General features: G+C 41.3%; 1 protein-coding gene across 2 annotated transcripts; it reads right to left on the bottom strand.

Moving 5' to 3' along the window:
* Positions 1–75,171: 75,171 nt before the first annotated feature.
* On the bottom strand, positions 75,172–122,175 carry AAE14 (acyl-activating enzyme 14). 2 transcript variants are annotated; one of them, XM_086819042.1, is made up of 10 exons: positions 121,755–122,174; positions 121,610–121,682; positions 121,264–121,408; positions 120,952–121,044; positions 86,649–86,746; positions 85,449–85,648; positions 77,243–77,373; positions 76,742–77,145; positions 75,745–75,989; positions 75,172–75,657 (listed from the first exon to the last, which is right to left on the bottom strand). In XM_086819042.1, exons 1-10 carry the CDS (start codon positions 121,955–121,957, stop codon positions 75,498–75,500), a joined length of 1,752 nt encoding a protein of 583 aa, XP_086675168.1. In that variant the 5' UTR covers positions 121,958–122,174; the 3' UTR covers positions 75,172–75,497. The 2 variants fall into 2 exon arrangements, with proteins under 2 accessions (XP_086675168.1, XP_086675169.1); XM_086819043.1 differs by lacking the exon at positions 120,952–121,044 and having other exon boundaries at positions 121,755–122,175.
* Between the last annotated feature and the right edge of the window lie 22,004 nt (positions 122,176–144,179).

The raw sequence follows: 144,179 nt of genomic DNA, 5'->3' as shown, positions 1-144,179 counted from the left end.
GGGTTCTTTTGGAGGGCCATGAGGCTGTCACTTTGAAAACAAGAGATCTACTGTGGAGTTGAGACACGGGACCAGCAGGTGAAAGAGAGGAAGAGAAGACAAAGATTGATCTAAAGGTCTTTGAGTGGGCCGCCAGGCTATCAGATCATATGCCCAAGACCTGTTTGACGTTGTGTGTGGATCCATAAGTAGAGCCATGCTACTGTTGTCATGAAGATGTAGAAAGAAAGCATAAATGTTTGATGAGAGTCAAGGGATGCTGGGCTACATCAAGCTGTTGTTCTCTATATGAACATGAGGAAGGTGATAAAGAGTGACGGGAGTCTCAGAGAACGCACTCGATTGTAGTAGGCCATCAAGTACATGGGCACTTGCTATTGATAGAACATCACAGGAGGTGATCCTTGGAGCAAAGGAGAACATGAGTACATCTCACGAAGTTTATAGATTTTAGTGGTAGAGCTCACACTGCCTCTCCATAGCTCCTCTTATCACGTTGATCTCATCATCATCACATAAAACACCCAGAAAACACTCACTCTATATACCAATTCCAAGACCCACCAACACCTTCCTTTACCCAAAGGGAAGTAACCACTCACCATGTACACAAAAAAGGAGCACCACCCTTGTAAGGAAAGGGACCTTAGCATATCATCAAATGTCTTCTCAGATTGTCATAGAACAAGGTATGGCATGGTATTATCTCAATCTCTTGGCTTAGGCATACATTCAAAGGGATTGTTTGAACAAATCATGCAAGACACACTCATCATTAACTCTGATCATAAAAGGCGTATGGTTTCATATATCATCACCATTTTCATATATCATCATCAAAGCTTCATCATCATGCAAGATATTCACACAGCATATGCTATATGTTTGTAAAACATGATTGATGATGCAACAACACTCACGAGACAAAAAAACATCAGACTCACAAGACATCATCAAATACAAAGGTATACATATCTTCAACATATACATGCCGGTAGCCTCCCATAACATAGCTTCAGCACAACTGGATATCTTCCACAAGAAAGAGACACAGCCTCTTCATACATTACCACTGGCAACTGGTAGCTTTTCAATACCTACTGCCCACAAACTTCAACATCTTCTGATAGCTTGTGTTTCATGCCTTGTAATATCAAGCTAGAATTGCATTAATATGAGTCAGAGAGATTACTATAGTGCACTCATGAATCTCTTTTGCCCTTCATCTGACAATTCTTCAATCCGTGAACTCGACTTGTCTCACATTAGGAACTCAATGGAGTCTTCTTGGGCCCTTTTATTTGGCAGTTTAAGGGAGTCAAACCTTTTCTCTTAAGAAGAAACGTTTTCTAATTTGAAGCTTCAAAACGGCTACTTTATTCAAATTTGAATTTTGGAAAGAAAATAGAATTTAAAATCTAGCGGATAAAACCATATCATGTAACATATCTATGGAAAGCTCTTGATGCGTAGATCACGGATCTGTAATCTCCGCTCAAATCGGAGCTTATATGTAGAAGTTATGGAGGTCCGAAAATTGTAAAATTGCCCCCTCCCCTTTTTGGGGGAAAAAGTGCACCCTTTGACCACTCTTACACCTCTCTTACAAACCATTGGTTTTTGCTTACATGGCGGGCTCCTATTTGTCAAAAAGTTAAACGTTTCCATAACCTCATGGCAAATTAAAGGGCCCAAAAAGACTCCATTGAGTTCCTAATGCATCGTGAACTGGTAGTTCTATCTCACGTCGTGAGATGCGAATGTGTTTCACGACGTGAGCTGTACCCATTTCACGAGATAAGATTTTTTATGTTTCCTTATGTCAGTCATGTGAGAATAAGATGTACTATCTTTAGTAATGAAATCTCAAGATTTTCGGCACTAAGGCGGATAGGATCTCATGCGGTGAAATGAAATTATGTCTCATGCTATGACATGCTTTCCTGTACTTTCATACATTTGTTAGTCGACCCAACAAAAATGATTTTTTTTAGTGGTTTGGAGTTAGGTTTCCCTGCCCAATGCATCCAAAATGGTCGTACACCTAGAAAAAGGAATGCAATGCAAGTAACAAACACAACCAATGGCTCCTTATTTTTGTGATTTTTTGAAAGAAATTAAAAAAGAGTACCACCAATTGGTAACTCACAATAGTAAAATTAGTGAAAAAAATAACAAAATTAGAAGAAAACCCAAGTGTTGCTTTCCTCCAAGCATTACCAAGTACTCACACACACTTCAACACACACAAAATTTCACCACTAATCTAGTTCCTTAACTTCCACACAACCTTATCGACACAGTAACTCACAATGCACTTCCAGAATGCAAAGGTTACAATGAACCTTGCATAGTGGGAGATGGATCTTTAGGAAGATGGAAGAAACAATGGTGGTTTTCCCAGTAGCGGTCAAAAATTTTATGGCCTACTGCACCTCCCAAGATAACTCCACACATTCACGAATGAAACAAGAAGCAAACAATAACCATCGTAGGGCACTTACCAAGTTCTGAGCTCACGTCCCTTGAGGCTCTCCAAGCTCGCTTGTAGAAGCCCCAATCCTCCAATCTCCACCTCCACTCTATCACCACGGAGTCGCTCACACCACAATGCAAGTAATCTGTCCTCTCACTCTCCCACACCCAGGCATAGAAGAGGCACATGCACTAGAGTACACACGCTCTTTCTCTCACACACATATACAAGACAAGATGAGCTCTTATAACACAAAGGGGATTTTGTCTTTCCATTATGAGAATTTGCCTTATATGCAACTGGTCCTTATTCAGACTTGAGTGCCAAAAACTTACTAACTAAAGCCTTGGCTGACCAATATCTCATAATGTATAAAATTTTTAGTGCCGTTATATAACACCTATTAATGTCGTCAATGGGAGGAGCATCTTTGTTAATCCAAAATGGGATTAACAAATACCAAGTTCCCATGACATAGGTTGAAGAGTTTATGCTAGATCATCCCATAAGGCCTCTAGATCTTGAGCTATCAAATCTTGGAATGTAAAAGGGAAGCCTAGGGTTTGTGAAAAATGGCCAAGAAGATCCATAAATTTTTTAGAAATTAAAAATATAGAGATCGAGGTTCAAAAACACCAAGAAAGTGCTTTTGTTCTATTTTGCTCCAAAGTTGAACCTATGGCTAGATCCAACAAAGAGGAAAGTAATGGGCAAAATAGATCTAGGATTTGTAGAAAATTTCAAGATTTTCAAAAATTAAGCATGAAATGGATCAAGGATAAAGGGGTGCATATTTTAGGTGAGCTTCCTACGGTGAGCATTTTTGCTATTTTGGTGAGCTTATTTGTCATCACAAACCACAATTACAATATTTTCTATTATTGTGAGATTTTGATTAATTATAGTTAGTTTTTTTGCCATATATTTGTATCTATACATATCCTAGATTATCAATTATTTAACAATAGTATTAATATAGCTAAAAATATCCATATGAAATAGTACTGATCATTGTGATTGGAGCAATCATATTTCAGTTCATTTCATCGCCACACCCCACCATAGGCACAAATTCTATGATAAATTGCTTGTCTCACAACAAAGCCACATCATAGCCTAGGCATGCACTCTATGACAAATTTTCCATCAATGGTAGGCAAGCATAGAAAATATTTTTTTGCAAAATATTATATCATTTATTATCATAAAATATCAGTAAAATGACATCATCAACCTAAAACATGTCAGCAAATATGTCGATAATGGATTCCCCTTCCATGGTGAAGGTGAAAACCAACCATCTGCAAAAGAAACTCGATTCAAACTAGAAAAAAAGGACTAACACACATATAGCATTATAATTTTGCCAACCTGCAAAACACAAAACATCACTAAACGCAACAAAATCTCTCAAATAGCTAGATTACATCACTGGTGCATAGTCAAAGTATCATATCCACATCACACCATAACCACAAACTTCTCATCACAACATAGCCACATCATAGCCAAGCATAGAAAATATTATTACACAAAATCCTATCACATACACTGTCATAAAATCTTGGTAGAGTGACATCATCAATCCAAAACATGTCTATGAGGTCATGAGACTAAAAAGTCTATGAGATCAACATAGCCAAGCATATCAAATACTTTTAGATAAAATCATGTCACATATCTCAATAAAAAGACATGTTAAAATCCTATCACAAGTACTATCATGAATCTCGACAAAATGATGTTGTGTGGTGGTGACGACCTCTTCTATATACACCACCAGTAGGCACACAAGGAAGAAAAGTAAAGGGATCAGAACTGGGGGATGCAAGAATCCCAACTCCTAGGGCTCCAAGTAGACCTGCAAATGTCCCCAGCCCTTCAACTTATTGAATGGGACACTTCTTCACCCTCTCAGCATCCATTTTTGGTTCAACTGCCTCCTCAGGTTGTCCTTCCACGTCAACTCTCACCTCCAGCAACTCTGACCATCCACCAAAAAGCCTCTCCTGACCACAACTGACCAAATGTACTCCTAGCTGACACAGAAGGGGTTGATTCTGCCTCTAAAATCTTTCCTCTTGTCCCCTTGTCCTCCAGGGTCCTCACTTGTCCTCTTAGGTCAACTGACCTTATATCCCCAACCCCAAGTGCTTCCTGTTCCCTTAGCTGACCCTCTTCTAACCCCTTTCTACTACCTGAACCTAGTAGAATTTTAACTTTAAAATCTGATGTAGAATTCTGACTCATAATTCTTTACAGAAATAGAATCTTTCCTCTATGTCTGTAGACTCTCCCTCACCCTCAAACTGCCCTCTTCAAGAAAGGATATCACTTTACAGTCTTTCTGCTAACCAATTGTCTTCTCAAAACACACTAAATTGACTCATCTGAGGCAAAATCTCTCTGTTATGAGTCAGCGGACACCTCTAGACCCACCAGACATTCAAACCAATCAAGGATCCCTCACGACTTTCCTCAGTTGGACGACAACCAACTCACTTCTTCCTCAGAAATACCTTTAGCTTACTAGTCTTCTATCTACTGGACTGGTATTAATCTATCAGTCAGGGCACATAGGCACTTCTCCTAGGCTTAGACAAACTAATCTAAGGCTTTTCCACCTTTAATTGACATCCCTGATGAACTGACTCTCTATACTTTCTCTTCTGATTCCGACTGAGAACCAGTTTCTACATAGTGATTTTGGTCAGCTGGAAATTAGTTGTAGTCTCAAGAGGGGCTTTTAGGTGAGTGATGAAAGCTTTTAGTGACCTATGCTAACATGGGAGGACTATTGGGGAATCAAATGGATCACATGGGGAGGTTGGGAGGGTTTTGGTGTGATAAAAGCTTTTGGTGACCTGGGAGGACTATTGTGGGATCAGCTGGATCACATGGGGAGGTTGGGAGGGTTTTGAAGTGTCCCTTAGAGGAGGATTGGGGATAGGTGCAGGTCTAGTTGGAGCCCTTAGAGTTGGGATTCTAGTGGCCCTCAGTTCTAATCCCACTTTGTCTTCTTCTTTTGTGTCTGTAGGTGGTGTAGTAGAGGCCATCACTTAAAGGCCACACATCATGAAGGCTTCTATTTAGGGATTTGGTCAGCAAGTTGGATTCCATTTGCTGATCAATTCAGGACCAATGGCTTATTTGGGATATGATGTGTTTAGAGGTGAGAAGGGAGTTGTTGTTGTGTTTCTGAGGATTGTTGAGTTGGCTACTTTGAAAAGCAGAGATGATGATGTCTACATGATAAATTTGGTCAATTTGTTTGCTAAAGGATGCAACTTTGGAATGGTTTGAGTATGGTGCCTTAGATGCTAAGAGAGCAAGTTGGGATGGCTTGAGAGAAACCTAAGTGAGAAGGTATGGGAAGGGTGTGCAGAAAGCAGACAAGGTTGAGCTAAAGAGAGGATGAAGAGGTGCCAAATTTTGTTGGTAGAGGAAAATGCTAAAGACCTTGGGAGGGAATCAGGGTCCTCTAGTTTTTTTGAAGAAAGTTAAAGGGCTGTGTGGAGCAATCAGAGAGAAGGTGAAGTTAAAGGACCCTTTGACTTTTTCTACTAACGCTATTATGACAGTTGTGTATCAGGAGAGGAAATCGAGACGGAGGGCTGGATTGTGTATGCTACCCATTAGGATAGTTAGAGGTGATACATTTGGCTTGTTGGATATATGTCATGAAAAGATGTAGGGGAGAAGAGAGCTTGAGCTCTTGCAAGCACACACACACTCACAAAACCCTAAAGGAGAACACACAAGCTGAGAGGCTGAAAATCTTCTTCTTCTTCACACAACACTCAACACACCATATACAAAGATAAGGGTACACACAATATGAAAATGTACAACCAAATACATACTAGGGTTCTCTATAGTGTGAACCCAACTAAATGAGCTGGCACTATAACTATGCTAGTCTCTAGAATGGCTGTCACACAGCTTGTCATCCCACTGGCCGCATATCACCCATGATCTCACCAACCATGCCAGTGGTGTAAGTGTGGGGCCTATCCCCCAGGCGGGTCATCAGTGTCCACCACTGCCTCATTAGATGAGCTTGATATCTCAACACTCCCCCTCGAGCTCAACTCCATCTCATGTACACCAAGCGAAGCCTTGAATCTGCGGAGCTTCTCTATACCCAATGCTTTGGTGAAGATGCCAGTGGTGTAAGTGTGGGGCCTATCCCCCAGGCGGGTCATCAGTGTCCACTACCTCATTAGATGAGCTTGATATCTCAACACTCCCCCTCAAGATCAACTCCATCTCATGTACACCAAGCAAAGCCCTGAATCTGCAGAGCTTCTCTATACCCAATGCTTTGGTGAAGATGTCAGCAACCTGATCTTGTGTGCTAACATAAACAAGGTTAACGTCTCCTGCCAAAACCTTCTCTCTGACAAAATGGTAGTGGACCTCTATATGCTTCGTGTGAGCATGAAAAACTGGGTTCCTGGCCAACTGTATACTTTTAATGTTGTCACAAAAAATGACAACTTGTCTATCCAACATTGATAGACCCAAATCTGCAAGTAGCTTTCTCAACCAAGCTACCTCACATGCTGCCATAGCAGCACCTCTGTACTCGGCCTCTGTACTGGATAGAGAAACCGTAGGCTACTTCTTGCTGCTCCAAGTCACAGCAGCACTTCCCAAAGAAAACATGAAGCCACTAGTAGATCTTTTATCTGACATACCACCAGTCCGATCAGCATCTGTGTACCCATGTACACATATCTCTGTCCCAGTTTCATAAAATAGTCCACAATGCAAAGTAGACCTCACATACCTTAGTATGCGTCTCAATGCATCCAAATGCGGCTTCCGAGGAACCTGCATAAACTGACTCACCAACCCAACAGCATAGCTCAAATCTGGCCTGGTGATCATCATGTAGATCAAGCTTCCTACTACGTGCCTATACATAGTAGGATCCTCCAAAATCTCTCCTGACTCAACTTGCCATTCTGATCCAATGGGATAGGCTTACATCCTGTCATACCATACTTGGACAACATGTCCAAGCCATACTATCTCTGCAGTAATCCAATACCATGTGGTGACCTAATCACCTCAATGCCCAAGAAATATCTGAGCTCCCCTAGATCCTTCATCTCAAACTTCTATCTAAGCAAGATCTTTATATCAAAGATCTCTGCATCATGGTCCCCCGTAATGATCAGGTACATAGATGATAACCAAGCACAACCCCTCTATCACTGTGTCTCACATACAACGAGAAATCTGCATTGGCTACATGAAAGCCAATAATGACAAGATATTCAGAAATCTTGTCAGACCATGCTCTTGGTGCTTGTTTTAAGCCATACAAGCCTTTCTTCAACCTGCAAACATGCTCGGGGTGACCCACATCCTCATAACCAGGTGGCTGCAACATATGCACCTCTTCCTGCAAATCCCCATCCAAGAATGCATTCTTTACATCCATCTGATGTAAAGACCATTGCTTTGACGCAGCCACTACTATCACAACTCTCACTATTGCCATCTTGGCAATTGGGCTGAAAGTTTTCTCATAATCAATGCCATATGTCTACGCATATCCTTTGGCTACCAATCTAGCCTTGTACCTGCTTATGCTTCCATCATTGTTATGTTTTACTTTGTACACCCACTTGCATCCAATGGCTTTCTTGCCTTCAGGCAATTGCACTAAATCCCAAGTCTCATTTTCGTAGAGTGCATCCATCTCCTCATCCATAGCTTTCTCCCAACACACATTTCCAATAGCCTCATCAATGCATGTGGGCTCTACAACCTGTACAACTTTTGCCATGTATGCATAGTGATGTGCCACATAACAATCATAGGTAAACCTCTGCATAGGATTCTTCACTCTCCCATATCTTTGCAGCTTTGCATTCATGGCTTCCATAGCCTTCTTTACACCAAGTGTTCTCATAGAGTTGGTATCCCAAGATCCTCATCAAGGCTCATCTCTGAGCCACTAGACTCTCCATCAACATGAGAATGCCCTGCAGAAATGTCAAGCATACTAAGATGCTCAACCACTTTCTCTTTACATTTATGTGATGTACTAATCACATTTGCAGGACTGGTATTAACGCAGCCTGCCACTCCATGGTCTATCAACTGAACCACTAGATGAGGACTCTCCTGGTCCACTCAAAGACTGTGATTGCTGACTGGTATTCTATGCAACCACATTTTCACTCACATCAGCCCCCACAACAGCTTCTCTTTCAGCAGCATACCAGCTGCTCATCTCATCAAAAACAACATCCCTGCTTACCCTCAACTCACGTGTAGCAGGGTTATAACACCTGTATCCCTTTTTCTCAACAAGGGAATACCCCAATAAACACACATTTTTCAGCTTTTGGATCCAGCTTAGTTCTCAGCTCATCTGGCACATGCACATATGTAATGCATCCAAAGACTTTCAGATGAGACAAATCAGGTTTTCTACCAGTAAACCCCATCCAAAGACTTTCAGATGAGACAAATCAAGTTTTCTGCCAGTAAACCTCTCCTCTGGAGTTATATCATGTATGGCTGTAGTTGGAGTCCTGTTCATGATGTAAACTGCTATAGAAACAGCCTCATCCCAATAGCTATGCGGCATATTCTTCTCTCCCATCAATGCTCGCGCAATCTCAGCAATGTACCTATTTTTCCGCTCAGTAACTCCATTTTGTTGCAGAGTGTATCTACATGTAAACTGTCTCTGAATACCATTCTTCTGCAAAAATTCAGAGAACTCATTGGATAAGCACTCTCCCCCTCCATCTGACCTTAGGCACTTTACCTGTTTCCGTGTTTGCTTTTCAACCATAACTCTAAAATTTTGAAAATGAGTGAACACCTCACTCTTCTCCTTCATGAAGTATACCCACACTTTCTTTGTGTGGTCATCAATAAATGTCACATAATACCTGCAGCCTCCCATAGACATGGTCTTTGTAGGACCCCATACATCTGAATGCACAACATTTAGTGCATTTCTGCTCACATTTTTTTGTCACGTGGAAATGCTTTGTTTGCTTTCCAAATTGGCATGCTTCACATATTTTCTGCATACCTTCAACTTTAAACTTTGGCAGCCCTGTCACAATTCCTTTAGTCTTCATAGACTTCATTCTCTACACATTCACATGTCCAATTCTTTTATGCCAAATGTCTGTGTCTGCAACAATTCTTGAACCATTTGCAAACATTGTAGCACTCACTTCAGGCATGTTTACATTCAATGTAAACATTCTGCCCACTCTGTTGCCTTTTGCAACCAACCTGCACTTATCTTTAAAGTCTTCAACATAACAACGATTAGGGTTAAATCGAACCTCCAAACCCTGCTCAATCATCTGGCCAACTGAAACCAGATTCTTTGTTATGTTTGGAACATGAAGTACATCTACAAGGTACTTCACTTTGCCATCCTGCTGCATAAACAATGACACATCTCTAACATGGAAAATTGGATGAGCAGTGTCATCCCCTGTTTTCACAAAACCTGGTCTTTCAAGGTTTTTCATCTCCTTGAACCACTCCCCATGACTTGTCATGTGGTTCTTCGAAGCACCTGAATCAACGTACCATACATCATCTTTATGTGCTGCTTCAACAATTTCAAACATGGCATTGACATGTTGCATAACAAACAACCTTTCATTATCCTCATTGTTTTTTCTGCTCGAGGATGCATAGTTGTTTTGCTACGATTTTTCATTTGGCATGTCAGCCTGCTTCTTATAACAATCTGCCTGCACATGTCCATGCTTACCCCACAATAAAAGCATCCACGTGTATCATTATACTGCCTTTGCCAATTTCCACGACCTCTTTGACTCCCCCTGCCTCTGAATTGGCCTCTTCGATCTGCGTGTTGTTGTTGTGAATTCTGGGACTATTGTTGTTGCTACTGTGCTGGCCATAATTCTCATTACCTGTTCGGCCACGTCCACGGCCTCCTCTACCTCATCCTCTTCCTAAACTTGTGTAGAAGGCCTGTTGCTCTCAACTGTTTTTGTTTTGTGAAGACTATTGGTCTTCACCCAAGCTCTTCTCTTCTATAATCAACATAGACACCAAATCTGTGAAATTTGGAATGTTTTCTCGAGTCTGAATAGACGTCTTGATGCCTTGTATTTGGTCTGAGACCATGTAGACAGACTTCCACCTTATCATCATCATCTACTGAAACACCAATAGATGCAAGGGATTCCACAATACCCTTGATCTTCAATGCATAGTCATTCACAGACATACTCTTTTTCTCCACAGTATATGAAGTTCATTCTTCAACTGTATCTTTTGTGCCTTGGTATTCGTTTCATAGAGTTTTACCAAGGTGTCCCATGCCTCCTTGGGGGACTTAGCATCCTATATGTGCCCAATCATGGTGTCCTGTATACTGATAGAGAGCCAATACATAACTTTTCTGGCTCCTTGGTTCCAATCCTTGAACTCTTTCACATCTGCCAGCAGTCAGATTGATCTCCGATATCTCTATTGCGCTTCATGCTCACCTTCTATGTAGTCCCAATAACCCTTTCCCATCAGGAAATTTGTCAACCTGGACCTCCAAGCATGGAAGTTGTTCTTGTCAACGTTCTCAGCAACAATCTAGTTTATGCCATCATTTAACATCTTGCCAGACACACAAATTTACCAGAAACAACACTCTAGTTTGTCCTGCACAAGCTGTTGTATTTTCTGCAACAACGGTATTGTACTACACTCAAATGTCACAACCAGTGGCCTCTGTTGAAATATACAAGTGAAAAGGGTGTGTGTGGGAACAAGCTCTTGGATAGAGGCTGTAAAAGAGGAGATGTAATTGTGAAAGAACCTGTGAAAAGGTTAGGAGAATCTACTGGGAGAGAATAATGGGTAGCATGAGGGAATTTAGGAGTGTGGAGTTATTCTGGGAGATAATCAGGGAAAAGAGAAGAGGTGGAGAGAATCAGGCAAGAGGTGGAGATATTCAGGGAGTGAATCATGGAGAAATCAATGGGATTTGATGCTTGATGTAAACTCTATAAATTGAGGCATAGCCCTAATGAGAATTTGCTGGTTTTTGAGTATCCATGCCTACATTAATCTATGTGCTAATTATTCACTAATTACGTCTTAATCACTTGTTAATCACTTTGTTAATTATGCTGATTCTAGTGTTTGATCCACCATAGTTCATCATTTAGCTCAAATTACAACATGGTATCAGAGCCATGCCTAGAATCAACCAGATTTATGAGCCCATTAGTGAATTAATCAGGATTAGTAAGATAATTAGCAAAAAATCAATTTTTTAGTGAGTTTTCACTCTTCCCCTTCACCCCCAGCCAGTGGAGGACTCTATTCTCTATGCACACTCACTATTAGGCTATGCCCTTCTAGCTTAAGCTAGCCAACACTCTTGGCTACTAGCCCATCAAAACGGCGCAGCAAACCGCCAAAGAAATTAGGAGAAATCGCGATTTTCGCCGGCGCCTGTTTTCTGAGATGTTTGTGACATTGCAACTTCCACAGGTCAAAGCTCTCTAATTCCTCTTAGCCCAAGGGGTAATCAAGCATGCTCTACAAGCTGGTGAAGTCAGAATTGAGTTTCATCAAGTCTACAGAGAGATCAAAGCTCTTCATCAAATCTGCAGGTGACTTTGGTAAAACAGAGATTAAGCTTTCATTATTTGGTCAAATCTTGTGTTTCTTGGCTTAATCCTCTACTAGACTCATTGCTATTGATGCCTTTGAAAGCATTTGAGCTCATTTGAAGTGGAAGGCATCAGATCTGGGCTCCCCGCATACTCTGTTTTTTGCACACAAACCAGAGCATTAATTTGCTAATCAGTGATTAATCAGTGCTAATCACTGTACTTTGGTGCAATTGAGGGTTCAAATTAACCATTAGGTATCTGATACAGATCCCTAAAGCTTTAGATTGCAAATCGGAGTTGGTTTGATACTCCAACCATCCCGTACAAATTGGTTACTCTCAATTTAATGTAATTTCTGGTGATTTTATGCTGATAAAATTGTTGTAATCATCTATTAAACACCAGATTGAGTTGTAAAAGGGTAGACACTGCCCTTGAATCTTGAATTTGGATCAAGAGGTAAGACCCCCTTCACATCACCATGAATTCAGCACAGGAAATAGCCAAATTTAATGGAGAACAGTTTTATACATGGCAAACAAAAACCATGTATTTGCTGATGAGGAAAAATCTGTGGGGATTAGTTGAAGGGAGAGATGAATGCCCAGAGAGAGGGAAAAATGAGTGGCAGAGTAGGAATGAAAAAGCATTGGGGCTTATTGCACTCAGTTTAAATGATGAGATCATCCATCATATCATAGGGATACAGTGGGCAAAAGATGCATGGGATGAACTCAATAAATTATTTGGTACACAAGCAAAAAATTCCAAGATAAATCTATTAATGCAATTTTACAAATTGGACATGAAGGAAAGTGAACCCTTAATCACACACTTGAACAAATATAAAAGCATTAAGCAACAGCTGGCAGCTATTGGCAAAAAGGTAGAAGATGATGAAGCATTAGCTGTACTTTTGAAGAGTGTGGATAAAGGAGATTATGAAAACATTGTAGCAACACTAAAGAATGTGCCTGAACTGAAGATACACGAGATAGAAGCAGCTCTACTGGAGCAAGAGAGCAGAGGCAAAGAGAAGAAAGAGCTCGACTCAACAGCAGGAGAGGAAAAAGCATTCTTCACCCGAGGAGGATTCTCTCGAGGACGAGGACGAGGAAGAGGCAGAGTAGGAGGGAGGACCTTCACTTGCCACAAATGTGGAAAGCCAGGACACATGGCGAGAGACTGCTACAGCAAACCCAGTGAAGAAGGAACGACATCGGCAAACTTCATGGAGGCTCCAAGAGAAGTGGAGTCGGATCATCTTTTCTGAGAGAGAGAGAGAGAGAACCCACAACCCAATGTAACCTGCCCCAATAAAGTAAAACCACCTCTGAGCCACCGATGATGTAGGCCAAGTGGTAGATGTATGTGTGAGCACTTTAGTCAAGGTCGCGGGCACTTATAGTAGCCTTGGACACATAGAGAGAGAGTGTGTCAAGGACTATGGAGTTTAGGGACTTGAGGCACTGGTCGCGGGCTATCAAGTAAGAGGGAAACTTGATACAGGGTCCAGGTGTGTTAGGATTATTCACTTGAGGGGAGGTGTTGAAATATACAAGTGAAAAGGGTGTGTGTGGGAACAAGCTCTTGGATAGAGGCTGTAAAAGAGGAGATGTAATTGTGAAAGAACCTGTGAAAAGGTTAGGAGAATCTACTGGGAGAGAATAATGGGTAGCATGAGGGAATTTAGGAGTGTGGAGTTATTCTGGGAGATAATCAGGGAAAAGAGAAGAGGTGGAGAGAATCAGGCAAGAGGTGGAGATATTCAGGGAGTGAATCATGGAGAAATCAATGGGATTTGATGCTTGATGTAAACTCTATAAATTGAGGCATAGCCCTAATGAGAATTTGCTGGTTTTTGAGTATCCATGCCTACATTAATCTATGTGCTAATTATTCACTAATTACGTCTTAATCACTTGCTAATCACTTTGTTAATTATGCTGATTCTAGTGTTTGATCCACCATAGTTCATCATTTAGCTCAAATTTCAACAGCCTCAATGTGCATACATACACCCAATGGCACCTCCTTGTAGCACACACAATGTGTCTGCACAACCAATTTGTCTTCCTTTAGTTCTTAAGAAAAACTGAGTTCTGCATAGAGTCGATGACTTACCCGCAGTACTCGAAATCGCCTACTTTCTGAAAAATGGAGGCCCGAAACACGTTTTTGGCCCAAAAAATTAAGTCCAATAGGACAATATAGTTTCCCTATAGCTTTAAGCTCCTCAGTTAGAGATTGTTTGCCAGTGCCTCCCATAGAGCTCCCGACAAGGATGTAGTCTGCCAACACAAATAGGGAAGAGTAGATGAAGCTCTTACCCTCGTCGTACCGCTTCCTGTGCTTCTCTCTTCTTGTAGCTCAGCCCTTAGCATGAACCAGGCTGCTCTGATACCATGAAAAGATGTAGGGGAGAAGAGAGCTTGAGCTCTTGCAAGCACACACACACTCACAAAACCCTAAAGGAGAACATACAAGGTGAGAGGCTGAAAATCTTCTTCTTCTTCACACAACACTCAACACACCATATACAAAGATAAGGGTACACACAATATGAAAAGGTACTCAACCAAATACATACTAGGGTTCTCCATTAGGAACTCAATGGAGTCTTCTTGGGCCCTTTTATTTGGCAGTTTAAGGGAGTCAAACCTTTTCTCTTAAGAAGAAACGTTTTCTAATTTGAAGCTTCAAAACGGCTACTTTATTCGAATTTGAATTTTGGGGGAAAAATGGAATTTAAAATCTAGTGGATAAAACCATATCATGTAACATATCTATGGAAAGCTCTTGATGCGTAGATCATGGATCTGTAATCTCCGCTCAAATCGGAGCTTATATGTAGAAGTTATGGAGGTCCGAAAATTGTAAAATTGCCCCCTCCCCTTTTTGGGGGAAAAAGTGCACCCTTTGACCACTCTTACACCTCTCTTACAAACCATTGGTTTTTGCTTACATGGCGGGCTCCTATTTGTCAAAAAGTTAAACGTTTCCATAACCTCATGGCAAATTAAAGGGCCCAAAAAGACTCCATTGAGTTCCTAATGTATAGTGTGAACCCAACTAAATGAGCTGGCGCTATAACTATGCCCGTCTCTAGAATGACTGTCACACAGCCTGTCATCCCACCCATGATCTCACCAACCATGCCAGTGGTGTAAGTGTGGGGCCTATCCCCCAGGCGGGTGATCAGTGCCCACCGCCTCACTAGATGAGCTCGATATCTCAACATGTCATGCTAGGGGAAGTATATTTGTTACAGATCACTGTGTAAGAGGTGTCTAAGAATGCCAAGGCAGTGGACCATTATCTTTTTGAAGTTGAGAAAAGTGCAGACTATGTTGCTATTGACCCGAAAGTGGAGGTGATAGATGCTGGCAAGGTTATAGAGGAGTGCTCAAAACTTGCTGGCAAGGTTATAGAGGAGTGCTGGCAAGGTTATAGAGGAGTGCTCAAAACTTGCTGAGACTGTTATAAAAGGGCAGGTGGTTCCTAGAGAGCTGGAGTTTGAGTTAAAGATAACTTTTTCAATGTTGAAAGAACAGTAGAGGAGGAGGAGACACACACACAGGAGCAAACCCTAATGTATATTGCAAACCCTAACCATAGAGGGAAGCCATGTCCACTCTCACACAAAGCATAATGCACTAATCCATTATCCACACAACACACAATGAGTTGTGTCCACACTCTACTAACCCTAGCTAATGTCCACACACTATGACCAGCTGGACACGCGGTCATTTATGTCTCACACATGTTCCTACCTAATCTGCCAGCACATAGCATAGCTGGCTCATACTGACATCGAGCTTGAATCTCAACAGCCCCTCTCAAGATCATGATGTACTGCCGATGAAGATGTAGATGAGCTTGGGATATCAAGACTCTCAACACTCCCCCTCAAGCTCATCGCATGTACTCCCAACATAGTCCGGAAGTACTCAAACTTCTCCCTGCTAAGTGGCTTCGTAAAGATATCAGCCACCTGCTCATCAGTCTTCACATACTGAAGATCAACTGAACCATCCAGCACCTTCTCTCTGAGACAAGTGATAATGGACCTCTATGTGTTTGGTCCTCGCATGAAACACTGGATTCTTTGCCAACTGTATACTGCTCATGTTGTCACAATGAATGACAACTTTCCCATCAAGAGGCTCACATAAATCTGTCAAGAGACTCTTTAACCATATAGCCTCACAAGTAGCAATGGCTGCTCCTCTGTACTGGATAAAGCAACTGTAGGTTGCTTTTTGCTACTCCAACTCACCACAGCACTTCCAAGTAAAAGCATATCCACTAGTAGACCTCCTATCATATGCGCTACCTGCCCAATCAGCATCTGTGTAGCCATGTATGTCCAAGCTTTTACCACTCTCATAAAATAGACCATAATGTGCTGTGGTCTTCACATATCTCATGATGCGTCTCACTGCATCCAAATGTGGTTTCCTGGGGCTCTGCATAAACTGGCTAACTAGCCCCACCGCATAACTCAAATCCGGGCGTGTGATAGTCATATATATGAGACTACCAACCATCTTTCTGTACATAGAAGGATCATCCAATTCCTCGCCATAATCAGCCCGCAACTTCACATTTTGCTCCAATGGTGTACTCATAGGCTTACACCCTGTCATGCCATACTTTGCCAACATATCCAATGCATATTGGCACTGTACTAACCAAGTACCTGCATGATCTTTCACCACTTCAATGCCAAGGAAATATCTCAACTCACCAAGATCTTTCATGTCAAATTGCCCACTCAAAGCTTTCTTGACATGCATCACATCTGCACCATGATCACCTGTGATAATCAAGTCATCCACATAGATGACTAGTAAAACAATCCCATGCTGAGTCTTCTTCACATATAGTGAAGAATCTGCTGTAGAAATCTGAAAACCAAGTGAGATAAGATATCTGCTCATCTTATCACTCCAAGCACGTGGTGCTTGCTTCAGACCATACAATGCCTTTTTCAACCTGCATACGTGAGTGGGATATCTAGGGTGTACATACCCTTCTGGCTGTGCCATGTATACTTCCTCTTGTAGATCTCCATTCAGAAATGCATTCTTAACATCCATCTGATGCATTTCCCAGCCATTAGCTGCAGCCATAGCAATGACTGCTCTCACTGTGCCCATCTTAGCCACTGGACTAAACGTCTCATCATAATCCAATCCTTGGGTTTGTGCATAACCCTCTGCTACCAATCTAGCTTTATGTCTCTCAATAGAACCATCAGATTTGCACTTCACTTTGTAAACCCATTTACATCCAATAACATTCTTGTCCTTTGGTAATGCAACCAAGTCCCATGTATCATTATGGACCAATGCGTCCATCTCCACATCCATTGCTTTTTCCCATACATGCTCTCCAATAGCCTCTGTATAGCATGTAGGTTCCACATGCTTCACCATAGATGTCATGTATGCATAGTGCATAGCAAAATCTCTATATGTCAACCTGTCAAAACAGGATATCTGACTCTCTGGGATCTCCGCAATGCCTGCGGGTCACTCTGTACACCTGTAACTCTAGCATGTGGTGGCACATATCTGTCCTGCCTAGCACCAGGTGTGCGTAAAATAGGTATGCCAAGCTCCTCATCCAAACTTTCAAAACTGGATGACTCATATCCTGTGATTCCAATTCCTTCGACTTTCTTTTTGCCTTTATCCATAGCACTACTCCCAGTGCTTACACTCTCATGCCTCAAACGTCCTGACCATGGACGTACACTGCTACTCTCAGCTTCTGCTGAGAGTAGCAGAAGCTGTGCTGCTGGCCCAGACATAGTAGTAGAACTAGAACTTGCTTGTGATGGCAAGTTCACATGTACATCAGCCTCAAGTGACTCAATAACACCCTCATCTTTTGCTTTATACCAACTAGCAAGCTCATCAAACACCACATCACGTGAGATGACCACTTGTCTAGTTTGTGGATTATAACACTTGTAGGCCTTTCGATCCTGTGCATATCCAACAAATACACATTTCTCTGCTTTAGGATCCAACTTCCTTCTTCTTTCATCAGGCACATGCACATAAGCTATGCATCCAAAAACTTTAAGATGTCCAATGTCTGGCCTGTAACCTGTAAGCCACATCTCTGGCGTGCTTCCATGAATGGCTGCTGTAGGTGTTTTGTTCAATATATATACTGCAGTAGCACATGCTTCTGCCCAATAGTAATCTGGCATGCTCTTTTCATTAAGCATTGCCCTTGCCACTTCACATATGACTCTATTCTTTCTCTCAGCCACACCATTCTGCTGAGGTGTATACCTGCAAGTCAGCTGTCTCCTTATTCCATGCTTCCTCAAGAAATGCTCAAAAGCTTTTTAGGTGTATTCACCACCTCCATCTGTCCTCAGACATTTAATCCAACAGCCATACTGCTTTTCTGCAAAAGCTTTGAAATCCATGAATTTTTCCAACACTTCACTCTTCTCTTTCAGAAAGTATATCCATGTCATCCTGCTAAAGTCATCAATGAATGTAACATAGTATAAACTGCCTTTGATAGATGGGTTTTGTGCAGGACCCCATACATCACTGCGTACTATCTCAAGTGGCCTGTTACTCATATTTCCTTCTCTAGGAAATCTCAATCTTGCCTGCTTCCCAAACTGACAGGCTTCACAAACATGCATATGTCCATCATATTTGAACCTAGGCAAACCATTGACAATGCCTCTTGTTTGCATGTTCTTTAATCTCTGTATATTGACATGTCCAATCCTCTTATGCCACATATCAATATCCTGTACCACATTCCTGCTCTTTGAGAACATGGCTGATTTTAGCTCAGGAATTCCAGCATCCAGCTTAAACAGTCTTCCTTCTTTCTTGCCTTTAGCAATCACTCTACATCCATGTTTGAAGTCTTCAACGAAGCATCCATGCTCATTGAATCTAACTTGTAATCCCTGTTCTACCATTTGACCAACTGAGGCCAAGCTTTTAGTGATCGAAGGCACATACAGCACATCTGACATAGACTTTGTCTGACCATTATGCATGACCAATGGTACACTTCCAACATGTGTAATGACATGCTGGGTATCATCACCTGTTTCCACATAGCCTTTGACATCCATTGGCTTCATGTGCTCAAACCATTCACCATGGCATGTCATATGATTTGATGCTCCTCAGTCCATATACCATGTATCATCATTCTCAGCATTTGTTGTCATAGAATCCACAACATGCTTCATGGCAAACAAATGATTTGCAGTTCCATCATTGCTACTTGATGCATAGTTACCACCATGTTGTGCATAGTTTCCACCATAATGACCACCACGTTGTGCTCTTCCCCCTCTCAAATCATTCTGTTTGCGAAAGCAATCTCTCGCCATATGACCATATTTGCCACAATAATGGCATTCCACATCTTGCATAGCATTTTGTTGGCCTTGCCAACGTCCTCGACCACGGGGGGTACCTCTGCCTCGCTGAGGTGCATAACCACGACCACCTCGAGCACCATAAGAAGGCTGAAAATTCTGTTGTGGAGGTCTATCCTGCCATCCACGACCATTACCACCACGTCCACGTGATGCGAATCTCCCCCTACCTCTAAAGCCTCTCTGCGAGTAGAAAGCCTGATTTCTGCCATCATCATGGCTAGTAGATGCATCTAGAAATGAATCACTGAGCTTGATTTCCTCAACCAATAAGAGTGAAACCAACTCATCGAAGTCGGGTAAACCTGTACTCCTCACGGAGATAGATGTATCAAAAGATTTGTATTCCTTGCCAAGACCACGCAAGGTAATATCCACCAAATCATCATCAGGCATATGGGGGCATTTATTGTGGCCAATGCATCTGCAAACTTCTTGATTTCTTGCACATAATCATGTATGCTCCTTTTATTCCTTTCACATTGTGTATCTGCTGTCGCAATTGAGACTTGCGAGCACTCGTATCTGTATCAAACATCTTGACCAAAGTATCCCATGCATCTTTGGGATTCTCAGCATCCTGAATGTGTATGAGCATAGCATCAGAAATGCATATAGACAAATAATGCAGCACTTTGAATGCTCTCTCTGACCATTGCTTATGAGCAATAAGCTGCTGCTGTGTAGGTTGCCGAGGTAGCTCAGTCTTCCTATCCAGCTTTTCACCAACTATCTGAACTGGATTATCCGACATGTTGCTCAATGCGTACACCTTCCGCACACTTCAAATCTGTAAATGAGCCTTCCTCAGCTCAACCACACTCCAATGAATGTTCCAGATACTTCAAGGTAGCCAACAAACTCCAATTTTGATGTAGAAAATCAACCTGTAATAATCATCCAAGATGAACTGACTCACGCAGTGCGGGATACCCTGAATCGACACGCCTTCCAAGGCTCCAAATCGCAATGTAATGGTGCAATCAAGTCTAGGCAACTTGCATTGACAGAATCACACGTATTTCCACCATACATCAATGTTCCCAAGCTTTAATGGAAAGCTTCAAAAACCAGAATTTTGCTTTGCTTTGATTTGCTCTATTTTGCTTTGCTTTTGCCTGTTTCACCTGCAATCCGCTCAAGGATGTTTAGAGGACCTTACCCGGTAGGCCAAGCTTTCAGATCTGATAAGATTCGGTGTGCTCCAAGCTTCACAGCTCCAATGGCAAGCTTCACAGCTTCTTTTCACAGCTTCTTCTTCCCTCTTCACTCACTCACTCATAAACCCTAATAAACAGCACAAGGCTCTGATACCATGTTGAAAGAACGGTAGAGGAGGAGGAGACACACACACAGGAGCAAACCCTAATGTATATTGCAAACCCTAACTATAGAGGGAAGCCATGTCCACTCTCACACAAAGCATAATGCACTAATCCATTATCCACACAACACACAATGAGTTGTGTCCACACTCTACTAACCCTAGCTAATGTCCACACACTATGACCAGCTGGACACGCGGTCATTTATGTCTCACACATGTTCCTACCTAATCTGCCAGCACATAGCATAGCTGGCTCATACTGACATCGAGCTTGAATCTCAACAGTCAATAGGGGATGTTGATGTGGAGTTTGTAAGGTTCTTGTACAGCATGTGGCTTAGGGTTAGAAGATGAGATGGTTATGGGTGTTTACCTGCTACCATGTAATCATCCATATACCACATCTTCTGCTTTGCCATATTGTGCCTTCGTAAGGATTGTTTCTTGGCAACAAGCTATAGCCAAAAGATCCCTCATGCTGTAAAGATTATGTTGCTTGATTACAAACCCATGTCTAAGAACCTGACCCACCAGGTATATCCCAAATAATTTTTCTAATAGCTAGTTCTCAAGTCAATCGGCTAATAGTTGTATTATTAGATGTTTGTAGTTTCCTAGAAGCTCTCAATAGCTGTTAATCGAAATAAATAGATGTTGATAGCTACCTATAGCTACTAACTACTACTAGTAGATGTTGAAAGCTGCCTATAGCTATTGATATCTACTAATAGCTATGTAATAGATGTTAATAGTTTTTAATATGCTTGTTGTGCTAATAACTACCAACAGATGTGCTTTAATAGCTATGTAATAGCTATTAATATATATGTTAATAGTTGTTAATCTTGCTATTAAATCCTAAACCCTAATTTCTTTTAATAGTCAGCTACCAGTAATATCTGTTAATGGCTGTGATGATAGATGTTAATGGCTATGGTAATAGTTGTTAGTAGTTGTGGTAAGTCCTAATTCTACTAATAGCTGCTAATAGAGCTGAGGTAATATCTGATAATAGTTGTGCATAGGCTTTTAATATGCATGTTGTGCTAATAGCTACCAACAACTGTGTAATAGATATTATTAGTTTTTAATATCTGTTAATGGCTGTGATGATAGATGTTGATGGCTATGGTAATAGTTGTTAGTAGCTTTGGTAAGTCCTAATTCTACTAATAGCTGCTAATAGCTGAGGTAATATCTGATAATAGTTGTGCATAGGCTTTTAATATGCATGTTGTGCTAATAGCTACCAACAACTGTGTAATAGATGTTATTAGTTTTTAATATGCTTGTGCTAATAGCTACTAGCAAATGCGCTAATAGTTGTGGGTATGCATGTTGTGCTAATAGGATTTTAATATGCATGTTATGCTAATAGCTATCCCTAGGTGTGCTAATAGCTGTGGTAACTCTAAACCCTAATTATCTTTAAGTCCTAAACTCTAAACTTATGCTAATAGCTATGTTAATAACTTTTAATAAGTGTGCTAATAGCTTTTAATAGATGTGCTAATAGCCTTTAATAGTTGTTGTTAAGTCCTAAATTCTAAACATGTGTTAATAGTTGTGCTAATAGCAACAACTATTAACAACATGTGTTAATAGTTGTGCTAATAGCAACAACTAATAAGCATGCTAATAGACTTAAGTACTAATAGCTTTTCTAATAGCTGTTGTTAATAGTTGTGCTAATAGTTGTTGTGTTAATAATTGTAGTAATAAATATGGCTCTTGTGTTTAAAGTTGTATTAAGAGTTGATAATAGTTGCTAAATTTTCTCTACTATTTTTTTAGCACCTTCACCTAGGAGAGTATCACTTGAAAGTGGCCCAACCAGGTCCGTTTCTAGCCCACTCAAGAGCACACTTGAACTCAGCCAATGTCGATGACCCTTGGGATGTTGCTGTTGAAGGCTCTTCCATGGTTCAAAATGTTGCCAAAAATGTTGGTCTTCATAGCACAGGTAAAAAATGGTAGTACCTAACAATTAGTAGTTTTAGATTTTTTAATAGTTGTTAAGTGTTTCCTACTGTTTTAGCAGCATCTTCACCCAAGAGGTCACTTGATATTGTTAAGTGTTTCCTACTGTTTTAGCAGCATCTTCACCCAAGAGGTCACTTGATATTGGTACAGATCGACAGATACCAAGTAATGTGGATAAAGCATGTGGAGACACCTTGCAGGACTTCTTGAAACTGGCGAAGCGATAGAAAGGCAATGAAGGAAAGCAAGCCCCAACGAGGGTCACACGATCTCAGGTTGCACGTGATCCTAAGCATGTTGGCCATGCTAACGGGTGATTCATCGTTTCAAAGTATTCTTATGAAAACATCGAATGATGCATTGGTTTGTTGCCATTTTGACATTTCAGTTTGTGTAATGTAAAATATTGTTCTTGGTGTCAAGTTTCTTCTCTAAAATGCCATGATGTCTATGTGCAAGAATTTTTGTCGAGGAAGCATGTGAGGAGACCTTACAGGACATCTTGACGTAGGCAAAGCAAAGAAACTAAGTCATGTGAGAAAGCGTCATCCAAGAGGCTCAAGAAATCTCCTACGCATGCCCATAATCTTGTTGTGGAAGTATATGAGGAAACACCTGTGTGTGTGGAAAGTATGAAGAATACTATTGTTGAAGCGACAAAGACCATTCCTGGTGCTGACACTGCTCCTGAGCATGATGATCCTAAACGCCATGCTAATGATGGTGACTTACTGTCCCAAAATATAGCTATGTAACTCTATTTTGGCTAAGAGCCAAGGAAACATTGATTAATGTATTGGTCTTTTGACATTTGATGATTCTGATTGCAACCATCGAGTTTTTCAATTTGTGCACACATCACATTTTGTGCTTGAATCTGTACTTGCCTATGTAATATTTTGTGCTTAGTGTCGAGTTCCTTGCCTGATATGCGATGCTGTGTGTGCACTCATCCATAGAGAAATGAGCATGGATTTAGTATGCTTTCAACCCATAAAGCACAAGATGAGGCCCAAGCTACATAGCCCCTCTATCACCCATATCATGATAGGTTGAAGCGGCAGAAGGAGCTCAAGGACATGTACTCTAAAAAGCTAAGATATGTATTCCAGTCTAGCTATTGTGCATGGGCTTTTCCAAATTGCAATGATCCAACATGGATTCTTAAAGCACTTGAGGAGCATTCGTCCACCCCAGTTAGTCTCGAGGAGGATCCTCGTGCTCTAATTCTTGACCTCAATGGTCTTCTCATTCATAAAGTGGATCTACAAGAAGAGTTGTTCTTCCCATCTTGGCATATTCGATATCATCAGATTCTAGTGCTAAAGCCGAGGAGAATTTACTTCCTTGTGCACTCTTCTGCTGTCCAATTTTTTATGTAGGTCAGGAGGCACATTCAGAGTCTTCATATGGAGCTCATGCACAGAAAAGAACTTGGTGGAGTGATTCCGTAGTTGCTTTCCACGTCTATGTGGTGTGATTACAGGCTTCATTAGGCAAGGTTCTTGTGATGTCTTGCAAAGCTGTCATTTGCATGGCAAGATACCTATGTTTTTCAAGCATCTTGATGATTTTTGGGACAAAAACAATCAAATTGATGAAGACAACACATTGCTTACGATGATATCCTTTAAAAGTTCCTTAGTGTAATGAGCCTGGCACCTTTTGTATTGTACCAAAGTTTGGCAGTGATTCATGTTGTGTACCATTTCTTACTTACACGCTAGCCCCATAGTTATGGAAGTACCTAAAAGCACTGGATAGAATATCTTTTGTTTGGAGAGGTGGTCTTTGGTGAATGTGGCAATGTAGAAGATTTGTAGGTTATCACACTTATTGAAGAGCATTCCAAGAGAAAGTTGAAGTGCTGTTGGGGTGTTGTGGTAGGCCGTGTAGGAGTCCCAAGACCGAGGATCACATGCGGATGGCACACGATGACACCTCTGGGGATGCTCAAGAAGAGAAAGAGGCAGCCAAGGTGGTCTAGGATACACCTTTCTACAAATGGCCAAGGATCTCGCAAAGAAATTAGGGCTTCTATGGGGTTGTGTTTTTCTATAGATTGTACTGTGTTGTAACATTTTGATGTAATGTAATATATTCTCATCTCCTCTATAATGGACATGTACTGTGATGTTGATAGCACCTTGTTTTGGACATGTGCAATGATATATAATGCAAAGCTTTTTTTGTGTTAATAGTTGTACTAGCTGTGTTATGATTTGTTCAAAATTGTCTAAATAGTTTTGTTGATATCTGGGCTAATAACAATATTATTAGACGTGTATAATTGGCTAATAACAATATTATTAGATCTAATAGCTAGGCTAATAACTACTAATAGCTAATCATAGCTATTAAGCTGAGCTAATAACTACTAATAGCTATTTAATAGTTGTGTATAGGTGGCTTACTAGTTGGTTTAATCACTAGGTTGATAAGTACTTTTGATTAACAATATTTGTTGATTGACACTTTTGAATGCTATACTGAAGCCAAAATGTAGAATATATTTAACCAAATATGAGTTCATAGCTCCCATGGCATGCTATTTTATATAGATTCAAAGACCTCGAGCGAGATCAGAAGGTAGTGTGCAATGAATCCATTCGATAATTGTTGACGAAGGAATTTCACAACATTTGTTGCATATTTTAACTTAGCTCCATTGTCCTTCAATTGCTCATGTGTTAAAGCCCTCTTCACAACTGCACCTGCCCCATCATGTTCTCCCTTACCATGAACACTACCAAAAAAGTTCCATACCATTATTTTTCTTGCTAACCTAGCATATCTCCCAAAAAAATACAAGGTGCCTTAAATTGAGATGCATCCACATCATACCAAACCCACTGTTGGTTTACATCCAAGTCTTTGTCCTTCAACCATTGCCAATGTAGCATGAAGCAATGTTACACAAACAGAGTGTGTAAGATCCCTGTCCCCATCGCGCAACAAATTCAGGGGTGCTAGCAGCGGAAGTAGCACTTCTTGCGTGGGCAGGGTCCCACACTCGGGGCCTCGCCCACAGATATCCGGACAAGAGACTAATCCATCGGTTTTTCCAAAACCGAACCCGAAAAAACTTCCTTTGCTTGGAAAGCACGGGCGATTCCACCAGGATAACTTTTCCCTAACGTAGTCAAAAGCCTTAACTAACTGAGCTCATCTGACCGAACCCGTAAGTCCCATAGTCAGATCAGGGAAAAAGATTGTACTTGGATCATAGAGACCAACGCTTTTTTCCTCATTGAGAGACACAGCCGTTGACTCTTTTTCATAGAACAATTTTTGTCCGGAATTTACTTCATCTATTGAACTAAACAGAAATTGAGTCTTGATTTATGGATCCATCAGTCCAGCCTAACCCCATCCAGTCCCATGGGTTAGCCACCCGCCCAACCACTGTAGTGATGGGATCCAATTAGGAATTTGGTTAGGTTTTTTCCCGGGTACCAGGGAAAAAGAGTTCCCAGGCCCCCTAGCCGGATGTTCATGCAAACATAAAACTAGTCACACCACTTACACACCCAATATGAAAATTACCTTTTTCTCAGCATCAGCTATCTTTAAAACAATCCTTTAATGAAACCATTGTGTCACTGATCACAATCCTCAAAATCTCTGGTTGAATCCTTATTTCCAATCATTCCTTCATCCGTGTACTTATGGCATCATTAGCAACCAGAACGCTCACCACCTATTCACTCAGGGGCCTTTTGGATAGTTCCTAGCTCATAGTAATCGGCAATATATTCACATAACAAAATGGAATCTCCGTGGAAGATCAGCAAGATCAACCAACAGATCCATATAAAAGTGTCATGGACTCATCCGTTGAGGACCAGCAAGGTCAATCAACCAGATCTACACCCGAATTCAGAAAATAACTCTTACTCCTTGATCCAATATCTTCCCCGACGTACTTGTGGGTATCTTCGGCGACCCAAAGCCCGAGCACCATATGGTCAGTACCCTCTAGGATCCTTTGCAGGTCACCTAGCGCTTCACTCATAGCCCGCTTCCTTGGTCCCTCATCCACTGTATCGGAAGCTCACCATTTTAATCAAATCGAGGCTGGTCAAGACCTCGGCCAACCTTGCTACACGCAAGACGTCCTCCATTGACTCTCTGTCAGCAGTTGCAACTTTAACAGATAGATCTCCACGACCTCATTCACAAGATAGTCAAAATGCTACCCCAGCATTCTTGACATAAAACAGTCATTTAAAAACAGATTTCACATACAATTATAGTCCCAACAGTATTTCCATCTTTTCTCAATTACTCCACATCTTTAGAACAACTATGCATCCTCAAGCAGAAACAATGAGGATAATGAAAGGTTGTTTGTTATGCAGCATGTCGTGAATGCCATGTCTGAAAATGTTGAAGCAGCACAAAAAGATGATGTATGGTATGTGGATTCAGGTGCTTTGAACCACATGACAAGTCATGGGGAGTGGTTCAAGGAGATGAAAAACCTTGAAAGACCATGTAAGATCCCTGTTCCCACCGAGCAACGGATTCGGGGTACTGGCAGCGGAAGTAGCGCTTCTCGCGCGGGACAGGGGTCCCACACTCGGGGCCTCGCCCACGGATATCCGGATAAGCGACTAATCCGTCGGTTGTTCCAAAACCGAACCCGGAAAAACCTCCTTTACCGGAAAGCACGGGCGATTCCACCACGATAACTTTTTACTCTAACGTAGTCAAGATCATTTTTGATCGAGATGATCCAATTACATCTATAAGATACTTAGTCAGTTCAAGGAAGAAACTTGCACTTGGATCATTGGGATCAACGCTTTTTTCCCCATTTAAGAGGCACAGCCGGTTGATTCCTATCCATAGAACAATTACTGTCCGGGATTTATTTTTTTCTATCGTAAAAACAAAAGTTTGAGTCTCGATTTACGGATCCATCAGTCCAGCCTAACCCCATCCAATCCCATGGGTTAGCCAACTGCCCAACCACTGTAGTGATGGGATCCAATTAAAAATTTGGTTAGGTTTTGTCCCGGGTACCAAGGAAAAGAGTTCCAAGGCCCCCTAGCCGGATGTTCATGCAAAATAAAACTAGTCACACCACTCACACACCCAATATGAAATTGCCTTTTCACAGATTCAACCAGTTTAAAACAATCCTTTAATAAAACCATGGTATCACTGATCACCATCTTCCAATTTATCCAGTTGATTCTTAATTTTTCCATCATTCCTTCATCAGAGTATCTATGGCATCATTGGCAACTAGGACGCTCACCACCTATCCACTCAGGGGCCGTTTCTTAGTTCCTAGCCCTTAATACTCGGCAATATAATCACTTATCAAGATGGACTCTCGTTGAAGATCAGCAAGATCAACCAACGGATCCATATAAGGAGCCATGGACTCATCCATTGAAGACCAGCAAGGTCAATCAACCAGATCCATGCTCGATTTCAGAAAACAACTCCAACTCTGTTCCAATATCTTCCTCGACGCACGCGTGGGTATCCTAGGCAACCCAGAGCCCGAGCACCGTATGGTCAGCACCCTCTAGGATCCTTCGCAGGTAACCTAGCGCTTCACGCATAGGCCGCTTCCTTGGCCCCTCATCCACCGTACCGGAAGCTCACCATTTTAATCGCACCGAGGCTGGTCAAGACCTCGGCCGACCTTGCTACGCGAGACGTCCTTCATTGACTCTCCGTCATCAGCAGTTGCAACATTATCAGTTAGGTCTCACGACCTTAATCACAAGATAGTCACAATGCTCCCCCAGCAATCTTGACATAAAACAATCATTTACAAACAGCATTTACAAACAGTTTACAATACAGTTTCTATTTTTACTTTCATTTTTCCACATTATCCCTCATCAATCCACATTACTTATTCCATATTCCATTTATAAGTATACTCATCCCATCACATCATTTTCCATCTCAACACTTCATATTCCTTCACATCACATATCGTATATTCACATCCATACATATATCCACATCCACATCCACATCCACATTCACATCCACACATCCACATCTACATCCATACATCTAATTTCACATCCACATCTACATGCACATTCATGCATCCACATCCATATATCTACATCTACATGCACATTCACATCCATACATCCACATCTACATCCATACATCTAATTTCACATCCACATCTACATGCACATTCATGCATTCACATCCATATATCCACATCTACATGCACATTCACATCCATACATCCACATCTATATGCGTACATTCTCATCTACATGCATACATCCACATCTCTATGCATACATCCACATCCACATCCACATTCACATTCTCCTCATACATCTACATCTACATGCATACATCCACCTCCACATTCACATCCACATCTATACGTCTACATCTACATGCATACATCCACCTCCACTCCACATCCACATCTACATCTACATGCATACATCCACATCCACATCTATACATCTACATCTACATGCATACATCTACATCTCCATTCACATCCACATCTATACATCTACATCTACATGCATCCATCCACATCTCTATTTACATCCTCATCTATACATCTACTTCTACATGCATACATCCACATCTCCATGCATACATCCACCTCCACATTCACACTCACATCCATACATCTACATCTACATGCAACATCCACATCTCCATGCATAATAAAATTCTTTTAATTAATCTAGGATGATAGTTCCTAGAATATGGTAGGAAGTCCTCTTTTTATGCTTCGAATGAATTTATTTTATGCGTAATTTCTATAAAAATTTTGCCATAGCTCCGCTACTATGACTGATAAATCTCAATTTTTTTTCTAAGGGATAAAGCTTATCATTAAGGATATAATTAGAATGGTCTCTAATTGGGTCATCAATCCATAATGGATTGAATCATCAATGTGCATAAACTAAAAGCATAGCAAAAAGCCATTAATTTGGCCTCAAGCATAGCTTAATCTTGGATTAAGGAAAAGCTTTATGAAAAGCTTCATTTGGATTGAGAATGGGTCATGAGTATGACCATTTCTTGAGAGAGAGAGAGAAATTACATAAAAACCATTTGAATTTTAAACATAAATGGAAATTAACTTCTATAGCATTTATTAAATTATGTAACTCTTCCCTACTATTCACCAATTAACTTCAATAGAATTTAAAAAACCATACCAATTAAGCTTCTCAAGCTTGAGAGGGGTTGAGAAGAGAGAATCATTGAGAAATTATAGAAAAGATCAAAATTCAATATACTTACCTTATGATTTGCTTGATTCTTTATTCACGGTAGAGGCCCCCAACCAATCAATTGGTTTAGTATGTTGATGGAGCCACCAATGGGGATTGAAGAAAGAGAGAAGTATCAAAAACTAGTGAATTATTAAAGAATTCACAGCTCATGGCTTAGGTAGAGTAGAGTAACAATGCATAAGACACTCTATATTTTGGCTTAGGTGGAGTAGAGTAACAAAGCATAAGACTCTATCTAATTTGGCAAAGCATAAGACTCTATCTAATTTGGCTTAGGTGGAGTAGAGTAACAAAGCATAAGACTCTATCTAATTTGGCAAAGCATAAGACTCTATCTAATTTGGCTTAGGTGGAGTAGAGTAACAAGGCATAAGACTCTATCTAATTTGGCTTAGGTGGAGTAGAGTAACAAAGCATAAGACTCTATCTAATTTGGCTTAGGTGGAGTAGAGTAACAAAGCATAAGACTCTATGTCTTTTTCAACAAGGGGAGGCTTCTATTTATAGGAAAATTTGAGCTCCTAACCAAACAAACTGATTCTAGAATTTTCCAAGTCAGTTTGGTCACTTTTTGACCATTTTTAGGTCAGTTAAGCTAACTTTTTGGAACTAGACTTGAATGAGGAGAGAGGAGAGATAAAATATCTCAATTTTTATGAGTTTAAAATTTATTCAAGCATGTGAAATATGCACCTCCTTTAAAGAATTCCCCTTCCTTACATATGTGTCATAATGGATTCATTTTAATATTGCTCATAGTTTTTTACTAATAAGCCTTGTACATTTTCAACTCTTCATCTTATGTGAGCATTTAAGGGACTCCCCTTCCTTACATATGTGTCATAATAAAATCATTATTCCCAAAATATCTCATATTTTTAATATTGCTCATATTTTTTTATTAATAAACCTTGTACATTTTCAACTCTTCATCTTATGTGAAATATGCACCTCCTTTAAAGAACTCTCTTTCCTTACATATGTGTCATAATAAAATCATTATTTCCAAAATATCTCATATTTTTAATATTGCTCATATTTTTTTATTAATAAACCTTGTACATTTTCAACTCTTCATCTTATGTGAAATATGCACCTCCTTTAAAGAACTCTCGTTCCTTACATATGTGTCATAATGGAATCATTTTAATATTGCTCATAGTTTTTTACTAATAAACCTTGTACATTTTCAACTCTTCATCTTATGTGAGAATTTAAGGGACTCCCCTTCCTTACATATGTGTCATAATAAAATCATTATTCCCAAAATATCTCATATTTTTAATATTGCTCATAGTTTTTTTTTTCTAATAAACCTTGTACATTTTCAACTCTTCATCTTATGTGAGCATTTACTCATTTTTGGGTATCTTCTTTTAACAATTTGGATTTATCTCCTCCCTACACATGGATTGATGCTATTGGTCCATAGGAACCTTAATTGGACCATAATCCAAAGATTTATGAAAATCTAGACCCTTAGACTAAGGTTCTTTATACCTATTTCTAATTAATTCCAATTGCACATTGAAAAATTCTTTTTAAATTTCTATTTCAGGGAAATTGATCTTAATTATATGAGATATTTTTCTATCCAAAAATATTCAGAATCTGAATATTCTCTCTCTAGAATAATTTTCTCTCTCTAGGTTAAAACAGTTAGAAACAAGGTCTTTATATTTCTGAAGAGGGATTGATTACAGGGGAAGATACTAGATATCAAAAAGGGGTTGGGGGAGATCTTACATTCTACCCCACTTAAAAAATGCGAGATGTCCTCATCTCGCAACTAGAATAATTTCGCAAGATGCACGAATATGAGACTTAGAGAAAAATTTTAATCACGATTAACCACTAAGAAAAGTCTTAAAGAGAGCAAGATTCAAAATAAGAACAAGATTTAAACTTTATTCATTCACGGAACTTATACAGTAAAGATAGAAGAACTCTTTACACTTCCATAAGCCCGTCCATCATATGGTCACAAAAGCAGTCTTCACAAGCTGCACAAGTATAGGGTAACTCATCTATGGGAATGATTCTGCTGGTTATTGCCGCACCTATCTCAGTGGTATGAGGTGATCTAACAAAAGGACCTCTGAGAGGCAAGCCAAAAACGGGGTAAAGGCATATCTTCTCATGAGGAAGAAAACATGCCAGTAAGAAGACCCGCTCAGAAAACCCAAGATGCCTTGATCTCATGACAGTAGTATCGGGGACCCAAACCCAAAGCTTCAATAACCATGGCCAAGTGGACATTGTTACGAAAGTGTTGCTGACCCCAGGGTGTTACCCTAGTTATGTTTTGATAGGTCCGCCATTTGGTCTGCGCTACAGAAGTTCCTAGGTGAGGAAAAAGTGAGCGCTCATACTGTTCTATAAAGTCTTTCTTCACAGACTCTCTTGCGTCTTGAAGGTGAGAAATCATCAGGGATAAAACTAATTCCTGTTGCCAAGCCATGAAGGAGATTAAGAAAGAAAGGAGATTGATGAGAGTAAGATTACTGTGAGCGACAAGTAAAAGTTACGACTTATATAAAGGAAGGAGCTAGCGTAACCTAGAAGCCATCGGTAACTTGCCACTTAAGTTTTTCCGTCTTTCCATGATTTGAGTTTGACACATTTTTCTATAGAAGGCATTAAGAATTTTGAGATGAGGAGATAAAAGAACTTGTAGGCTATGTCACCTACTTTCATTGAACTTAGATATAAGGGTCACAATATCTGGGGGATAACTTCTTATACTCCCCAAGAGATAAAGAACTTCTTTTGGCTGTACTCGAATGAAAACCAAAAACCTTGGTATCCAAAACACCGATTTTTCACTTCTAAACTCATTGTTCGGAATCCTTAAAATAGGCGTGACTCCTGAGAAGTATTCTAGGAAAAGGGTCTTCCTTTTTTAAACAGAAACTTTCTTTTATTTTAGAGAGGGAATAATTATAAGATCAGAAAGGGAGATTCTTACTCCTGTATACCTCGAAGGCTGGGGAGGAATCTTACATCCTACCCCACTTAAAAAGTGCGAGATGTCCTCATCTCGCAAGGTAGAGGACAGCTATTTTTCTTAAGATCCAATTTTATTCTGGGGTTCCTTATATTCGGGTCAACCCAACAGAACACTGGGATAAATATCCCTTATATAGAACTCAACATTAAATAACAATTCATTCAGATCATATCATTCATATCTTTAACATGATAATGGTCCATTAGACCGAAAAGTTTCTTTCGGAACATTCCTCCACGGAAATTTTAGTCAAGCAAGTTCTCAATTTGACATCCCTTAACTTGATCTACCGGTCAAGTATTAACAGTAGCAATCTGACAGCACAACCCACCAATCTCATAGCGATTTGCTGAATTTGTTATCATCATTCTAGTTATGAATATCATCACAGGGACTCGTCCCATTCCCCCTCATTGTGGTTTCATTATATTTCAACTAATTTTTAAAAATCAACATTTTTCAATCAGCATTTTCAATCAAAATCCAAATCAATTCATCCATTCTCAAACAGAATTAAAAATCATATCAATCACATTCGAAATCATCATCTGGATAGCATTAACGCTTATAATTTCAAGTCTTAGATTTACTCGTATATACTGTCAGTAAAGAGCTGCAGTATACTCTCGGTATATACGGGTAGTCATGGCCCTTGGAATTATAAGGTAAATACTATCATGTCTACGCCTCAAGCAAGTCAGGAATTCTATATAATTGCGGTTTTTCTAATTGAAGTCCTAATTACTAATTTACGAATTTCAGTTTGAATAACAATTTGTATGAATTATATCACACAATTACAACCTTTTGTGCGTCTTGATAAATTTTAGACATAATTGGCTCCTCAGTTGATCTTATTGGAGATTTATGACATATGTCTGATAAATAGATTTTTTTTTTCTTTTTCCGATCGTCCGTAAACAATCACTTAAATAACAGGAAGTCATTTGTATATTTATATACAAGTTGCAATAAGTACATAGAGTGGCTCGGCTCCAATATTCAAAATCTCCTCGGGAGATGCATAAGACGACGGTACTGGGCCATAGTCATGCCCTGTTACATAATTCTCTAATTGCGAAGGGAGCTCTTATTTTCTCCTTAGGGATAAATCGACTAAAGAGTCTATAAACTCGACAAGCAAGTCTGAAATTTTGAGGCGTTGAATGATATAGAATGATACCACGCACCATTTTCAGCTTTATCAAGATCATGGCCAATGAGAGGTTCTGCCTCAGCATTGCATGCTGGTTGCAAGGGGCATGGATATATAGCCGTGCAAACCACTTATGCTGCTGTCTCTCCACTAGATTAGGAAAATATAATTCCTCGAAATGGCGTGCGAGTCTCGCTCGGCTTGTTCGAGTTGAAGCGGAAGAGATGAGATGCTCGAAGGCAAATGCAATCATATCTTGAGACTGGGTGAGGTCGGGAATACCAGATAAATGGGGAACTTCCATCTAAAAAAATAATTTCTTTGATTAAAATTTCTTCATTAAAGAAGCTTACGGACTGAAAATACATTATGAAAATGCTGTTTCTGAATTCTTATTACCAATTTCAGATAAGAATTTAATTATCCTTTTTAGCCTTCAATTTGGCTCTGATACCAACTGTAAGATCCCTGTTCCCACCGAGCAACGGATTCGGGGTACTGGCAGCGGAAGTAGCGCTTCTCGCGCGGGACAAGGGTCCCACACTCGGGGCCTCACCCACGGATATCCGGATAAGCGACTAATCCGTCGGTTGTTCCAAAACCGAACCCGGAAAAACTTCCTTTACCGGAAAGCACGGGCGATTCCACCAGGATAACTTTGTACTCTAACGTTGTCAAGATCATTTTTGATCGAGATGATCCAATTACATCTATAAGATACTTAGTCAGTTCAAGGAAGAAACTTGCACTTGGATCATTGGGATCAACGCTTTTTTCCCCATTCAAGAGGCACAGCCGTTGATTCCTATCCATAGAACAGTTACTGTCCGGGATTTATTTTTTTCTATCGTAAAAACAAAAGTTTGAGTCTCGATTTACGGATCCATCAGTCCAGCCTAACCCCATCCAATCTCATGGGTTAGCCAACCGCCCAACCACTGTAGTGATGGGATCCAATTAAAAATTTGGTTAGGTTTTGTCGCGGGTACCAAGGAAAAGAGTTCCAAGGCCCCCTAGCCGGATGTTCATGCAAAATAAAACTAGTCACACCACTCACACACCCAATATGAAATTGCCTTTTCACAGATTCAACCAGTTTAAAACAATCCTTTAATAAAACCATGGTATCACTGATCACCATCTTCCAATTTATCCAGTTGATTCTTAATTTTTCCATCATTCCTTCATCAGAGTATCTATGGCATCATTGGCAACTAGGATGCTCACCACCTGTCCACTCAGGGGCCGTTTCTTAGTTCCTAGCCCTTAATACTCGGCAATATAATCACTTATCAAGATGGACTCTCGTTGAAGATCAGCAAGATCAACCAACGGATCCATATAAGGAGCCATGGACTCATCCATTGAAGACCAGCAAGGTCAATCAACCAGATCCATGCTCGATTTCAGAAAACAACTCCAACTCTGTTCCAATATCTTCCTCGACGCACGCGTGGGTATCCTAGGCGACCCAGAGCCCAAGCACCGTATGGTCAGCACCCTCTAGGATCCTTCGCAGGTAACCTAGCGCTTCACACATAGGCCGCTTCCTTGGCCCCTCATCCACCGTACCGGAAGCTCACCATTTTAATCGCACCGAGGCTGGTCAAGACCTCGGCCGACCTTGCTACGCGAGACGTCCTTCATTGACTCTCCGTTCAGCAGTTGCAACATTATCAGTTAGGTCTCACGACCTTAATCACAAGATAGTCACAATGCTCCCCCAGCAATCTTGACATAAAACAATCATTTACAAACAGCATTTACAAACAGTTTACAATACAGTTTCTATTTTTACTTTCATTTTTCCACATTATCCCTCATCAATCCACATTACTTATTCCATATTCCATTTATAAGTATACTCATCCCATCACATCATTTTCCATCTCAACACTTCATATTCCTTCACATCACATATCGTATATTCACATCCATACATATATCCACATCCACATCCACATTCACATCCACACATCCACATCTACATCCATACATCTAATTTCACATCCACATCTACATGCACATTCATGCATCCACATCCATATATCTACATCTACATGCACATTCACATCCATACATCCACATCTACATCCATACATCTAATTTCACATCCACATCTACATGCACATTCATGCATTCACATCCATATATCCACATCTACATGCACATTCACATCCATACATCCACATCTATATGCGTACATTCTCATCTACATGCATACATCCACATCTCTATGCATACATCCACATCCACATCCACATTCACATTCTCCTCATACATCTACATCTACATGCATACATCCACCTCCACATTCACATCCACATCTATACGTCTACATCTACATGCATACATCCACCTCCACTCCACATCCACATCTACATCTACATGCATACATCCACATCCACATCTATACATCTACATCTACATGCATACATCTACATCTCCATTCACATCCACATCTATACATCTACATCTACATGCATCCATCCACATCTCTATTTACATCCTCATCTATACATCTACTTCTACATGCGTACATCCACATCTCCATGCATACATCCACCTCCAAATTCACACTCACATCCATACATCTACATCTACATGCAACATCCACATCTCCATGCATAATAAAATTCTTTTAATTAATCTAGGATGATAGTTCCTAGAATATGGTAGGAAGTCCTCTTTTTATGCTTCGAATGAATTTATTTTATGCGTAATTTCTATAAAAATTTTGCCATAGCTCCGCTACTATGACTGATAAATCTCAATTTTTTTTCTAAGGGATAAAGCTTATCATTAAGGATATAATTAGAATGGTCTCTAATTGGGTCATCAATCCATAATGGATTGAATCATCAATGTGCATAAACTAAAAGCATAGCAAAAAGCCATTAATTTGGCCTCAAGCATAGCTTAATCTTGGATTAAGGAAAAGCTTTATGAAAAGCTTCATTTGGATTGAGAATGGGTCATGAGTATGACCATTTCTTGAGAGAGAGAGAGAAATTACATAAAAACCATTTGAATTTTAAACATAAATGGAAATTAACTTCTATAGCATTTATTAAATTATGTAACTCTTCCCTACTATTCACCAATTAACTTCAATAGAATTTAAAAAACCATACCAATTAAGCTTCTCAAGCTTGAGAGGGGTTGAGAAGAGAGAATCATTGAGAAATTATAGAAAAGATCAAAATTCAATATACTTACCTTATGATTTGCTTGATTCTTTATTCACGGTAGAGGCCCCCAACCAATCAATTGGTTTAGTATGTTGATGGAGCCACCAATGGGGATTGAAGAAAGAGAGAAGTATCAAAAACTAGTGAATTATTAAAGAATTCACAGCTCATGGCTTAGGTAGAGTAGAGTAACAATGCATAAGACACTCTATATTTTGGCTTAGGTGGAGTAGAGTAACAAAGCATAAGACTCTATCTAATTTGGCAAAGCATAAGACTCTATCTAATTTGGCTTAGGTGGAGTAGAGTAACAAAGCATAAGACTCTATCTAATTTGGCAAAGCATAAGACTCTATCTAATTTGGCTTAGGTGGAGTAGAGTAACAAGGCATAAGACTCTATCTAATTTGGCTTAGGTGGAGTAGAGTAACAAGGCATAAGACTCTATCTAATTTGGCTTAGGTGGAGTAGAGTAACAAAGCATAAGACTCTATCTAATTTGGCTTAGGTGGAGTAGAGTAACAAAGCATAAGACTCTATGTCTTTTTCAACAAGGGGAGGCTTCTATTTATAGGAAAATTTGAGCTCCTAACCAAACAAACTGATTCTAGAATTTTCCAAGTCAGTTTGGTCACTTTTTGACCATTTTTAGGTCAGTTAAGCTAACTTTTTGGAACTAGACTTGAATGAGGAGAGAGGAGAGATAAAATATCTCAATTTTTATGAGTTTAAAATTTATTCAAGCATGTGAAATATGCACCTCCTTTAAAGAATTCCCCTTCCTTACATATGTGTCATAATGGAATCATTTTAATATTGCTCATAGTTTTTTACTAATAAGCCTTGTACATTTTCAACTCTTCATCTTATGTGAGCATTTAAGGGACTCCCCTTCCTTACATATGTGTCATAATAAAATCATTATTCCCAAAATATCTCATATTTTTAATATTGCTCATATTTTTTTATTAATAAACCTTGTACATTTTCAACTCTTCATCTTATGTGAAATATGCACCTCCTTTAAAGAACTCTCTTTCCTTACATATGTGTCATAATAAAATCATTATTCCCAAAATATCTCATATTTTTAATATTGCTCATATTTTTTTATTAATAAACCTTGTACATTTTCAACTCTTCATCTTATGTGAAATATGCACCTCCTTTAAAGAACTCTCTTTCCTTACATATGTGTCGTAATGGAATCATTTTAATATTGCTCATAGTTTTTTACTAATAAACCTTGTACATTTTCAACTCTTCATCTTATGTGAGCATTTAAGGGACTCCCCTTCCTTACATATGTGTCATAATAAAATCATTATTCCCAAAATATCTCATATTTTTAATATTGCTGATAGTTTTTTTTTTCTAATAAACCTTGTACATTTTCAACTCTTCATCTTATGTGAGCATTTACTCATTTTTGGGTATCTTCTTTTTACAATTTGGATTTATCTCCTCCCTACACATGGATTGATGCTATTGGTCCATAGGAACCTTAATTGGACCATAATCCAAAGATTTATGAAAATCTAGATCCTTAGACTAAGGTTCATTATACCTATTTCTAATTAATTCCAATTGCACATTGGAAAATTCTTTTTGAATTTCTGTTTCAGGGGAATTGATCTTAATTATATGAGATATTTTTCTATCCAAAAATATTCAGAATCTGAATATTCTCTCTCTAGAATAATTTTCTCTCTCTAGGTTAAAACAGTTAGAAACAAGGTCTTTATATTTCTGAAGAGGGATTGATTACAGGGGAAGATACTAGACATCAAAAAGGGGTTGGGGGTGATCTTACAGACCAGGTTTTGTGGAAACAGGGGATGACACTGCTCATCCAATTGCCCATGTTGGAGATGTGCCATTGTCTATGCAGGATGGCAAAGTGAAGTATCTTGCAGATGTACTTCACGTTCTGAACATAACAAAGAATCTGGTTTCAATTGGCTAGATGATTGAGCAGGGTTTGCAGGTTCGGTTTAACCCTGATGGTTGTTATGTTGAAGACTTTAAAGACAAGTGCAGGTTGGTTGCAAAAGGCAACAGAGTGGGCAGAATGTTTACGTTGAATGTAGACATGCCTGAAATGAGTGCTGCGATGTTTGCAAATGGTTCAAGAATTGTTGTAGACACAGACATTTGGCATAAAAGAATTGGACATGTGAATGTGCAAAGAATGAAGTCTATGCAGACTAAAGGAATTGTGACAGGACTGCCAAAATTTAAAGTGGAAGGTATGCAGAGAATATGTGAAGCATGCCAATTTGGAAAGCAAACAAAGCATGAATTTCCACGTAACAGATATGTGAGCAGAAATGCACTAGATGTTGTGCATATTCAGATGTATGGGGTCCTACGAAGACCATGTCTATGGGAGGCTGCAGGTATTATGTGACATTCATTGATGACCACACAAGGAAAGTGTGGGTATATTTCATGAAGGAGAAGAGTGAGGTGTTCACTCACTTTCAGAATTTCAGAGTTTTGGTTGAAAAACAAACAGGGAAATATGTAAAGTGCCTAAGGTCAGATGGAGGGGGAGAGTACTTCTCCAATGAGTTCTCTGAATTTTTGAAGAAGAATGGTATTCGGAGATAGTTTACATGCAGATACACTCCGCAGCTACTAGCGAAAAAACAGGCACATTGCTGAGATTGCGCGAGCATTGATGGAAGAGAAGAATATGCCGCATAGCTATTGGACTGAGGCTATTTCTACAGCAGTATACATCATGAACAGGACTCCAACTGCAGCCATACATGATGTAACTCTAGAGGAGAGGTTTACTGGCAGAAAACCTGATTTGTCTCATCTGAAAGTCTTTGGATGCATTGCATATGTGCATGTGCCAGATGAGCTAAGAACTAAGCTGGATCCAAAAGCTATAAAATGTGTGCTTATTGGATATTCCCTTGAGCAAAAGGGATACAGGTGTTATAACCCTGCTACACGTGAGTTGAGGGTAAGCAGGGATGTTGTCTTTGATGAGATGAGCAGCTGGTATGCTGCTGAAAAAGAAGCTGTTGGGGCTGATGTGAGTGGAAGTGTGGTTGCACAGAATGCAAGTCAGCAATCACAGTCTTTGAGTGGACCAGGAGAGTCCTCATCTAGTGGGTCTGTTGATAGACCATGGAGTGGCAAGCTGCATCATAATACCAGTCCTGCAAATGTGATTAGTACATCACGTAAAGGAAAAGAGAAAGTGGTTGAGCCCCTTGGTATGCCTGACATTTCTGCAGAAAATTCTCATCTTGAGAGAGTCTAGTGGCTCAGATATGAGCCTTGATGAGGAGCTTGGGATCCCAGCTATGAGAACACCTGGTGTAAAGAAGGCTATGGAAGCCATGAATGAAAGCTGCGATCTGGGAGAGTGAAAAACCCTGTGTAGAGGTTTACCTATGATGGTTATGTGGCATATCACTATGCATATATGGCAAAGGTTGTGCAAGTTGTAGAGACCACATACATTGATGAGGCTGTTGGAAATGTGTGTTGGGAGAAAGCTATGGATGAGGAGATGAATGCACTATATGGAAATGAAACTTGGGATTTAGTGCAATTGCCTGAAGGCAAGAAAGCCATTGGATGCAAGTGGGTGTACAAAGTAAAACATAATAGTGATGGAAGCATAAACAGGTATAAGGCTAGATTGGTAGCCAAAGGATATGCGCAGACATATGGCATTGACTATGAGGAAACTTTTAGCCCAGACTAACAAGCTTCTACAAAGTGTGTGCTAGCTAGCATAAAGCGTATGCTAACTAGCATATATAGTATACTAACTAGTATATAGTATAGGCTAACTAGCATATACTGTATGCTAATTCGCACAGTACATGTTAACTATATACTAACTACCTAATTTATATTGTGTGCTTACTAGCATATAGCGTATGCTAACTAGCATACAGTATATGCCAACTAGCATATAGTGTATGCTAACTAGCATATAGGGTATGCTAACTAGCACAGTATATGCTAACTGTATACTCACTATCTACTATATAGCATGTGCTTACTAGCATATAGTATATGCTAACTAGCATATATTGTATGCTAACTACCACAGTATATGATAATTGTTTACTAACAAGCTTCTACATAGTGTGTGTTAACTAGCATACAGTATATGCTAGTTAGCATATACTGTATCGGGATATCTTGATCATTAATCCTGATCTAGTAATACCCTGATTTGAGATCTATCTTTGTGAAGATCTGGGCTCCATTTAGCCTATCCAAGAAGCTCATCAATTCTAGGGATAAGATACTTATTCTTAACTATCAGCTGATTGAGACCTCTCTAATCCACACAAAGTCTTAATACATTCTTGCAATCCACACAAAGTCTTAATACATTCCTGCATGGGGATTTGCAAGAAGAGGTGTATATGTTGCAGCCACCTGGTTATGAGGATGTGGGTCACCCCGAGCATGTTTGCAGGTTGAAGAAAGCCTTGTATGGCTTAAAACAAGCACCAAGAGCATGGTCTGACAAGATTTCTGAATATCTTGTCATGGCCAATGCAGATTTCTCACTGTATGTGAGACATGGTGATAGAGGGGTTGTGCTCGTTGTCATCTATGTAGATGACTTGATCATTACGGGGGACCATGATGCAGAGATCTTTGATGTAAAGATCTTGCTTAGACAGAAGTTTGAGATGAAGGATCTAGGGGAGCTCAGATATTTCTTGGGCATTGAGGTGATTAGGTCACCACATTGAGGTGATTAGGTCACCACATGGTATTGGATTACTGCAGAGACAATATGGCTTGGACAACATGTTGTCCAAGTATGGTATGACAAGCTGTAAGCCTATTTCTGTGCCATTGGATCAGAATGGCAAGTTGAGTGTGCAGATTCAGGAGAGATCTTGGAGGATCCTACTATGTATAAGCGCATAGTAGGAAGTTTGATCTACATGACGATCACCAGACCAGATTTGAGCTATACTGTTGGGTTGGTGAGTCAGTTTATGCAGGTTCCACGAAAACCGCATTTGGATGCAGTGAGACGCATACTGAGGTATTTGAGGTCTACTTTGCAGTGTGGACTATTTTATGAGACTGGGACAGAGATATTTCTTGGGCATTGAGGTGATTAGGTCACCACATTGAGGTGATTAGGTCACCACATGGTATTGGATTACTGCAGAGACAATATGGCTTGGACAACATGTTGTCCAAGTATGGTATGACAGGCTGTAAGCCTATTTCTGTGCCATTGGATCAGAATGGCAAGTTGAGTGTGCAGATTCAGGAGAGATCTTGGAGGATCCTACTATGTATAAGCGTATAGTAGGAAGTTTGATCTACATGACGATCACCAGACCAGATTTGAGCTATACTGTTGGGTTGGTGAGTCAGTTTATGCAGGTTCCACGAAAACCGCATTTGGATGCAGTGAGACGCATACTGAGGTATTTGAGGTCTACTTTGCAGTGTGGACTATTTTATGAGACTGGGACAGAGATATGTGTACATGGGTACACAGATGCTGATTGGGCTAGTAGTATCTCAGATAGAAGATCTACTAGTCGCTTCATGTTTTCTTTGGGGAGTGCTGCTGTAACTTGGAGCAGCAACAAGAAGCAGCCTACGGTTGCTCTATCAAGTACAGAGGCCGAGTACAGAGGAGCTGCTATGGTAGCATGTGAGGTAGCTTGGTTGAGAAAGCTACTTGCAGATTTGGGTCTATCAGTGGATAGACGAGTTGTCATTTTTTGTGACAACATTAGCAGTATACAGTTGGCCAGGAACCCAGTTTTTCATGCTCGCACAAGGCATATAGAGGTTCACTACCATTTTGTCAGAGAGAAGGTCTTGGCAGGAGACCTTGACCTTGTTTATGTTAGCACACAGGATCAGGTAGCTGACATCTTCACCAAAGCATTGGGTACAGAGAAGCTCCGCAGATTCAGAGCTTCACTTGGTGTACATGAGATGGAGTTGAGCTCGAGGGGGAGTGTTGAGATATCGAGCTCGTCTAGTGAGGCGGTGGACACTGAGATGACCCGCCTGGGGGATAGGCCCCACACTTACACCACTGGCATGGTTGGTGAGATCTTGGGTGATATATGGCCAGTGGGATGACAGGCTGTGTGACAGTCATTCTAGAGACTGGCATGGTTATAGCGCCAGCTCATTTAATTGGGTTCACACTATAGAGAACCCTTGTATGTATTTGGTTGAGTACCTTTCATATTGTGTGTACTCTTATCTTTGTATATGGTGTGTTGAGTGTTGAGTGAAGAAGAAGAAGAGTTTCAGCCTCTCACCTTGTGTGTTCTCTATTAGGGTTTTTTGAGTGTGTGTGTGCTTGCAAGAGCTCAAGCTCTCTTCCCCCCTGCATCTTTTCAAAAGAAGCAGTCATCCTCGGAGGAATTTGGATCCAGAATGCTACAAGTACAATTAACTTAGCTGGCAACACAGCTACCCTCAAGCTTCCCCAGAGCGCATTGACTCTGATCCTCTACCCCCACCAACTGCTTCCACAAAGGGTATTCTCACACCCTCTCTCGAACAACTGGTAAGTCTTCCACTGTCCCTGAACTACCACCATGAATATGGATTGGCCTTCCGATCGAACACTTAACCCACCATGAATATGGATTGGCCTTCCGACCGAACACTCACCTCTGGCTACCCAAGCATGCTGCTTGTGCTCATCCACCACAACAAATCCCCAAGAAACCATGACAAAAGGTCCCACAACCACGAGTTTGGCAACCCCAAGCAAATTGAAGCCAACAACACTGGGTGCCTACCAATGTACTCAAAGCACAAGGCTTCCATGATGAAGGCAATCCACACATGTGGCTCCCCAAGCCACAATCAAAAGCCTCTCCTCCGTATCGACAACCACCCCATAGTGTAAGATTCCTCCCTAGCCTCTCGGGATGTCCAGCATCTTCCCCTCCTGTAGTCAAATCCCTCTTCAAAAATATAAAAGATCTTGTTTCTACCAGTTTTGGCCTAGAGAGAGAAAATCTTCTAATGAGTGGTAATTCAGTTTTTAAATGTTTTTGGATGGAAAAATATCTCTTCTTATTAAAATAAGTTCCCCTGAAACAAAAGTTCAAAAAGATTTTCAAAAGGTGCATTAGAAATCAAGAATAATCTGTTCAAGAGGCCTTATCTTGAGGGTCAAGATTTTTTTGAAATTTTAAATTAAGGTTCCTATGGGCCAATAAGATTCATCCAAATGTGTGGAGGAGATAAATGAAAGAAATAAAGAAAATCCCCCCAAAAAATGAGTAAATACTCACATAAGATGAAGAGTTGACTAAAGACAAGGTTATTAGTTAAAAAAGAGAGATATTTAGAAGAAATGATGCATTTTTGACACCTCAATATGGGGGAATTCCCCTCATGAAGGAGGCGCCTATTTCACATGTGGGGGAGAGTTTTAAACTCCCAAATAATGAGATATTTTTATCTCTCCTCTCTCTCCTGTTTCAACTAGATCCAAAAAGTGAGCTAAACTGACCTAAAAATGGTCAAAAATTGACCAAATTGATCTGGAAAATTCTAGAACCAGTTTGCTTGGTTAGAGGCTCACTTTTTCCTATAAATAGAAGCCTCCCCCTTTGTTGAAGCTTAATAGTGTTTTGCACTGTTACCGTGCTTCTCCCAAGTGCCAGAAACTGTGAATTTACTCATAATTCATTAGTTTTTGACCTTCCCTCTTCTAAAAGATTGGTGGCCACCCTTGTTTCAAACAAGAGTAGAACCCTCAAACTATCAAGCCAAAGGAAAGCTCTCAAATTATCCATGTAAGTTGGAGATTCTTCTCTTTTCTATTTCTTTTATGGTTTTTTTATGATTTTTGTCTTCTCTAAAATGAAATGATGTTATGCCTCATTGAAAAAAGGCATTCCCCTCTCTTCTTTAGTAAATCCAACCATTCTTTATCCTAGATGATTGATTATTGGATAAAATCAAGTTTTTCATAATATTTCTCTTAAATAAGTATTACTTTTATCTTCAACGAGGATTCCTTGTTGATTTTTATAAGTGATTATCTGCCGGGTACTATGAGCTACGAACTATCGAAAAGGCCCCTGAGTGAACACGTGGTGAGCGTTCTGGTTGCCAATGATGCCATAGATACTCCGATGAAGGAATGATTGAAAATTAAGATTCAACCGGATACTTGGAAGTTTATGATCAGTAACACTATGATTTCATTAAATGACTGAATTAAATACAATTGAATCTAGGAAAAATGCAATTTCATATTGGGTGTATAAGTGGTGTGACTGGAGTTAAATTTGCTTGAAAATCCGGCTAGGGGGCCTAGGAACTCTTTTCCCTGGTACCCGGGACAAAACCTAACCAAATTCCTAATTGGATCCCATCACTACAGTGGTTGGGCGGTTGGCTCTAACCCATGGGACTCGATGGGGTTAGGCTGGGCTGATGGATCCGTAAATCGAGACTTAATTTTTGTTTTGTTCGATAGATGAAGTATATCCCAGACAAAAATTGTTCTATGGAAAAGAATCAACGTCTGTGCCTCTCAATGGAGGAAAAAAGCATTGGTCTCTATGATCCAAGTACAATCTTTTTCCCTGATCTGACTATGGTACTTACGGGTTCGGTCAGATGAGCTTAGTTAGTTAAGGCTTTTGACTACGTTAGGGAAAAGTTATCTTGGTGGAATCACCCGTGCTTTCCGGGCAAAGGAAGTTTTTTTCGGGTTGGGTTTTGGAAAAACCGATGGATTAGTCTCTTGTCCGAATATCCATGGGCGAGTGTGGGACCCTGCCCCGTGCAAGAAGTGCTACTTCCATTGCTAGCACCCCTGAAATTGTTGCGCGGTGGGGACAGGGATCTTACAGTTGGTGTCAGAGCTATTTGGCTACTGAGGATCAAGCAAGAAGCCAATTATGTCAAAAATTTATCAAGAAGCACTAAAAGGTTGTAATTGTGATAAAATTCATACAATTTGATATTCAATTTGAAATTCGTAAATTGGTTATTGGGTCTTCCGATGGAAGTACCGCAATTGTATGGAATCTCCGACTTGCTTGAGGCCTAGACATGATGGTATTTACCTTATAGTTCCAAGAACCATGACAACCCGTATATACCGAGGGTATAATTGCAGCTCTCCACTAGCAGTATATACGAGTAAATCTAAGACTTGAAATTATAAGCATTAATGCTATCCAGATGATGAATTCGAATGTGGTTGATATGATTTTTAAATTCTGGTTGAGAACTGATGAGTTGATTTGGATTTTGATTGAGAAATGATAATCCCTAAAATTTGGTTGAACTGTAATAAGCTGAGCGAAACCACAATGAGGATGAATGGGACGAGTCCTTGTGATGATGTTCTTAACTGAAATGACGTTAATGACTTTAGCCAATCACTATGAGATTAGTGGATTGTGCTGTGGCAGATTGCTACTGTTAACTTTTGATCAGTGGATCAAGTTATGGGTTGATAAATTAAAAATCTAAAAATTTAAAATCCCCATGGAGAATTGTTTAGATAGAAAAATTCAGTCTGATGGACCATTATTGTGTTAAATTATGAATGAGATATTCTGAATGAATTGTTAACTGATAATGCATTCTATATGAGTATCTTTATCCCTTGATTCTGTGGGGAGCCGACCTATTTAGAGAACCCCAGAATCGGTTGAATCAAAAATCGGATTGAATCATAAATAAAAACTTATCAAGAATTTTTGTATTGATAGGAATATGGATCGAGGTTGTCATGGTAGAAATGTTAACCCCCAACTCGATGAAGAAGAGCTCGACCTAGATGTTTGTAAAACTCTTCATAGTTCGTAGCCTGGACCTTTCAAGGGAGAAGGGGAAAACTTGGGCGAGGCTGTGGAGAAGTGGATCAAATCAATGGAAGAATACTTCAATGTCACCGGGTACAATGAGAAGAGCAAAATGGCTCTTGCAAGGCTAAAGATAGTGGAGTCAGCTAGAGTGGCATGGAGAAACCACTGCGAGACAAACCGTCTCGATCGAAATACCCAAACCTGGACTGATCTCAAAATTTACCTAAGGATGAGGTTCTGTCCTCTCGGCTTTTTAGAAACAAAGATGAACAAATTCTTAGAGTTAACCCAGGGGAGTAGAACTATTGAAGCATATCACCAAGCATTCGCCCTCCTCCTCAAATACTCGCCTCCGCTGGATGAAGAACAGCTGATGGCCAGGTTCATTTGGGGACTGAACGAACCTTTGAATATCCTGGTGAAGAATGCCAAGCCAATTTCCATGGCCGAAGCAGTTCAGATGATGGCGAAGGATTTTGCCAAAGCCAGCACCATCACCTTTCAACAAAAGGTTTTTATTCCTAGAAGGTGATTCCAACCTTCCTCTGCCTAAGAGATATCAGGGTCAAACCCAAGATATGGGAAGTTCTAGAATGGAAAAAATGTCCTTTTTTCGAAACTCAATCCCTTGGATTTCAACTTCAGAAGTTCCACCCTTGAACAACAGAGTGAAATGCTATAACTATCAAGGGTTTGGACATCGCAGCATGGATTGCCCAACTCCTTTTGGATCAAGGTTTTCAGGGCAGGAAAATCAGGATCAAGATTCCAGACTCCAGCCCCTTCCGTCAGAGTAATCAGGGTTCTATCCGCCAAAATCAGAGAAATCCCAGAGGTAGACCCTCTATCCAACCTGCAGTTTTAATCCAAGGTAATGCAAGACCTCCACCTCAGAATAGAGGAAGTCAAAGAGAGTTGTTCCCAAATTGACCGTCCACTTCCAAGGCAGTAACGCTGGAAAAGATTGAAGAAGAAGAAGAAGATGAAAGAGATCATACTCCACCTGCGAGATGAGGACATCTCACATTTTAAAAGTGGGATAGAATGTAAGATTCCTCCCCAGTCTCTCAGGATGTCCAATATCTTCCCCTGTAGTCAAATCCCTCTTCAGAAATATAAAAGATCTTGTTTCTACCAGTTTTGGCCTAGAGAGAGAAAATCTTCTAGAGAGTGATAATTCAGTTTTTAAATATTTTTGGATGAAAAAATATCTCTTCTTATCAAAATAAGTTCCCCCGAAAAAGAAGTTCAAAAAGATTTTTAGAAGGTGCATTAGAAATCAAGAATAATCTGTTCAAGAGGCCTTATCCTAAGGGTCAAGATTTTTTTGAAATTTTAAATTAAGGTTCCTATGGGCCAATAAGATTCATCCAAATGTGTGGAGGAGATAAATGGAAGATATAAAGAAAATCCCCCCAAAAATGAGTAAATACTCACATAAGATGAAGAGTTGACTAAGGACAAGATTATTAGTTAAAAAAGAGAGATATTTAGAAGAAATGATGCATTTTTGACACCTCAATATGGGGGAATTCCCCTCATGAAGGAGGCGCCTATTTCACATGTGGGGGAGAGTTTTAAACTCCCAAATAATGAGATATTTTTATCTCTCCTCTCTCCTGTTTCAACTAGATCCAAAAAGTGAGCTAAACTGACCTAAAAATGGTCAAAAATTGACCAAACTGATCTGGAAAATTTTAGAATCAAATTGCTTGGTTAGAGGCTCACTTTTTCCTATAAATAGAAGCCTCCCCCTTTGTTGAAGCTTAATAGTGTTTTGCACTGTTACCCTGCTTCTCCCAAGTGCCAAAAACTGTAAATTTTACTCATAATTCATTAGTTTTTGACCTTCCCTCTTCTAAAAGATTGGTGGCCACTCTTGTTTCAAACAAGAGTAGAACCCTCAAACCATCAAGCCAAAGGAAAGCTCTCAAATTATCCATGTAAGTTGGAGATTCTTCTCTTTTCTATTTCTTTTATGATTTTTTTATGATTTTTGTCTTCTCTAAAATGAAATGATGTTATGTCTCATTGAAAAAAGGCATTCCCCCCTCCTCTTTAGTAAATCCAACCATTCTTTATCCTAGATGATTGATTACTGGATAAAATCAAGTTTTTCATAATGTTTCTCTTAAATAAGTAGAAAATGTTTACATTAGAATGATTTAAATACTCTTGGTGAACTTCTAATTAATTTTAGAGAGTTAACAATTTAAAAAATGGTCAGCCATACAAAGGAGGTTATGGCAAAATTTTCTGAAAATTTATGAAATAAATTTTATCTTTTATTAATCAAAAAGAGTAATCCCCATTGTTAGAGTATTCTAAAAGTGTCATTTTCATTCATGCATAGAAAGATACATATTGATTAATTTTTATAAAAGAATGATTTTCAATAGAATTAAATTTTATGTATAGAAAGATACAAATTGATTTTATTTTTTTTAATGAAAGTGTTACTTTCTTCATTATGGATTTTTATGCATAAAATAATGCATAAAAGTATATATATATATATATTTTATTATAAAAGAGTTACTTTCATCATATTGATTTTTATGCATAAAAGAATATATTTTTTATTATAAAAGTGTTACTTTTATCATTATTGAATTCTATGCATAAAAGATTTTTTTTTAATTATAAAAGTGTTACTTTTATCATTATTGATTTCTATGCATAAAAGTATGCATAAAAGAATATTTTTTATATTAAAAGTGTGATTTTCATCATAAATGATTTTTATGCATAAACATATGCATAAAAGATATTTTTTAGATTAAAAGTGTGATTTTAATCATAAATGATTTTTATGCATAAACATATGCATAAAAGAAATTATTTTATATTAAAAGAGTGATTTTCATCATAAATGATTTGTATGCATACATATGCATAAAAGAAATTCTTTTATATTAAAAGAGTGATTTTCATCATAAATGATTTTTATGCATAAACATATGCATAAAAGATATTTTTATATTAAAAGTGTGATTTTCATCATAAATTATCTTTATGCATAAACATATGCATAAAAGATATTTTTTTATATTAAAAGTGTGATTTTCATCATAAATGATTTTTATGCATAAAAGAAATTCTTTTATATTAAAAGAGTGATTTTCATCATAAATGATTTTTATGCATAAACATATGCATAAAAGATATTTTTTTATATTAAAAGTGTGATTTTCATCATAAATGATTTTTATGCATAAACATAAGCATAAAAGAAATTCTTTTATATTAAAAGAGTGATTTTCATCATAAATGATTTATATGCATAAAAGATATTCTTTTATATTAAAAGAGTTATTTTCATCATAAATGATTTTTATGCTTAAACATATGCATAAAAGATATTTTTTATATTAAAAGTGTGATTTTCATCATAAATGATTTTTATGCATAAATGGATGCATAAAAGAAATTCTTTTATATTAAAAGAGTGATTTTCATCATAAATGATTTGTATGCATAAAAGATTTTTTTTTATTAAAAGTGTGATTGTCATCATAAATGGATTTTATGCATAAATTAGTTGCATAAGAGAAATTCTTTTATTCTAAAAGTGTAATTCTTACTAAATTGGATTTATGCATGGAAAGATGCATAAAGAATTTAAATTAATCCAAAAAGTGTTATTTTCATCAATTTTTATTTTATGCATAGAAAGATGCATAAAGAATTTTATTTTTAATTCAAAAGAGTTATTTTCATCAATTTTGATTTTATGCATAAATAGATGCATAAAGAATTGTATTTTTAATTCAAAAGAGTTATTTTCATTAATTTTGATTTTATGCATAAATAGATGCATAAAGAATTTTATTTTTAATTCGAAAGTGTTATTTTTCTAAAAATTTAACTTATGCCTAAATAGATGCATAAAAGGATTTTTATAAAAGTGTTATTCCTACTAAAGTTGTCTTTATGCCTAATTAGATGCGTAAAGAATCTTTATATATAAAAAATAGAATTCTCCTACATTCTATAAATAGATGTGATAAGATGTGATAGAAATCAGATAGATGTAAATGGATGTATGGATATAGATGTGGAATGTGGATATGGATGTATGAATGTGAATGTGGATACGGATGTATAAATGTGGAATGTGGATATGGATGTATGGATGTGAATGTGGATGTGGATGTGGATGTATGAATGTAGATGTGGATGTGGATGTATGAATGTGGATGTGGATGTATGAATGTAGATGTGGATGTGGATGTATGAATGTGAATGTGGATATGGATGTATGAATGTGGAATGTGGATATGGATGTATGGATGTGAATGTGGATGTATGGATGTAGATGCGGATGTGGATGTATGTATGTGGATGTGGATGTATGAATGTGGATGTGAAAATGGATGTATGGATGTAGATGTGGATGTATGGATGTGGATGCGGATGTGGATGTGGATGTATGGATGTGGATGTATGAATGTGGATGTGAAAATAGATATATGGATGTATAGATGTGGATGCGGATGTGGATGTATGGATGTATGCATGTGGATGTGGATGTGGAAATGGATGTATGGATGTGGATGTGGATATGGATGTATGAATGTGGATGTGGATGTATGGATGTGGATATGGATGTGTATGCATGAATGCGGATGTGGAATTGGATGTATGATGTGGATGTGTATGTGTATGTAGAATAATGAATGCGAATGTGTATGTGAAATGATGTGTTATCGATATGAGTGAATGGATGAGATGTGATGACATGTGAATTGGGATGTGAATATATGATATGTGATGTGAATCAATCTGAGGTGATGAGATGGAAAATGATGTGATTGGATGAGAATGAGTACACATATGAATGGAATGTGGAATAAGTAATGTGGACTGATGAGGGATAATGTGGAAAGACGAGAGTTCAATATAGAAACTGTATTTGTGACCTGTTTTATGATGACTGTTTTATGTCAAGAATGCTGGGGAAGCATTTTGACCGTCTTGTGATTAAGGTTGTGGAGACTTAACTTATAAAGTTGCAACTGCTGTGACGGAGAGTCAATGGAGGACGTCTCGCGTAGCAAGGTCGGCCGAGGTCTTGACGGTTCGATTTAAATGGTGAGCTTCCGGTTGTACTATGGTGGATGAGGGACCAAGGAAGCGGCCTATGAGTGAAGCAATAGGTGACCTACGAAGGATCCTAGCGAAGGATCCTAGAGGGTGCTGACCATACGGTTTGCGGGCTCTGGGTCGCCAAAGATACCCACACGTGCATCATGGAAGATATTGGAACAAGGAGTAAGAGTTGTTTTCTGAAACCAAGTATGGATCTGGTTGATTGACCTTGCTGGTCCTCAACCGATGAGTCCATAGCTCTCTTATATGGATCTGTTGGTTGATCTTGCTAATCTTCAACGAGGATTCCATCTTGATTTTTATAAGTGATTATCTGCCGGGTACTAGGAGCTAGGAACTATCGAAAAGGCCCCTGAGTGAACACGTGGTGGAGCGTTCTAGTTGCCAATGATGCCATAGATACTCCGATGAAGGAATGATTGGAAATTAAGATTCAACCAGATACTTGGAAGTTTATGATCAGTAACACTATGATTTCATTAAATGACTGAATTAAATACAATTGAATCTAGGAAAAAGGCAATTTCATATTGGGTGTGTAGGTGGTGTGACTGGAGTTAAATTTGCTTGAAAATCCGGCTAGGGGGCCTGGGAATTCTTTTTCCTGGTACCCGGGACAAAACCTAACCAAATTCCTAATTGGATCCCATCACTACAGTGGTTGGGCAGTTGGCTAGGGCGGTTGGCTAACCCATGGGACTGGATGGGGTTAGGCTGGACTGATGGATCCGTAAATCAAGACTCAATTTTTGTTTAGTTCGATAGATGAAGTAAATCCCGGACAAAAATTGTTCTATGGAAAAGAATCAACGGCTATGCCTCTCTCAATGAGGAAAAAAGTGTTGGTCTCTATGATCCAAGTACGGTCTTTTTCCCTGATCTGACTATGGGACTTATGGGTTCGGTCAGATGAGCTTAGTTAGTTAAGGCTTTTGACTACGTTAGGGAAAAGTTATCCTAGTGGAATCGCCCGTGCTTTTCGAGCAAAGGAAGTTTCTTTCAGGTTCGATTTTGGAGATACCGATGAAATAGTCTCTTGTCCGGATATCCGTGGGCGAGGCCCTGAGTGTGGGACCCTGTGCTACTTCCGTTGCTAGCACCCCTGAAATTGTTGCGTGGTGGGGACAGGGATCTTACACATAGCTCAAAGCCTTGTCAACAAAAACACCAGGAGCCTTGCCAACGGACATTCATCATTCGGCAACGTTGGGTGCCCAAATGTCTCTTAGAAGCCCAAGGCTTCCATGATGTCAATTCCATCATTTGTCTCCCAAGGCATACCCCTCAGCAATTTGCCCAAACCACACCCACCATGCTAGTACTTGTTCAAATGACAAAGATGGTTTGGCGACCAATGGGCAAGCAAGTTCCCTCCTCCTCAACAAAATCCTCCAGACTTGCTTACACCGAACCCATGGGCACCCCAAAGTTCAATTCACCCAACCCTTTCAACCCACGAAGCCTCATCCCACGAAGATCCACCCTGCCCCTTACCTTCATCACCAAATCAAGGGACAGTGCTACACATGGCTAATCTTATCCAACCACTGAAAGATAAACTAAAACGTAAGCTCACAACTTTAGCCACATGGGCCACTCAGTACAAAACCCTCTTTAGGGGTGCTGACCAATAAACACCTGTCAAAAAAAAGGGAAAGAAAAAGAGAGAGATTCTCTAGTGATTAGGACCGTGGGCACACCTTTTGCCATCGCCCATGCACAACACCATCTCACTAGGCTTTGTCCTATGCGCACACACCGCATAAAGCTTCATCATCGACAGCCATCTTGGTATATCTTTGGATGGGGGGACCATGGTGGTCGCGCAAGCCTAGTCCACAGTACGACCCATCACTCGGATCTTCTTAATAACCCCTAAAACACCCAAATAAACTACCACTCCTATCAACACAGGATCCCTAAGACACCCAAATAAACTACCACTCCTATCAACACAGGATCCCTAAGCTCCAATGCTTGAAGAAGATAAAGCATAAAAAGAAAAAGAGAGAACACCGTAACCTGATGACTCAACATCCACGGGAGCCAAGATACCCATCATGATGTCTTGAAAAAAAGATGCTAGAGATTCATGAACATCATCATCAACATACAACATCTTGGAGCGCAAGCAATCTCCATGCGCATTGCCTCCTTGTCCCTCCAAAATTTCCCCCTCCCCACTTGCTTACTAACCCCATTGTTTCACTAACTCCTCTTTAATCATACCACCCACCACACTGGGATACGGGTTATTAAGTTTTCCATGCTAGTCTACTCATTCAAGTACTCTGACTCCTCTAATGAGGATGTCCCACCTGCAAAGGTGATTTTTTTAAAAAAAGAAAAAAAACAACAAAAAATAAATAAAGAGTACTACTGGGCACATACAAAAAAGCAAACTCATAAGAGCCCATCAGACTCACTAGATACTTAATCGCCAGTACTCCACTAACTTCTTTGCATCTTACTAACTCCCCCACCCCCTCTCATTTTCAGAGAGATAGGAGAACCAACCAAGTTCCACACTTCCCCGCATGCCTCGACAACCCCTCACCCATTGTTATGGGCTACCACACCTCCAAGAGGAAACTCTACACATTCACCTAAAGGATGAGCAATAGATCACAAATTGTCATAGGGTACTTACCAAATGCTTTGAACTTGAGTCCCTTGAGCAATAGATCGCAAATTGTCATAGGGTACTTACCAAATGCTTTGAACTTGAGACCCTTGAGGCCTCCAAGCTCACTTGTTAATAAGTGCAAACTGTCAGGCAAAAATCTGAGAAGTGTTTTGGGTCTGTGTACATATGGGATGCGTGGTGTGTGAATAAACTTTGCCCTGAATGCCCTGGAAAATGTACAGAGTGGGTGGTTTTATGGTTTTTTTTACGAGCTGATGGTGATGCTTGCACGTGAAAGTGTTACGGGAACCCCGAATGTGATGATGGTTGGTCAAATTGGGCTGATTGGATGCAGAGATGGCGCTCCATTTTTAGCAAGCGTGTGGCGATGATCGGCAGTGCATGGCACCGATGGAATTGATGTGTTTGGTAAGTTATGATGCTGATGATCACGAGCTTGTGGGCAGCATTGTTTTGGAAGGTCCGGCGCGGCGTGTTAACTTGAAATACGAGGAGAAGGATGGAGCCATTATAGTGTGGTGGCCATTATTGAGCTTTTAAAATAAATAAAAGAATATATAATATTAGAAGTGGCCAATAAAAAGAATAGCCACATGGAAGTCTTTTTGGCTGCCAACACGTCGTCTAGAAGGCTGGCGAAGACAGTTGAATGGTGGCCGTCAAGAGAGGAGGGGGGCTCTCGAGTGCTGAGACTGAGGCGCTGCAGATAACCAGACGCGAAGAAATTGTTGTTGGTCGTGGCATCTGCAGGCGTAAGGGTTGTCGCCTCATCCAGGAGGGAGTCGCCCTGGTGATTCAGCGGGAGCGTGGAGCGCAGCTGCCTACATGTGTGCAAGGAGAGAGGCTATCTGCAGGACTCTAGGTGCGTAGGTAAGGTTGGCAACTGAGAAGCTGGGCGACATGTGGCTAGTCGCAGCTGCAGGCTCTCGGTGATCGTGGAGAGCTAACGGGAAGGGAGCACAGCCGTGGGTGAGGTGGCTTTTGTTTTTAGGAGCAGGCTTGGAGAGGCTCTCTGTTGGCGCTGGCTGGAGGCGCTCTAGTGATGGACGGCAGCTGGGGCAGTTCAGGTGATCTGCAGGCGTACAGTCGTGGAGCAGCCGCCTTGTAGTTGTGGAACGCCTGGCTGGTGATATAGCAGAGACAGACGCGTGGAAGAAGGGTGCCGCCTTGTACGAGGAAAGGACTGGCTGAAGGTTTTACTGCAACAGAGAAGTGGCTAACGACATGGACGAAGGCTGGGTGCAGGCGAAGACCAGAGGAGCCGTGGGCTAAGGGGTCTTTGGTCCGACAGTGGGGCTAGATGCAAGAGAAGGTGATGCTGCGGTGAGCAGTTAGTGTTGGTGCTGGGGAGATTGTGCAGAGGCTCTATGGTTGGCGAAGCTGCTGGTCACGACATACAGAGAGAGAGAGCTGCTGTGTTGGGGAGATTGTGCAGAGGCTCTATGGTTAGCGAAGCTACTGGTCACGACATACAGAGAGAGAGAGCTGCTGTGTTGGGGATTGTGGTGCCCATTATCTATGGTTTCGGCTGCAGGAGAGGATATGTTGAGCCACCGAGCTCCGGCCTCGATGACCTGGCCATTCCCATAGGTTGAGAGTGAGTTGAGTGTAGTGAGACGTGTGTGATATCGTCTCTGGTGCCCCCATATTGTTGTTGTATTCCAAAGTTGCGAGGTGGAAGGCTATAGATGCCTTGTGTTTTGTTTCTTTTTTTCACCTCACACCAACCTTCAAGCTCCACCTCCACATTATCACCGTAGAGAGTCGCTCACACCGTCGCATAATGCAATCACTCTCTATCTCTCTCACTCTGTATCTCTCTCACTCTCTCTCTCCCTCTCTATCTCTCTCTATCTCTCTCTATCTCTCTCACTCTCTCACAAGCAGCTCACTCCTTCAATCAAGACACAAGGGAGAGCTCTCTATAGCACAAAGGGGATTGTGTCTTTTCATTATGAGAAAATGCCTTATATACACTTGGCCCTTATTCACACTTGGACGCCCAAAACTTACTTACTAGGCCTTGGGTGGCCAATATCTCATAATGTATAACTTTTATAGTGCCATTTCATGACACTTATTAATGTCCTCAATTGAGGATCATGTTTGTTAATCCAAAATGGGATTAACATCCTCCCCTTCTTGATGTAGGTTTTGTCCGCACGTAGAACTTGTTACCGAGGTCTTAAGACTTGGTCACCGAACTCATGTCAGTAGAAGTTCCTCCTGGATTGGAGTTTCTTGAGTGTCATAATGTGATCTCCATAATCTTGTATCCACCATGTCTTCAAAAGTGATATGCAATTATCCTGAAAGACATCAAAGCCGGTGGTAATAAAGCATCATTCCCCTATCTGATGACCCTTGGTTCACGTTAAACCTTTGGTGTTCTGCTTCACAGCCATCATAAGGCTCCTTTGATCTATGAGCACCACCACTAATTTCAAAAAACTGTCGCTAACTATAATAGCGGGGTCTGGAATTTTGCGCCATGCCCTAATCCATGTAAGTATCTGTTGTCTTTGTTCTTGAATGTATGCAAATGTTGCTGGTATAAAGGTGGGGAAGTTGTAGCACACATGTGAGTCATGCCTTTTGGCTTCATGAAATTCCAGCGGTGTCCATCTTCTTTTAAGTGGCATGTATAATGAATCGACCCACAGTGTTGGTGGCGCGCTCATGTACACTTGGCTGTATTCTAGAATTTCCAGGTACTCCTTTCTCCAGTCGGCGGGCTGAATTCTAAAATCTTCCAGGCAGAGGTGCTCTTGAGTGGTGACTAGTGGTGTAGCCACCTCTTGTGTGCATAGGGTTTTCTTTCCTCCACCTGTGAAAATAGTAGCTGATCATAAATGTAACTATCCTTAGCTCCACTAAATCAATTAACTGAGGATTGGCTAGCTTTGTGTGTTTTCCCACATTCGCCCATAATGTGCCCTTTCCAACCAATGGAAGTAGTTCTTCTAAGTCAGGTCGTGGGACGCGGAGAGGGTAATATGGTACATTATGCTATTTTGTTGGAGTGACTTCTGAATATGCTTTTGGCATGATCCGGCATGTGGGCTTGGAATAATCTGCATGAGTACCTTGAACATTAACTTTGGCTTCAAAATAGGATTGCCTCCACGTACGAACCCCTCATACTTTGCAGTTGACAAAGAATCCAAGATGGTATCATCAGTAAATGGTTCAATATTATCTTGCGGGATGGTGTGTCTTACCTCTTAACAGTGCCTTGTTAGAGATGGGTGAGGTGCCAATACCTCCTCGGGGGTGAGTGTTAGTGGGAAAATCTATCTTGAGAGGAGAAAAAGATGAGAAAATGCAGTCAGCCTGAGAGGTGTTAGTAGGTTACATGTTAGGATATGGGTTAAGTAGCTTACTAGCGGCATTAGAATAGACAGGGTAAGTTGATTTTGAAAATGAAGAAGAAGATTCTTCTTGACCCTAACCTGTGCTAGGGGGTTGGGTGGCTAGGCTTATGAGACTTAATAAACTCCTGTAAGTCTAGAATTTCTTCTTTGTTTATAGTGGGATACTCTATATGGGTAGCATTAAAATTGTATTGTACATTTGTCAGCATGGCTTCTAAATGTTTGTAGATATTAGTGTAGAGTTTTAGAATGCCAAAAGAATGATAGAGAGTGGACTCACATAGATTTAGATGTTGGTGAGTGTTATATACCTCTAGCTAGCCATGACTTATGACCCATTGGTAACTACTACTTTGTAGTTGGCGGGCGTCTTTGGAATGTCATCTGGGACAAACATGTCTAATTTTTTGACACTATTGTCTAGAATTTCTAAGTTTTGTAGAACGTGACACCAACTACAAAGGTTTAGCACAATATGATATAGAGGATAGAAAACAATGTCCTAGGGATTAGTCAATACTAAGTCACCCCTCAAAATTCCCATGATTATGGTAGGATCAGCGTCTCTTTTCATAGTTTGTTTGATTAATGTTAGTTCTCCTAGGCCTATATCTTCACATAGATTTATATCATATTGAAGGAGAGAGAGGGTTAGTGTAGACAAAAACAAAGAAAGAGTTTGAGTAGGGGCCCGAGGAGTTACTGGCAGCCGTCCCAACTCGGTGGTGCGCTCAAGTAGGAGACGAATATCATCACTGGGTTTCGGCCATTGACTTCTTTCTTGGATTGCAAGCTGACGCTCTAATTCTTGTAGGCGGGAGTTTGTGTTACTAAGGAGGTTTGAAATAGACGTTTCTCTGACCATCCTTGCAACATCCAATTATTCAAATCTTCGTGTTGCATATTCTTGGGCTCCCCGGGCGGGTACTTCCCTTGCCTGATCTTCGGTAATCTGTTGGAGTCTTTGGGCCGCCAACCTCTAAGTGTCTTGAAGTTGTTTTGTAAGCTGTCACTGTGTCTCTTGGTGTGCCAACTCATTTCTATGTGCTTCAGCCTGGCTTGCACTTATTGTTTCATTAAGAGCTCTGATCTTCTCTGCATGAGCCTTGTTGGTCTGTTCCCTTTCATGTTGTAAATGGTTTGCCCTCTCCTCCTTTGCCCTGCAAGCCTTCTCTGTAGCCTCATCTTGGATATTCTCATACTCTGCACCATTCGAATTGTATAAGATCTTCTTCAGCATGGCCTCCAGAGGCATCTTGTTAATGGTGTGTTGGTGGACCCTGATTGCGGCGGCTGGAAGTTGCAGAGCCTCCCTAATTAGGTCCTCAGTGATAAGTAGTTCTTCTGTGTAGTGTCGTCTACCTTGGAGATTCGCCCTCTTTTGGTCCCCTTGTCGTAGGTCTTTAGGTACTCTGCGCGCGCAGAGTTCTGTGTCGATACTGCAGAAGAGGAGTATCTGTGGTGCCATCCTTCCGAGACCGACTTTGTCTAGTTTTTCTTTAACTTCAGCCTCTTCTAGTATTTGTAGACATTCTAGGCTGTGGTACCAGAGGGCTACCTTTCCATGGGTTGTACGAGCTTCCTTTGCTGATGATGGTCCCATGGGAAGGTTGGGCATAAGGACCCAAGATTTCAGCTTCAATCGTTGTGTTCCCCATTTTCTCTAACTACTAGCTGGGGATCCAGTTGCACTGCTGGCTTGAGTTGTAGCAAGGTTCTCATGGGCTTTGGTCTGCAAAGGGCTAACATCTGCATCAGGCACATAGGATCAGTCGGAATGACTAGTGGGGTTGATATCTTCTCTTCTTCTTTTTTGTTTTCATGGGGAATAAGTTAGTTTAATTGAAGAGTCTGTTAGTGTAGGAGAAATCCTTTGGTGTGTTAATAGTCAGTTCATGGTGGGCAAGGTAGGAGTGGTGGGGTTGATATCTTCTCTTCTTCTTCTTCTTCTTTTTTGTTTTCATGGGGAATAAGTTAGTTTAACTGAAGAGTCGATTAGTGTAGGAGAAATCCTTTGGTGTGTTAATAGATAGTCAGTTCATGCTGGGCAAGGTAGGAGTGAGCACGTGAATGTGCAGGTCATGAAAAGGTTAGTCCTCCATGAAAAGGTCAGGCCATGAAAGAGTCTGACCGTGAAAAGGATAGTCTGTGAAAAGGTGACTACGTGAAAATGGTGAGGCCGTGAAAGGGTCTAGCCGTGAAAAGGCTAGCCCATGAAAGGATGAGGCCATGAAAGGGTCTGGCCGTGAAAGGGTTAGTCCATGAAAGGATGAGGCCGTGAAAGGGTCAAGCCGTTGAAAAGGTGACTATGTGAAAAGGTGACTACGTGAAAATGGTGAGGCCGTGAAAGGGTCTGGCCCGTGAAAGGATGAGGTTGTGAAAGGGTCTGGCCGCCGTGAAAGAGTGAGTCCGTGAAATGGTGACTACGTGAAAATGGTGAGGTCATGTAAAAGGGTGAGGCCGTGAAAGGGTTGGTCCGTGAAAGGGTCTGGCCGCATGAAAGGGTTTGTCCGTGAAAGGGTCTGGCCGTGAAAGGATGAGGCCATGAAAGGGTCTGGCCATGAAAGGATGAGGCCGTGAAAGGGTCTAGCCGTAAAAAAGGTTAGTCCATGAAAAGGTGACTACATGAAAATGGTGAGGCCACATGAAAGGGTCTGGCCATGAAAGGGTCTGGCCTGGCCACATGAAAGGGTTGGTCCGTGAAAGGGTTGGTCCGTGAAAGGGTCTAACCATGAAAGGGTTGGAAAGGGTCTGGCCGTGAAAGGGTTAGTCCCTGAAAGGATGAGGCCGTGAAAGGATCAGGCCGTGAAAGCACAAGTTTCATGAAAAACCTAGTTTCCGAAAACACAAGTTTCGAAAAAAATTAGTTTTCGTGAAAACATAGGTTGTATTTTTAATCATTTAATTAGATTGTTTGATGCATATTGAATGATTGAATCATGCATAAGGGCAAAAGTCATGTGTTTTCCAATTAATTTGGTTATTCCAAAAATGTTACGATTCACAAACAAAACAAAAACAAAAACAAAAAGGAAAAGAAAAGAAGATGGTCAAGCTCCCACCTCGAAGGGGATAGTCAAAAAGTTTGTAGGGAGAAAACAAGATCAGGAGATGCAAGTTGAAGGGATTCGCAAACACACACAATGCAAAATGAAAAGAAGAAAGAAAATCGATTTTATAATGCAGTCGTCAGACAGGGCGGCTACCTTAATGAAGAAGGCCACGTGGCGACGTGTGATTGGTCCATAAAAATTTATTGTTTCACGACGTGAATGTTTTCCTCTATAGTTTCACGTGGAACTTTAAATTTTGTTCACAGCATGAAAAGTCAGAAAAGGGTTCACGGCGTGAACGAATTTTTGCACTTTCACGTGGAATGCATAAGATCGAATACTTATTATTATTTTTCTTTCTATATACTCAAGTAGGCAAACATACACATGATGAGTGAATGATACCTTGCTTACATCGTACCCATTTGTGCAATTATTATTATTGCCATGAGAACCAAGGGGTCACCTGGGCACCTTTGGTCATTTGTTGGTGCAGCCATTTTAGTTCCATGTGGGAGTTTTTTATTGTGCCTTCCACCCAATTGAACAATGTTGTCATTGTGCTTGGTTGTGGAGGGCTTCTATCTGCATCTCCTTGTTGCTGAACTGCTTTGTTTTTACCTTTAGGTTCCTTGTTCAGTCTTGTATGGGTACTTTCATTGCTTTGGCAATTCCCAACCCATTTGGCTGAGTTTTTTTAATCCTCCACACAAGGGTTGGCGTGGTTCCTGCTTGAGTCAAGAGTTGTTGTTGCATGCTCTTCCCACCTTCTTTTTGATGATTCAAACTATTTGTGGTATTGGCCACAAACCACTGAGTGGGGTTTAGGTACCCATATTGCCGTATTGTCTTGATAGTATCCTTGTGCTCGCAGGTAAATCCTTTTGAACCCATTGCTTACGAAATCCTTGAGGTTTCTTCGAGTGCTTGGAGTCCTGCCATGGAGTCCTGCCAATTGGTTCGAATCAGCAAGATCTGACTTTTGAATTGTTTGCAGATTCTTCTTGGGTCCTTTATATCATTCTTGGTGTCCATCTTGTTTGGTTGACCTGTAAGTTGATTTTTGGGCACCCACTTCTGTGTACCCTTAGATGTAGGGTATTTTGAGGGTAAGCTTCGCAGAACGGTTGCTAGTTTTGTCCTCTATGGTGTTGCCATTGCACTCATTGTTTGTTCATCAGTTATGATGTACTTCCCTCTGTTTGTCAAGTTCCATAAGGGTATGGACATGACCTTCTCACCTGTGCTTAGAAATGTTGTTCGTTCTTCCCATTGGATATTGCATTTGCAGGCACAGGTCTAGGATCGTCCCTAGAATCATCTCTTCTTCCATGGAACCTGCAGGCATGACAAACACCTTCCCGACCAAGGAATTATTTTTTATAGAAATGTTAACATTTAAAAATCCCTCGTTTTTTGTGGTTATCAAGTGAATGCTACGAACTTGCGCATATCAGTGGTTTCATGGTTTATCTAATGCTACCCAGGTTTCATATGAGATCAAGTTATAACTTGACCCCATATCTATTAATGCAATGCTTGTTGCATGGGCTTTAGCTATAGTAAGTCCCATCTTGAGTCGTGTGTTGGCTCAATGTTTAGTTTCCCTTCTTCCAAAAGGGTCACAGAAGCCATGTTGACATGTATCAGTCTTTTGTGCAGTAATTGTTTAGCTTTGGCCTCTCTAGCCTTAGCCTCTTCTTGTGCTTGCTGTATTTTTTCCTTTGCAAGTTGTTTCTGTTGTTTCAAGAGGTGTTCTTGTAAGAGCATTCAAACAGACCCCTGAGGTGTGATTTTTGATACTCGGAATAGTCCCAGGCCTCGGTATTTAAGTTTCTTTTTCCTGGCGCTTCCGACACCATACATGAGGACCAGGTCCCCCGTTTCAAGTTCTTTTTGCTTAAGGTTTTTGTCGAACCAATGTTTTCTGCGTAATTTTTTAACCATGGGTCCATGTGTGACGATATCAGTCTGGTCTCATCAAGCTTCTCTAAGTCAATTAGCCTTTCAGCTAATGCATTCTCCCTTAGACGCTCTTGTACAACAATCCTTAAGCTTGGGACTAGGTATTCCATATCGGCATAACTGCTTCCCCACAGTATAAGCTAGATATGGAAGGGAGTGTAACCCATCGCTACCTTAGGGTTGTTGTCAGCTTATGTTCTGAGTCTACTCGATAGGTCCATAGGGCTGTCAACAGCTTATGTTCCCAGTCTGTTCGACTTGCTTCCAAGGTTTTTGTCAAGATAGTAAACAAAATCTTGTTTGTACTCTCTACTTGGTTGACCATTGGATATTTCTCAATAATAATCTCTGATATACTACAACTAATTGTATTGACACTTTGCCAACCTTACAAGACAAGGGGCTAGGGCTAGTCTGCTAAGAACTTGATTTTACATCTCACTTTCCCAACATGAAAGACAAGGGGTTAGTCCAATAGTAAGAGTAGGCTTGGGCATCTTTGTAATGTTATCTGGGCACATGATCAGTTCCAAGCATGTCTCCTTCCTAGACTTCCTAAGTAGCCAACAACAGGGAGAAAATTAGCAACAACACAGCCATCATTCATCAAGGTTGTTCCTAGGTGAGCTTCATTACTTTTATTTCTGATGCAGAAGAGCCCATGAATATTAATGCTCACAATCTAATGAACAAACCTAGAGGAGGAGATGGACCACCCACAAATTTTGAATATGAGAGAGGAGGAGAAAACAAAAATATTTCAGAGAAAATTTTATGTTCACATAGCCATAGGGGCAATTCACACAAAGATTTCCATTGTGCTTACATGGAAACCATTGTGCACAAAAGTGGTGAGGAAATAGACTAAGATAAGGGCAGCCCTTGGGGGGTAAAATACTGATGCGTGACATCACACATCAATCTTTTACCCCCCCCAATGGATGCCCTCATCTCAACCTATTTCTCTTTGCACCTCACAAACATTTCAATTGTGAGGTGACATCACACATCAATCTTTTACCACCCCCAATGGATGCCCTTATCTCAACCTATTTCTCTTTGCACCTCACAAACATTTCACACAAAAATTTATGTTCACACAGCCATAGGGGCAGTTCACACAAACATTTCAGTTGTGCTTACATAGGAAACCATTGTAAACAAAAGCAGTGAAGAAATAGGATGAGATGAGGGCAACCATTGGGGGGGTAAAAAAATTGATTACATGATGTCATGCATCATTTTTTAACCCCCCAATGGTTGCCCTCATCAACCTATTTCTCTTTGCACCTCACAAACATTTCCATTGTGCTTAAATAGGAAACCCTACAAACTCCTTAGTTGAATGTGCAAGACTAAACAGCCATACCAAGCTACTATGTAAACATGTGTATGGTTAGTTGTGTGTATATTGAGAGGAGCTGTGTGTACACAAAAAGCATATACAATTCCATTGCAACCACACACACACACCCCTCTTGGTCCTACCTCTTGGTTCTAGCATCATGAAAACACACTAAAAACCTCTCTCTCTCTCTCTCTCTCTCTCTCTCTCTCTCTCTCTCTCTCTCTCTCTCTCTCTCTCTCTCTCTCTCTCTCACCTTGGAGAGGAGGAGTCGAAAATGGAGAGAGTAAGCAGTGATGCCTGCAATGACGAGGAGCAGGAGGGAGTCGCGGAAAATAAAAACTTGGCTTTCTCCTGCTCTATTCTATGATATTCACTTGTAGAAATAGAACTTTGATATGTAGGGTTGCAACAAAGCTCTTAAGCGGAGCCATTTCATAAAGAAACTTATATTTATATTATTTAGTTTAGAAGACATACTGATAAATCTAACATATATTCTTGTAATAAGTCATATTCTTATAATTTATATTATTTTGATAATTCAGACATATATTCTTATAATCTAAAATTTTGAGAAGGTGACATTCAATTTATGCCTATATCATTTATTCTCATGCTTGTTTTTTTAAGTCCAACTATAATTTTTGGATGCCACCCATGTAATAAATTTTTGTTAATTAACAAAATATTTGATATTTAAAGGTGAGGTGTCCAAGGATTGGCCAAGGACTCACTCTACGATGTCGCATGCTTGTAAATGCTATAGCTTTTCATGTGATAGAATATTTATTATTAACTGCTTGGATATTCTTATTAAAAAGCTATTTATTTTTATTTTTGCTTTGATAACAATTTTTTTCCTAGCAGCTCCAAGTGTTTATGTTCTAGTTTATAGTGTACTGCATGTTACACTATGGTTTCTTTTCTCTGGAGCTAAGGATTACATTGCCTATTAAGCTAGGGTTTCTTTCCTTGTAGCATTTATTTTAAGCTAGGGTTTGTTGAGGATTGCATTAACTATTTAGCTAAGGTTCTTTTACTCTTAACATTCTTTATACTATGTCCTGCAATTCTAGCTTTGCAATGCCTACATACGTGAATATTTCTTCAAGGAACAATCAGAGTCTTACTATCAGGTATGACACTAAATTCTGTGAGGTGACCTTGAAAGATCTTAAAGAACACTTTCAAATAAGCACAAAAATGGTAATTCTCTTAGAGGAGCTAGGGTCTGATAATATAGAGTTGTCTTTGCCACTTATTCCAACTGGAAGTATCGATTTTAGGCTAGATGGTAGAAAAAACACGAAATATAAAAAATAGCTACAATGCCACCTACTCTTATGGTTTGCTCTAGTAGAGGAGGTGAGTGTTTTGACTTTACTAGAAAAGCTTCCCTTAAATAGTTCACTTCATGTTGCCTTCTCATTAGCAGTACAAAAAGTGAAGGAGTTTTTAGAAAATTACAATGGCTACTGCTTGTTTGAGCTACCACCATGCAAAGATGGATCTGTTATTATGTAAAGAATAGAGAAAAAATTTGACAGTCATGTTTGGACAAGCTACAAAACAAGTACACTAGACTCATTCAAAGGAAGTGTGAAAATTAATAGGTGTTATGGCTACCTTAGATGTTACAATGTGGACTATGCATTTGCAGAACGTACAAGTAGGGTAAATGAGACCTAGTGGAAAGGAAAGCTACACAGCCCACGTACCATTGGTCCTATTTTAAATGACTAGGGCGGCTTACTAGTTTTTGCAAGCACTATGGGGAGCCACTTGAGTACATTATATGTAACTCTTATATATACTGTTGTGCTCCATATGATAATGCCACAACAACACAATATGCCATTCAGATGGGCATGCATAACCACCATGTGGAGTATGGTGTCTCTAAAAATGCTATTCAGAAGGTTGAGCAAAAAGTTATGGTTAGGGCCCAAATAAATCCTTATGCTTCTTACAAAAACATTGAGGTTGCCATTACAAGGGGTCTTGAAATGGACGTGTTCCTCATTCTAGAGGGAGACCCTATATAATAATTCATGATGAAAATCTTCATGAGGTGCTGAAGAACATTACACCAGTGTCTCACAGGAGACAAATGGAAAGATCAATTCAAGCTCCTACTAGGAAAGATATGTTGATGGAAAGATCAATACAAGCTGCTACTAGGAAAGATATGTTGATGGGAGATGCTAGACTAGACTCTATTTTATGGTCGAAGAGGAGGTTGAGATATCCATTTATTCATAGTGTATTATTTCCTTATCAACTAGCCCAAGGAAGCCAACCCCATATTTTCAAGATGTCCACTATTGGACCTTGCATCAAGGATTGATTTGGTGAATAGGATGAGGCCATGAGGGTCTTTTAGAGAATAATGGATACACTTTGATCATGTCCACATAATAAAGGGTTGGTGTACTATCGGAGCTCATGTGTATGACCCATTCATAAGAGAGCTTCTTACTATTGCTACATGTGAATTTAAGGTACAGGATTAACATGCTCAAGTAAGATTCCGCGAGATGTTGAATGAGTAGACGTTGAAACAAGGTTTTTCCTTGCCCGAGTTTTAGAAGTCTATGTCTAATAAAGCCACCAAATTGGATAGCAGTGCAAACAATTTCCAATGGAGTTCCTAAGAACATTATGCTAGGAAAAGAAAGATTTGTGGTTTTCATTAGGAGATGAACATGGTTGAGCATACAAGAAAATGTATTAAACTTGCTTTTCAAGAAGAACACAAGCTGTTATGCCATAGATGGAAAAGTGCAACTAGTGATTGTGATGAAGTAAAATGCAAGGAAGATGCAGTAGAATTTTGGATAGATGAGCATGTCATTGATGCTGAGTTGCAAAGTTTGGAATTATGGCTTACATGATGGTGGGATATTCAAGTTAGCTGTTGGGCTAGCCAATTCCTACAACACATGGTAATTTGGGGTTTGTGCCCACAACAAATCTTTATGAAGTACATTCTAGCATACGAGTAGCTCATGGATAGTTAAAATACATCCCACTTTGTAAGGCAACAACAGCTGATGCGAGCATGGCAGCTTTGTAAAGTGCTCACCTACAGAGCCTTTATGGAAGGAAAATACTTGGGATTTGGCCCTGACTTGAAGATGATGTTAGAGAAACTTTTAAATAGACACAAAGGTAAAACAATAGAAAAAAAGGTGTTTGATCTAACAATTGTTGCTTTGGAGGAGGTTGGTATTCAATCATCGTTCTTAAGGCAATATACAAAGGAGACTAGCATTAGAAGAAAGAGGGGGTTTGGTGATGCAAATGTCATCCAAGACACAAACAGCCATAGGCTAGAATACTCTACAATCATTGCAAAGCGAGCTCTAGGGCAAAGTAGCGACGAGTGCTATATGAAAGGCCTGCTGAATGTAGTGTGCATGATGCAAATTGGGCTATTAGGCATGCACCACCACATAGTGAGGTCACATGCTTTGGAAAATTACTGGAGACAAGTGGATGTTGTGGTAAGAAGGTTTACCCCCCACACAAGGAAAAATTAAAAGTATTGGTGTTACAACTCCATCTTTTAAGATCATACCCAAGTGGGACAACAAAACACTTTATATAGTTTTGTCACCATGTAGTATACCATACATGGAAGGTTCATGAGTCAATTATTGGGCAGCTTGGAGAAGCCCTTGGTGTATGGGAAAGTTGCTACTAGAACTAGTCTTGCAAATGATGAGGCAATCTACTTGAGGGATGTTGGATTTGTGTTTGAAAGTGAATCAACATGTTTGCTACATTCAAGAAATGTTAATGCAACACCTCAACCAAGTAATGTGCATCCTACAAGAAGGGATAGAAAACTGGTGCGGTGGAGAAGCAAAATAACTAAATAATTTTGAGATAAATTGAATACAAGAAAATCATTGGATGGGCGAATTCTTCATGAAAATATCATAGTGCTAAATGAAATGCATGTTTTAGCTTAGAGACCAAAGGATCAATTGAGAATGGGGTAGCATATTCACAATTGCACAATGTCGTAGATGTGTGAGCACTTTATACATAGCGTGAGGCAAAGCATGCATATATATGTCCTGCAAACACATCTACTTTGTTTTCATATAGGTTCTTGGTCTTAGAGAAAACATACATGAATGGATGCATCAAGCGGAGTTGACTAAGATTGAGCTCTACCAAGAACTTCTTTGTGGTTTGGCTTGAAAATGCTCATATTCCTTGCAATACGAAAGTGCAAAAAATATATCTTATGTAATCAAACGATTTTCTCTAGCAAAAGATAGGTTTTTTTAACAATTTGGTTTTTATCATGGAAAGTCATTACATTCTTTATTTTGACAATTGTGACCAAAATTTTGTAATAAAGTAGCATGGATAGTAAGACAAATGCAAGTAAACTAAGCAATAAATATTGGTAGGAAACATTGATTGAAAATGACTTTTCTACCGTTGGAATTGAATTGCACTTCTCTATTATGGCTAAAACTTTCCAAAAGTGGCTATGGCAACCCATCCTCATATACATGTGTTCACACAACATCATTAGGAATCAATTGCAACATTAACACCATTCTATACTTGCATCATAACCAAGATTGCATCCACATTCTAAGCTTCACACATCATTTGGAATCAAGTGTAGCATTAACACCATTGTGTACTTGCATATACCCAAGATTACATCCACATTTCTCTATGGCATCATGATGTACATGTAGGAATTAATATCCCAAACCCACCATAAAAGGTTGATCCAATATCCAATGCAAGGCTTACTCAATGTCACTAGTGGCATACATTTGTCACACATTTTCCACATGTAAACTTGTATATTTGTCTTCCACCACTCCACACAATGTAGGTGCGATTATTCACTTCATGTACCTAATCCTCCCATTTCTCGATAACCTGGCCCCCTAGATAATGGAATTTCTCACTTACGTGGCCCCATTTCTTGATTACGTGGCACCTTCTTCTACTACTTGGTCCACCACTCCACATGGTACCTAATCCTCCCATTTCTCAGTTTTACCATAGCACTGAGGTAATCGAATTCAAGCAAACACTCCCCTTGGCCCTTCTTCTCCCTCTTGCCAAGGGTACTGTTCACACATGTATCCAATTTAATCATATTCATTAATCTCCTCACTTCCATCACATCAAAGCTCCAAATGTTCCAAGTCTTCAAAATATGCCTCTTACCAAGGCTCAAGAATATTAGCAAGAAACCAAAACATGAAACAAATGATGCTTCAATCAATCAATAATGCTTCAACAACCAACACACAACCAAGAATCCTTCCATTGAATCTTGCAAGAAGCCAAAACACTCAAACGTTTGAAAAAGAAATCCCATTTGAGCCTTCAAACCTTCAAGATCTTCATTCCCAAGCTCCCATGAAGTAGGCAAAATTCAAAAATGGACCATGGGCTATGAATTCGTCGCCTCCTAGCATTTCGAATTGAAGAGGTTGAAGAGCTTGTCCTAGATACTCCCAAAGGCCTCTTATTGCTAGATCTTGAGCTATGGAAGCTTGAAGCACAAGAGGGAAGGCTAGGGTTTGTGAAAAATGGCCAAAAAGATGTACAACATTTAAAAAATTTGGGGGACATTAGAAAATGTAGAAATTCAGCTTCAAAAATGCCAAGAATAGGGGCTGATAACGATGAAAAAATCGTATTCATTAATTAACCAAGCAAGAGACATCGTGTAAAACCTTATTTTATTAAGGTGGAACTTTAATCTAAACGTTATGATACCAATTAAACGTCGCCTACCAATTTCCATCAAATTGCAATTTTTTCGGTTTTCGTCATCTCTCCCTCACCGCTTCGACGCTGGGCATCTCTCGCCATTTCTCATATGTGCAAGGTAGACGATGCCCCAAGGAAAGGCACCGTCCCTCCCTCCCTCCGTCCCTCCCTTTGCTCACTCCACCACACTCGACATTGGCAACAGCTCCAGCGCCAGCATCAGATTTCCCTCCATGCTCTCTCTCTCTCTCTCTCTCTCTCTCTCTCTCTCTCTCTAGATAAGGATTGTCGTGGCCGAAAAAAAAAAACGAATCCACAGCGATTTAGAGGATTCGAATTAAAAAATATTGGTGGCCTCTGATTCCCGTTCCGGTCGTCGGAGCATGCGCTATTAATTTTAAGAGAAAGTAACGATTAGATGATTAGGACAACTTTTTTATAAATTACAACTTTTTTTTAATTGCTCATGTTGTTGCTATTTTGCTGCAAAATTGAAACAATGGCTAGATCCAGCAAAGAGGGATGCAATGGGAAAAACAAAGCTAGGATTTAAAGAACTTTTTAGGATTCTCAAAAATTAGGCATGAAATAGATCAAAGGCAAAGCTGAGATACCAATGAAAGGGAGGGGATTATACTCATTAATATGGAGTATACACATGAAGACTCATGAAGGGAGTCATCACCATGAAAGCTTGCATTTAGCAAGGAGCTGATTAGTAAAATTATTATACAAGAGTTAATTATGATTATAGGGCTTACAAGTTCACTTATATAGTGGTTGTCCATTTCACACAAACTTACTGGTGCCCATGCCCAACCCGTGCTAGTATGTATATATATGAGCTTCAACCATGGACCCCATAGTCATCAAATTACAAATGGCATCATTCATGAGTCAGTTGAGGTGATTCAAGTAGGATGAAACAAAGGTCATTGTTTAGACATCGAGAGGTCCCATTGGTCTCATTTACGAGGAGGCGACTCCGCGACGATACATGTTCTTGATACCAAATATATTTACACATAAATAAATATCTTCAATGAATGAATAAACGCCGAGACAGAGAGAGAGAGAGAGAGAGAGATGATTCTCTTATGCATAAGCTTATGCATTGCATTGGTTCTATGCACAGGCAACATAATGCAAAAATCTAATGCATTGGCTCTATGCAAACACTTGTGCACAACACGGTGCTCTTTTGCCTGGACCTTTCGATCACTAGAAGAAAATTATGACATTGTTAGGTTGACAAACAAGGAAGAAGATCGCATTTGATACTTTTGCTCATGAAGCACGTGGCCTTCGCTGCTTGGTGAGGATCCCTACTACTCATGCTTTATGGCCTCAAAACTTCTATAGACTCACCTTGCCCTTCGATGCTTGGTGAGGATCCTTACTTGCACTCATTGGGTATGTTGTGCATGGAGGGGGGACGTGCATAAGCCATTCCTTTTGCATGTTTTGAGGTGGCAAGTGTGATGGCCTGAGAAAAGATTGGTTCCTTATATGCTTGAACAAATTCAATGAGACTCCTCATTGGCTTCTAATCAACCTACTTCATGACCACCCGCATGGCATCTTACTTCCCTTTTCACATGGTGTACCTTAGCAGGCATGTGGCTTAGAGAGTTGCCTAGAGGCAGCCCACATAAGACTACTATGCACAAGCTTCATATGGACAAAGCCTATGCATTCTCTCTATGCATACACGTACGTACAGAGCCTATGCATAACCAATTCAATGCAAGGGAACCAATGCAATGCAAAGATTCTATGCACAAAGCTTATGCATTGGAATGGAACCAATGGAATGCAAAGATTATGCATTGTCTCTATGCACAAAGCTTATGCAATGGAATGTCAAGATTATCCATTGGCTCTATGCAAAAAGGTTTTGCATTGGCTCTATGCAATTCATGGGATTAGAACGTATGCATAAGCTTTTGTATACCAATGCAATGCAAAGCTTATGCATTGGCTCAATGCATCGAGCCGATGCATATGCTTGTGCACGAACTCAATGTATAAATTCGCTGCATACACTTGTGCATGAACTCAAACACAAGCGCATGCATTGGCTCTATGCCATTAGTTCCATGTAAAGATTTTGTGTGTGGCGGCAAAGCCAATGAAAGAAGCAAAGGTGGAAGGTGGGAGAGCTCTAGAAGTCCAAGAAAACAAAGGTGGAGATGTGCTTAGAGGTGACCTTTCCAAGTACTAGGGCCATCATCAAAAGAAGTAGGTATCCATGGCACTCAGAGGAGTAGCACACACACACAGAGAGAGAGAGAGAGAGAGAGAGAGAGAGAGAGAGAGAGAGAGAATTATTCAAACTGCTTTATTTGTTGTTTCAATATGTTATTATAGATCCAACATATAAGCACGGTACAAAAATATTCAATTTTCCAAGGAAACAAGACTCAACATGAGAGACAATGGCTAGATTCCATGTTTCATTTCAAAGGCTATAAGTCTCGAAAGGTGAAGTATTTTATGTATCAAATGTTAGCCATAGGGTTAGGTGACCTAATCTCGAGACAAGGAGGCTTAGGGATCATTAAAAGGTAGGGTGATTGTAAGGATCACATCTTACAATGCTAATCTATACACTTAAATACACCAAGATTTAATGGACAACATGCTCAATACAAGAAAGAATTTACTAAATTAACAAGAGACGCACAATGAGCTGGAACGACCGACCCCTCCCTCAAATACAGTTTATTGATCTTGGGAGAATCAAGTACATAGTGTCATGGACATTTCTGACCAGATTTCCATACCAATGCATATGAATACAATATTGCAAACAATGTGGTTGTCGTCGATGAAGACTTGCAACTCACTCTACCCTCTCAAGTGTCCATGTTCCCTACCATCTGCTCTCTATTGCTCCACCAACACATGGTAGCAACAATTTGTGAGAGAACACTACACAGAGTATGTGATCATGGAGTCCAGTTCCTCCCTCCTGCTACTTGCTTCCATATTTAAGCATCAAAGCTTACCAACTGCACATGGTAGCAACAATTTGTGAGAGAACACTACACAGAGTATGTGATCATGGAGTCCAGTTTCTCCCTCTTGCTACTTGCTTCCATATTTAAGCATCAAAGCTTACCAACTGCAATTAGAGTCGATGACAACGAATGTCTTCGTGATGAAAACATTTGAAGTGTTAAAATTTTCGATCCTTCGCGGCAAAAGTCTTCCCTTAGGAAAACTTCCTCCATGGTTCAATTAGAGAAAGGAAGAGTGAAATCATGGTTTTTATCAAAAAGACAAAAAATTACAATAAAAATAAGAGCTGTTTTGTTGAATTTCAATCATTGGGTGTGTGTGGGAGAGTGAAAATCAACTGGAAACACTCTTAAAAGCTTGTTAAACACACTAACAGCTTGGATATGAAATTGCCTCTTGAAAGAGATACCTACTTTTAGAGAGAGAAGAAAGAGAGAGATGGTGAGTTGTCCACGCTACGTGTCAAGTAGAGAGGAGAAGTGCCTTGTGGTGCAAGCTAGAGCAGACACACAGCTTGTTGCATCCTTTGTGCCAAGGAAATAAGGCCTAGACGGTGGGCATCGAATTTTATCCACCTCGAGACATCAACGTGTGCGAAAGCACATAAAGATACTATGCAATGCCGCATTGGTATAGAAAATCCCCGTTCATGAGACTATACCAAAATAGACGTGCTCCAGTTAAGTGCACAAGATACCCAACCCAATAAAACATCAATCCTCCACGCAAAGCATGTACACACAATCACAAGTCCACAGTATCACATGAGTGCCATCAATTCCCAGCATATACAATTGCCATGGACGCCAATCCAATGCACATACATGATAAGAAAGCTAGACCCAAAGAGCTAGACCAAGAGGAGAACCAAAATGTCGCAAGACTTGCCCGAAAGCACATAAAAATGCTATGCAATGCAACATTGGTATGGAAAATCCTCGTTCATGAAACTATACCAAAATAGATGTGCTCCAGGCAAGTACACAAGATACCCAAACCTATGAAACATCAATCCTCCATGCATTCTCGGACATGTACACACAATCACAAGTCCACAGTATCACATGAGTGCCATCAATCATTGGCATATGCAACTGCCATGGACGCCAATCCAATGCACATAAATGAGGAGAAAGCTAGACCAAGAGGAGAAAACCGAAATGTCGCAAGACTGGCCCAATTGATCCCCTTTGTGTAGGGATTTAATCCACTTTGTGGTCCATTCAAGTGGGTATTTTATTCTGCAGTATTGAGTTGAATATATCCTTGACCCACAAATCAATCATCTCCCCACTTGCGCATTATAGCTTTAAAATCTTGAACGTTTGAGTTGAATATATCCTTGACCCACAAATCAATCATCTCCCCACTTGCACATTATAGCACTAAAATCTTGAAAGTTTGCAGTTGAAACTCTTTCTTCGCACATCACGTCTCATATTATTGTTCTAAGAAGTTTCTGCGTTAGCTTTTAGGTACGGCTTCACAAACCGCATTTCTTTTCTTATCTTGCTTGGGAAACCATTGGACTCTACAAGCAAGCCATTGGTGGATGATTCAAAAACCTAGGGAAATTAATAAAGGTGGATAATTAGAGACAAGTTCCACTTTTTACCCTATGGAGGCAGCTCGATCTACCTCAGCACATCCAAAGACCTTAAACACAAAATGTTGATGCGGGTGAGCGATGATACACCATTGACATTGCAGCAAACTAACCATAAACTCTTTCTTGTTTTTAATGCTTACGTGAAATTTTCCATCACTCTTCTACTGTGCGGCAATTGCACCAGAATATTATACAACAAATCTTGTGGGGCCCACTGCTTACAAAAGATGGAAAGTCCCAACAAAACAGACTAAGCTTTCCGAGTGACAGACATGACAAGAGAACAGCCTCTCACAGCCTGCTATATCTTACCTCACTTTCTTGGGCTTTGGATTGGCTTTCAAAATAAGCAGCAGCCAACTCTTCTCTCACCATATCCTTTCTCACCTTGCCAGTGGCTGTTGTGGCAAAATGCCCAGTTTTTCGGCACCAAAGCTTTGGAATCTTGTACCTGCGTGATGAGAAAACCTATGGATAAAATTAACATCATGCTCAAGATATTCGTGTCACTGAAACCATACAAAACCCCATTCATTACCTAGAAAGACCGTGTTGCCTACAATACAATTGCATTGAACTGGCAGACACAACCCTCTCTTCCCCAAGGCCATTGGAGCATTCAATATGACCCGATTTGCCCTTGTTGTATACAACACTTTCTTCCCACTTCCATTCATCTTTCAGCAAAAGCATAGCTCCAACCATTTCACCCAGCCGGGCATCATGAACTCCTGCAACTGCTGCGACTGCAACAGCCGGATGTCTTGATAGGATCTCCTCAACCTACACTTGCGCATAAGTCATGAGATCAATCTCTCTCTCTCTCTCTCTCTCTCTCTCTCTCTCTCTCTCTGTTTTGAGCTTTTTTACTCGGTCTTTTTCACGGCTTAGTATTTCCATGGACCCACTGTACTACTTTTAGTCTCATAGACTAATTGGGTCTTTTAAAGATGTTAATATTACTCTCTCTCTCTCTCTCTCTCACACACACACACACAAAATCAGCACGGACCGTGCACGGTGCAGGAGAAACTTCAGCATCACAGAGTAGCACCTCCCCAAGTAGTGGACATTACCTTCTTGTATGATGTCATCAAGGAGGATGACACATGATTTCTGATGATACACAAGGTTTTTATGCCAATTCCACTGTCAACGCAGGGTCAGCATAGCACAGTTTCTTTTTCATGTTGTTGACATACAGTTTACTCATGTAACGTCTTTTGATGTTGTTGACATACAGTTTACTCGTGGATCATATGTAACATCTTTTTCAAGTTATTGACATACGGTTTACTTATGGATCATATGTAACATCTTTTGATATCATAGACCCCCTTTGGGTCTTTTATAGATGTTAAAACACTCTTTCTTTCTCTCTCTCTCAAACAGAAATTTCATAGCTCACTATCCATCCACATGGTCAAAAAGAGAATAAGTATGCCTTCATAATGGCAGTACTCTTCACTGAAAGATCGTTGAGGAAAGCCGAATCGAAGAGAAGGGGGAGGGGATGTTGAGCCATTCAGGCATACCTCATAACAGTGAACATTTTCACCCCCACTTTTGATGACATCTTTTCTACGACCAAGCAGCCATAGCTGTCCTAGATGATCCATCCAGCCCACATCCCCTGTATTAAACCATCCACTACCATCAAAAGCATGTTCTACTTCTCCCCAATACTTTTCCATCATATGAGGACCTCTAACCAGTACATCTCCTTCTTCATGCAGGCAGCTGCTTCCACCTCTCATGCAAAATTTCCCATGCACAATAATCTCCACATTAGGAGCAGGCTTGCCAACACAAAATCCTCCAAGATGAGATGCATTCATTTCCTTTTCCAGAGACTTTGGACCACAACGCTGTCCATTTGTATCCAACTTTGGATCATGGAGGGTCATAAACGACATTGAAGAGCATGCCTCTGTCATTCCTGAGCCAAAAAAAAAAGGTGTAGCCTTTCAGCTGAAAAAGTAATGAAATTTAGTTTGACAAGATAGTTCACTCATAATGCTTAAACTTTGACTCACCATACGCAGACAAGATTCGAGCTGCAGGAAAACAATGTACCGTTCTTTTCAAAAGATCCGAAGAGAGACTTCCTGCCCCATTGAGAATCGCTTTTAGAGACCAGAATTTTGATTCTTCATGACTTGCATCCCTGCAAAATTAGATATAATTGCAGACATAGAAATTATAAAAATCATTTGATTTAAGAGAAACTAGTGCTTTGTTAGCACTGTTCCTTTATATGTAAAAGGCAGGACTAGCCCATTGGGTTCAAGTTTTTTTCCTTTTTAGTCGAAGGTCTAATTAAATGGAATTAATTAGGTCCTTCAACCAATTCCAAATCCTCCTTGACAGGCAAGGCTAATTCTTCTTAGTTGACAGATTGGCTTGCATTCTTCCTTCTATATATATGCATTTCCTGAACAACAAAGCAAGCTCATTATAGAACAATGCTAGTTCATATGAATGCCAAGGCTTTTTCCATTTAAGTTAACTTCGACTTTAGTGTTTTCTACATGCTAAAAATAGCTAGGGTTGTAGAGGGTGATCCACAACTTCTTATGGTCACAGCTTGATGGCACATCAGATACCAGTCTTTCCCAAGGGCCAAGACTTGGGTAGGCATACAAAGGAACTTTGTTAGCACTGTTCCTTTGTATATGTAAAAGGCAGGACTAGGCCATTGGGTTCAATTTTTTTTCCTTTTAGTTGAAGGTCTAATTAAATGGAATTAATTAGGTCCTTCAACCAATTCCAAATCCTCCTTGACAGGCAAGGCTAATTCTTCCTTAGTTGACAGATCGGCTTGCATTCTCCCTTCTATGTATAAGCATTTCCTGAACAAAAAAGCAAGCTCATTATAGAACAGTGCTAGTTCATATGAATGCCAAGGTTTTTTCCATTTAAGTTAACTTCGACTTTAGTGTTTTCTACATGCTAAAAATAGCTAGAGTTGTAGAGGCTGATCCGCAACTTCTTATGGTCACAGCTTGACAGCACATCAGATACCAATCTTTCCCAAGACTTGGGTAGGCTGTAAACTGCACATTGCGGCTGCGCCTTCCTTGATGCAGGAACTTGTCTTGCTGCCTAGCCTCTGGCTCAGCAATCTGGCACTCTTTCTCACCATAGACTCAAGTGCCAAAGCCCAGAATTCAGTCCTGGTATGGCTCGTGATGATGGTCCTATAGGTTCTTCGTAGGATCTCCATCCTTGCGACTAGAAAATACGGAGTTGTCTCAACAAATCCTCATGCATGACATCATCAAATAGCAAACTAACTGATAATTACGACTTGTCTTTTTAAAAGCATAAACATGTAGATGCAAAAGGGTACCTTCCAAGATCAAATAGCAAACTAACTGATAATTATGACTTGTCTTTTTAAAAGCATAAACATGTAGATGCAAAAGGGTAGCTTCCAAGATCTTCATAAATTCAGCTAGTTTGTCCTCTTGGCTGAGAGGAGATAAATACTGCTCTGCAACAATCTGGCAATGAAAGGCGAATCTAGCATGATTCATTGATTTCCTATTCTCATAACCACTTGTGTTGAGATTGCATGCCACATATCTTTTCCTGTCCTAATAATGCCTTTTTTTTAACATCCTCCTGGCATCTTTGACTTGTTTGCACCCTAGTTGGTGAATAGATAGTATGGCTCGAAACCAAATAAAATTGAGAAATTTGTGCATCTTCTACAGGTCTTTTTGACGCAGCCAGCCGTAAGGAGAGAATGTAGCAAAGAGTTGTTAGGGTTAGGGTTTTGGAAGGCACACCAACAAGAAGCGTGAGAGAGAGAGAGAGAGAGGAACACGTTTGCTCATGTATTGATAATGATAAAAAGGAGTACAATAGCCACATATAAAAGATGTGACCTAAAGTGTGTTCACATGGTCCGGCCATAAACTGTGCCAGGTGGACCAAACCACTTATAAACCATTATAAGTGAAACTAAGGTAAACTGGGGGGAAAAACCTCCATTAATTGAAGTAAAAAGTACCCCAGTAACCTACTGATGATCACTAGCACTCCCCTGGGTGCATACACAACATAAAACCCAACAAACCCCCCTGGAGTGATATGTGATCACTGTATACACAACATAAAACCCAACAAACCCCCCTGGAGTGATATGTGATCACTGTATATCATCCACCAAAAGGAAACAAATTCAAAGCAGTGCGGAATGCTTCAAATTTCGGACGTGGTAGTGCTTTGGTGAAGATGTCTGCCACATTCTGATATGTAGGGCAGTAAATCAGACTGATATCACCTGCCTGGAGTCTCTCCCAAACAAAGTGATAGTGAATCTCAATGTGTTTCGTGCGAGCATGAAACACAAGATTCCTCGCCATGGCAATGGCACTCTGACTATCAGTATAGATAGGTGTAGGCTCCTCCACTGAAATCTCCATATCAGTCATAAGACGACGCAGCCATACACACTCAACCGTAGTAGTGTAGGCTGCTCTGTACTCTGCCTCACAAGACGAAGTGGCCACTGTGGTCTGTTTCTTGCTTAGCCAAGAAATACATGAAGAGCCAAGAAAGAAACAATTTCCACTAGTGGAATGTCTGGTATCAAAATCACCAGCCCAATCTGAATCGCTGTAAGCATATAGCTGCATGTCACCCCCCTCAGGATAAAGCAATCCAAGAGACAAGGTACCCTGCAAATACCGAGATACACGCTTCACAGCTTGCCAATGTGACAATCGTAGGCTGTGCATGAATCTGCTCAACTGAGATACAGCATACTGAATATCTGGCCGTGTAGTACACAAGTAAATAAGGCACCCAATAGCCTGAGCATATATAGTGGCATCAAATAAAGTACTGTCATCTTGTAGTGACAGTTTCATCCCAGGCTCCATAGGAGTGCTGATAGGCTTGCAATCCTGAAATTTGAACATCTCCAAAAGTTTAGCAACATACCGAGATTGCAACAACCCAATGCCTCTATTATCCTGCACAAACTGTATGCCCAAATAGTAGTGTACGAGCCCCAAATCAGACATGGCAAATGTCTGTTGTTGCAGTATCTCTTTTAAAGCTGCAATTTTGTCATCATTTGATCCCATGAGCAAAAGATCATCGACATAAAGACTGATGACCAGCAGATCTTTCTCTTCTTTCTTTACATACAAAGTGGCTTCTGATGGACTGTTCACAAAGCCTTGAGTGAGCAAGAAAGCATCTATTTTTGCATACCAAGCTCGTGGGGCTTGTTTCAAACCATACAAGGCCTTTTTCAGCCTGCATACTTTCCCTTCATGACCATGTTCTGCAAAACCTATGGGCTGATGTACATAAACTTCCTCCTCGAGGTCCCCATGTAGGAAAGCAGTTTTGATGTCCAACTGATGAACAACCCAACCACGATGTGCAGCCAATGCAATGACACTCCTAAGTGTCGACCTACGGGATGTAGGAGCAAATGTCTCCTCATAATCAATGCCCTTCTTCTGTGCATAGCCCTTTGCAACTAGACGGGCTTTGTACCTGTCAATGGATCCATCTGCATGTCTTTTCAACTTATAGACCCACTTAGTACCAATGGCTTTCTTGCCTTTGGGCAGATCAACCAAATCCCATGTTTGATTCTTTTTAATAGAATCAAGTTCATCCTGCATGGCTTTGTTCCAATGCACATTGTCTCGTGCATCCACAAATGAATTAGGCTCATCATCATCCTGTAAACTAGCTACCATAACCATATTTAAATCCATGATGTGTGCATGCTCATCGGTCCGTGTCTCCCTACGAGTACGGCCAGCAAGAGGAGCATCTAGATGGTTGTCCTGTAATGTCCTAAAATACCACCTAGGTATATGTCTGACGTGTGGAGCCTGTTGCCCCATATTTGGCTCAACATCTGGCTCAATCTCTTGCTGAATTTCTGCACTGCCCTGCACCCTCATGGGTTGGATCACCAACTGTGGAATGAAACTCCATAGGTAGTAGGCCTTCAAACACATCATTTTCAGCCTGATTTGCATCATAGCTAGCCATGGATAATTCTGATTTTTCATCAAAAATCACATCCCGACTAGTGAATATCTTCTTGGACAGTGGGTCATATAACTGGTAGCCCTTGCTTTCACAGCTGTACCCAACAAAAATACATTTTGTGGCTTTATCATCCAACTTCCTCCTCAACTCTTTGGGTATGTGTGCATATGCAAGACACCCAAGAGTACGAAACCGTGATACCGAAGGCTTGCGGCCATGCCAAGCCTCAAAAGGAGTAATGGAAACCAATGCCTTTATGGGACATCGATTCAAAATATGACAAGCACACATAACAGCTTCCACCCAAAAGACATGTGGTAGCTTCTTTGCCTTTAACCTACATCTGGCCATCTCCATGGGTGACCGATTCTTCCTTTCTGCAACCCCATTTTGCTGTGGAATATAAGCAATAGTATACTGATGCTTGATACCTCGACTCTCAAGAAAGGAATTCAACATGTGTGACATATATTCCCCCCCTCAGTCAGAACGGAGGGTCTTAACCTTGCATCCTGACTCTGTTTCAGCAAGTGCTACAAAGGCCAAAAATGCATCATATACCTGTGATTTCCGTGTCAACGGATAGACCCAGCATATACGAGAGAAGTCATCAATAAATGTAGCAAAATAGAAGCAACCTCCTAATGACTGCGTCTGCATGGGACCACAAAGATCACTGTGTATAAGCTGCAACTTTGCAGTTGCTCGTAGAGCCTGATCACGTGGAAAGAAAAACCGATGCATTTTTCCCAAAATACATCCTTCACATATGTGATCTGGAGGCTTCTCCATAAGAGGTAGGTCTGTCAACATGTTATGTCGCTGCATAAGCATAAGACTACCAAAATTTACATGCCCCATGCGAGCATGCCATAACTCCGCATCAACCATAGCTGGAGTAAGAGTGAATGCATGATAAGCAGACTGATCCACTGGCTGAAATGCATCCAACTGATAGAGTCCATGACATAATGTACCAGTAAGCATCAAGGTCAAAGCATTAGCTTTGTCTCTGACCATGCATTTGTCATCATCAAAGTTGACTTGCATACCACATTGTGCTAAAGAAGAAATGGGCAACAGATTCTTCTTTATCCCTGGTACATATAAGGCATCTGTAAGGCGAAGAATAGAGCCATCAATGGCTGTGAGCTAAATCTCCCCAATGCCACGAATTGGATATAAAGCATTATTGGCACACTGAACGGACTTGCCAACAGGGGCAGGACATACATTACAAAACAAATCCCTGCGAGATGTAATATGCTTTGAAGCACCACTATCAAAATACCAAGTACATGCATGCTCAGTCACACTGAAGACCAAGAGGCATCATAACTGCATGTGTAGAAACAGTAATCCCTGTCTACAACAAAGGAAGTAGTCTCCGGAGGAGCTTTAGAGGCATCGTTTATAGACATCCCAAACTCCTCCTCCTTCTCTTTGGCAATCCTGGCTTCTTACAGTAATGGCATTTGCCCTTCTTCTTGGGCTTCTTACAATAATGGCATTTGCCCTTCTTCTTGGGCTGTCCATCACCTTTCTTGGTATCCTGTGATGTAGTCACCTGGCTTCTTACAGTAATGGCATTTGCCCTTCTTCTTGGGCTGTCCATCACCTTTCTTGGTATCCTGAGATGAACCACCATCACCTGAATTCTGATTTGAACTCTTTGGCTGAAACTTGCCTTTCCCTTTTTGACCTGTCACAAATGCTTGTTCACCACTTGTGTTCATGTTCATGTTCATGTTCTTCCTGATTTGCTCTTCCTATAACAAGAGAGCAACAAGTTCCTGATACTTTAGGGGCTCAATAGCATTCCTCATGCTAAGGTTCAAAGAGGTATGAAAAGCCAAGTAGGATCTTGGCAAAGAGTTTAAGATGGTGGATACAAGCTGTGTCTCAGGAATAATCTCATCCACATTGATGAGTTGCTCTCTCAAATCCTGCAGCTTGTTCAAACGGCTAGACATATCATCTCCTTTATGCATCTTTTGGTTTTCCAGCTCTCTTTTCAAAAATGAGATCCGTGCCTCATTACGAGCAGCATACATCTGCTCCAAAGTCACCCGTGCATTCCGTGAAGAGCCAACTGAACGAATATGAGGTATAATAGACCTCTGTACTGACAATGCAATAAGGGATGAGGCTTGTGCATCTTTGGCATCCCATGTCTTCTAAGCATTTGTTCTTTGAACAGGTTGTGGCTGAACCGGTGCCTGTGCCTGTTGTCCTCTTCCACGAGCACCCCCTTGAGGAGGAGTCTCTGGAGCCAATGGACCTGGACGTGGTTCATCACCACTAACAAAATCCCAAAGACCTTTTGCCACGAGCACATTTCTCAGCATGAAACTCCACAAGGAGAGATTCATGCCATCCAACTTGTCTTCCTTAGACAAGTACGTGAACACATCACTCTGCTGTTGATTTGCCATTATGCCAGAGCACAATGTTGTACCTGTGTATCAAAAAACCCAAAAACAACAACCCTAAAAGCAACTGTACTCCACTGAGTACAATTGACCCAAATATGCTTGCACTCTCAATCCTCTGAATGTGCAAAACAATGCACCACTGACTGAGTAGAGCAACAAAAGTGACTCACACAATGCCAAAATGCCCAAAAATGCCCAAAATTTCTGCACCCAAAGCCTTGCAAAAACCTGTAGAGGTTTCTTTGCAAGAAAACCTCCCTGTATCTGCCAGAAAAGCTTTCACAGAAAAAACGCCCAAATTTCAAAACATGTAAAGCTTTAAATTTTACCCATGTGATTTTGCAGGTACTGGTCGGCTGTACGCTGTACGAAACAGCTTTCCAGAGCAGTGTACGGAGGAGAAGCGGCGACTGTATAGCTGCAGGTATACGCAGCAGGTGCTGGTCGTCTGCTGTCTGCTGTACGGAACAGCCGGCACCTGTATGGACAGACAACAGGCCTGTACGAACTGTACGGCTGTCTTTGCAGGACTGTACGTGGGCTAGAGATTGGGCAGATGAGTGGCTGCAGCTGATGGCGAGGGCCTATACGGACAGCTGATGGCGAGCTGTACGGACAGGGCAGGCGAGGTTGCTCTAATACCAAAGTGTAGGAACGAGTTGTTAGGGTTAGGGTTTTGGAAGGCACACCAACAGGAAGCGTGAGAGAGAGAGAGGAACACGTTTGCTCATGTATTGATAATGATAAAAAGGAGTACAATAGCCACATATAAAAGATGTGACCTAAAGTGTGTTCACATGGTCCGGCCATAAACTGTGCCAGGTGGACCAAACCACTTATAAACCACTATAAGTGAAACTAAGCTAAATTGGGGGAAAAAACCTCCACTAACTGAAGTAAAAAGTGCTCCAATAACCTACTGATGATCACTAGCACTCCCCTGGGTGCATACACAGCATAAAACCCAACAGAGAAAATATATGGAGTAATATCAGAAAATTCATCCCTCAGAAGCAGCCCAAACAGCAGGTTTGGCATATCTCAGTTTTCTGCTTCAAAGTAGTTGAAAGAACCAGGTTTCCATTAGTGCACACTGACACTGATCGAGCGTTTTCAATTGTCCCCCTTGAAAGTTCTCACCATTACTTAAAAACATCAGTGTAAAGCCTCAATCCCCTTCAAACTAGATCTAGAAAGAACTTGGTAAGGTGACAAATCTATCAAAGAGCTCAGAACATGATGTTTGAAAGCCATCCAACTTGTCCCTGTCCTATGAGGACTCAGTCTCATATCTAGATAATCGGAAGTAAGCTCAAAACCAGAAAGAATTCCAGGAACTCTGTCCTTCAGGTATCAGCTTGCATACCCTTTAGTTCAAAAAAGGAATTTTATAAAAAGGAAAAAAAAATTTGCACTTATTTCTTCCTGTAGACTAACATATCCATTAAAAGTAAACAAATCAAGAAAAGACAATAAAAGTACGAATGTTTTCTTTACTTGTTCCCTTCATAGTTAAAATTACAATAAGCCTACTTTATAACATAAGTAAAGTCATGGATTCCATGAAACCACTTCATGCCATCACCATCACAGTAGAGGCTCCCATTACAAGTCTTGTACAATGTTATGGTATCTGCACGTGCATGCTTGTGCGCGCACACACACGTGCACACAACACTCATTGGCAGAAAGGTGCAGCATTTCGCAAATTTTCAGTATTATTATACCTATTCTAGAAGAATACCAAGGATATTATGAAAGCGTTCAGACAAGGTACCTTGATAACGCCAAGGATGTGAGATCTTTCAGCATGGATGGAACAGCAATCATCGCTGTAACTTGATGCTGTGTTATTGCTTCCAGTACATCCAAAGCCTGAAACTTTGGCAGGAAAATATGACAACCTCCTGCTAATATCATGGCATGAGCTGAAGAAATGCCTCCAATATGGCACAGAGGTGACGTGTGAAGATAAACCTGTGCAATTATAAAGTACAAATGATGAACCCAGAACAAAACATGGTTGAAAATACACACACACACACACACACACACACACACATACACACAAAAAGATTTTATTAGCATTTACCAAAAAAGGTTACATAAGTTCCATGTGTAAACTGAAGATCATAAGCATGAAGATAAAAAAGGACACACACACACACACACACACACACACACACACACACACACACACAGAGAGGAGGGAAGAAAACAATGTACAAACAAAATGGAAGCTTACAAATAATACAACTTTCATCTTCAATGAATCACACTATAACCTCTGAACTATCACAAGAGCCACAAACCAACAACAAAAAGATATTGGTATGTCCGCACATTCACTAAGGCCCATCTTCTCTTCTTTCCCTTCAAACTTGAGAAATTGTATTGTTTAAATGTTGAATATACATTTGATGTCAAGCATATATGGATTACAACCCAAAGGTCCATTAAAAATGCACAGCATGTGGAACCAAATAGACATAATAAAAAGGCCACAAATATATTCCACACTATAAGATTGTCACTCAAGGCATGCCCTGTCCTAAATCCACAAAGGAGAAAAAATATGGGACGTATGCTATTAAAAATACTTTTTTCTTAGCTTTTTTGAATTGTTTGTGACCACAAAAGAAAATAAAACTCCTTATGTTGAACGTTCATGCTATCTTACATTGTTAAAAAGAAGTACTAGGGAATTTATGGAGACATCATGTGGAACCAAATAGACATGGTTAATAGCCCACAAATATATTCCACACACTGAGATTGTCACTCAAGGCATGCCCTTTCCTAAATCCACAAAGGTAAATAAATATGGGACGTATGCTAAGACACTGTGATAAGGTAATGTAAAATGCATGTGGCTCTGATCTTCATTTTTCACTCGCTTCTAATTTTTGAAGAACAAGAAAGTTATTACATGAGTCCATCCAATTTATGTAATCATTATTGTGGTTGAAACACTTACATCTGTGCTAGAATAGTTGACCATCGCAACCTTTGCCAAGGACTGAACAATCAGCGCACCATGGCTTATGGCTGCACCTTTAGGCTTCCCAGTTGTTCCTGCAAACCTAGCATCCATAAGATTAGTGATATAATTACAACAAAAGATTGGAAAAATAAATATAAAAGAACGGAATCCCCCCCTCCCCTCTTCAAATAATGCAGTATTCATAGAGTAGACATATGAAGTCAAACATACAAGGCAGTGTTTCATCGTCTCCCAACAAATTGGCCCCAAGCACTCCGTTGGCTCTAGCGCGTGCACTCCTAGGTGGTGTCCCTGGAGTTTTGGGATCCCACAAGCAAGGTTGTCGGGACCTTCAGAGATGTGCAAACAATACAAACTTTCAACAAGTTTCGAAAGTTTTGATCCCCAAAGGAGAAATACCATACACCTATACAAATGTAGGTATCAAAGCGAGGGCAAATCAATGCCAAAACATGAATTGTGTCGAAGTCGCATGACCCTCGAAATCAAATGGAAAGGAAAATGAGATGCCATCGAAAACGAGGCTAAGGACACAACCACCTAGATCAAAAGGAAATCCAAGCCCAGTAGAATCCAAGGTAATGGCTCTCCAACCACCTGGGTCAAATGGAAAATGTAGAGAACCAATATCGATGATGAGGCTAACTATGCACCTGCCTGATCAAAAGGAAATCTGAGGCATGCAAACAACAAGACAATGGCTCTGTGACAATTTGAGTCACATGGAAAAGGTGAGGAGCCACTGCCAATGAAGAAGCTAGCTGTGTATCCTCCAAGATCAAATGGATAAGCATGCTATACATCATGGACTCCTGAAGCTGATATGATAGTAGCTCCCAGTTTGAAAGGAAAGCTCAAATCGGAGGGAAAACTCAGTAGCCCATCCTCATGATCGTAGTGCGAATCCGGAACCCAAAGTATCCACCGAGAAAGCTCAAAACCCTTGGTTCGAATATCAAGAAATCTTGACTCAAAAGAATCATCATGTTAAATGCGAAAGCTCTAGGAGTCTTCTTTCAGCCCTAAACACCATCGTGGAATATGCTGATGCAAAACGCAAGTAGATGATAGAAAAGAGAGAGGAAGATAGCTGAGTATTCAGTATATTCCTAAAGGACAAAAAGGTTGTACAGATCCTGCAGCCATGGGCTGCCTTCATGAAAAGGTGTGTAACCTATTCTATGCCTAAATCTATGATCTAGTCCTGGCTGGACTGAATGGTCCCAACAATGAGCGCTTGTGCCTTTTTATCATAGTCACAAGGGAACGGGAACGTTTTGGGGAACGGATGACTGTTTGGAACGGGAACGAAAAGCTTGAATAAAAGGGAACGGAATCGGGAACGCCACATCATTGCATAAATGTGTTTATAAATTTACTTTATATATCTGTAAATGCTTTGGAAAGAGGCATAGTAAAGAAAGAACCTCAAACCATCTCAGTAGTGGCCATGATAATGCATAGATGTGTTCTACATGATACATAGTTCACTTATATTTCTTACATGGTCTGTGGTGCCATTTTGGAACGGGAACGGGAACGGCTATCTCTATGGAACGCGTTCCCCTGTTCCAAGAGCTTGGAACGACGTTCCCTTGTGACTATGCTTTTTATAGGCCTTGGAATGACTTATTGAACTGGCCGACCAGCAGTCGGCCATCTCTTGGACAAAAACCATTAATCTTGCTCCAGCCGACTGATCATACTCTTGTATATGCTGGCCGACAGCCCCCTTGTCCACCACTAGTCATTTGCTTTTTCTTTATCTTGTTGCCTCTTCAGAACTAGCTCTGAGATCAGCCTTGCACATGTCTTGTACATGACATCCCCCTCTGCTAAACTTGATGACGGGATTCCAACTTTCTTCTTGGATGACTACCATCATCCCATTGTCTATTCACAGAGTCCCCCTATCATCCTTCCTTCTCTGACAACCTTTTCATTGAAAACCCAACCCGGTCTCCAACTCCACTCTAACTTGAAGATCTATGCATCTGTTCCATCCAGTCCCCTTTCCATTCCTGCCCTGTCCCTGAACACTCTCTCTAGTCTTCTTTCCTGAGTATTGAGTCTGGCACTCTCACTCCACCCCTTGGAGGATCAACCTCCCCTGCAACCGTTGCCTGAAAGCCTTTCTTGGTGTGCCCCAAGTGGCACCCGACTCACAGGACTGCCATTCCCTTCAGCTTTGTGGAACACCACCAACCAACCTCCTAGGAATTCTTCCATGTCTTGTGTTCCTTGCCTTGGGCCTTGTGCTTGTTCACTTTCTTGTACCTTGGACCTACACACCTTCATCTCGGACTGAATCAGTGTTTAGCCTTACTGAGCCTAATGCTCTGATACCAATGTTAAATGAGAAAGCTCTGGAAGTCTTCTTTCAGCCCTAAACACAATCGTGGAACATGCTAATGCAAAACGCAAGTAGATGAGAGAGAGAGAGAGAGATAGCTGAGTATTCAATATATTCGTAAAGGACAAAAAAGTAGTACAGATCCTGCAGCTCTGGGCTGCCTTCATGAAAAGGTGTGTAACCTATTCTATGCCCAAATCTATGATCCATTCTTGGCTGGATGGACTGAATGGTCCCAACAATGAGCACTTATGCCTTTTTATAGGCCTTAGAATGACTTATTGAACTGGCCGACTGCTGGTCGGCCAGCTCCTAGACAAAAACCATTAATCTTGCTGAGCTGATTGATCATACTCTTGTATATGCTGGCCGACAGTCCCCCTTGTCCACCACCGGTCATTCGCTTTGCCAAAAAACAGCAACTCATGCTCCAAAAACCAATTCTTTCTGGTTCTTTGGTTCACTAGCCCTAGGTGGGATTTCTCTGGTATCAGAGCATTTGTTCTTCCCATCCTTGTAATTGGAAGATAGACTTTTGATCAAACCTCTTTTCTATTAATTTGAGTAATTAACATGGCTAGCAATTTGGATAGTCGCATGGCAGGGACACACCCAAAAAGAGTACAAGCTAATGTGCATTTTTCTTAAAAAGAGTCGAGTTGTGTCACTCAGAAAGAGGGAGAATCAACTACTTTCCATGTGTAATAGTACTTCTCCAAGTCACTCCCTTTATGCACATTCCAGAGGATGACAAGATACAAAAGTTTGAATCATGAGTCGCGACTCTTGTCAATCATTCAAGGGTTGTACCCAAATAACACCATAAATAAAGTATGTCCTAGATGCCAAGAAAAAGACTAATTTAAAAGAGGATATTTTTATAAAAGATAGCAAGAAGTTGGGATTTGAGTCGGGCGATGTGGACTTATTTTTCGTTAAAAAAGAGTCAAATTGGCTAACTCGGAAAGAGGGAGAATCAATTACTCCTATGCGTAAAAGTTTTGGAAAGCATTTCTTAAAGTCACTCCCTTTACACATATTCCAGAGGATGAGAAGATGCAAGCGTTTGAATTTGGATTCTTGCCAATAATTGCCAATCATACAAAAGGGTTTAGAGTTGTACCCGAACAGCACCACACTCAACCAACTCCGCCCTTACCAAAAACTGTGCACATAAATTGGTTGCAAAACATGATTTATTCGAGCATGAAGAACAAAGGGAAGGCTGTCCCAAACCTGCAAATTCATGGACAAGCACATAAAGATGAAAATGTTTGAATCAAAAGGCTTCAAAAAAGGCTCAAAATGCCTCCGAAGAGAAGCGCACTGTGCCAGCCCGCCCGGGGAAGGGGGGGTTGGCAAACGGCGGAGCCTGGGCTTTCCAATGAGCATACATGAAGGAAGGAAAGTGCTTTATAAGTGGTAGAAAGGATCATAGAGCATTTAAATGCCCGGATCCCAAGAAGACACGCGAAGAGAAGGGACGCAAAGATAGAGCACATGTGAATGTAATTCTTGATGTTCAAGGAAACACGACTCATGCACCTCAAGACAGGATGATATGTAAAGCATCGTGCCAAATTAAGGATCTGTAACATGCGGAAGCTTCGGGGGACTTCAATGCTAAAAAATCAGCACACTTGTCGTGACGAAATTAACGCACAAAACTGAATGTAGATGTGCAGAAAAAGAGAGAGAGAAAGAGAGAGAGAGAGAGAGAGAGAGAGAGAGGGAGAAGAGGACATAGTATTGGGTCCCGAATACCCTTTGTAGTGCCCCCACCCACGAATGGTGTATTTGCTTTTATTAGAATGATGCAAAACTGAAATAAAAGGCTGAACCTAAACCTTCTTGGCTGAGGAGAATCCTCTGCCCTTGACCTTCAATATTTCACCCCTTCTGCGTTAGCTTATCCTTGGCTGTCCTGGCCCTTTGATCAGCTTCAGCACTTGGTGAAATATGAGATGAAGGAACTAATTTATGCCCTCTGTATTTATACCCCTCACTGATGATGGTCGGCTGGATTAAAACCAAGTGGCTGACTATGATAAGGCTCACTGATGATGGTCGGCTGGATTAAAACCAAGTGGCTGGCTATGATAAGGCTCACGACCTGAAATATCAGCATTTAATGCTAATAAACCTGCGCATCAGATACCTGGGTGCTGGCCACCATGCGCCTCTGATTCTGGCTGCTGGGCAGCCTGTGTGGGCTGCCCCACACCTGGCCTACAGCCCTCTCAGGGCTGGATACCCTGTCCGCTGCCTGTCCAGGGACCCTAGGGCTGGCCTACAGCCCTTCCAGCCCATCCCATGGCTGGTGGGCACAGCCAAGGCCTTCCTGGCCCCTATGGGGGTGGTTCTACACCTCCCCCATGCCCACATATCTGTTCTTAGGGCAGCCCTATGGGATGGCCCCATTCCTATATGCAAACCCTAACTATCTACACAGTGGTCTGGCATCCAGTATCATACCAAATACACAGAACCACTAACATCATTCCTGTGGGAGACTCACAACGCGGACTGGCACTGTTTCATGTGCAGGACAATGCACACCTGACCTTGGACGCATGTGCAAGACAATGCACACCTAACCTCGGACGACCAGAGTGGGACCCTGGTTGACTCGTCCCAGACTGCGCTCCCATGGGACCAGTTTTCCACCCCAGGTCCTGAACCTTCTGGACAGATATGTCTACGTGGCATCCAAGTGCGGGATGCACGTAACATCCCCTTCTGCTTAACTTGACGAAAGCTGCATAGCCTCCAAATAATCCATCAATAACGCCGGATAGTCATTAAAAAACTCTTTGTCAAGCCATACCGCTTCGTGGGTCCCTCGGTCCTTTTACTTTGTGAGGAACAATCTTTGTCTTTGACCTGAGCAATGCTTGAAGCGGCGCAAAAGGATCTGTTCTAGGATCATAACTTCAGCTTCATCAATGATATCTGGCTCCGCCTCATCTTTAACTTCTGAAGGGATCGGACCTGCATATGGTTTTAACCAACTGACGTGGAACACATCGTGCATAGTCCAACTCGGAGGTAGCTTCAACTTCATTGAAACCTCGTTAATCTTTCTCAAAATGGGAAAAGGTACGAAGCTCTTGAAAGACAACCTTTGGGCATTGCTTGCCCACCTGTTTCAACCTTTGCTTCATAATACGAAGATAAACCCAATCCCCTTCAAAAAGCTTCATATCCCTTCGGTCTTTATTGACCTGTTGAGTGTAGAACTCTTGCGCTTTAGCCAACTTGTCCTTTACTGACTCCAAAATCTCCTGGTAAGACCCCGTTAATCTATTCGCTTCAAGTATTGAAGACGAGGTCTAGGTCAATAGCGACTGGAATGATCTTCCAAACACTGCCTCATATGGAGTCCTACCAATAGCTAAAGAAAAAGAATCATTCAAAATAGCTTGAACTAAAAGCAAATATGATTCCCACTTACCTTGCTAATCGTGAACATAACACTTCAGCACATCAAAGGCCAACTGGTTGTAGATTTCTGTCTGGCCGTCAATCTGTGGGTGAAATGCACTGGAAAAATTCAATTTAGTAACAAAGTTATCAAGCAATGCCTTCCAAAAATGACTGGTAAACTTGGCATCTCGGTCTGACACTATGGTCGTAGGAATCCCGCCAATCAGGTACTAATGCCGAATGAACAATTGGGCAACATCCTCGGCGGTCACATTGACCCTGCATGGAATAAGCATAACAAATTTGCTAAATCTATCAACTTTAGTCAAGCACTAAGTATTACACTTACCCGGACTGGGAGGCAGATTCGTGACAAAGTCCATCGAAATATCTTGGAAAGGTCCCTCAGGAATTGGCAAGGGATGTAACAACCCTATCTTCTTCCCCCGAGGAGCTTTCACCTTTTGACAAATATCACAGTGTTGTACATATAAAAACACATCTCGCCTCATCTTGGGCCAATAATATTGCAGTTTCAATTTCTCCAAACTCAAATTCATGCCCCTATGACCTCCAGTAATGGCGTCATGGGCGTCACGGAGAAGAGCTGCCCTTGTAGAAAAGCCAACTATCATGTATCAAAAAGTGGCATGGTCCTGTGGCATCCAATTCTTGTTCCCACTGTGTACCGGATTCCTCGGAATCCGCGTACGTGTGCTTCATGTCGTCTAGTCCCGTACCAACAAGGTCGAGTCTGGTGGTCTGAATCAAAGTCACTTCTCTCTTCCTGCTCAAAGCTTCAGCACTGGATTGGCCTTTCTTGGAAGATACTCAATCATACCACCAAATTGCTGGAATATGTAACTCCAACGGTGTTGTCGGTCACTCCACTATGCACTTGGCATTGTCTGAATCTAGCGTAATGCTTGATGGTCAGTGCGAACCTCAAAGTCACGGTCATAAAGAAAATGTTTCAAATGTTTCAAGGCCTGTATTACTGCAAGGAGTTCACGATCGTAGACTGAGTAATTCTTCTCTGCAAGCAATAACTTACGAGACATGTAAGCTATTGGATGACCATTCTTTTGTAATGCACCTCCAATTGCAATGTTACTTGCATCGGTGATTACCTGAAATGGCTCGTCCCACGAGGCAAGAGCTAAACAAGACACTTCTGATAAAGCCACCTTGAGGTTCTTAAATGCCTCCAACGCTCGTGGAGTCATTCGAATCCGTTGCCTTCTTGTCTTGACACCCTTTAGCAAATCAGTGAGATCCACCGAGAGGTCAGAAAACTTGTCTATGTGGGTGGAGTATGCCTAGCATATACCCACAAAGGATCTGATGTCATAAGCAGTCTGATGTACTTCCCAATTGACAATCTCGACCACCTTAGCCGGATCAAGTCGAATGCCTTCTGCACTAATTACATATCCAAGGTAACGAACCTCGAACAAATAAAATTCCAACTTCTTCTCGTTGACGTAGAGCTCGTTGCTTTCCAGCAACTTCAAGACTTTCTCCACATCAATGTTATGCTGCTCAACTGTAGCTGAAAATACTAGTATATTGTCCAAAAATATGAACACACACTTTCAAATTAATTCCCAGAACACACGCATCATCATGCGGTTGAATGTGGCTAAGTGTTCGTAAAGCCAAAAGACATGACCACAAATTCATAGTGGGCCCGTTCCGTACGGAAGGCTGTCTTCGGATGTCCCCCTCAACAATCCTCACCTGGTGGTACCCACTCTTTAAATCGAGTTTCAAGAACACCTTAGCCCCGTTGAGCCTCTCGAGAATATAATCTTTTGGAGGCATCCAGAATCTACTCTTGATAATCAGCTTATTGAGTGCACGATAATCGACACACAAACGAGAAGACCCATCTTTCTTCTTGACAAAGAGGATCGGTGCTGCAAATGGCGACACGCTAGGGGAGATAAAGACAGATTGCAACAATTCTTGGAGTTGGCGGTCCAACTCAGATTCCATTGCCTTGAAAATGGTGATATGGAAACTTGCTCGGGGATTCCGATCCTGCGAGGGGATCGTTCTTGTGGTCCTCCAGTCTGAATGAGGGGAGCTAGGGAGGGAGATTGTCCTGAAGAAAAATCTTCTGAAACTTTTCATGGAGAGCCAAATACTTCTCGGAAGCATTGGCCACCGTCTGGGCAGTCTGGATGTATATCATCGCACAATGTGCGCCTTTCCTGATTGCTCGTTTAGCCTGCAAGTGGCTTATGAGCGAAAAGTTCGGAATTCCTGGCTCACACTTAATGGTCACTGGGGCATCCGTGAGGATTATGTTGTTAATCCTGCATATTGTGTACTAATTACTACTTAAATACTTAACTTAGAACAAGAACCTTCAAGAGAACACTCGAGAGAAGATTGAATTGACTTGTTGTATTAAACCGAGTACAATAGGTCTCTTATATAGGAGATAAAGAGACACATTTGAAGAGGCATGTCCTTTGACGAAAGGACATGACCTTAGACGAAAGGGGTACATCTTTAGGCTAAGGTGTTGGGGTAAAGGCATAATGCCCACCCTTATAGTGTGTACAAGCCCATAAGTTATAGTACATAGTACACTTAGTACTTTTAATGTACTAAGTGCACTATGTGTACTAGTGCAATATACATGTGTGATAGGGGAGTCACACACTCATTCCCATGAGTTGACTTATCCCCACAACTCTCTCTCTCTCTCTCTCCCTTGTTCTCTCTGTGTATGTCTCCCACATGGACTCTAACCCTCTCTCTCCCATTCAACTGGTATCAGAGCCAGTCTGCAGCTCTCTGCATGTGCAGTATACTTCCAACATGATGGTGGAGCTAGGCGCCTACAGCTGTCTGTGTTGAACGTAGGAAAGCGTAGCTCTCTCTCTCTTCAACTTACGCAGGATGCAGCTGAATCAGGTCGACTAATTGTTGACATGAGAGCTACGTGTAGCGTTAGCCACAAGGCAGCAGTCGCGAGAGGTGGCAGCTCGAGCACGTAGAAGGGCAGGCGCAGGTGGAGAAGAAGGCGAAGTGGCGACGTGATGGTTGGCTACCTGCGCTAGGCGAAGGCAGGCGTGTAATCGTGAAGGCGAGCTCGTAGCGAACCCGTAGTGCGAAGGCCACCTAGCAGCACGGCGAAGCCGTAAGGGAAGCAACGCATTAGGCGGACACGTAAGCCAAGGCGTAAGAGCTCCGTCGGTCGGCAGGCGAGCGAGTAGGAAGAGCAGCGGAGCGTACAACTCGTCATCGGCGCTTTTTTGGTGCTGCGTTCCATTGCAACTCGCCTCACCAACTGGCAATCGACAGCTTGGAACAGTCGGAGCCCTCAGCCTCTTTGTCATCCGTCGCTATTGTCATCTGCAACAAAGCTCTCCTCACTACCTTTGGCTTCAACTTTGACTGAAGCAGCATCAGCTCCTTCAATTGCCCACCTGCACAGCAGCAGCATCATCACCCCCTTTCCTGCAACAAAAAAGAAAAATCAGAAAATTACAAGGTATTTGCCTCCTTTTTTTTTGGGATTTACAATTGAGCAGGTATGGGTGCCGAATTGCTCAATTTTGAGCAAAATTGGCAAAATTGGGTGACATTGGTCACAATCAGGATCAATTTGCAGGAAATTGGATGTCGGAATTTGGGGCTTTTGATGTAATTGTGCAATTAAACATTCATACATGCTGTATGATGTGAGAAATCGCACATTTGGGCAAAATTGCAGCAAATTGCAATGCAAATCAAGGGGCTTTTGTGCCGATTGGATTGATTTGCATGCAGGCAATCGCATTTGATGCTGTGGATAATGTGTTGATGCCTTACAAGCACTCAATGTGCCTGTAAATCAAGGGGCTTTCATGTATTGGATGTATATGTGGCCTGGGGGAAGCACTGTGAAGACTCTCGATGCCTTCACGTGTGTCAATGTACCATGTATGATCAGCAATTGATCTTAAATCAAAGGGCTTTTCAAGATCGTATGCTTGTTGAGCTTGGCAAAGCAGCAGGCAAGACATTTATGCCTTGAATCCTCAGAAATCAGCTTGCAGTCAAGGGGCTTTTGCCCAATTTCTGTTCGGGACTGTTGTATGCAGTGTTCGGGACTGTAAAAGTCTGATTTTCACTCATTTGGACAGCCAGGAGAGCATTTATTGCTACTGTACCTGCTGGTACAAATTTGGCACAGCTTTGTGCAAGTTTTGGCATGGCTGTACACTGATTTGAGTATCACTATCCTTGACTGCTCAAATACATGAACTCTATCCACATGAACAATGACAGGAATGCTATGAATACCAATCTGCGATATCTCCACAAATAGAAATCCTAAAAGAATAGCATGATGCATCTAACACTAGTAACTCAGGCCTATGCTCATAGGTGTCTCCGTGACTCATATGTAGAGTATCACTATCCTCAAGTGTGCTAATGGATACATATGTGCTGATGGATGCGTCAGTAATGAAATGCACACGATCCTCTAAAATTTCTGAGATACAATAACCATCATTAACTCCCTGTAGGAAGGAGTGAACTCGTTCCAAACCACATACATAGGAGGAGCTTTCACTACTATGTTTCACATTGGGAATAACTCCTTGGAAGGGAAGTTTTACATCATGCCTACAGTACTTCTTGGAAGAGGATGGATGGGCATAATGAGTGAGGAAAAGGTTCAATTTCAGCTTTTGTACTTGCCGGTACAGGTTTGGTACATCATTGGTGAGCACTTAGTACTGCTGTACAGTACTTTGGAAGGGCAATAGAGCACATTTAAGGTGCTGTCCTAAATCTGCAGCAACCAGATTTTGCTGATTTCATCACATAAAGTGGGAGTAGAGTTGCATTTGTGCTTCCGCAGTGGGAGATAAAGCTTGGGAGAACAACTGTGAGCACTTTGTGTGCTTTTGGTGCAGTGTTTGCACATTTTGCAGGGAGTCAGGCATTGACAGGTTGCATTTTGCTATGGCAACCATAGGTGAGAGCTCTTCATTGCTTCACATCAAGAAGCTTGAAGGCTCGCATAATTATGATATTTGGCAAACCCAGTGCTATAATGTGTTGCTCCAGAAGAAGCAGCACAAGCCTATCAAAGAAAGGGGTTTAAAGCCCGCTTCTCTTACTGCTGAAGAGTGGGAAGATATGGATGAGCTGGCAAGATCTACTATCATGTTGTCTGTGTGAGACTCTTTACTTTTTAGCATTCGTGAAGAGAAGACAACTTGGGGAATGTGGCAGAGATTGCAGGACTTGTATGCCCAGCAAAGTGCCTCAAGCAAAGTGTATTGGTTGAAGAAACTCATAGGTCTTCAGATGAAGGAAGGGGCGTCTATGACAGCCCATTTAAATGAGTTTAATGGTATTGTCAGCCAAGTTATAAATCAAAAGTTGGCAATGGACGATGAGTTCAAAGCCACCTTTCTCTTATGCACTTTGCCAAAGAGTTGGGACACATTCAGGACAGCCACTAGCAATTCGAACGCTATGCTGTCATATGCAGATGTTGAGGGTGCTCTTCTTCAAGAAGAGATGAACAGGAAAAATAACTCTGTTGGAAAGTCCAATGCAATGAATGCACGTGGGAGATCCCAGCAAAGGGGTAAAAGCCAAGAATGGGGAAGGAGCAAGTCTCGCTCCAAAAAGGATTTGGAATGCCATTATTGTGGCAAGAAGGGACACATCAAAAAGCAATGCTACAAATGGAAAAATGATCAAAAGGAAAAGGGAAAAGGCAAAGACAAAGACAAAGATGAAGCCAAAGATGTAAAGCCAAAGGACAAAAGTGGAGTCAAGATTGAAGAAATCAATGTGTCACATGCAGGTGATAGTGAGGATGAGGTCCTATTTACGTCTTCACTTGATGCCCATTCACTTCTTACAGGTGGTCATGGTATGCACTCATGGATCATTGATTCAGGTGCCTCCTTTCATGTCACAGGTTGCAGAGACTTGTTTGTCAGGTATACTGCTAGCAATGAAGGAGTGGTTTATTTGGGTGATAACCATGCATGCAAGATTCTTGGCAGAGGTGATGTGAGGCTTGTGTTTTCAGATGGCTCACAGCTTATGCTCCATGATGTCAAGTATGTGCCTGAGATCAAGAAGAACCTGCTTTCTACTGCTTTCTACTGGACAGCTTGATGATGCTGATTATGTTACCACATTTTGTCGTGGAAAGTGGAAAATTAGTAAGGGCTCACTGGTTGTTGCCAGAGGCTCTAAGGTGGACACTCTTTACTTTATGCATGCAGGTGTTTCTCACCATGCTAATGTAAATGCCACCGAGCTGCCGGAAATCTCTATGTGGCATAGCCGGTTGGGACACATGAGTGTCAAGGGAATGGAGCAATTGTCTCGTTTGGGTTACTTGCCTTCTCTAAAGTTTTCAAGTTTTCAGTTTTGTGAGCATTGTATATATGGCAGGCAACTCCAGTTCCCCCACAAGAAAGCTCTTGGACAGAAAGATGCTCAGTTAGAGCTTGTGCATACAGATGTATGTGAGATGCCTCAGCTTTCTTTGGGAGGGGCAAAATACTTTGTGTCTTTTATTGATGATGCCACACGCAAGGTGTGGGTATATCCTCTTCATTTGAAGAGTGATACATTCTCAGTGTTTCAGAAGTTTGTTGCTCATGTTGAGAATCAAACTGGCAAACACTGAAGGCTTTGCGTTCCAACAATGGTGGAGAGTATATGTCCAAACAGTTTCAGGACTTTTGTGATGCTAAAGGCATCAAGAGGGAGCTCTCTACTCCTTATGATCCTCCACAGAACGGGACAGCAGAGAGGATGAACAGGACCATACAGGAGAAGGTCCGTTCTATGTTGTCACATGCTGCATTACGTCATGGTTTTTGGGCTGAAGCTGTTATGACAGCCGTTCACCTTATAAACAGGTCACCTAACACGAGGCTTGGTGGGAAAGTGCCAGAGGAAGTATGGACAGGGAAGCCTCCGTCATACAAGCACTTGAGAGTGTTTGGTTGCGTTGCGTACGTGCACATACGCAGGGAAATGCGCACCAAACTTGATCCTAAGTCTCACAAATGCATATTCCTAGGATATGGTGACAGAGGTGAAATGGGATATAGACTTTGGGATCCCGTGCCTAGAAAGATTATACGCAGCAATGATGTCATTTTTGATGAAACATACATGTATAAGGAGCCTGCAAGGCAACAGGAGCCTAGCAGAGTCATCTTTGATGATGATGGACATCATGGACAACAACCAAGGGCTGTAAATCAGCCATTACAGCAGGAAAACCAGCCCTTAAATGGTGCTGAAAATGGTCCAAATGGACAGCCAGAGATGGCACAAGATATCCCTATGGATATACCACAGTTAGAGGAAATACCGGGCATGATATTTCAGCCTTATGGCATGGAACAGGAGCCACCAATGGGTGATATGTAGGCTGGACAGCAACCTGCAAATGATGGTCATTGGGTACGGAGGTCCACAAGACCCTCCAGAGCCCCTGACAGGTTTGTTCCAGGGGTTGACTACTTGATGCTCACTGACTGTGGGGAGCCCTCATGTTATAAGGAGGCTTTACAGAGGGCAGACAAGGCTCTTTGGGAGCGTGCCATGAAGTCAGAGATGGATTCTCTACACAAAAATGGAACATGGAAGTTGGTGCATTTGCCTGCAAGCAAAAAGGTTTTGCCATGCAAGTGGGTTTACAGGCTCAAATTTGCACCTGATGCAAAGCCAAGATACAAAGCCAGGTTAGTGGCTAAAGGCTTCAAGCAGGAATATGGTGTTGACTTTGATGAGATCTTCTCTCTAGTGGTCAAAATGACCACACTTAAAGCTGTGTTAGCTTTGGTTGCGCATGATGATCTGGTTCAGATGGATGTGAAGACTGCTTTTCTTCACGGTGATCTCCATGAGGAGATATATATGCAACAGCCAGAGGGTTATGCAGTAAGTGGAAAGGAGAAGCTTGTATGCAAGCTGAAAAAGAGTCTTTATGGGATTAAAGAGGCACCAAGGGAATGGTATCATAAATTTGATACATTCATGAAATCCCAGAAATTCAGGAGAAGAAACATAGATCACTGCTTGTACACCAAGAAAGCTTTGGATGGCAGTCTATTGATCCTCATCTTGTATGTTGATGATATGTTGATTGCCGGGAAATCTCGTAAGGAGATGGATACCTTGAAGCAGAGGCTGCATCAAACCTTTGATATGAAGGATTTGGGTGATGCAAATCACATTTTGGGTATGCGGATACTTCGGGACAGAAATCAGCATGTGTTGTATTTGTCTCAGAAGGAATACATTGGCAAAGTTTTGCAGAGGTTCAATATGGACGGGGGGAAGAAGACTAGTACTCCTTTGCCTCCATATGTGAAACTCAGTGCTATGGACAGCCCACAGTCAGATAGTGGCAGGGCTGATATGGCCAAGATTCCGTATGCTTCAGCTTGTGGCAGTCTCATGTATGCCATGGTTGCTACTAGGCCGGACATTGCATTTGCAGTGGGAGTGGTTTCTGGATACATGGCCAACCCTGGCAAGAAGCATTGGGAAGCAGTGAAAGGTGTCATGAGATACCTGAAGGGCACACAGGATATGTGCATATGTTTTGGGAAACAAGATGCATTAGTGCATGGTTACACGGATTCGGATTATGTTGGCCATCCAGATAACCGGAAGTCTACTACCGGTTATGTGTTTACATTCACAGGAGGTGCTGTGTCATGGATATCCAGGATGCAGAAGTGCACTGCCTTATCTACTACAGAGGCCGAGTATAATGCAGCCACCCACAGAGGCTTGCAAGGAGGCATTATGGCTATCTCGGTTAGTGGTTGATTTGGGTTATACAGGGGATATTCCATTGTTGCATTGTGACAGTCAGAGTGCCATCCAATTGACAAAGAACCCTGTCTTTCATGCAAAGACGAAGCATGTGGATGTGAAGTATCACTTCATCAGAGAGGTGATAGAGAACAAGCAAATTCAGCTTGTTAAGATTCATACGGATGACAACCCGGCTGATCTGTTGACAAAGAGTTTGCCTCCGGAGCGGTTTGCTCATTGCAGACACTTGATGGGCATTGGATGAGGCCAGTTTCAGCCTTGATATGGCCTTGTATATTATCATGTACATGCTGATTTTTTCTTTTCCTTTACTTAAGGGCACTTTGCCTTTAAGTGGGAGGTTGTTGAGGTAAAGGCATAATGCCCACCCTTATAGTGTGTACAAGCCCATAAGTTATAGTACATAGTACGCTTAGTACTTTTAATGTACTAAGTGCACTATGTGTACTAGTGCAATATACATGTGTGATAGGGGAGTCACACACTCATTCCCATGAGTTGACTTATCCCCACAACTCTCTCTCTCTCTCCCTTGTTCTCTCTGTGTATGTCTCCCACATGAACTCTAACCCTCTCTCTCCCATTCATAAGGGATGTGTCTATTCGATGTAGAGGCACAACCATTCATCAAGGGATACAACCATTCGTCGAAGGGATGTGGCTATTCGATGAAGAGGTACATCCTTTGGCGAAGAGTCGCAACCAGTCGAGGGTAGGGGTTCCCTTTGACTGGTTACTCTTTGCATCTGCAAACAGGAATCAGCAATGAAGAGAGAATCTGATACATAAATACGTCTCAATCGTGACAATCCCTCCCATTTAAAATAAAACCCAAGGGTAGTTGTTGAGATTCTAGAAGAAGGGAAATGATTGTATTGCTTCTGCATCCAAAGCTCTAGCTGGTAGATCCCATGTCATGGCATTATTGTTGAACATAACAATCTTGCACATACCAAACTGCATATTAACTGCATCTGCAACTTGTCTCATCTTTACCGAAAGCATGAGAATCATATCTGGAACTCTTTTGCTAACATCATTGGTAACTTCGAGCTTTGTCCAAGAAAAGACTGAATCTTCATCTGCCTTTAGAGAAACCATGAGCAAACTGTCTTGAATCTCCAATATCAAGGATTACGTCACCAAACTTTGCATTTGGTTAGTGACCATCATTTGGAAATCTGAAAGGGATTCCACTGATTTTTCTGGAACACAAAAGTCTTCAAGTGTTGTCGTAGGTTGAGAAGAAATATCTTCCATAAGCTTTTCTTTGCTCAGAAAGTTGTTCTCGGGACAGGTTGTCCAAAGATTCATTTGCAGGGACTGAAGTCATTAAGTCATGCTGCAAGAGTCTACGTCTGATTTATCCTTTGCACTACTGAAGGTAAGGACTGGAGTCTTCAGACTTGAAGAATCTTCATTCACCATTGCAACTGCATCCGTTATTGTGTAAAAGACAAAGACTTCATTCTGCAAGGGCGGTGACAGGGCTTTTGTTTTTGCCTAGACAACAGCCAAAGAAGTTGTGTGCATTTGGGATGCTACACATGAACTAGAACCTCTTGAATCTTCAGCTTTATCAGCGGGTATTAAGGCTTCCAGAGTAGGAGCAGCATGGCATGGCTCGCAAGGGGAAAAACTTGTTCAGCGTTGCGGCATTCACGACCGAGTACTCGACTAGGGTCGGAAATATGTGCCACTATGTGAGCCCACTTCGAAGAGATTGATGACTCTTCAAGGGAAGATCTTCTGAAAGCTTCATATTGCTGCTTTGGCTTCTGCTGATAGTGATTCAAAGATGGATCTTTCTCATAACTGTTGTAATGCTAAGAATGTTTGCGACGAGCATGCAGAGGCTCAAACGAAGATATTTCATGTCTGGTGGTCTCTACACAACTGTGCTGAGGACAAGAAACCTGTTGTGGGTGTTGTACGCCAAGAAGTTGCTTGCCGAGAGCTTGAGGAGGCTTTGGCTCACCATGGATCAAGTGTGACGAAAAGGTAGCCAGAGAAGGCTTCAAGAGTAGTTGAAATGCCTTCATTTTGATTGCGTTAGTAAGAACCATTCAATGGAACATGTGCTACCACGAGCATACGGGCCAAAGAAACCTTGGAAATAGACAAGGTAGTCGGAGAAGGTAGTTGGAAATAGACAAGGTAGTCGGAGAAGTGTGAAAAGTAGTCAACATGCATGCCAAGAAAGCCATTGCCGGAGACAAGAGGGGCGTACACGAAGAGGGCGGCATCCTGACAGCCGGGAGGGGGGGCGGGTGGTGGTTGCCGAATCGCCCAGGGTGGCGGTTCACACCAGCGCACTCCCAACGCTTGCCCGTTGGGTTACGCACGCCTGTTGGGTTTTTTTTTTGTTTTTTTTTTTAAGACCCACGTGGCAATAGTGCGTATGAATTTTTGTTTTTCTTTTTTTTTTTGTATTCTCGGTGGTGTAAAAGTGACGCTTCGAAGGCCGTCGCCGACTAGGAGGTGCGCCGCTTCGAAGGGCTGGATCACATCACCGACTGAAGGGTGTGTCGCTTCGAACGGTGTGCCACCAGCAATGTGAAGAGGCGGCTCGCTGGATGTATCAACGAGGCTCACGACCGGCAGCTGCTCCCAGCAACAAGCAAGGGTGCACGCTGGCAGCGAACAAGGCGAAGAGAGGGGGGGGCTCCATATTCAGCAACGAAAGGGGCAGTTCCCGCCATGTTGCGAACGCCGAACACCATCGGTCAGTAGGGAGGGAGGATAGTCCGGAAATACAGCAGGGGGTCCCTCTCTGCTATACACACAATGCGTGTGTATGGGTGTGAGACCTTTTGTTCTTGTTTACATCACTTTGAGCAAGGATTTACGCCAAGTCCACCATCGCTCTGCTTCTTCCATACGACACCGAGAGGAGAGGTGGATGAGGGAGTGCCGCGGAGAGGGTGAGGGCTTCACAACCCACGGGTAGGAAAAAATATGCTCTGATACCACACTGAGGATTATGTTGTTAATCCTGCATATTGTGTACTAATTACTACTTAAATACTTAACTTAGAACAAGAACCTTCAGGAGAACACTTGAGAGAAGATTGAATTGACTTATTGTATTAAACTGAGTACAATAGGTCTCTTATATAACACTTGAGAGAAGATTGAATTGACTTGTATTAAACTGAGTACAATAGGTCTCTTATATAGGAGATGAAGAGACACATTTGAAGAGGCATGTCCTTTGACGAAAGGACATGACCTTAGACGAAAGGGTACATCTTTAGGCTAAGGGATGTGTCTATTCGATGTAGAGGCACAACCATTCATCAAGGGATACAACCATTCCTCGAAGGGATGTGGCTATTCGATGAAGAGGTACATCCTTTGGCGAAGAGTCACAACCAGTCGAGGGTAGGGGTTCCCTTTGGCTGGTTACTCTTTGCATCTGCAACAGGAATCAGCAATGAAGAGAGAATCTGATACATAAATACGTCACAATCGTGACACATTTAACACATTCCGATTAATCTGCAAAGTGTGCTTGTCCCACTTGACATTAGGAAGGAACTAGTGAAACCACTTAATGCCTAATATTATGTCTGCACCTACAAGAGAGACAACCATAAAATCACGTACAAACTCTATGCCCTAAATAATTAATTTAGCACCTAGAGCTTCATACTTCACGCTCGTTGTCATGCCTGTGCTAAAACCCTCAACTTGCTTGTCCACCGAAGTCAAGACGAAATGGGCACGTTGAGCGGCCTGTTCCATGACCACGTCCTCCGTGTTGCCGCTGTCAAACAAGACGACGACTCTCTAGCCACCTATGGAGCCAAAGGTCTTGAGCAATTCGTTGCGCTCATACTCCTGATCATGGGCGCCCTTCTACTTGAAAGAGCACACTCTAGTGCTCTTTTGCTTCCCTGAAAGAGTGCACAGAGCGGAAGCAAATGGGCACTAGAGTGTGCTGAATAGAGAGTGCAAGAGAGAGAGAGATATGGAGCAACTATGCTGAATATACTGAAGCAAAATAGTCCCAAGCAAGAGACAAATAGTCTCATAAGTGAGGGAGCAAAATATGTAGAAGACTGAATGAAAAGTGAGAGGCTAGCCCCACCTATTTATAGGTGAGGAGTGCTGGCCGATTGGGACTGAATATGCTGGCCGATTGAAGCATATGAGCTGGCCGATAGGTAAAATACCAAATAGGCTGGGAAAAATCCCAAAAAAATATGGAAAAAAGGATGGCCAGCCCACAATCAAGGGCTATGCAAAAAAGGGACCAAAAGGACATCAAAAATGGGCACAAACTAGGGATGAATGTGCTAACACTACTTATTTTCGAGATCCCGGCTAATGATTGCTCCAACTAAGCATTGGGATTTGAAGAACTAGGGGCAGCCAGTGGGGTCTGTGTGGGAGATGGACTCACCGCGGAAGATGTGGAGGCTGAGGCGGCGGTCTTTGGAGTGGTAGTCTTCTTAGGACACTCCCGAGAAGTGTGTCCTTTTGTATGACAAAAGAAACACCTACCCTCCTTATACTAAGCAATCTCCTCAACACTCAACTTGCCACCTGTCTTGCCTGACTCCGCTTTCTGGTCTGGAGTAAGCTTGGACGCATTGTTCAAGTTCTTGAAGCCAGAGGCTCCCGTGCTTTGTCCTAGGGAAGACCCCGTCTAGTTCAGGCCTTTTCCCCCCGAGGTGGTAGCCTTAGGAGTAGCCGGTTGGGAAGTCTCGGGCTTGCCACCATTGTGCTTCATTTCAGCACTCTGCGCAAACGAGAGTGCGGCTTCGAAGGTGGACGGCCTAAACATACGCACCTCCCATTGGATTTGCGTGTCAAGGCCATACAGAAATTGTTTTTTCTTGTCCGTATCAGATAAGCCTAATTGCAAACATAAGTTCGAAATTCTATTGGCAAAATGAAGGACTGGTTGCACGTTCTGACGCGCTCCCTTGAACTCGTCTTCGAGTCGCTCAAGGTAATGGGGCGGTAGAAACCGCTGCTTAAGGTCGCGGACAAACTCGTCCTAAACATAAGCTGCCATACCTAATCTGGTGTGGACGTGAGCCCACTGGGTCCACCGAGAAATGGCCTCACCTTCCAAGTACCAACTGGCTAAGATCACTCTGTCAGTATCATTCTTTCTAACTGCAGCAAAGTAAGCTTCAAACTGATGCAACCATGAATAAAGAGTTGTGGGGTCAAGTTTACCATTATACTTACTAAAGTTTATTTTCTTGAAAAAATGATTTGAGAAAGCTGCTGGTGTCAATCTTGCATCCAAAGCCGCAAGGTAACGCTCATGTTCCACGCGTCGCATGGCTTTCTTCGCGTTGTCGGATCTCCAATGCACGCATCTGCAACTCAAGTATCGAACTCGGCTGCAGTCGTAACCCATCGAGAGGGTCCCCGTGTAGAGGATCTGGAATCTGGGATACGGAAGGAGAGGGACAAGGAGATAGAAAACGCGGCGCTGGAGAATAGGTGCGCGCTCTTCCAGAGCCAATATCTACGCCTTCTGCTCTTCCAACTTGGTACTCTGGTCTACGATTGCTTGCATCATCTGTTGGAACATCTCTACAGTCCTTCCAGCCCATCCCATCGCTGGTGGGCACAGCCAAGGCCTTCCTGGCCCCTATGGGGGTGGTTCTACACTTCCCCCATGCCCACATATCTATTCTTGGGACAGCCCTATGGGCTGGCCCCATTCCTATATGCAAACCCTAACTGTCTACACAGTGGTCTGGCATCCGACATCATACCAAATACACAGAACCACTGACATCATTCCAGAGGGAGACTCACGGCGCGGACTGGCACTGTTTCATGTGCAGACAATGCACACCTGACCTCAGACAATTGGAGTGAGACCCTGGCTGACTCGTCCGGGACTGGGCTCACATGGGACTAGTTTTTCACCCCAAGTCCTGCACCTTCTATACAGATATCTCTACGTGGCATCCAAGTGCAGGATGCACGTGACAGGATCAACTTGCACTCCTCTTCAAAAACTACTCAACAAAAAACTTACCTTTGCAGAGATGGCTACTGCCTTGGATTTACATAATGATATGGATCCACAGATACATGGATTTACATGTTGATGATATGGATCCACACGTATATGCATGTGTTGCCTCTATAGGAAAGGATATGGATCCACACATATATGCATGTGTTGCCTCTATAGGAAAGTATGTGAAAGCCACTTCCATGATTGGAGACTACACATTCACATTCAAGGATATTTGGATCATGAAAATTTCTAATTACACCATTGCAAGAATGTGATGTTATGAATGAAATGCCTTGGAATGCTCGCCTTGACCCTCGCAAGAGATATAAGACACAAAAAGATTACCTCCTTTATTCATAAGGGTAGAGGTGCATGTAATAGATGCAAGTACTCCAAGGGATAGTATCCCAATTGTAAGTCTCATTCAATTTCAGAAAGCAATGTAAAAGTCTATTTGTTTGTACTTGGTTTTTAAACGTCTTCGTATTAAACATAATAATGTGTCTAAGGATTGATTGACTAAGGCTAGATTTGATTTTCTTAGTCAATACAAGGATTGCTTCTCAGACCCTCTTCCAAGTGAGTTGCGACCTGAGAGACTTGAAGACCATTGTACCAATTTGATACTAGACAACTTCCCTCCGAATAGGCCCGCTTACCATGTAAGCTTGAGCCATCTAGAGGAGATTACAAGCCAAGTGAATGAGCTTGTTGAGAAAGGACTAATTGGCCGAGCTCTTTGCAGTATTGCTCGCCGATATTGCTAGTCCAAAAGAAGGATGAATCATGCCATATGTGCACCGATTATCATGTGCTTAACAAAATAACCATCAAGAATTGATTTTCCTTACCGAGGATTGATAATATCTTGGACAAGCTATCAGAATATGCTTGTTATAGCAGGATTGATCCCAAGAGTGGGTATTATCAAATAAAAGTCATACCCCAAGACATTCATAAGATTGCATTCAAGAAAGGTTTTGGGCTTTATGAGTATCTTGTGATGCCTTTCAGCTCATGAATGCACTAGCTACATTCCAAAGAACGATGAATAGAATATTCCAAAATCATCAAAAGTTCATAGATACATTCCTTTCAAATTTTATGGTATTCTCCAAGGATGAGGAGGAACACAAGAAGAACTTGTCCATTGTGTTTGAAGAGCTACGCAAGCATAATCTCTACATCAATGGAGAGTGAATACCTTTTTTCTAAGATTCACTACTTGCTACATATCATGTCCAAGGATGGTCAGCGCATAGATCCCATAGAGATACAAGCCATAAAGGATTGGCCCAAACTCAAATGGGTACATTGAAATTCGTAGCATTCACAAGTTATGCCCGTACTACCCACGGGTCATCAAACACTTTGCTCATATTGCCTTTGTCTAAAATGATTCGACAAAGAAGAGGGCAGTTTTTAAGTGGTCAGAAGAGGAACAGAATGCAAAGCCATTCACTATGGAATGTGATGCGTGCAGGGAATGCATAGGGTTTTGGAAAACAGTTGTAAAGGAGAGGACTTGCCCAAAGCTTGCCAATATCTATTTTGACGATCTTTACATTTTCCAAGGTGGAGCACTACTATCCATACAGAATACGCCCGTCTGTATACAGCATGCTTGCTGTCCCTACAGTCCGTATGGATCAATACAGCCACAGCATACTGCTATGCCTCTGTCTAGACTGCTGAACATGCAGTTTTGGACATGTTTGCTAGTGTTTTGGACCTGTTTTCTACTATTTTGCTTCTACCGGATACTCCGTACCATACCATACCGGCAGAACCTAGCCATGTACCTATCGTACCACCTGTACCGTCTGTGCAGCCCTGATCTGTACATGCTGTCCAGCCCATGTGCCCTTCCAGCATCGTTGGACTCCACCTGGTGTGGAGGATTCTGAAGGCTTCAGACACAAGGATCTGCTTCAACAATTGTAGACCAGTATTTACCCACCCCAAGGACTGGTATTTTCCTATGCTTGTCTGCCACAGCCTTGTCAAGTCAAAGCTATGATACTAATGTTAAGTGCATAGTAGATGATCATTGATTAGGTGCCCTTGAGAAGCAACTAAATTGAATGAGGGTAGAGAAATGAAGAGATAGAGAAAGACTACACCTGATTGCATCCCAATCCACCCACTAAAGGGCCCTCATTGCAGACAGTGTATTTGCTTCTAATGAATAGATTAAGTAGCATTACCACATTGATGACTTGCAGAAGTGTCTAGACCTCTGTGTATGAAGAACTAAATCCTAAGTGGGCTGTCAACAATGCTGCAAACCAGGCTACTTATTATGCAATGCTGATGGCCAGCTACGCTTTGACTTTAATGCTGAGTGATCTATACTCCTAAAGACTGATTTCCTGATTATGCTCCAATGCTTGAGAGATGGGAAATGAAGAGGAAGCCCAAGGGTCCTTTTTATAGTTTCCTTCTTGCTGCCCAGAAATTGGGGATTCAGCCTGCCAAAATGTCATGCGAATTCTAGATGTGATTTGGACTCGGCTTACCCGTGGCCGAATGAGCTGCCTGGACCTTTGTACAGAAATTAATCCAAGTGGGTTGTAATTGTGTGCGGAACAACACACAGAAATGACACCACTTATTATCTAGATGTGATGGCAACTTGCAACCTATCTCTGGATCACGGCTCACAACATGCTCAGTGCTCATCCAAAAGGTAACCTAACAATGTACTTTGTAGAAGTATGTCCACGTGGCACCCTAATACAGCCGGGAAGCACGTGACAAGTTAACTTGACCTTTTACAATTTTCTCAATAACCTTCACACTAGTTCTTGCCATTTGAGTAATGATCATAGCTAGCCATGACCCCGAGACATTATATTTGTATAACTAAGTTACTACATCAAGCTTGAAAGTAAGTAAAAAGTTGAAGGAGACATTCATCAATAACCTTCACACTAGTTCTTGCCATTTGAGTAATGATCATAGCTAGCCATGACCCCGAGACATTATATTTGTATAACTAAGTTACTACATCAAGCTTGAAAGTAAGTAAAAAGTTGAAGGAGACATTCATCAAGTCCAAAGCTTTATGGTGCCCTTTCATGTTTAACAGCTCCCTTTTCAGCTCCTAGAAGTATGGAGATAAGTGTCACCGATGCATTAAAATACAGGTTGCTGATATGCGAAATGCAACGTGCAAAAAAAAAGGTTTTAAAATTTGAAAAAAAAAGTGCCGTGGCACTAATGACATGGTGATGGTGACATGGCACTAACACGTGGCAAAAAGTGACATGGCACTAACACGTGGAATGATGCGATTAGCTTTTGGAAAGCAAAAGATTAAACACTTTTTTTAAAACTAAAAAGAGAAGAGCTTTTATATTAAAAAGATGCTTTTTGGACTATAAGAGAGTTTAAAGCGCTTTTCTCAAGTGCTTTTAGGCAAGAACTATAAATTCAGCTATTCTCTCATTGTTGAGACATGTAAAAAGACAAGAGTGCTCTCTATTTCTAAGAACTTGTACTCAAGACCCCTCCAAGGAGTTTTATCTAATATAACTCGGAGGAGGGCGATCGGCCCAAGGCTATTTCAACCCCTAGAGTGGAGTCTTCTATCTCTACTCTCTCTTTTGTTTATTTTCAGATTTCCTCAAGGTGTTATGCATGAAATTGTTGTTTTCTTGAAGATAAAGCTAAGTACCTGAGCCACAGCCCTTACGAAGGCCTATTTCATTGATATTAGACCGAAGGTTATATCTCTCTCCTACGAGCGATGACGATCTTTACACAATATGATTTTTGCTTTTTCTTCAAGCAATGGGAAGCACTCACCACTAAGAAGAGGACCAAGCCACCAAACGTGGAAAGAAAACCTAAGAAGACCCAAGAGCCTGTTGGAATATATATCATCTCCAGAGGATCTACATGTACCTTTTCATGCATGTATTGGTCATATTTATGAGGTCCTGCATTAGCATATTTAGCAAACATTATTTAGGATTTTTCTAGCATTTTATGAGCCTTTTTAAGGATATTTAGGCATATTTATGCCCCGCAACTGCTGTCGGCCTGCTCAACTGGCCGACCAGCTCATATGAGGGATATATAAGGGTCTCCTCATTTTTCATCTCAGTCTCGCATATCTATTGGATTTCATTCGCTGTTGCAATAGTCTCTTATGCTTCTAAGCACCAAGGGGCTTCCCTCGTGCTCATTTTCAGTAATAATCAACTGTTCACAGCCTTCTATAGTTGGTGCTTTTGCCTACAGCCTATGTTTGCTCTTTCTTTCGTGGTATCAGAGCCAAACATTGATCTACAAGCAAGAAAGTGCTACGTTTTTTTGATTGGGGCAGAGGCTTCATCAACTTTGCTGCGTTCTTTGCATTTGTACCCTGGGACTACTGTGTTTTTGCTGTTGGAGGCTGAAGCTCTCTTCTGGGTGCTGAGGACAGAGTTCCTGAGAGATTTGATTTCTCTTTTCCCACCCACTCTCCCTCCCTTTCTTCTTTCTCTCCTCTTGCTGTGCATAGCTTGAGAGGAGGCTGATTGCTGTTTTTTACAACCCTCTTGATTCAGAGAAGGTTTCTTGTCAGAGGACATGGCTTCAAGAGATTTCTCCAATCGATACTCCAGCACCTTCACTACCTGGATCCCCTACTCCTCCTTCCCAAGTGGATCCTCTTCCTAGTCTTTCTTCTCTCAGTTTCTCTCATCCAGGTCTTGCTCCCACCCCTACCCATATACCATCCTACAATCCTCCCCAAGTTCGGACTCCATGAAGCTTACAGCAACCAAGTATCATACTTGGTCTTTCTATAGTGTACACTCAGTTATTACTTGAAGGAGCCGGGGTGTGGATGTCCATCTCCGCACCTCACTTGGTGGACCCTACTACGATAAGCATGTTGGATGCTCGGGCCCATCTTATCATCATCCATTGCATGACTCCGTCTATACAGGCATAGTTTATCTCCACTCGGAGTAATGCTCTGTAACATGCACTCTGCACTAGTGTGCATGGTGACAAACTAGCTCATCATCATCAGTGCAAGATTGTACAGTATTAGTTCCATTCAAGATGATATTTGTCGTACGCCGTGACCCCATTGTAATCCTCAATCCAAGATAAGTCAGGCACGAGCTACGTAGGTCATTCTCAACCATAGAAAGTCAGTTAGTCAATCTAAGTCCCTTAACCCACTTAAAGAGAAACCTTAGGGTTTGCATCAGAAAGCACTCTGCATATTGCACATCATTCATCCATTGCATCTAGACCATAGCAAACACACCAGATATAATCTAGTTTTTATCAAGATATTTACTAGGATTTTTCTAGTATCTTTCCCATCATTTTGAACATTTTACACATCATTTAGGCATTTATGTTGGACGAGCAATCGGCCAGCTGGCCGACTGGCTCCTTGTGTCCATATAAATAGAGTTCTTGCATAATCATTCATTCATTCATCATATTCAGCAACGGAGCATTCAAGCACTTGTCATCCTCAGCACTAGGAGCTTAAGCGATTGCAATTTCAACCCTATTCTCTTAGCGTTTTCCTCCTACAACCCTAGGCACATCAACGCATGAGCATTCAGCCCCTACATCAGCTAAACGCAGCAGTTTCAGCACTCAGCCAGCATTCAACCTTGCATTTTCTGCATCCATACAGTTTTCAGCATTCATCTATTCATCGTTTTTTTCCAACCACTTGGTGAAGCTAAAACGCAACATTCATACTCATTTACAGCATTCATATACAGTCTAGAACAATCCCAAACAGCCCCTCTCTCAGCCCTAGCTTTGCATCCCTCCCTCGTACCATTGGGAAGTGTGCATGGCTCGAGATTGGACATCTTTGGTGCTTCTACAGCAGTGTGCACAATTCAGCCCAACACTTGGTCTTCAAAGATGTCTTGTGTTTGGCTTATCGTCAGTCACACCGTCAGTCTCTTTAAAGATAATAAAGCAAATACTATCTCGGTAACGGGATAGGGGGCCCTTCACTGGTTAGTTCGGGACCCCATACAGTGTACAGTTCTCATCTCTCTCTCTCATATCTCTCTAAAGTTTGAAGTATTAAAGTGGATTGCTAAACTCGCAAAACTCTAGATACAGAAGACGGTGTGAGCATTTGTGTGACAGGATCCTCCAATACGAAGACTTCCGCTGCATGTTACATTGGTATCAGATTCAGCTTGTCCACACACCCCGTATCCTGGGCATCCTTGGATGGTCAAATTGCGTTCCGGCATGACCAATGACTTCAGCATCATGTCTACAGAAGAGAGTACTCATCAGCCGGAAGACGTCTCCCCCGAAGGAGACCTTGCTCTTCTGACTACCGCAAACACCATAGCTCTTCTTAGAGCTCAAAACCAGCTACTCATGGAGCGTCTCCAGCTCTTGGAGGCAGTAGCAGCACGTCCTCCTCCGCCTCCAGCAGCCCCCGACTACATCTCCCTCTTCTTTCAGATGGAACAACAAAGGAGAGAAGATGAGGCCCGAAGGAGAGAAGAAAAAGCAAAAGCATAAGCTAGAAAGCAACAAGAAAAAGCAGAAAGACGGGACTATGAGGAAGCCCAACGTAGGATCAACGAAGACCGGCGTCAGGCTGAACTCGCTACTCAGGCGCACCAACAAGAGCTCGATCGAGAACATATGTTACTCGAGCATCAAAGGGAAAAGGAGGCCATCCATCTTAGATACCAGCACCTCTCTTCAGCATCCCTAGCCTCAGGTGCCACCAACTAGTAGTCCGCAGCATCAACTACTTTCATTCGAAGTCAACCTAATTTCAGTAAGTATGATGGTAAGTGTGATCATTTAGCAGTAAATCAGTTTATTCATCAATTTATAGCTCATTTTCCATTAGCTAGGATCACAGATCCTCAGGATAGAGTCTACGTAGCGGCTCCCCATCTCACTGGTGAGGCAGTCACTTGGTGGCAGCATAGGTCTAATCTTTATACAGACCAAACCACAAGTGTCACAGCTTTTGCTGGGATACCTTTGTCCATGACCTAAAGACCAGATTCCTCCCGCCCTAATACATGGCCGGTCTGGCAGATGAGTTCTATGGACTCAAACAGAACGGATCCCCAGTGCTTCAATTTTCCAGAAAGGTTATTACTTTAGCACAACAATTAGGGTTATCTGCACAAGCCAAGATGGAGCAATTCATTCGTGGATTGGATCCTAACATTCAGTTCACAATTCGTAACTTTGAACCCAGTACATATGACCGGGCTTCGACTCTCGATCATAATGAAGAAATGAAGATGAACGAAGGCAAGCCCAAGTAATCATCTCAATCCAGTACCAAACCCCAGTAGCAGCAATCCACTACATAGCCAGGGAAAGGTAATGCATCTTCTAAAGATGCTAAGAAAGACAGCACTAATAGCTCCAGTTCAGGGGGTAAGAAAGATAAAGAATCTAAGCCTAAGAAAACCCTCGATGAAAAGGCTAAAGCAAGCATTACTAGAGGTTATCTTCCTCCAGAGGAGCAAAAGAAGTATCAGTCAGAAAACAGATGTTTTTTCTGTCACATCATAGGGCATGGTAAGAAGGATTGCCACAAATGGCAAGCGGAACAAGCCGCTAAAGCCCCTTCTGCCACAGTTGCCACAGCATCCCCAGCTTCTCCAGCCCCGCCTACTACCACCAATGCGGTTCAACTTTTACCTTTTATGCATCCTATGGCATCTGTGGTATTTGATGCTAAGCAAGAGGGTGAGAGCGATGTTGCACAGAAAAGCCTCATCCGAGCTTATGGCTCTGTCCGGGGCCGAAAGTTTGTAGTCCTTTTTGATATGGGTAGTTCTGAGAACGCCATCTCTCCCCAAGTTGGCTAACAAAATGAACTGCACATTAGTCCCATATCATCTAGATGTGGACAGGTTTACACCTGGTCTTCGCACCCACATTTCCCGGAAGACACAACAGTTTGCCTTTGAAGTTCAAAAGGCCTCATTTCAACGAGATTTCATTTGTCCTGCCTCTGTTGGGGTGTGACATGATCTTAGGAATTCAGTGGTTCCGTCAGTATGAGCCTATTTCCGATTGAAGGCAGGACACTTTTACTATTTGTAAAGGTTTTTATGAGCCTGTCATGTTTCGTGGGGATAGAAGCATTCTTGGCATCCCGTTGATTTCGCATCTCCAGGCCAAACGAGCTATCCGCAAGGGAGCAGAAGGAGCACTACTTTATGTTCGTGCTCAAACAGCCTCTACCTCATTGGTAGCATCCGTTTCATCTTCAGACCCTCAGTTAGCAGACCTAGACATCAGGACATTATGCTTAGGGATGATCTCCCGCCTAATTTCCCACCCTCTCGCCTTGAGGACCATCATATTGATTTGGTCCTTGGGCTTTCTTTGGTTAACCTATTTGAAGTCACCGAGTGAAAAGGGATCATGAATCTATCTCCCCACTTCTCCGAGCCTTTTTTATTTGACCTTCTTCCTTACCATTTGCTGCACCTATCCTAATTGTTCAAAAGAAGAACAAGTCTGCACTCTTTTGTGTAGACTACAAGGCAATAAATAAACTCACCATCAAGAATAAGTTTCCTATGCCAAGGATAGAGTACATTTTGGATCGTTTAGACGGTGCTAAATTTTTCACTAAGATCGACCTCAAGAGTGGTTACCATCAGGTTCGCATTTTCGAAGCTGACATTCCAAAAACAGCTTTTCAGACAGAGCACGGTCACTACGAGTTCGTAGTCATGCCTTTTGGGCTTACAAATACACCTGCAACTTTCAATAAGATGATGTCTAGGATTTTCGCAGTCCACATTGAGAAGTGTGTTTTCATATTCCTTGATAACATACTAGTCTTCTCAGCCATTGCGGAGGAGTATGAGAAAGGTGTGGAGAAAGTCTTGCAACTTTTGCGAGAAAACAAGCTCTACATAAACGCCAAAAAGTTTGTCTTTGGTATTAAGAAAGTTCAGTATTTGGGCTATATCATTGGTTCCGATGGGATTAGACTGGATCCATCAAAGGTTCAGGAAGTCTTAGATTGGGACATTCCTAAGACCACCCAAGAGATCTGCTCATTCGTAGGTCTTTGTCAAGCCTATAGTACCCATGTCCATCAGTTTTCCAGCCTTGCAGCACCTCTTACCGACTTGCTCAAGGAGGTGAAGACTCGCAAGCACAAAGTCTTAGTCACAAGCAAGGCGCTTGATACATTCCGGAACTCCAAAAAGCTGCCTCAAAAGCGCCTGTATTAAAGTTAGCATCTTGGGATGAACCTTTCGAGGTCATTACCGATGCGAGCAATGAAGCCATAGGTGTAGTTCTCCAGCAGGACAATAGACCTGTGACATACTACAGTAGAAAGTTGGATATCGCCGAAAAGAATTATTTGGTATATGACAAAGAGCTTTTGTGTGTGATCACAACGCTCAAACATTGGAAGCCTTTTCTTTATGGACAGGTTTTCACAATAAAAACAGACCACCAAGCACTTAAGTGGCTTCAAACTATGCCAAGTGCCCAGTGGAGACCATGTGGAGTCAACTCTTCCAATAGTTTGGAGGAGTGATTGAATATATCCTTGGTAAGCATAACCTAGTGGCAGATGCTCTTAGTCGAAAGGCCAACATCCAAGCAGTCCATGAATCTACCATTCTCAAAATCACAGGGAAGGACTTAGACAGTATGAAAGACCAATATGTCGACTCCCTTGTGTTTGGTACTCAGGACAGTTGGGCCCTCAATTGTGAGCCGGGCCATTATTCCATCCAAAACGGTTGGTTGTTCTTCAAGAACCGCTTCTGTGTCATTCGGGAAAAGCGTTCCGCTCTTCTCCATGATACCCATGACTCCTTAGTTGAAAGACATAGGAGTATCAACAGTATCTTCGAAGAATTAGAACGGTTTTTTTATTGGCCAAAGATGAGGCGTGTTGTCTGTTCACATGATCAAGCTTGTAAGATTTGTCAAAAAGTAAAGGTTCCACATACAAAGAAGACTGGTTTACTTCAACCTTTGCCTATCCCCGAGACGGACCTTTCATCGACATATCTATGGACTTTGTAGTGCCTCTACCAGCATCCACCGGATCCCGTAACACTCAGTGTTTCACCATTGTGGATCGCTTTAGTAAATTCTACATGCTCATCCCATGCAAGCATACGGCCACAGCCGAGGACATATCCCGTCTGTTTCTCAAACATTGGTACCTAGTTTGTGGTTTGCCTAGCATCATTACAACAGATAAAGATTCCAAGTTTACCTCGTATTTCTGGAGGGCATTATTTGAAAACTTCGGAACTAAGTTACAGCTGTCTAGTGCATTCCATCCGCGGACAGACGGCCGAACAAAAATTTATAACCAGTTGGCCTTTGATGTCCGTCCAAGCTATCTTGAACGACACTCATTCATCCAGTGTCGGACGGACTCCATATGAAGTAGCCTTTGATCACCGTTTCTCTTCTCTTTTGACGAGATTGGTGTCTCTATCTCTAGAGGCTAATAAAACCACGAAAGCATTTTCCGAGATCATTGAGTCAATCAAGGACCGCTTGATCAAAGCACAGGAAGCATATAGCAGACAGGCGAATAAGTCTAGACGAGATGTCCACTTCAAGGAAGGGGATTGGGTCTATCTCCGTATCATGAAACAAAGATTGAAACAAGTGGACAAACATTGTCCCAAGCTTTCATTCCGTAGTTTTGGACCTTTCCTAATAGTTAAGAAGTTAAGTCTCCATGAAGTTAAAATTACCTACCAGTTGGACAATGCATGATGTTTTCCATGTTTCTTGGCTGAAACCATATGTTGAACCAGAAGTGTTTGATGTTTCAGATGAACAGCAGCCAGACGTGATAGACGAAGCAAAAGTCATCGAGCCCGAGCGGATCCTTCTTCATCGTTGAAAGCATGGTTTCGGTCGACAGATACGTCAGTTCTATACGAAATTCCGAGATCGAGGTACCCACGAAGCCGTATGGCTAGACAAGGAGTTCTTTCAAGAGTACCCCCAATTGTTGGCGAACTACTTGGAAGCCATGAACCTACTGCCAAGCTAAGTAGGAGGGAATGTCACATGCACTCTGCACTAATAGTGCATGGTGACAAACTAGCTAATCATCATCAGTGCAACATTATACAGTATTAGTTCCATGCAAGATGATATTTGTCGTACGCCGTGACCCCATTGTAATCCTTAATCAAGGATAAGTCAAGCACGAGCTACGTAGGTCATTCTCAACCATAGCAAGTCAGTCAGTCAATCTAAGTCCCTTAACCCACTTAAAGAGACACAATCATGCATATACAATCAGTAGAAACCTTACGGTTTGCATCAGAAAGCATTCTGCATATTGCACATCGTTCATCCATTGCATCTAAACCATGGCAAACACCCCAGATATCATCTAGTATTTATCAAGATATTTACTAGGATTTTTCTAATATCTTTCCCATCATTTTCAACATTTTACACATCATTTAGGCATTTATGTTGGACATAAGCAATCAGCTAGCTGGCCGACTGGCTCCTTGTGTCCATATAAATAGAGTTCTTGCATAATCATTCATTCATTCATCATATTCAGCAAAGGAGCATTCAAGCACTTGTCATCCTCAGCACTAGGAGCATAAGCGATTGCAATTTCAACCCTATTCTCTTAGCGTTTTCCTCCTACAACCCTAGGCGCATCAACGCATGAGCATTCGGCCCCTACATCAGCTAAACACAACAGTTTCAGCACTCAGCCAGCATTCAACCTTGCATTTTCTGCATCCATACAGTTCTCAACATTCATCTATTCATCGTTTTGCTCCAACCACTTGGTGAAGCTAAAACGCAACGTTCATACTCATTTACAACATTCATATACAGTCGAGAACAATCCCAAACAGCCCCTCTCTCAGCCTTAGCTTTGCATCCCTCCCTCATACCATTGGGAAGAGTGCATGGGCTCGAGATTGGACATCTTTGGTGCTTCTACAGCAGTGCACAATTCAACCCAACACTTGGTCTTCAAAGATGTCTTGCGTTTGGCTTATCGTCAGTCACACCGTCAGTCTCTTTAAAGATAATAAAGCAAATACTACCTCGATAACGGGATAGGGGGCCCTTCAGTGGGTAATTCGGAACCCCATACGGTGCACAGTTCTCATCTCTCTCTCTCATATCTCTCTTAAGTTTGAAGTATTAAAGTGGATTGCTAAACTCGCGAAAACTCATAATACAGAAGACAGTGTGAGCATTTGTGTGATAGGATCCTCCAATACGAAGACTTCTGCTACATGTTACATGATCATCAGATGTGGACGGAGATCCAAAGGAGGTATGGGAGAGTTTTGATAGTGAAGATTGCCAAATTGGAGTCAAATGTGGAGAAGCTCACAATCAATGAGTCCGATAACATGGTTGAGAAGATTGGAGAGTTCACCCGTATCAAGCTGCAGCTTGAGGAGTACGAGAGCACAATCAACAATCCTATACTTCTTGTTAAATTGCATGCTTCCTTTGATTCTTTTAGAAATAATATATGCTTTCGAAAAAAAGTTTTTTTTTTAAGTGGCGTGGCACTAATGCCGTAGCGATGGTAACGTGGCACTAACACATGGTAGGAAATCAACGCAAGGTCACCTTACAAGCTTGGAATGATGCGAATAGCTTTTGAAAAGCAAAAGATTAAAAGCATAGTTGTCTGCGAAACTAGTCCCGCTCCATGAGGTACATAAAAAACGGTCCGGTAGTGAAAGATCTCATTGTCTCATGCCCATCTCATTGTCTCATGCCCTTTTGTTCCTTTGTGCTCACTCTGCTTCATTCAGCGGCGCGGCCTTCTGGAAGTCCGCTCTTCTTCCTCTCAAACTTACTCCTTCCTGGAAGATGGACACCAAATAAGTAGAAATAAATTCGGCCAAACTTGATGAGCCCTATTCTTTAACAATTCTGCAAGGAGTCTTTCCTTCTTCTTTACAACTGTCTTGAAGCCTTCCAAATCATGCTCCTCTTTTTCTACATCCTACCTTCTCTCATGCAAGGCTTGGCTTCCTTTTGAGGGTGGGGCCTTTCTACATTACCCTCTTTAAAACCAACATGTGCTCTCCTCACCAGTTAGACAATGACAAGACAAAGGAAAAGTGTGGATTCCTCTTCTTCACTTAAAAAAGGCCACGGTCTTCTTTTAAGTGAGCCGTCCTTCTTAATGAGGTATATCTCCATGTGGCACTTCCCCTTTGTGTTTGGCCTGCAGATTAATGTTGAGTTGCCCAGTTCCTGCTCCTACCAAGCCTGCATCAATCCATCTGCTTCAAAGTCCTCTCACCACCCTCCTTTTGTATCAGTGGGGCTCTGTAAGGGTCTTCGAGATACTCCGATCATTTGTCAAACAGCAAGCTGCAAGACTCGATTCTACCACCTCACTCAATCATCAATTCAATGGTGCTTTGGCATCTAAAATCACATCATGTTGTGAGAAGACTCAGAGCACAAGACAGGACTGTTTGGGAGGCCTCTCAGTACCTTGCATCTGCTCAGGGGATTGAGACCTTGAACAAGACAACACTAATTTATTTGCTGTGGTAAAAAAGGTTGCAATACCCAAATTTTGAAAGCACTGTCTGGAAACCAGGCATATGATAGCATGATGCATGCATGCATGCATGTATAGCAAAACTGATGGGTTGGAATATAAGAACCTGAAGTAAAGCAAATGAGTGCAATTGCATTTGGTGCCCAAAAGAGGTGGAGCTCTTGCTGTGCGTGCTCTAAGATAGACTCCGCCACCACAGCTGCTTGAAGCAACAAAAATGTTCCAATATAAATCAAAAGAATTTAAAGCATGGGAATGGGAAGTCCTTGCTTCAAGTGGATACTGAAGTGATCAACTATTCAACAAGGACAGAATCAAGGATGTGTTCAAATGTATGTAACTTTTAAGAGAGAACACATGGCTAACAAAAACTTTGACTTTCCGTAGAGAAACAAAACTTAGAAGGCAGCATATATACCTCCCACGATTGAATATCCAACCGTCACTAGCTTCAGAGTGGGAAACCTCCTCTTAATTTCAGCGCCAAGGACTGCACAGTGCTGGTCAACGACGAGCAAAACTGGCTCAATTTGTTGCACTGCTTCGCAAGCCTCGCGACCACTCTGCTTTAAAAAACGGGCCAACATCATCAGAAGAGGCCCGAGTAAAAGCATCCTCCTCCTGCATAGAAACCAAGCTCATCACGTGGAAGCTTGCAAGTGAAGTACTAAGGAAAGGCCTTAACTCAGGTTTGATTTCAAATCCATACCCATCTAAGGTAAGGCTTCATTTCAGCATAATTTCGGTGTGTAGAAATTACGTACCCATCTGTAGTTGAGAGGGGCAATGATGCCACCGGCGCAAGGTACGGCCAAGAGCCACTCCAGGTACCAATCACTGCATTAGCGTGATTGGATTCAATATTGAAAAAGTCTCCCCATTAGTGCAGCTTGCACACAAAACACACACCTGTTGAGGGCAGCAAGGGCCACCCTATCGCCGCTTTGCAAGCCCAGGTTCACGCGCAGGCCGGCAGCAAGCGCCCGAACGCGCTCCAGCAGCTGCGCTCCACTCTTCACTCTGCCATCACTGATGGTCACAGGCAGATTGGCCCGCACCACGGCCAGCGTGGTCAGGGCCTGCCCAATGTGGGCGGAAGGAGGGGGGGACATCGTCACTCATCAAGCTCCCAAAATCGCCATCCGCAATGGCCACCACCTGCCTTGCATCAGCGTCCCAGGTGGTAGATTTCCTTACCGGCACTCCATCTCCCATCCAATAAATTTTCCTCCTCGTGGATTTCCCATTATCCACTGTGTTTGGTAGTTTTTTTAATAAAAAGTAAGGCTGGCTTCCTGCCGAACACGCAGGCCGCACAGGAAGATTTGTGAAAATGGGTGTCCGGGTACTTTGTGGATGGCAGATCCATGCAAACACTATAGGAAAAAACAATTTTGTGCTTACTTGCAGGTCATCACTTGAGATGGTAAACATGTGTTTTGGGGCTGCCCAGCAACAATCAGAAGAACTTGGTCCAAGTTGTCTAAATGGATTGAGAAGACCTTGGACATAGTAATCATAATAGGAACTTGGTCCAAGTTGTCTAAATGGATTGAGAAGAGCTTGGGCATTCAAACATTCAGGGGGGATTGGATCTTGGGTAGTGATGAACATACTAGATTGCTATTTAACATCATCAGAGCTTGTATTTTGTGGGAAATCTGGTCTAACATTGTGATTATGAAGATTTTATGTATTGGCTTGCAAGAGTCAGACTTGATGCATAAGTGTGTGCGCATGTGATGGTCTGTATGCAATGTGAATAAGCTGAGGTGTATTGAGTTGGATGTGATCTTACTGAATCTGCAAAGGAACATCATCTGACTCTTGCCCGGGGTTTGGTGGAGCTTCAAGCATACTAGGAGTGAGTTCCTAATGCTGATTTGTATGCTGCAGGTGAGACGTTGGCAAGGGATGAAGAAACCACCCAAATTCGGACCAAGAACTCAGAGGTGGTAACGTAAAGAAAAGCAGGATGATCATACTTTTGTTGCTTTTTGGAGAACCATGTGGGAACCAGACCCACTGTTAAGATTTGGTGTAAGAAGGGGGGAATGTTGGAAAAACAATCCCCTTGTGGCTGCACTACTTAAGCAATGATGGAGGCCAGCATCTTGCTGGGTTATCAGATATCTTGGGAGCAGTCTTTCTTTTTTATGGAGGAGGAGAGATGGGATTTTCTGTGTAAAATTTTAAACGAAGACAAAAGTGATTTGTAGAGATCAGTAGTTTATATTTTACTTGGTTGTAGTGCAGTTCTTTTGGACATTTTCTAAGTTTATATATATATATAATTATTATTGATCCCAAAAAAAACAATTTTGTGGGGCTAGAGGGATTATACCCATATCAACTTGCATAGCTTTTCCTCTTCAACCCATGGTGAGAAGGATTCATGTTAGGTTGATTCAAAAATGTTTCTCGAACATTGATTCAGCTTCGCTGCTTTAACTAGTAGATAGCTCACCTTGCTAAAAGAAATAGCAACATAACTGTTTCTCGAACACTGATTTAGCTTCGCTACTTTAACCAATAGATAGTCTCACCTTGCTACTAGCGATAGCAACATTATAAAGTGAACTTGTCTGGAGCTTGTGAAAGGCATCCCGACAAGCCCTTGTTAAAATGATGGCGGGCGAAGATGCAAGCTTGGCCGCATATGCATGTGAAGCTAGCCTACGTATAGACGTGGAGTGGAGGCACTGGAGGGGATGACAACTAGCTGGCATGAAGGTTTAAGACCTTTACTAAAAAGGTCCAAGCCTTGCATATGCATAAATTAATATGTATAGCAAAGTGAATAGGAGAAGAAGGCCCTAGAAAGCAAACATTAAGAGATGGGGGAATATGTAAACTAAACTAATAATAAGAGATGGAGGCCTAGAAACCAAGCACCACACAAGGTGAAATTTTGAAGGTTTCAGGCTTGAAAGCCCATTTTAGCCTTCAAAAGAAACCCAACTTTGAAAATTGGGTTCCGACCCCAACTTTATTTTGTTGAATAATGGGTTTCACTTGGTCAAGGTACCTTGTAGGCCTTCAATTAGGCACAAGGTCCCTTAAAAAAGCATCAAAACAGAGAATCTAAAGAAGTGTTGATATTGTGATTGGCCAATAATTTGAACTCAAGATTTTTCTCCCCCATCATCAAGTGAGGACACTAGGTATTGGCAATTTTAAAAATATTTCATGCTTCAACTTTTATAAAATTAACTTTCCACAAAACTCCGATTTCAATTATAGCTTTAAACATGAAAAAAACAATTCATAGGTTAACATGGTTTCACTTGGCCAACCTCCACGTAAGGCACTTTGCCACTATCTTACCCGCTCGAATGGGAACTTATCTTTTGTAAGACGGCACTAGAACATATAACGGCCTTAACATGAGCTTAATAGAGAAAGTCTAAGGATGGCGCTGGAACATATAGCAACCTTAACATGAGCTCAATAGAGAAAGTCTAAGGATGGCGCTGGAACATGTAACAACCTTAACATACTACCATATTCGGGTTACATGTGCATTAAATAATTAATGCGGGCTCCCCCATTAATTATTTAATGAGTTTTCTAAGGTCAAACCTTAGAACCCTCACGTTTCCCTCCCCCCAACCGCCTTACATTTCACCACAGTCCCCCACATCCCCTCCTCATTACTCTTCTTCACACAAAGAGACAGGAAGTAGGTCGGCAACAAAACATAGACGAAGAAGACAGATAGAGACCAAGACACTCCACACACACACACACACACACACACACACACACATAGGCCACCCCATCAGGCCGCCCCATCCTCCCACCATCACGCAAACAGAGACACACAAAGCAGGACGTGCCATAGACGGAGAGGGAGAGTAGGACACACCACGAATAGAGAGAGAAAGCACCCATGGATAGAGAGAGTATCTCGAAACCTTGGTTTCTTGTTTAGTTGTATTTCATTGCATTGAATCAAGAAATAGCTTTACAATTGTGATTAGGAGTGGAATCTACTCCTAATCATTGATTCATTGCATTGAATCAAGAAATAGCTATTTCTTGATTCATTGCATTGAATCAAGAAATAGCTTTACAATTGTGATTAGGAGTGGAATCTACTCTGAAAACATAAGCATTAAGCTCCATTATGTTAGTTAATTTTGTTCATGCATTCCTGATTTTTGCATGCATTATTGGAATTAGTAGCTTCGAAGCATACAAAATCAACAAAAAACACTAAATCACTTGCTTATTAGCCACCATTAACTAAGATTAGAAACCTTAATTATCACTCATCCCTGTGAGAGACTAGATGACTTATCACTCATTGATTGATTTATGATCAGTCTCAAGAGCAAGAGGCTTCATGACCACCTTTTTGTGCCCATTGCCAATGCCATCGAAACCATGACACAGCTCGTTGTTTTGGTACCAAGGAAACCCAGCAGGTGGACTCTCGCACCATGACAGATGCTCCCCATGCCAAGGCAACCATCAGCAGTGTCAGCCCCACTAGTTGATCATCTTAGCATAAGCTCTTGTGCCTGCCTAGCAAAACCCATTACTGAGAGGTGTATATAGACCCCTATAATTACCATACCCACCTCTAGTATTACCAAGGAAACCTAGTAGGGTGGATTTTGGCACCCTGACAAATTCTCACCATGCCAAGGCAACCATTAGCCTTGTCAACCCCAAGTTGCTCCTCTTGGCACAAGCTTTGGATAGTACCTGCCTACCAAAACCCCTTACCGCCGAGAGGTGTGTATAGACCTCCGTAATTGTCATACCCACCTCTAGTATTACCACCTCAACTAGTTCCTTCAAGAAATGCACTAGTACAACAATACTTGATGACTCTTCTTAGAGAGATAGAAACGCAGTAACAAGAAAACTATGAGTCTTATGAAAAGCAAAACCCATAACAGTGCATGCTCCCTATGGATATCTTGAACAGGCTTCAACCATAGATTATGCCTCTCTAGCAAGAAACTTTAACAATTTGGTACGTAGGCCATCGATACAATGCTTCCAATGCAAAGGCCCACATCATATTATGGAGTGCCTTGCATACCAATTCCCTAGCAAGAAACCTTAACAATTTGGTACGTAGGCCATTGCTGCAATGCTTCCAATGCAAAGGCCCACATCATATTATGGAGTTCCTTGCATACCAATTCCCTTTAGTACTCCAAGCACTCCAAACCTCATGCCAAACCCCAACATAATTCCTTATAGAGGCACATGTTACAAGCGAGGATTCGATCATTGTCCCCACCACTAATCGTCCCCATCAGTAGTAAAAGCATAAGTTTTACCATGTCAATGAGCCTTAATTTGTTCAGTATACAAGGACTACTTATCCATATAGTCCCTCTGAATGCTATCACAAAGATCCAAGGCAGGACAAGGGCAACAATAAAGGGAATATCCAAGACTTCCAATAAGCAGAAAACTCAGGCTTCAACTTTAAAAAGCAAGCAACAAAAGATCGTGGGGCTCTAGTCTTTGGGCCTCTGAAAGGCTAATGAAATAGAACTAAAGGTCCAAAAAGATAAGACCTCCAAGAGCACATCGAAATGTAATGCACGATCATTTGTCAAGGACAACGATGTCATGACTATCAAAAGTGGTTCAAATGACGACAACTCTGAAGTTGCCTCCCTTGCGGGAGACAATAAGTGATCTCCCACGCTCAAACCTACTCTTCCTAAAGAAAAGAATCCCATTAATTACAAAAACCTTCCAAAGAAACTTAAGGAGTATCCCAATCCTGTGTTGGAGAAAGAGAATAAAACAAGCCCAAGAGCTTGTGAGAAAGTGGTAGGTTGAACTAGAGCTAATACTTGAGCAAGTGGTCAAGTGTGAACCACACATTTGAGTGTTTCCTCGACCCTATTCTAATGCCAATCTTAAAACCTAGGAGGGGGGAAACTTAGAGCATGTCAAAGCTCTTGAACAAACCCATAACCATTTTCAAGTGGCTACAAAAAGAGCCAATTCTAGAGCCTCTACCTCTGGAACCCATTCACCTAGATGCATTGCTAGATGAAGTGGAGGAGGACTTAATGGGCGACGGTGAAAAATGGCTTTCTGTGGGTCATCATAGTCACCATAAACATTCTCCTACCAAAAGAATATTTGGACATATTTTCTAAACCCAAATGGTAGGGTAAATGCTTCTAGGCAAACATAGCCACCTTGCCCACCATTCAGCCCATCAAATCAGCGCGCCAAATCGCCTACTGTAGCTGTCGAAATTCGCAAATTTGCAGGCGTCTTTTTTTCTAAAGAAAATAGAGATCTTACCTATAAATGTGAGAGAAGCTGTGAAAAGGTGAGAAGTATCTACTGGGAGAGAATAAAGGGTAGCATGAGGAGATTTAGGAGGTGTGGAGATATTTTAGGAAGAGGTGGAGAGAATCAAGCAAAAGAGGTGGAGTGAATCAAGGAGAAATTAGTGGGATTAGATGCTTGGATGTAAACTCTATAAATTGAGGCATTGGCCTAATGAGAATTTGCTGGTTTTTTATTATCCATGCCTACATTAAGCTATTAGTTAATTGCTCACTAATCACGTCTTAATTATCATCATCTAATCTCTTTTCTAATGATGTTGATTCTAGCATTTGATCCACCATAGCTCATCACATTGCTGCAAATTTAACAATACCTAGTCCCAAGATTAAGGATTTCTATACAAGAGCGTCTGGCGGAGAATGCATTATCTAAAAGGCTAATTAACTTAGAGAAGCTTGATGAGACCAAGTTGATAGCATCACATGGACTCATGGTCGAAAAACTACACAGGAAACATTGGTTTGACAAAAACCTTAAGCAAAAAGAACTGGAAACGGGGGACCTTGTCCTCATGTATGGTGTCGGAAGCACCAAGAAAAAGAAACTCAAATACTGAGGCGTGGGACCATTCCAAGAATCGGAGATCACACCTTACGGGTTTGTTCGAATTGAGATAATTGATGGCATCCAGATGGAGGGTTATGTCAATGGAAGTAAATTAAAAAATATTTTGGACCATTGACCCAAGAGATGCTCTTGCAAGAACATCTCTTAAAACAATAGAAACAGCTTGCAAATGAAAAGATCCAACAGGCTCAAGAATAAGCTAAGGATAGGGAGGCCAAAGCCAAACAATTACTGCACAATAGACTGATACATGTCAACATGGCTTCTGTGACTCTCTTGGACGAAGAGGAACTAAACATTGAGCTAGCACGACTCAAGGTTGGACTTACTACAAGTAAAGGCCATGCAACAAGCATTGCATTAATAGATACGGGGTCAAGTCATAACTTGATCTCATATGAAACCTGGGTAGCATTAGATAGACTACACCTTGAACCCACTGATGCGCAAGTACGTAGTGTTCACTTAATCACAAAAGCCGAGAGATTTTTAAATGTTAATATTTCCATCAGAAATAATTCCTTGGTCGAGAAGGTGTTTGTCATACCTGCAGATTCCATGGAAGAATAAATGATTCTAGGACGATCCTGGATCTGTGCAAGTAAATACAATATCCAATGGGAAGAAAGGACAACATTGTTAAGCACAGGTGATAAGGTCATGTCCATACCCTTATGGATCTTGACAAACCGAGGGAAACACATCATAACTGATGAACAAACAACACCAAGTGCAATGGCAACACCTCAAAAAATAGAACCAACATCCATCCTCCCATGAAGCTTGCCCACACAATATCCAATATCGAAGGGTACATAGAAGTGGGTGCCCAAGATTCAACTTAAAGATCAACCAGACAAAAAGGACACCATGAATGATAGGAAGACCACAAGAAGAATCTACAAAAAATTCAAAAGTCAAACCGATTGGCAGGACTCCAAGCATCCCAAAGGACCTCAAAGGTTCCATAAGCAATGGATCCAAAAGGACTTGCTCTCTGCGAGACGAGCACAAGGATACTACCAAGGCACCCAAACCCCACTCAGTGGCTAATACCACAACCAATTCGAATCATAAAAAAGAGGGTGGTAAGAGCATACAACATCAACTCCCAACTCAAGCAAGTACCTCGCCAACCCTTTTGTGGAGGAAAAAGACAACGCAGCCAAATGGGTTGGGAATTGCCAAAACAACGAAAGTACCCACTCTGATTACAGAACTGAACAAGGAACCTAAAGAGAAGTTTAGCAAGGAGACACAGATAGAAGTCCTCCACCACAAGGCATAGTGACAACATTATTCAGTTGGGTGGAAGGAACAATAAAAAACTCCCACATAGAGTTATAAAACGATTGCATCAACAAATGCCCAAAAGTACTCAGGTGACCCCTTGGTTCTCATGGCAATAAAACAAAAGGGTGTCCAATGGTTGCACAATGGGTACGAGGTAAGCAAGGTATGATTCACTCATCGTGCATGTTTGACTGCTTGAGCAGCATGAAGGAAAAATGAGAAGTATTCGATCTTTTACATTCAAATTTCACAGTGTCATCCAAGAATAAAAACAGGGTTTGCATGTTGTGGGATATTGGGAATCCATGACCTCAACAATTGAGGTTATGCGTGGATGGATTTGACCCTTTGTATTTCGAATTAAAGTGGGGATCGTTTGCAAGCCATTGCTTCCGTTGTGGGAGATGGGTCACTTCATTTTAGAGTGTCCAAAGGAGGTGAATGCTCAACGAACGGGCGGCTACAAGGCTTCAAGCATACTAAGAAGGAAGGACTGGCTGCTATAGTGCAACATGTGTATACCCTTCAAGAAAACGTTCATGCCGTGAATAAATTTACAAACATTCACGTCGTGAACAAATTTACAAACATTCACGCCGTGAACGACTCAAGCTAGTAGCGCCACTGGATCCCCAGCAAGCTAGAGAAAGAGGCCAGCACAGCGCCCAAAGATGAACATTTTGGGCCCTTATGCTCAAACCTTCCATGGGGCCATCATTAGAAAAGAAGCTCACACGGCTCATGGAAAGGTAGCCCTCTAGTACCACAGCCCGGAACGCCTACAAATTTTGGGGGAGAAAGCTAGACAAAGTTGGTCTAGGTAAGATGGCGCAGATACTCCCAAGAAGTATCGACAAAGAACTATGCGTAGAGTACCTCAATACCTACAACAAGGGGACCAAAAGAGAAACCATCACCAAAGCAAATGGCCCTACCAAGCAACTCCTCATCTCAGGAGATCTCATACGGGATGCCCTACAACTTCCGCCCACAATCAAGGTCCACGCACACTCCATTAACAAGATGCCTATGGACGCCATGCTCAAGAAAATTTCGTACAACTCGAATGGGGCCAAGTATGAAAATATCCAAAATGAGGCTATGGAGAAAGCTTGCAGGGCCTTGTCATTGATGATGCAAGTAAAGCCTGTGGACAGATACAACAGGGTCAGTCTAAATAGTATTGCAAAAGCACATGAGGAGAAAGAAGACAACTAGGCACACTATGTACATAAAGAGATGGAGAACTCCTTGAAAGCCCACCAATCTAAAAATTCCTTATATACATTTGGCCCTTATTCACACTTGGGCGTCCAAAACTTACTTACTAGGCCTTGGGTGGCCAATATCTCATAATGTATAACTTTTATAGTGCCGTTTCATGACACTTATTAATGTCCTCAATTGGAGGATCATGTTTGTTAATCCAAAATGGGATTAACAAGTCCCTAAAAATAAAATTGAAAACTAATCACATTTACATACATAAAGGTAACTAGTCCCTAAAAATAAACTTGAAAAGCAATCACATTTATATAAATAAAGGTGACTAGTTCCTAAAAATAAATAAAGGTGACTAGTTCCTAAAAATAAACTTGAAAACTAATCACCATAAATGTAACCATCCATTGGGTCGAGGCATTCTTGTTATACTGAGTCTAACATAACCATCAACATGTGCAAATGTTACAATAAGTTATTGGCCAGTGAAGATGAGAACTTCCAACCTCTTCTAGAGCTTGATGACTATGAGAATTGAATTCATGTCTTTGTAACCATGGGGACAATCTTCCATGAACACTTTAAAGATTGGATTCGTGTATAAGTAACCATAAGCACTCTTCCATAAAATTTTGAAACAAGGTTTTTCCAGATAGGACAAGACAGAAATAACGTCCATGTACATGCTTAGTGATTTTGAGAGCAAACCATGATTTGAAGTGATTAATAAGGAGATGACAACTTCATTTCATGCCCTTTAAAGACACTACCTCTTATAGGAAAGGATCAATGCACATCCCTAACACATTGGCAAGTCCAAGCCCACCTCATAGTGAGTATGAATGAGGATATCATCCATCATAGGACATAGCATGCCTCACAAGCTTTGTGTCCTCGGAAGTTCAAGTTTTGATAAGTTATCTTTTTTACAAGGATATTCGAGAGACTCATCTGGCTAGATGGGCTCTTAGGTTCCCATTCATCTGGCTAGATGAATGGGAACCTAAGAGCCCACACAGCTAAACCTAAACCTGTGGAGGAGGAGGGCGTGTCGATAAGTTCTCTTTTTTATAAGGATATTCCCAACTTTGGAGAAACTTATCTGACTGGATTAATGGGAACCTAAGAGCTCGCACAATTGAACCTAAACTTGAAGATGAGGAGGATGTGCCATGCCGCCACATTGAGTACCATCCATTCATAATGAAAACCAAAGGACAACCAAAAGTTCTCATGACAAGCTAGGGCACCATTTTAAAAAGTGATGAAATGGATGGTGTGTAACTTATCATGTACAAATGAATGACGGTCTTTGCAATCTTGGTTGGTGGTGCCTCGTGGGTGGTCAAGCTTGGCAGACAAGAATCATAGCCAAACCCTTAGGCATCCTGCAAGATGCAAAGATTAAGACCTTTGGGTTAAGTTTCCACCACATATTTGTGGTGATGAATTTTCAAAGAAAAGGGTCCTACACAATGTTTGTCAAAAGGCCTAAACCGGTTCATGATTAGGAAAACCAATCACATTTACATGAATAAAGGTAAGCAGTCCTTGAAAATAAACTTGAAAACCAATCACATTTACATATACATAAAGGTAACTAGTCCTGTTATGGGCTACCACACCGCCAAGAGGGAACTCAACACATTCACCTAAAGGATGAGCAATAGATCACAGTTGTCATAGGGCACTTACCAATGCTTCGAACTTGAGTCCCTTTGAGGCCTCCAAGCTCGCTTGTTAAGCTCCAATATCCAAGCTCCACCTTCATCGCACAAGGCAATCACTCTCTCTCTCTCTCTCTCTCACTCTCTCACACAAGCATAAAAGAGGAACAATGCTATAATGCTCTCTCTCTCTCTCTCTCTCTCTCACTCTCTCACACAAGCATAAAAGAGGAACAATGCTATAATACTCTCTCTCTCTCTCTCTCTCTCTCTCTCTCAATCTCTTTCAAGACACAAGGGAGAGCTCTCTATAGCAGAAAGGAGATTATGTCTTCTAATTACGAGAAAATGCCTTATATACATTTGACCCTTATTCACACTTGGGTGCCCAAAACTTACTTACTAGGCCTTGGGTGGCCAATATCTTATAATGTACAACTTTTATAGTGCCGTTTTATGACACTTATTAATGTCCTCAATTGGAGGATCATGTTTGTTAATTCAAAACGGGATTAACATCCCCCCTTCCTAATGTAGGTTCTGTCCATAGAACCTGTTACCAAGGTCTAAAGACCTGGTCACCGAACTCATGTCAGTAGAAGTTTCTTCTGGATTGGAGATTTTTGAGTGTGCGTCGGAATGCTGTGTGACCTCCAGAATGCTAAATGTGACCTCCAGAATCCTGTATCCACCATGTCATGTCGAACTTCAAGTGTTTTGCTTCATACCCATCGTAGGGCTCCTTTGGTTGGTCTATCAGCACCACCACCAATTTTAAAAATCTGACGCTCGCCACAATTACGGGTCTGGAATTCTGCGCCATGCCCTTATCCATGTAAGCATCTACTGTCTTTGCTCCTGAATGTTTGCAAATGTTGATGGTATGAAAATTGGGAAGTCGTAGCAAACATGTGAGTTACGCCTTTTGGCTTCCTGAAATTCCAGTGGTGTTCATCTTCTTTTAACTGGCATGTATAAAGGAACGACCCGTAGTGTTGGTGGCGTGCCCATATACACTTGGCTATATTCCGGAATTGCCAGGTACTCCTTCCGCTAGTTTAGCTGTATGCCAAAGTCCTCCAGTCTAGGGTGCTCTTCATTGTTGGTAGACTATGGTGGCATAGCCACCTCTAGTGTGCACAAGGTTTGCTATCCTCCACCTTCGAAAACAGTAGCTGATCATGAATGTAATGATCCGTATCTCCAGCAGATTAGCTAACTGAGGGTTTACCAGCTTTGTGTGCTTTGCCTCATTCGCCCATAATGCACCCTCTCCAGCCGATGGAAGTAGTTCTTCTACGTCAGGGCGTGGAGCGCGAAGAGGATATGGCACATTATGCTATTTTGTTGGAGTGATTTTTGAATAAGCTTTTGGCATGATTCGTCTTGTGGGCTCAAATGGAATTCTGCATGAGGACTTTGAACATTTACCATCTTGAATGAACCCCTCGTACTCTGCACTGATAAAGATTTAAATATGGTATCATCAGTAAATGCTTCAATATTATCTTGCGGGATAGGATGTCGTACCTCTTGAGAGTGCCGTGGTGGAGATGGGTGAGGTGCCAGTATCTCCTCGGGGGCAAGAGGGTTATTGGGAAATCTATCTCTCGAGGATGGAAAGATGAGAAAATGCAGTCAGCTTGTGAGGTGTTAGTAGGTGGCATGTTAGGATATGGGTTAAGTAGCTTACTAGAGCGACATTAGAATAGACAGGGTAAGTTGATTTTTAAAATGAAGAAGAGGATTCTTCTTGACCTTGACCTGTGCTAAGGGGTGGGTGGATAGGCTTATGAGACTTAATAAATTCTTGTAAGTCTGGAATTTCTTCGGAATTGATAGTGGGATATTCTATGTGGGTAGCATCAAAATTGTATTGGACATTTGTTAGCATGGCTTCTAAATGTTTGTTGATATTAGACTAGAGTTTTAGAATGCCAAAAGGATGATATAGAGTGGACTAGCATAAATTTAGATGCTGGTGAGTGTTACATACTTCTAGCCACCCATGACTAATAATAACCCATTGGTAACTCTGTGCTACTACCTCAGTTGGCGGGTGTCTCTAGAATGTCATCTGGGACAAACATGTCTAATTTTTCAACACTGTTGTCCAGAATTTTTGAATTTTGGAGAATTCGCTACCAACTACAAAGGTTTAGCACTATAGGATGTAGAGGGTAGAAAAAGATGTCTTGGGGATTAGTTAATTCTTAGTCTCCTCGCAAAATTCCCATTATGATACTAGGATCAGCATCTCTTTCAGTATTTTGTTTAATTAATGTTAGTTCTCCTAGGCCTATATCTTCAGATAGATTTATGTCATACTGAAGTAGAGAGAGTGTTAGTGTAGACAAAAACAAGGTAAGAGTTTGAGGAGGGGCCCGAGGAGTTACTGGTAGAAAGCTGACCCAACTCGGAGGCACACTCAAGGAAGAGGCGGAGATCATTGCTTGGCTTTGGCCGCTCACTTCTATCTTGGACCGCCAGGTGACGCTCTAACTCTTGTAGGCGGGAGTCTATGCTGCTAAAGAGGTTTAAAATTGACGTTTCTCTGACCATCCTTGCAGCATCTAATTCTTCGAATCTTTGTGTTACGTCTTCTTGGGCCCGCCTGGCTGTTGCTTCTCTTTCCTGACCTTCGGTAATTTGTTGGAGCCTTTGGGTAGCTAGCCTCTGAGTGTCGAGTAGTTGTTGTATAAGCTGTGTCACTGTCTGTGTACCAACTCTTTTCTTTGTGCTTCGGCTTGTTGGCTTGCACTTATTGTTTCATTAAGTGCTCTAATCTTTTCTGCATGGGCCTTGTTTGTTTGTTCTCTTTCATGTTGTAAATGGGTTGCCCTTTCCTCCTCTGCCCTTTCCTCCTCTGCCTTTAGCTGTGCTGTTAGCTGTAAATGTACCAACTCTTTTCTTTGTGCTTCGGCTTGTTGGCTTGCACTTATTGTTTCATTAAGTGCTCTAATCTTTTCTACATGGGCCTTGTTTGTTTGTTCTCTTTCATGTTGTAAATGGGTTGCCCTTTCCTCCTCTGCCTTTAGCTGTGCTGTTAGCTGCTGCTGGATTTGGCATTGTAAATCTTCTTCATTGGCCCTGGCATTGGCTTGTAACTCCTGTATTTGTTGTGCATGAAGTGTAGTGAGCTCCTTTGTGTGGGTGACTTCTTTCTGGAACTGCTCCTTCGCTTGTTCCAATTTGGCGTTGAGGTCCACATTCTCCTTAATTCTTTGCACTATTGTTTGGTTCAGGACCATGTTATTATTCTCCAGGGCATTTTATAGTTTCTCCTACTCTTCTGTGGCCTTCAAGCTCTTCATGAGATGACATCCTTGTGGGTGGCTTCAGCTGCATCCAAGTTAGTTTTTAATCTTTGCACTTATGTGGATGCATCTTTTACCTGTTTCCAGAGGGTGGCGTTACGGTCATGGAGCATATGCATTGTTAAGAGGTGGCACCGCCAAACATTTTGTTCTTGCTCCCACATTGCACTTGTGCTTGATTCGGCCTCCAGCCTAGTCTGTGGTTGGTTGAGCAGCTCATCAAGTCCTTCCATGGTCTCTTGTAAGAATTGTTGATAGTCGATGTTTTGCAGGGAGGCCAGCTGGGCTAGTCTTTCTTTATCTTCCAACCTCCTTCTCTTTCTTGGACTGGTGGCTCTGGAGTTCTTTGTCTTTTGCTTGCATCAATGGGGGCCTCTGGTTCTTGTACTGGAGCTGTGGCCGCTTCAACACCTTGCCTTTCCTTAGCCCATATTGGTGCTGCTTGTTCGAGCACTCTCTGTTGGCATGTCTGCCAGAGTTGATTCTTTCCTCAACCCATATTGGTGCTGCTTGTTCGAGCACTCTCTATTGGCATGTTTGCCAAAGTTGATTCTTTTGAGGGGAGATAGATCTGTAGGGGAGTGGTTTGTCTGCCAAAGTTGATTCTTTTGAGGGGAGATAGATCTGTAGGGGAGTGATTTGTTGCAGAGGCTCCTATGTGGCTTGGCTGAGAAGCCAAAGTTGATTCTTTTGAGGGGAGATAGATCTGTAGGGGAGTGATTTGTTGCAGAGGCTCCTATGTGGCTTGGCTGAGAATGGTCTCTTGAAGTGCCTCTTGGTATGTGTGGATTTCCTTAGCCACTTCCGCCTCTAATCTTTTTGACTTAGCAGCTACATCCGAAAGCACTCCCCTCATCTTCTTATCTATTTTCTTCTTTCTCCCTTTCTTGATCTGCTTTATGATTTCCGTGGTCTCCATCAAGATAGTCTACCCTTCTTGCATATCTTCAGCTGTCTGTTAATTTGGGCTGGTCTGGTATTAGTGCTAGTTGCATGTGTTCCTCTGGTTCGGGATCCTTGAGAGGCCTTTTTGCTACGTGATTTAGAACATGTGTGAGGATGTATGGGTTACAGAGAGCTCTCCCTTATGTCTTGAGAGAGATTGAAAGAGAGAGAGAGAGAGAGAGAGAGAGAGAGAGAGAGAGCATTCTAGCATTGTTCCTCTTTTATGCTTGTGTGAGAGTGATTGTTCCTCTTTTATGCTTGTGTGATTCATGCTTGTGTGAGAGAGTGAGAGAGAGAGTGATTGCCTTATGCGATGGTGCGAGTAACTCTATGGTGACAACGTGGAGGTTGGAGCTTAACAAGTGAGCTTGGAGACCTCAAGGGACTCAAGTTCGAAGCATTGGTAAGTGCCCTACGACAGTTGTGACAAATCATGACGACCCCACAACATGGGTGTGACGTGCAACTCACAAGCTGGAACTGAAAAGACAAAGCTCAACCAAGCACGCTAGCAAAGCCAACCACGGCGATGTCCAAGCCTTATGGGAAAACAATTCTTTGCCTTTGCTTTGCTTAGCAAGCCACATTCCTAAGACCTTGTGTACATATGTAATGTAGTCTCTCCCCCTCCCCCACGCTAAAGTGTACAATTACTACCTTCACTTACTCATTACATTGAAAGACTACAATGTAGAGCCAATTGATAACACTAAACCAATCACTTCACAAATAAAATATAGAAAACCTATCTAGTCCTTCCTTGTAAACATGTGTTCTTCTTTCCCTATTACTCTCAAGCTTCCTTATCATTTCTCACTACTCTCAGTTTAGTTCACTGCACTTGCTCTCAAGCTCTCCTTTTACTTCTATTGCTCATCCTTTAGGTGAATGTGTTGAGTTCCCTCTTGGAGGTGTAGTAGCCTATAACATTTTTTGCACCGCTTCCAGAGAAAGACATTTGTTTCTTCCATCCTCTTGGAGTTTCAGCTCCCATTCCATAAGCTTCATGATTGCCCTTGTATTCTGGTAGTGCATTTTGTAGAAAATGAATGGATAAGATTTGTGTGGTAGGAAGAAATCGTCAGAAATTAGTTGTGATGTGAATGTTTGTGGTGGAGTGGTCTTAGGATAGAGCTTCACTATTTTTTCCTATTAATTTTGATATTTGCATCATTCGAAGATTTTGATATTTGCATTATTGGAAGCACCAACGTGAATGAATAGGTTGGTGTTCTTATTTTCTTCTTTTTCAAAAAATTCACAAAAATCAAAAACCAAAGGAGCCAATTGATTGTGCCAAAAACTTGCATTCCATTCCTTAGGCGTGGCACAATCAATTTGGGATCAATTGGATAAGTATTTCGCACCTAAAATTGTAACTTTTGACGTGGGAAGTTCCACGTGAAACTACAGAAAAACATTCACGCTGTGAACATTTTCTCCAACTTCACGCCACAAATCACTCCCAAGATCAGCGCTGCAAATCACGGGATTGCCTTGCCAAAAATAGGCACCCTTATCCTAACACCTATGACGCCACGAAGTCTGCCAAAATTTTAATCACGTGAAAGTTCAGCAAAATGTTCATGACATGAAAGTTTCCAGAAAATCTTCACGACGTGAAAGTTTCTAGAAAATCTTCACGGTGTGAAACCCTTTTGAAAATCCACCCTTTTGTGTTCATGACGTGAACTTTTTCTGCAGACTCATGGTTTGGTCCAATCCACAAATAGTCAGGCCAAGGCCACAAAGGTCGATAAGAGAGGGCAGCCTATACCAAAGAGAGGGAGGGGTCCGACCCGAAAGCCAAAAATCTTTAAGCACATGAAAGTGTAGAATAACGTTCACGCTGTGAACCTTTTTGTGACTTTTCATGCCGTGAACCATTCTCTGCAATTTCACGACTTCAGAAACAAAGCGATAGAATTGGAAGCAAAATCAAATTGGGTTGACAAAGTAGCTTATCAAATCATACATACATGCACTTAAAGATCCGGAAAACTCATCGGAGATGATCTTACACCTCACAACAGTGCATCGAATTACCCAAGATCTTCCTATCAAAGAAGTGTGGGATCAGGACATTCCGCAAGCACACATTTGAGTGTTTTAAGAAACCTGACCACTACTGAAACTAGTAGCGAAGAGTCCATGGAAGAAGGGCTAAGATACGCTGGGTTTGGGGAAGAGGAGAAACCACCCTCCGTCAACCAGCGCTAGACTCGGTCCATGACACGAAGTGCCCATCCAAATGTCGAATTCTAGGCTGTTGAATATCGACACCCCTCGAATAAGACGAGACATGGAAAGTACGGCCAGGACAGGTCAAATATTCTTTCCCACCATCGAGGAAGTAGAGCTAGACCTCAAACGTAGCGAGGTGGAATAACAACTACACTACGAGAATTAAGCTTAAGGAAACAAGAGCTCAATACTCAAAGGGCGAGAGCTGAGCAAAAGGAAACGGGAAGTTTAAACCCACTCCAATCATCACACGAGGGAAGTTTAAACCCACTCCAATCATCACACGAGGGAAGGAACCGAAATTGGTTATATGGGAAGAAATGAGGGAGAAATTCCAAACTTGGAACTCATAAACGAGGAATCCAGAGCAGCAAAGGAAGGGTTTACAACCATAGAAGAGGAGGATAACATAGCAAGAGTGGTAGGTGAAAAAAGGATATTGAGCAGATGATCAATCACCCTACGTTCCTATAAGACATGGAACTTTTGATTTTGCAAAGACGTATGGAGGTGACTAATGATGAGCCACTCCAAGGTACAACGGCTGGACCATCTCATGGACGAAAAATGCCTAGAAGAGCCAATACAGGAAGGGGATGAGGTCTGGGAAGGCGGCGGGGAGCAATTCCTCAAAGGCCAAGGATGGATCCAACCATGGACCTTAATGCAGCCACAAGGACAGACCTAATAAATATAGTGGTAGAGATGGGCCGAGGGATGGTTAGAGAACTAGGCACTGATCTAGAATCCCGACCTTCCTAGATGAAACCACATATCATTTCCAAACTTGTCCAAAAATTTTCTAGGGATGGAGATCCTATCTAACATGTAGAGATTTTTGAATCCACATGTGAAACCTGCAGGCCTGTCTCATCAGTGATGTGACAATGATTCTTGCCTTCTCACTGACCTTGGAAGGAAAAGCTCATCAGTGGTTCTAAACCTTCAAGCCTAAGAATAAGGTTAACTTCACAAGAATCAAAAACTTTTTTGTGCCCAGTTTTGCCCAAAGTGGTGACACATGGAGTCCTGTGGCACAGTTACATAATATCAAACAAAATGAAGTTGAGTCGATGAGAGACTATGTGTCTCATCTTAAGTACTTAAATTCAAGGTGCAAACTTTGGGAGAGGTTAACTCATGATCAGTTATTGCCTTTCTTCTAGAGAGGGGTTAGAGACCACAAAATGCATGATTACCTGCTGGTACTAGCCCAACCCGCTACTCTTGATGCATGTTGCAAACTAGCAATCGAATATGAAGATAATATGTTGGATTTGCCGCCACCGCCGGAAGATGTCAAAACATCTTCAGCAACAACTACGACTTCGTGTGTATCGAGTCACCAAGAAATTGGAACTCGAAACAAGCAAGTCGAAAACATGAAGATGGATGAGCTCAGTAATGCCATATTAGAGAAATTGAAAGTAAAGGAGGGAAGAGAAACATCTAGGCATGGGCATAATCATCTTTACCCCTGCACGGAATTGGTGTGGTGCTCTATGTGCAGATTGAATCACACTACCACTGATTGAGTGTCCACAATTAAGGGCAAGGCCATTACTCTATTGTGTCCACTGTGTAAAATTAGGGAATCATCTTCAGCAAACTACGACTTCACGTGTATCGAGTCACCAAGAAATTGGAACTCAAAACAAGCAAGTCGGAAACATGAAGATGGATGAGCTCAGTAATGCCATATTAGAGAAATTGAAAGTAAAGGAGAGAAGAGAAACATCTAGGCATGGGCATAATCATCTTTACCCCAGCACGGAATTGGTGTGGTGCTCTATGTGCAGATTGAATCACACTACCACTGAGTGTCCACAGTTAAGAGCAAGGCCATTACTCTATTGTGCCCACTGTGTAAAATTAGGGAATCATGACACTTCAATGTGCAGATATCCAAGATTTCAAAATCTTGCATAGCTACCATCACTTAGAGCTCCATTGGCTTTACATGCGCCACCTATACATATCACCGCTCTAATACTGGACAACCCAACTCTTCCTACTTACCTAGGGGGATGTTCCGGGTAAAAGATGCTTCACCTCTACTGCCACCACCAGTTCTAGCACCAAACCACCACAGGAAAAAATCAAATCACCCGAAAAAACTTCCTTTATCCGGAAAGCACGGGCGATTCCACCAGGATAACTTTTTACTCTAACGTAGTCAAGACCATCACTGATCAAGCTGATCTGACTATACCTATAAAGATACTCAGTCAGATCAAGGAAGAAACTTGCACTTGGATCATTGGGATCAACACTTTTTTCCCCATCAAGAGGCACAGCCGTTGATTCTTATCCATAGAACAATTACTATCTGGGATTTACTTTATCTATCGTAATAACAGAAATTGAGTCTCGATTTACGGATCCATCAGTCCAGCCTAACCCCATCCAGTCCCATGGGTTAGCCAACCACCCAACCATTGTAGTGATGGGATCCAATTAGGAATTTGGTTAGGTTTTGTCCCGGGTACCAGGGAAAAGAGTTCCCAGGCCCCCTAGCCGAAAGTTCATGCAAACATAAAACTAGTCACACCACTTACACACCCACCAATATGAAATTGCCTTTTTCTCAGCATCAACTAACTTTAAAACAATCCTTTAATGAAACCATTATGTCACTGATGACAATCCTCTAAATCTCTGGTTGAATCTATATTTCCAATCATTCATTCATCGATGTACTTATGGCATCATTGGCAACCAGAACGCTCACCACCTGTTCACTGTTTAGGGGCCTTTTCATCAATAGTTCCTAGCTCATAGTACCCGACAATATTTTCACATATAAAAATCAAGATGGAATCCTTGTTGAAGATCAGCAAGATCAATACAGATCCATATAAGAGACCCATGGACTCATTCGTTGAGGACCAGCAAGGTCAATCAATCAGATCCATGCCCGATTTCAGAAAACAACTCTTACTCCTTGTTCCAATATCTTCCATGACGCACATGTGGGTATCTTTTGGCGACCTAGAGCTCGAGCACCGTATGGTTAGCACCCTCTAGGATCCTTCGTAGGTGACCTAGCGCTTCACTCATAGGCTGCTTCCTTGGTCCCTCATCCACCGTACCGGAAGCTTACCATTTAAATCGAACCGAGGCTGGTCAAGACCTCTGTCGACCTTGCTACGCGAGACGTCCTCCATTGACTCTCCGTCAGCAGTTGCAACTTTATCAGTTAGGTCTCCATGACCTTAATCTTCAAGACGGTCAAAATGCTTCCCCAGCATTCTTGACATAAAACAGTTATTTACAAACAGGTCATAAAATATAGTTTCTATATCGAACTCTCGTCTTTCCAAATTATCCCTCCTCAGTCCACATTACTTATTCCACATTACATTCATATGTGTACTCATTCTCATCCATTCACTCATATCGACGACACATTATTTCACATACACATTCACATTCATTATTCTACATACACATCCATGTTCGTACATCCACATCATACGTCCAATCCCATATCCGCATTCATACATACACATCCATATCCACATCCATATATCCACATCCACATCCACCCTCACCCTCACAACCCATATACATCTTATCCCATCAGATACACTTCTTACCTCATCCCATACACATCTTATCACATCCTAACTCATCTTAGCACATCCTTTCACATCTCATACACATCTTATCACATCCTATCACATCTCATACACCTCTTATCACATCTTATCACATCCTATTACATCTCATACACCTCTTATCACATCCTACACCTCTTATCACATCCTATCACATCTCATACACATCTTATCACATCCTACCACTTTTCATACGCATCTTATCATATCTTATCACTTCTCATATGCATCTTATCACATCCTAATATCTATTTATAGAATACAAGAGAGTTCTTATATTTGATATAAGATTTCTTTACGTATCTATTTATGCATAAATTCCATTTTAAGGAGAATAACACTTTCGAAATAAAAATCAATCTTTTATGCATCTTCCTATGCATAAATTCATTTTAAATGAGAATGACACTTTTGAATTAAAAATCAATCTTTTATGCATCTTCCTATGCATAAATTCATTTTAAATGAGAATGCCACTTTTGAATTAAAAATCAATCTTTTATGCATAATTCTAATTTAGTAGAAACTACACTTTTAGAATAAAAGAATTTCTCTTATGCATCTAATTTATGCATAAAATTATTTATGATGAAAATCACTCTTTTGAATTAAAATAAAATTCTTTATGCATCTTTCTATGCATAAAATAAGAATTAATAAAAATAACACTTTTTGGATTAATTTAAATTCTTTATGCATCTATCCATGCATAAATCCAATTTAGTAGAAATTACACTTTTAGAATAAAAGAATTTCTCTTATGCATCCTACTTATGCATAAAATCAAATATGATAAAAGTAACACTTTTATAATAAAATAATAATCTTTTATGCATACCTCTATGCATGAAAATCAATTATGATAAAAGTAACACTTTTACAATAAAATAATAATCTTTATACATACCTCTATGCATGAAAATCAATTATGATAAAAGTAACACTTTTATAATAAAATAATAATCTTTTATGCATACCTCTATGCATGAAAATCAATTATGATAAAAGTAACACTTTTATAATAAAATAATAATCTTTTATGCATACCTCTATGCATGAAAATCAAATATGATAAAAGTAACACTTTTACAATAAAATAATAATCTTTTATGCATACCTCTATGCATGAAAATCAAATATGCATGATATAAAAATCAATTTCTCAATGATTATAATAAAATTCTTTCAATTAATCTAGGATGATAATTCCTAGAATATGGTAGGAAGTCCTCTTTTCATGCTTTGAATGAAATTATTTTATGTGTAATTTTTACAAAAATTTTACCATAGCTCCGTTGCTATGACTGATAAATCTCAATTATTTTAAAAGATAAAGCTTATCTTTAAGGGAATGATTAGAATGATCCCTAATTGGATCATTAACCCATAATGGATTGAATCATCAATATTCATGAAATACATAAACTAAAAGCATAGAAAAAAGCCATTAAATTGGCCTCAAGCATAGATTAATCTTGGATTAAGGAAAAGCTTTATGAAAAGCTTCATTTGGATTGAGAATAGGTCATGAGTATGACCACTTCTTGAGTGAGAGAGAGAAATTACATAAAAACCATTAGAATTAAGCATAAATAAAAATTTATGTAATTCTTTACTATTATTCATCAATTAACTTCAATAGCATTCATCAATTTATGTAATTCTTTACTATTATTCATCAATTAACTTCAATAGCATTCATCAATTTATGTAATTCTTTACTACCATTCATCAATTAACTTCAATAGCATTCAAAAACCATTCCAATTAAGCTTCTCAAGCTTAAGAGGGGTTGAGAAGAGAGAAACATTAAGAAATTATAGAAAAGATCAAAATTCACCATTTACCTTACAAATTGCTTGATTCTTTGTTCACGGTAGAGGCCCCCAACCAATCAATTGGTTTAGTATGTTGATGGAGCCACCAATGGGGATTGAAGAAAGAGGGAAGCTCCAATTTCTTCAATTTGAAGAGAATAGTAAAAATTAGCATTATTTTAGCATAATTCTAGTATAGTAAAATTCTCCTCTTTTTTTCAAAGGACTCATGTTCTATTTATAGGAGAGGGAGGCTCTAACCAAGGCTAGTTGATTTCTAGAATTTTTTAGATTTCAATTT

The sequence above is a fragment of the Cibotium barometz genome, chromosome 25, assembly GCF_041138505.1.
Source record: "Cibotium barometz isolate CiBa-2024 chromosome 25, ASM4113850v1, whole genome shotgun sequence".
NCBI lineage: Eukaryota > Viridiplantae > Streptophyta > Polypodiopsida > Cyatheales > Cibotiaceae > Cibotium > Cibotium barometz.
This window is presented reverse-complemented; position numbering and strand designations above follow the sequence as displayed.

Coding starts and splice junctions, on each gene's coding strand:
- AAE14 (XM_086819042.1), bottom strand. CDS start 121,957: ATGTCCCCCCCTCCTTCCGCCCACATTGGGCAGGCCCTGACCACGCTG. Junction 85,649..86,648: donor TCAACTATTCTAGCACAGAT/GTAAGTGTTTCA, acceptor ATAATTGCACAG/GTTTATCTTCACACGTCACC. Junction 75,658..75,744: donor AGGCAACACGGTCTTTCTAG/GTAATGAATGGG, acceptor CTCATCACGCAG/GTACAAGATTCCAAAGCTTT.